The sequence below is a fragment of the Haliotis cracherodii genome, unplaced genomic scaffold (genome assembly GCF_022045235.1).
Source record: "Haliotis cracherodii isolate W230 unplaced genomic scaffold, xgHalCrac1.p SCAF_13, whole genome shotgun sequence".
NCBI classification, from domain to species: Eukaryota; Metazoa; Mollusca; class Gastropoda; order Lepetellida; family Haliotidae; genus Haliotis; species Haliotis cracherodii.
The window spans coordinates 8,768,962-8,913,140 of NW_027266268.1; the positions used below are offsets into that span (position 1 = coordinate 8,768,962).

At 40.1% G+C, this 144,179-nt stretch overlaps 6 protein-coding genes across 7 annotated transcripts in view; 3 read left to right on the forward strand and 3 right to left on the reverse strand.

The window, feature by feature from the left end:
• The window catches only part of LOC139458845 (glutamate receptor ionotropic, kainate 5-like), a 17,974-nt gene extending 5,027 nt beyond the window's left edge, over window positions 1–12,947 (forward strand). The window contains exons 2-8 of the mRNA XM_071240272.1: window positions 8,878–9,039; window positions 9,441–9,541; window positions 9,839–9,926; window positions 10,441–10,777; window positions 11,503–11,720; window positions 11,853–12,115; window positions 12,710–12,947. Coding sequence (XP_071096373.1) covers window positions 8,878–9,039; window positions 9,441–9,541; window positions 9,839–9,926; window positions 10,441–10,777; window positions 11,503–11,720; window positions 11,853–12,115; window positions 12,710–12,947 — 1,407 coding nt within the window. The remainder of the gene's footprint in view (window positions 1–8,877; window positions 9,040–9,440; window positions 9,542–9,838; window positions 9,927–10,440; window positions 10,778–11,502; window positions 11,721–11,852; window positions 12,116–12,709) is intronic.
• Window positions 12,948–15,096: 2,149 nt separating this feature from the next.
• LOC139459442 (probable glutamate receptor) lies at window positions 15,097–29,257 on the forward strand. The gene is made up of 12 exons (XM_071240890.1): window positions 15,097–15,163; window positions 17,619–17,800; window positions 18,483–18,630; window positions 19,424–19,593; window positions 20,108–20,208; window positions 20,486–20,573; window positions 21,249–21,636; window positions 21,991–22,208; window positions 22,324–22,586; window positions 24,301–24,514; window positions 25,020–25,082; window positions 28,730–29,257. Exons 1-12 carry the CDS (start codon window positions 15,097–15,099, stop codon window positions 29,255–29,257), a joined length of 2,430 nt encoding a protein of 809 aa, XP_071096991.1.
• A 3,659-nt stretch (window positions 29,258–32,916) lies between these two features.
• LOC139459443 (glutamate receptor ionotropic, kainate glr-3-like) lies at window positions 32,917–44,452 on the reverse strand. Its single transcript, XM_071240891.1, has 9 exons — window positions 44,386–44,452; window positions 42,971–43,155; window positions 41,352–41,504; window positions 40,252–40,416; window positions 39,414–39,514; window positions 38,991–39,078; window positions 35,921–36,254; window positions 35,452–35,669; window positions 32,917–33,273 (listed from the first exon to the last, which is right to left on the reverse strand). Exons 1-9 carry the CDS (start codon window positions 44,450–44,452, stop codon window positions 32,917–32,919), a joined length of 1,668 nt encoding a protein of 555 aa, XP_071096992.1.
• A 9,033-nt stretch (window positions 44,453–53,485) lies between these two features.
• On the reverse strand, window positions 53,486–86,826 carry LOC139458846 (transient receptor potential cation channel subfamily V member 5-like). Its single transcript, XM_071240273.1, has 17 exons — window positions 86,365–86,826; window positions 82,840–83,013; window positions 77,871–78,060; window positions 76,052–76,205; window positions 72,645–72,668; window positions 71,289–71,303; window positions 68,554–68,655; window positions 66,285–66,434; window positions 65,923–66,005; window positions 65,332–65,521; window positions 64,043–64,150; window positions 63,714–63,865; window positions 61,895–62,004; window positions 57,383–57,534; window positions 55,879–55,995; window positions 54,806–54,931; window positions 53,486–54,566 (listed from the first exon to the last, which is right to left on the reverse strand). Exons 1-17 carry the CDS (start codon window positions 86,735–86,737, stop codon window positions 54,411–54,413), a joined length of 2,376 nt encoding a protein of 791 aa, XP_071096374.1. The 5' UTR covers window positions 86,738–86,826; the 3' UTR covers window positions 53,486–54,410.
• A 1,681-nt stretch (window positions 86,827–88,507) lies between these two features.
• On the forward strand, window positions 88,508–103,756 carry LOC139458847 (sperm-associated microtubule inner protein 5-like). The gene is made up of 7 exons (XM_071240274.1): window positions 88,508–88,689; window positions 92,431–92,509; window positions 98,975–99,098; window positions 99,735–99,962; window positions 100,997–101,189; window positions 101,899–102,002; window positions 102,462–103,756. Exons 1-7 carry the CDS (start codon window positions 88,604–88,606, stop codon window positions 102,584–102,586), a joined length of 939 nt encoding a protein of 312 aa, XP_071096375.1. The 5' UTR covers window positions 88,508–88,603; the 3' UTR covers window positions 102,587–103,756.
• Window positions 103,757–132,799: 29,043 nt separating this feature from the next.
• Window positions 132,800–141,815, reverse strand: LOC139458848 (uncharacterized). 2 transcript variants are annotated; one of them, XM_071240277.1, is made up of 6 exons: window positions 141,611–141,815; window positions 136,979–137,297; window positions 135,890–136,099; window positions 134,541–134,641; window positions 133,856–133,999; window positions 132,800–132,919 (listed from the first exon to the last, which is right to left on the reverse strand). In XM_071240277.1, the coding sequence occupies exons 2-6, from the start codon at window positions 137,286–137,288 to the stop codon at window positions 132,866–132,868; spliced, it is 819 nt and encodes a 272-aa protein (XP_071096378.1). In that variant the 5' UTR covers window positions 137,289–137,297; window positions 141,611–141,815; the 3' UTR covers window positions 132,800–132,865. The 2 variants fall into 2 exon arrangements, with proteins under 2 accessions (XP_071096378.1, XP_071096377.1); XM_071240276.1 differs by having other exon boundaries at window positions 141,569–141,815.
• Window positions 141,816–144,179: the final 2,364 nt, after the last annotated feature.

Genomic DNA, 144,179 nt, shown 5'->3' on the forward strand with positions numbered 1-144,179 from the left:
CGCAATCGCCCTGATTTTCAAGTCTAACGACGTGAAACGAACAATAACCGGACTGGGGCGATTTACTGTACTTGATCTAAGACGGTGAGTATTCACAATATCGCTTGGTGTGAACTTACAGTCACTGTCACTGTCACGGGCATGGTCATTAAATACCTCACACACCTCTTCTTTCAGTTGGTGTAAAGTTTCTCCGGGTTTTTGGGAGATTCCATAGATTAGCACATTCTGTTTTCGGCTATATTGCTCCAATTTATCCAAGGAATTCTCCAGCTTTTCAATTCTATCACTTACTTCGGCTGATAATGCTTGACCTGATATTGATCTCGTGTCGTCCCCCTCCACATTGGAAAGTCTCTCAGCTACAGCATCCAAATCCAAACGAAACATATCTTGCCTAGCTTTAACATCCTCTATGTCATGCTTAATTGAAAGAACAGTCTCATTAAGCCTCCTTGTGTCTGACTTCACGTCTCTAATGTCTCTCGCTAACTCGCCTCGCACTAAACGAAGTTCATGTAAAATCTCATCCTTAACCGCAATAATATCTACCTTGGCAGGTCCGGGGTTTTCTTCAATATCTCCTGACAGCAGTAACAATGATTGCACTTGGTTTGCTGAGTTTCCACGAATAAAGACTGTGTAGGTGACCAATTATGTAGCTAAGAGCCGATAGCCTAACACATTACCGGGCGTCCATCTCGTCCCTGGTGTATACCGCGTCTCAATATGGCCGACTTGTCGGTACCCACGCGGGTGGGTGAAAGTGCCAATACGTGCTCGCCATACCTCCACCGACACGCCCATGATCTCAGAATGTTCTCTAGATAGTTGAAAACGAAATGTAACAACTATAACAGCTAGGCGCCTCTTTTTTGTTACTTGCTGTTGGTTTCTAGCGGAGCTACCCGTGCATGGCTTGCACTGGCCAAGGGACGCAACTCTGTTCCTCTCCATTCTTCAGGATGTTGCAGTACGTTTTACATTGAATATTGTTTTTACTTTGTGCTCTTTGTATGTACCACCTTCCTACTCTCTTCAACAATCTGATCTTCAGACGCTGTATGACCAGCTTCCTAAAACATGTGTCATCACGGGAAATCTGAAAGGTCATAGCCCACTTTGGGGTGGTAATGACACCAATACTAAAGGAAAATTACTGGAGGAGTTTTTCTTAAATAACGATTTATGCCTTAAGTTTTTAATGATGTTTCTCACATGTATCTTCATCCTGCAGCTGGAACTTACTCTTGTCTGGACTTGTCAGTTGTAAATTCTAATAATCTTAATGAATTAAATGGTCCGTCCACGATGACCTCTGTGGAAGTGACCATTCTCCTACGCTTTCGAAGTCAATTAAACCATCTGACGTTCCTCCATCATCAAAGGGAAATTTTACTAATGAGCTCCATCGTTCAAAGATTTTAAATTATTCAATGGGTGGATCACTCATTGTGGATGATTTTAACATATAATTTTGAGGTAAAAACATGCATACTATCGAAAGACAATTACAACTGTGTCTAAATAAGATAAATAAATGGTCGTTATAAAATAATAGACCCGTGAAGATTCCGGGGTAGAATAGGTCTTCAGCAACCCATGCATGCCGTAAAAGGCGACTATGCTTGTCGTAAAAGGCGACTAACGGGATCGGGTGGTCAGGCTCGCTGACTTGGTTGATGCATGTCATCGATCCCAATTGCGTGGATCGATGCTCATGATATTAATCACTGGATTGTCTTGTCCAGACTCGATTATTTACAGACCGCCGTCATATAGCTGAGTGCGGCGTTAAACAACAAACCCACCAACCAACGTTATAAAATAGTTTTAAATCCAAAACAAATTGTATACACTTTTGTAGGAAATACAAACCCCATAAATACCCAGATTTAGTTTTAGATAGCCATCCAAAAACTTGCAAAAGAGGCTAAGTTATTGGGTGTTATTTTTTATCACCATTTAACATTTTTACCAGACCATAACATATTTGAAAAATAAATGCCTGAAGGCCCTTGACCTACCACCTTGACCGGTGGGGGATAAAAAAACCAACATCTTCCAACTGTACAGAGCACTTAGTCGCTTTAAACTGGATTTTGGCTCCATCATCTCTGGTGGAGCCTGCAAAAGCAATCTTAAACTTTTGGATTCTATCCACCATCAAGGTCTAAGACTCTGTCTTGGATCTTTCCAAGCTTCTCTTATTGACAGTCTGGACGTTGAGGCAGATGACCCATCTCTTAAACAACGTCGAATTAAATTATCATTACAGTATATCTCTGAATTACGTTCTAATAAGCGCATCCGGCATACCCCTTTTAACCCCCTTTACGAAAAACTCTACAATAAAAAATCATCTATTCGCCCACTCCACTTGGAATAAAACTTCAATCGGATATTTCTGCCGCTCAAATTAGTCTTGGAAATATAGCCCCCACGTAGCTTTTGTCTTCTCCACCTTGGCAGTTAGTAAAGCCAGAGGTGGATCTAACATTATCTAAACTAAAGAAATTTGAAACAAATCAACTAATTTATCAACAACAATATAATGAATTCAGAAACACATATGGTACTTTCAAATCTATATTTACAGATTGATCCAAGGATAGTGGCACTGTTGCCAGCGCCACTGTCTTTGGATCCATGACTGTCTCCTTACAGCAGAGGCCAATCCAATTTTAAGAGCTTTACAATATATCAGTAAACAGTCAAGAAGTGTATCATATTTTCCGATTCTCTTTCGTGCCTACATGCTATTCATTACATGTCACCTCAACATCAATTTTAATCGAAATTACTGAATTATTTAATGAACTGGCTACTGCCTACTACGACATCGTCTTTTGTGGGTTATCAGCCATGTTGGAATCATTGGTAACACAATTGCTGATGCTGCAGCTAAATCAGCACTCAACAAATCAGTGACACCCCTTTTGCCCCCATAAACGATTACAAGCCAGTGATTATAGGACATTATCCGTGATCTGATGCAAAAGAAGTGGGACACCCAAGTTGGTATCAATAAATCATGAAATATAATAAAACCAACCATTGGTTACACCTACTCGGGTTGTCAGTCCAGTTTTGAAGAGGTCACAATACGACGATGTTGTATTAGCCATAGCAGGTATACACATAAATATTTATTGAAAGGTGAGGATCCTCCATTTTGTCCCTTGTGATGAGAGACTCACAGTCAAGCATTTCCTTGCCATCACAAGGGATAAATATTTCAAATCATCAACTATTAAGGATCTTTTTAATAATATTAATTCTGTTTTTATACGGAAATAGTTCTTTGAAAACATTTAATAGGTGTGTCTTGTGAAATACATTTCTGTTTTATATGTTTGGTAGATTAAATTAGCAACTGAGATTGTTAGTGGCTGGATCCTCGAAGGGGGTTAAAGTACTGTAATATTATTGTCCTCCTGAAAGGGTTTTGCTTAGGGTTTCCTTCAGTGTTTCACCAAATGCATATCTGAACATCTACTAGTAGCATTAGTTTTGGCCACCCTGTCACATATTGCTGACCTGCTGTAAAGTATTGGAAATACTCTCCATGGAAGCGTGTCACTGAGTTTTCACTCACTCATGACAACCTCAAACTCTCTTCAAGTCTGGTTTGTTTGTTTGTTGTTTAACCGATACTGGACCAGACAATCCGGTGATTGGTAAAGTACATATAGCGACAAAACCTTTTCCATATCCAATAGAAATCGTTGCAAATGGTAATGATACCAGGTGTTCGCGAAAACAGGCGATCGTATCCTGCCCCACCGGTGGCACCCATCACAAACACATTCAAAGGCAAGTCAATTGTTCAACTGAAAAAAAACACATACAAACTTATGGTACAAGTCAAAATAGGGAATTGCATCGGACATCATTTTGTCACTGATGCGTCAAATTTTGAAATGAAATGTCCTCCACATGTCTACCATAAAACTGTTTGAAAGCTTTACTGAAGCCTTGAATGTTGTAACATTGATCAAACAACTTCTGGGCAAGTGTCGTATGACGCTCTTTGAAACACCATCCACGCCGTCTTGGTTGTCACGCTACTAACCAATTCAACCAGGCTGATCATGCGATTGAAATGGGGGTCGGAATCTGCCACACCTGTGGAGCCCGTCTCAAACACATGCAAGTCAAATAAGAAAATTTCACGAAACATCATTTTTGTCATTGATGGAAATATCATCCACATGTTATTTACCAAGGCCTTGAATTATGTAGCCCTGATCAAACAACTTTGGAGCAAGAGTCGCATAACGTAGTTGAAATCATCGCAGGAAGAGCAATCGGGTTTATATCTAAAAAACACCAAAGGCTGGGTCTTTTTTAGTATTGTTCGTAATAAAGGGAAAGGTGACAATTCGATAATGAATTCTTAACTCTTGTCATACAGTCATGTGGATAGTTTTTGTAACTCTGAATCTTTTGCATAGATCTAAATAGGAAAAAGATAAGGTGATTTCGCTCGTTTCTTATATTTCTAGTTCAGGTGGGTAAATCGCTAGAAGCGAATTTAACCAATATTGAACAGTTTTAGATCATCGCTACACCTTAAGCGTAAGTTAAACATCTTGGCCACATTCCATTTTGAGTTTGCCGATCTGAGCAGAAATATTCCTTGCCTAAATGTCCTCTTCCGAAATTATACAAATATGTACTCTATGAGGAAATCCAGCACTCGCATAGTGTTTTCTCAGTAAACTGCAGATGTCATTTGCTTTCATTTTTGATAAATTGTCCTGAAAATTTGAGTGAGTGAGTGAGTTTGGTTTAACGTCTCTGTGAAGAGTATTCCAGTTCTATCACCGCTTATCAGCTTAATGTGCGAGGAAAGCCCAACGTTATGCAGGTCTCAGACGTTTACCACTTTGGTGAATCCCACAAGCACGGGTATAGTGCTGAAAAACCTAGAAACATAATCGGAACAAACCCGGATTCGAACTCAAGATCATAGGTTTCTGCACTATTTTACGCAGCGAATTGTAGTGCCTTAGACGACTCGGCCACCAGTGCCCCTTGGCGCCATGTTTAGATCAAATAGATCAAGGAATGTACAAAGTTGAAAAATCAAATGTTTTGCCATAATTTAAATGGCTCTTTCCTGAAGTTACAGATCCTTTGAGGTTTTGAGAATCCACAGGGTATTAATTGCACTTGTCTCAAATACTTTCTGTGATTGTTTTAAGGATTATCATTAGTCTTTTAGACATAGATTTGGTGGACCCAGCAATTTCTCTTTGTGTACGTATGTTTAAGAAACTTTGATATCCAAAACAAAAAAGTCGACAGAACCGATACGTGGTTTTGGCCAGTTTTCTTCCACAGTTAGCACACGCGCTTTATATGTGGCATTATTTGGTATGTCGCTTATACCATACTTTTATCAAATAATTAATGTAGTGATGCTTACATCAGTCCAGACCAGTACAAGCAGCCACATACACACATACACATGCATGTCGCTGTATAAGTGCAATAATGTAGCAATATTCCAGATATATGACGGCGGTCTGTAATTAATCGAGTCTGGACCAGACAATCCAGTGATTAATGTCATGAACATCGATCAGCACAATTGACCAAGTCACCGAGTCTGACCTCCCGATCCCGTTAGTTGCTGAATACCTATTCTACCCCGGATCTTCACGAGTGAACCCATTCATTTATCTGATTCCATTGCAAGACGTATCAAGTGAATAACTAGCTTTCCTTCGCCAGTCTGGAATTTGTGGAACAAGACCCAACTCCTCGGTCGACTGGTGTCACGTCTCAAGGGTGCTGGTTGTCGGGACCTCAGATGATTTACCCGTACTCCTGGACAGCAACATCCAGGTGGAGAACGTGGCGCTGGTGGAACTACCTTCACGTCAGGTGAGCTATTGTTTCAACATGTTTGTCTGGTGGACCATTACCTCAAAATATGGATGTTGACAACACAATGCATACATTCAGAGCTGTTAAACCCCCGCCCTGTCTATAAATAGCCCGCAAGGTGGCGGTGTTTCAATATCGAAGATGGACTGACAACGTCAACACAACCAGCGTCGAGAGAAGCTTTATAAAAATTGTACGAAAACAATATCACTATCATCAAACTTCGTATCAACGTGAATGACAAACCTTGAATACCACAAATGGCTCCATATCTATATTTAAGTCAATAAATTGCCACGGGTCTACGATAAAGGAAAACATATTCCAAGACAATTTTAATAATGGATTTCTTTTTCTTTCACATACTTTTCACACACAAAACTGAGTTTGATCATTAGATCCACATGTGTCCCGTGTAGTTTTTGTTCAGTTGATTTGAATACACCTTCATCTGATGCTTCGTTTACTCTCAGTTTCTTCAAGTCCAAGTATTTAGGATCTCTGCAAACACTTCGACTATTCGTCCCAGTACAGAAGTATTTGATGCGCTATTTTCGAATTTCGAACTTTGTGGGGCACCATTCCCTAACAATTGCCTGTGCTGTATTACGCATGGTTGGCAAAAGCAATGTGAACAGACATCCTCGTCTTCATCTGGGTCCACAATGAAAACTAGCTGTGACACTGATCCACTAATCCCAAGAATCGTCACTGAATTCGTCAAAAGTTTCTGTTGCAAATGTAGAGAAATGTTGCGGGAAGAGAGGCGCCGTTTTGTTGATTCCAGTTGACAGCCAGAATGATGTCATCTTGAATGGGAACTTTCTCCACGATAAAGTCATCAATGGCATAACGGAAATGACCAGAGCCTCCTCTAATCATCTCGAACAACTCTTCCGTCAAATAAAGAGTCCCACGAAAATGTTTTGTTGCTCTTATTGAAGAAAACGAACTTGCAAAGTACTCGACAGTAATTGTTGTCGTAAGCAGTTACCAATTCGGATGCGCGCTCGGGGAGTGGTTGCTTGGAGAGCACGTGGCAAGAATAGGGGCAAACAAAAAGTTATAGAAAGTAGACATTCTCAGTGCAATCCTAAAATAACGGGTTGAAGATTCCGGGGTAGAATAGGTCTTTAGCAACCCATACTTGCCGTAAAAGGTGACTATGCTTGTCGTAAAAGGCGACTAACGGTATCGGGTGGTCAGGCTCGCTGACTTGGTTGATGCATGACATCGATCCCAATTGCGTGGATCGATGCTCATGATATCAATCACTGGATTATCTGGTCCAGACTCGATTATTTACAGACCGCCGTCATATAGCTGGAATATTTCTGAGTGCGGCGTTAAACAACCAACCAACAAACCGGAATCTTCACGGGGCTATTGCAGAGGCATTGACATTAAGACAGATGTTCGTGATGGATGGAGAAAAATATATCTAAGAGCGACATTGTTGCTTTGAGGTGCGAGACCCAAAAAATGTGTTCATGCCGAAGTAGTGACAAGAGAGGATGATCCGTGTAGCCAGCGACCAGAATAACCGTGATGAAAATAATGTTGAAATCCTTGTTCACGCAGAATTGAACAAATATTTTTCTGAACATCGTTTCGAATTATGGAAGACTGTCCATGTTTGATCTGAGTTCCCTATCTCCAATCTGAACTGATGAAAGGTTTTCGTATCTCATTTCTTCCTGCCGCTGTGGAAAATTGTGCACCGATCCAGATCTGATTCCTCCAACCGTTCAACGTCTTAAAAGAACTTTATCTTTCTTCAGCTGTTGTTTCCGAAGCAAAGCGATTCGCAACATAAACTAATTTATGGACTAATTCCCTGCAAATAAAATGTGCCATAACATATCTTACAACATTATTGAAAGACATTTGTTATGTTAAATTGCATATTTTATTTCGTCGCTCACTCTTTTGTTGGGGTCGTTGATGAGAAACACATACCAAAAATATGGATGACCTTATGCACATGATACTTGACATGCCACAAAAAGGGATCATCAGGGAATTAAAATCTAGGCCACGCGGACCCTCAAAGTTTCAAGATTGACTTCGGCACGAGGAGCTTTCGGACAAGTGTGATTGTGCCAAAACACATTGCTACTGGGCAATGAAAACATGTGACTTAAACTTGTCGACAAAAAATACTTTCATCACTATTTTGAAACTATTTTTGACGATTACCAGGGTTTTCACGATCATTGTCATCCAGATTCCAGATGTACGCAAGACGAACACGACGAAAAGAACACTGTTCAATTCCCCGCTGGCGATGGATATTTGAATACATCCTATTCATAAACTGCAAATAAACCGACCCTCCCAACACAGGATAACGTTTGGTGCCGTGACACATATTATAGTGATTGTTTCATCACCACAACGTATCTTGTTCTCGTCCAGAGAATACAAGCGCAGGACAAGCCTAATTTGTATGTTGAAGTGGAATGAAAACGTAAATCATGGACATTCCCCAGTAACATTTCTTGAAGATGTGAAGACGACATGGCAGGTAGATTTTGCAATCTGATACCTACGGGTTTGTTGAAAAGTCTTGGAATCGTTTGATGGATATTTCTTACCATTGAAACTAACGTTTATATTGACCTGTCAAATTACCCGTGTAAGCTTCGCCCACTCAGAGTGCGGTAGTTCCTACCGCGACTGCCCAATTTAAGCCATTATCATAACCCATTTGACACCGTTGGGATAACCCGTATAGGAGTACAGGATATAACAGTGTGTGAGCTCTGTCATCGTGTCGCGGCCTGGAGCGTTACCAGTGTAGTTTGCCTGGTCCTGATTATCTAACAAAGACTGACATAGACATTAAACCACTACACCATGCAATTAGGCACAATATGACTAATGTCACATATAATTGTTGCTGCTCTGGAAACTAAAAAAACAATTGTTATGTCGAATAAGTCAAAGTTTAACAGATGCATATCATTCTCATTCTAGGGACATTCTGCAAAGGCAAGGCTGTGGACTTTGATGTTTTACCCGAATGGACGCAATTTCACACATGTGGCTCTCTCAAGTGAAGCAGTAATAAATCCTATGGACGTGTTTCCCAATGTCAAGTTCGGTTACAATGGACGACAACTTACTGCCGTCATGAAGGTAGGTAGCTCTAAATTATATTTTCTCAGTAAACCGGAATGAAACTTGTGCCACCTATCCCCGTATTGCCATTGTGTGCCCGTCATGTGTTATGATGTGCCTAACATTTGTGTGTGTGAGAGAGAGAGAGAGAGAGAGAGAGAGAGAGAGAGAGAGAAATTCTTGTGACCATGCAGTTCACAGGTAAACCACAACAAAGCAATTTACGTTTCCATGGTATTTTTGTGGGTCACATGTCTCCAAATTAGATGGTTATAGTGTGGTAATACGTTATACCTCGCACACACCCTCATATTTAACGACCTATCTATCCCACCAACTCATCTAGATCATTCCACAATGTGCCCGTAAGTTGCCACAATTATTTATGATGTGAATATGCCCGTCGTTTGTACTTGCAGGAAAACAACTATGGCTATAGCTACATGAAAGTGAATGAGCGGAGGGTGTTCGGGTTTTCCTTTCGTATATTGGAACTGCTGGCAGAGGCTATGAACTTCAGGTGAGTTTTTGATTGACATACAAAAACATGTGGTGCAAATAGCAAATAACATCTGTCGAATAACAAGTGCTAACTTCAAGAAAAAGAATCCTATTGAAAAGAAAAATGACTGACAACAAGAAACCAGTATAGTTGAAAGTGCTAATGAATGCCAAACTAATCTCGGTCTCAATATTAATGTATTATTTATGAAAATAACAAAATGTGTTTTAAACACGTCAATTCAACGTTACTTTCATTTCCTAAAAAGCGTGACAAGCATTCTCACAAGGTTCTTTAATAAGCTTTATTGAACAGTTACAGAGTTATACCGCCAAGAGAGGATGAATGGGGCCAGAACATCAATGGTTCTTGGACAGGAGTATTTGGGATGCTGCAGAGAAGGGTAAGGAGTGGCACAGAGAATCAGATCTGGACAGAGAACAAAATCCCCAATTTTCAGAAAAACTATGATCAGTTCATTTAAATCTGTTGCATCACTGTACCCCCGTGACATGTATTTTTGCTCATACCGTATATATTTTTCAATTAATTACAGGCGGTAGTGATATAACCTGCATATTATAGAGTAAAAGGCAGGGTATTGAGAGCGACACGCTTGAATTTATATTCATACATTATCGTATTACCTACACTACTGGGCAAAAGGAAGTATACTCTCGAAAAAGTGCATTTGACCAAAGGATTACAAACGTTACTAGGTTGAAGATTGGCTAAGAAGATAGGCATTGACATGATGCATGTAATATGGCCAGTTATGATACGAAAACACTCGGTTAATAATGTTTTTTCATAATCATAACAGGACAAACTGGTTGAATAGTATTCATGAATGAATATATTATATAAACATTGTGTTTATTGTTGATTTTAGAACACATTTAATTTGATCATTGCAGGAGGCTGATTTGGCATCGGACATCTTAACCATCCACAGTGACCGAACTGCAGTTGCTGATTACCTCCTGCCTCCAATCGCTGAAACCAAACAAGTGATCATGTACAAGAAAGAGGAGGATGTTGACAAGGACCATCTCCTGATCTTTCTCCGGCCTTTCCGACCTTATGTCTTTATGATATTTGGTGTGTCTCTGATTACATGTATTATTTTCCTGTCCTCCATAAGATTAATTCATAATAAGGACCAATTCAATTTCAATAAATGTCAAACAAGGGCCTGGACAATGCAGGCTACAACAACAACATTTGAAATTCTTGGGGCCTCTCTGAAGCAAGGTGAGAAAATATGACACTGTCAAACATTTGGTAGAAAATATCTATTTCTCTTCATGTTTTACCAAAAGTTCTCAATCTTAAGTTGGTTGGTTTGTTGTGTAATGCCACCTCAGCAATATTCCAGCTATATGACGGCGGGTTGTAAATAATCGAGTCTGGACCAGACAATCCAGTGACTGATATCATGAACATCGATCCACGAAATTGGGATCGATGACATGAATCAACCAAGTGAGCGAGCCGGATCACCCGATCCCGTTAGTCGCCTCTTACGACAAGCATAGTCGCCTTTTACGCCATGCATGGGTTGCTGAAGACAAGTTGTACCCAGGATCTTGACGGGTCTCTCAATCTTGAGGTGGTCAAAAGGGGACACGCCTTTCGTTTATTGTATATTGCATTTACTATGCCAAAGTGAATCTCTGCTGTTTCATAGGAAAGACAATCTTTCCAGTAAAATTGAGGCGGTCGGGTAGCCTACAAGGTTAAGTGGGTACAATGTGTGAAGCCAATTTCTGGTGTCCCCCGCCGTGATATTGCTGATCGATGAAATATTGCTAAAAGTGGTGTAAAACCAAACTCGCTAAATTCGTCTGAAAAAACGCAGTCACGCATTAATGACTTATATGTACGAATTAATGTTCCTCATAATAAATAAGACAAAAGTACTCTTCCGGATGATGGGACTTGCACCGTATGAATATTATATGTTACGTTTTACACAGGATCAACCATTAGATCGTCACGTGACTCGGAGCGGGTCCTGGTAACGGGATGGTGGATGTTAACAACTGTTATTTCTGCTGTCTATTGCGGGACCATCATGGCGATATTTGCTGTAAAAATAGAAAATCCACCATTTTCTAACATGGCTGAGTTGGCAGCCAGAGATGACTACAAAATAGGCTACGATTCAACCAGCATCACTGAAAACCTGTTCCAGGTAAACTGAACTCCAAGGACAATGTCTTGAATGAATAGATGTACAAAGTAAAACGTCAAAGATTTAAATGCAGCCATATTTGCATTTGTGTCAGACTCAAAGTACAGAAATAAATTTCGCTTTCAATTTCAGAATTCAAGGCGGTCAGATGTCATGGCAATTAAACAAAGAGTGCAAGGATTATCCACCAGAGACCCTGATATATTCAGTAGCAATGACACCAAGCACCTGCAAAAAGTATGGGACGGAAAATACGCTTATATCTCAGGCCTACTTCTTACAGCCATAAGCAACGTCAACTGCAAACTAAAAGTGATTGACACCAAATTTGGAAGGGCCTTCTTGGCTTTCTATCTTCCGAAGACATCCCCTTTCAGACAAGACTTCCAAAAAAGGTATGTGCCGAGAGATGTATTTATTTTTAACAGACAACGATAGGAACGAAAATACAGTCGTATCCAGACTGCCAAGTACATGTATATAGTTTTGCAGACATTGTTCTCAATAGTTAAGTAAGTAAGTAAATTTATGAGTGAGTGAAGGTTACCCCCTTTGGACAAAAAATTGAATATTTGAATAGAATATATAAAACGTCAATGCATGAGAATAACAAGTCTTGACTATCCGCCGAAACAGATTCCATTTGGTTTATGGGTCACAATAGCCGTGAAAATTATATGAATGGATCACTGAAAATCAGTGATGACACAAGGTGTTCGCGGAAAGGTTAATCTCTGAGGGTTCACAGAATCTTTGTATTGTCCCTTCAAGTAGGACAAGCATGACCAATATCATTGTTTAACTTTTAGCAGACTTTGGAACGTTTTAAAACTCAAAAAGTAAATTCTGGGCATCAAATACCCCTAAACAAGAGAAAATCAAACAAACAAAGGAAGTTAATCTCCTTAAAAACATGGATGTGTGTCAATTGTATTTTGGTGGATAGCATCCTCCTCTTGAAGTAATATGTTTAATCTTGTCATCATCAGTATGTACCATCTCAGCGACAGTGGCATCCTTCAGCGAACGTTTCAAGAATGGTTTCCATCCTCTGCGGATGACGGATGCCAAGTGGAGGACTTTCCTAAATCCATGTCACTGGTCAAGATCCAGAGTATCTTCTTTGTAGTGGGAGTGGGACTGGTTTGTAGTTCCATGATCCTGGTGACAGAGATTGTTTGGTATAAGACGAAACATACAATGGCAGATCACAGGGCACATCAATAAATGAGTAATATGTGCAGCTGCAGTTGTGCAGACTAAATCGCGATATAGTGTGCCATGGACTGATTTTTTAACTTTAATGGAATGTTCCCGCCGAGTCAAAATTTAAGAAGGAATTTATTTGAATGCAGCTTTTAACGTTATCAAACAGGTTTGCTATTATAATCATTCATCCAGCCCAAGACATGTCCCCTAAAGCAGTCAATATTTTTGTAAGTATTAGACGTTAATAAATGTATGTGATATGAATATTATTGCTGTATCTCATCTGAATTTACAATAAAGGAAAACGCTCGCTTGCCTTGGCCTCTGTGTTTATAAAGCAGATCGAATGACATTGGGTTTATGTGTGAAATATTTTCATACAATTGTCCATCGTTTCACTTCTAAGGAGATCGCGGGGCTTGAATGTGTTTGTATAATTGCTATCATAATCCTGAAACACAGAATAAAGTATTCATTATTTAAGACATCATTATCACTTGAACTGTATCTATTAAATGTATTATCAAAAGAAATACGACGTATGCTTACCTTTTTACATATTGGAAAACTGGGAATTATGCATAACACAGGAAGGAGGGATGGCATCGATAACGCACTCCGGTTTTGTCCATTGTGCAAGTTAAGGGCAGTTGAAAATGAAATTCATTTCATACTTGTTTGCCCTATTTATGAAGATATTCGCTCTAAATATTTCCCATATTAAGACTTCATTACTGGTAATAATCGTAAAGACACATTCTATAATTAGAATGTTAAACTCTTCTGATGTAAACTTGTCTTGAGAACTTAGCCAATTATGTTAAAGATGCTATCTGTCTTCATTCTTCTTACCTGGAAATATTATTTCATGCAGCACTTGATGTGAAACTAGTAAATATCTGTACGTGGGCCCGAGGCCTTATTACCGAATAATCTGATTGATTGATTGATTGAATAGGGTTATTTTCCGTCCTTGAAAATATGCATGTGTGCTGTAGAGCAATATTCCAGCTGTTAATTGGTGGCACCTGCATCTAATGAGACAACGAACAGGGCATCACATTATTCTTTCAGACTACCGTAAGTGCTTGAGAGAACTTTCTTTGCTCAAACTCTCTTCAAGCGATTCAAGCTCTGCTCGTCCACATATTTTATAAACTTTCCTGCACTTTCCCTTCTCTCTAATAAAGACATTCCATCAGCTCAGAATATGTGTGTGTGTGTGTGTGTGTGTGTGTTGTTTTGTTTAAAGCCGGACTCATCAATATCCCAGCTATATGACGGCGGTCTGTAAATAATCGCGCCTGGACCACACTATCCTGTGATTAATATCATGAGCATCGATCCTTGCAATTGTGATCGATGACATGCATCAACCAAGTCAGCGAGCCTGACCACCCGATCCCGTTAGTCGTCTCTTGCGACAAGCATAATCACCTATTACGGCAAGCATGGGTTGCTGAAGACCCATTCTATCTTCGCCGGTCGTCTGAAATGTAAACGCATACATAGATTGCCGGTTAACAATTTTTTTTTGTATTGATGATATCAAGTCGATATATATAATTGGGATATTTCAGTTCTTACAAATATGCATGTTGTGCAAAGATAACATAACAAGTTTACAGAAGAGTTCTTGTTGTTATACACCGACTGGCACCGGTTACTTTTAATGACGTTTTGAACAAACGTAGAAACAATTTAGCATGATTGACCTCGTGAAGTTTGAAAATCTACTTATTAAACATGGGGTTTGTCATCAGTCGAATTCTTCCAATACTATCTATATAATGAAGCAAATATTGTCTGTCACTTCAGTAGCTGATTGGCACAAAAGCAATAAAATTAACAAATTTAATGTTTCCTAGAATCGCTGTCCATATTTAAACTAGTTATCAATAGTTTGATGCGGAGCTTTTTACTTACAACTGTTACCGACATCCTGCACAACAATTTCAATTAATTATGTGTACGAATGATAATATGTGTACCCACGGCCAAAACTAAATAGACAGATTGAGAAAACTACAAGACAAGAGCGTGATGACATCCCGATTTAAGAACTTGCTTGATTATAACATGGGAATTCTGAAATGATTAACTCTCCGCACTTATTCAATGGTAAAACTATTCAGAAGTTTACCATCGCCAGTAACAGCACAACGTCATGCTGGTGCACCTTCTGATTTCTCTCAACTGGCAGTCCGTTCTCGTCTTGCGTGAGCAGGAGCTAGGTGAGTCATTTGATGTACATGCCTATTTCATTACGGAAGTATACTTGCTATCATGTTGCTTCAGGGCGACTAGGCTTGTCGTAAGAGGCGACTAACGGGATCGGGTGGTTGCTTTGTTTAACGCCGCACTCCGCAACATTCCAGGTATATGACTGCGGGCTGTAAAAAATCGAGTCTGGACCATACAATCCAGTAATTGATATCATGAGCATCGTTCCATGCAATTGGGATCGCTGACATGCATCAACCAAGTCAGCGAGCCTGACCACCCGATCCCGTTAATCGCCTCTTACGACAAGCATAATCACCTTTTACGGAAAGCATGGGTTGCTAAAGACCTATTCTACCCCGGAATCTTCAACCCGTTATTTTAGGATTGCACTGAGAATGTCTACTTTCAAAAACTTTTTGTTTGCCCCTATTCTGGCCACGTGCTCTCCAAGCAACTACTCCCCGAGCGCGCATCCGAATTGGATAACTGCTTACGACAACAATTACTGTCGAGTACTTTGCAAGTTCGTTTTCTTCAATAAGAGCAACAAAACATTTTCTGGGGACTCTTTATTTGACGGAAGAGTTGTTCGAGATGATTAGAGGAGGCTCTGGTCATTTCCATTATGCCATTGATGACTTTATCGAGGAGAAAGTTCCCATTCAAGATGCGGGCTGTAAATCGAGTCTGGACCAGACAATCCAGTGATTGATATCATGAGCATCGTTCCATGCAATTGGGATCGCTGACATGCATCAACAAAGTCAGCGAGACTGACCACCCGATCCCGTTAATCGCCTCTTACGACAAGCATAATCACCTATCACCTATTACGGCAAGTATGGATTGGTCTTCACGGGTCTAACAGAAATGTCCTTTTCGTACAGATTCGTTATTGAACAGTGGCCCTATGATGGTTGACAGCAAAATAAAGACAGGTCGTGCATGTCAGACCCTGATTGTGATGCTGCCAAAGGTGTGGAACAAATCTAAGTTTGACATTTTATACCCAGGCAAAGACGGGCAAAGGGTTTAATTGATTTTCTTCCCCTTTTGTCAAACTATACACAGGATCCAGAGTCGCAAACTAGATTCTAAATATTGGTTGTTACACATGATTTTTTTTATGAGTGACTAACACATGTCAGAATTTGTTATTGATGTAATTCCTTGTGGCCTTTTGACATCTACAAGATACTCAGTGGGCGTTGCTTTACGTCAATGTTGACACTGATCCAGCCATATCATGACAAGAGATAACAAGGATGGGCAATATTCGGAGTGAAACCTTATGATTATGGAAAGGGCAATGTCATGTCTTCATAATGGAAATAATTTTACCATTTTATTTATTCAAAATCATAAGATAGAGTCCATTGTTCGATTCCGATGATATGATGAGCCCAACCAGTTTGCGAATGTCACAAACACATTCAAAGGCGAGACAACCATCAATCACTTACTCTATGATGAGCAGAGAACGTAAGGCTCCTGATGATTTGAACTGGAATCTGAAGCAATTCCTCCTGGAGTGCATATCTGTTGACAGGAAGAACTTGCCATTGTCTGATCTGACGTCCAATATGGTCCCATAGGTACACGAAGGGTGACGTGTCAGGTGACCGAGCTGGCCAACGCAATACCCGAAGAACATCGCGCGCACTTCGTCCTGTGCCTGGTCTCAGGTTGTCTTGCTGGACATGATTTGGGGTTTTGCTGAACGAAGAACCTCGTTGATGTAACGTTGTGTATAGTGGTTGGCGTCGAACACAAGCAGATCAGTCTTCAATGGACGCAATAGCGTGTAATGACTTCTCCTCCTTGTCAGTGGACATGAAGTCTGCCATCGACACTCGTGGATTACTAGGGCGTACAGTTCTCACTGCCAGTGTCTGTTGTGTCATTGTTGCACTGTTCTGGTTTGTCTTCGTCTCTGACGTCTGTTTGGACATGCCATTTCCACTCGTCGGTAAGGTCGGTTGATCCTGATTCACTTTGTGGCTGTCAGGATGTCCAAGGCCAGTTGCTGATGATGATATCAGTGTCAGGAATCTGTTTCTGGGATGAGCAGGCGTAACATTATATGTTCCTGGTGGCTTTTGATTGATGGCCTACAACTCAGTCATGTCGACTGTGCGCTATGTATGCCTGAAGCAACTTCCACCTGACGACTGTAGCACGGATACTGCCGAAAGTTCGGGCAACATAGTCATGCCATATCTGCAATATACTCAGAGTTCTTTCTCTTTCTGAGTTAATCGAGGGATAATCATTGCGATTTTCTTGAACTTTCGATGTAAATGAGAAATATTTTTGCGATCAAATTTTATTTGCACTAATACACTCATCAAAGGTTTGATTTTTGGAGATTAATTATAAACAATTTAATTGAAAATAGTAGCCATTTGATGTTTAGTTTAATTTCTTTCTCTTGTCCCCTAGTGTACATATATTATGTTTCAGGTGTACACTTTGGCCGCTCGTTGGAAGCATCAGGTATTTCCTATGTGGACTATGATATCAGCTTCTCCACAGAGGAACACCTCATGACAATCCTGAGAGATGTGGATAATGTGGTCCAGCCCCACCTCAACGTGCTGCTTCTCCTTGACGCAACTACCACTGTTTCAGTCCTACGTCAGTTGGTATGTCAAACACCATGTACATAATTATGTCTCTAAGAAAATAGATTATTATTAATATGTTTATTTATCATTTATTTCTGCTCCCACATATTTGACTCACGTTATTGCCTTTTGTGATTGTGAACATAATCATGTGTGTTTCCGTATAATATGTTATTACATATACAATTTCCTTTCGTGAGTCTGCAATCACTTCATAAACATTAATAGAAATGTGTTCATCAATGAAAAGAAAGTGCAAAGAAGGGAGGTAAATAATGTTCATTCGTGGCTAATATTTTCTTGATATTGTTTACCTTTTTCTTTCACTTGATGGGGGCACGTGTGGCCCAGTTGTCTAAGGCGCCGCGATTCGCTGTGCAGAGTTGCGTCCCTTGGGCACGCCAGAAACCTATGATTGTGGGTTCGAATCCCGGTTCGCCTCAATGATGTTTCTAGGTTTGTCAGCACCATACCCGTGCTTGTGGGTTTCACTGAAGTGGTAAACGTTTGAGACCTGCATGACTTCTGGCTTTCCTCCCACATTAAGCTGACACGCCGTGATATAACTGGAATAATGTTAAAAGCGGCGTTAAACCCAACGCACTCACTCACTCATTTTCACTTGATACTATACCTTGAAATACCTTTTTTACGTCTTTATTAAAACATCGAGACAAATCAATCACCTTTCCTTCACCAGTCTTGCATCTGTGGAACAAGATCCAACTCCTCAGTCGACTTGTGTCACGTTTCACGGGTGCTGGTGGTCGGGAAATCAGATGACTTACCTGTACTCCTGGACAGCAACATTCATTTGGAGAATGTGGCGTTGCTGGAACTCCCGTCAAGTCAGGTGAGTTACAGTTTCAACAACAGAATTTGGGTGTTGGACCATAGCCTCAAGATATCACATGTTGGAAAGTGTCTATATCATTCATACTTAATCACAGGGACACCAAGGGATCGGGACCAGAAATATCTTTGCACCCCGTGAATATTGTGCCCCCTAAATAGTAAGTGAACGGGAACTACTGGTGCGACCTACGTAATTGAGTGCTGCCAAGTCTCGACGACTTTGATCGTTGTCAAGACCTATTTGCCTGCTCCAGATTCGAAGATTGTTTGAATAAAGGTTCCATTGGACCCTAAAATATCAAATTAGTTTGATGACACAGAGGCTTTGGTGAAATCTCAACAGGGTACGTACGACATGAATATACCAAAAGAGATGTCATTTTAATCAAATATATCGTAAACAAATGCAGGCTCGGTTATTTACACAAAGGTTGACGTGTCCACTAAAAATATATATAATTGAGGTTCTTATGTCATTGGCTGATAGCATAAGTCATGTTTGACGCCACAGAATCGCCAACATCACATACAATATACAAATAATTACTCTTGGTCAGGTCAATTATAAGAGGGACCCAAGGACCCGACCCCTGAATTGGTCTGACCGGACCAAGGCCGCAGGAGGCCGCAGGAGGCCGCAGAAGGACATTGGACCATGATTTACATGTATAGTTTCGTCATGTGGTACGGATTAACCAATGGAATTGCAAGATTCTTAATAGAGGTATTACAAAGGAATAGCCAAAAATGTCATATTTATTAAATAAATATTTACCTTATCTTTTTGATACCAGGGACATTCTTCAAAGCCAAAGATGTGGACACTGATGTTTCACCCCAATGGACGTGCTTTCACAGACGTGGCTCTGTCAAGTGAGACAGTGACAAATCCTGGAGAAGTGTTCCCCAATGTCAAATTTGGTTACAACGGTCGACAACTTACTGTCGTCATGAAGGTTTACTCAGAGTAGTACTTTTGTTAAACTGAAAATGAAATGTTGGTGACAATGGATAATGGTAAACGTGGTAGCAACTTGCTACTGTAACGAGGGTGGCTATACAAATTATTTCCCAGGAAATTGAACATGAATGGTTTGTGTTATACCTCATTGGATAACAGTAAATCAGCAGAAATTGTTACAAACGGCACAACTGGTGTTGTGCTTCCATCCATCCATATTGCCATTTTCGTACCTGTCTGCTGGTACTTCAAGAGCGAAGTTTCAATCTAGAAAAGGGGAAGTGCATTGTGTGATGGTTACTTCATTGGAAACACAAGTAATTTACATTGCTGAACTCGCATCTCCAATAACGTTCACACTTATTGTTCGGGAACACCTGTATAACGTCTAAATGTTATAAATGCTTAAAAGTGGGGATGCGCACTCATAAACCGTCTCCACATCCCATGTTCTGCTCAAGATCCATGCTTGTAATTTGTTACCATGTGGCTGTCATTTATACCTGCAGGACAACACCTTTGGCCATGGCTACGTGATAGTTAATAAGAGGAAGCTGTTTGGATTTCCTTTCAGTGTATTGAACCTGCTTGCAGAAGCTATGAATTTCAGGTAGGCTTATTCGCGAAACACCTGGTACAGTCACATGTTGTACGAGCAGTCTTAAAGCAAGTTTTGGTTCTCTTCAATAAACTAGGATAGTTGATAGTTAATTCACACAATTCCTCCGGATCACAGTGCCATGTCATTATTTATCTATTAAACAAACAACACTAATTATTACTCACACATGTATTTATATAAACTTCAATTAATCATTTTACTTTCCATTGTAACAAGTATGTCAAGCATTCCTACCAAGTATTATAACATAATCTTATTAAAAAAGTTACAGGATTATACCACCACGAGAAGATGATTGGGGCAGTAACATTAATGGTTCTTGGACAGGACTATTAGGGATGCTGCAGAGAAGGGTAAGGTGTGGCAGATGATACCCACTTTCTCGTACTGATTTTGCGTTATCATACTCCGTCGGCATCGACTGTTGCTATTCTCCGGTACTTATAAACCTTATGCCTACAGCTTTTGAGAATCATAGCTGGATAAGTTGTTGAAAGAAATTACGATTACGTGTTTCAGTAATTTTAGTGAATGACCCTGTCAGAATCAAGTAGGCATTCACAGTCATAACACACTCTATTATAACATACTTAGTGCATTCATTATACAGTAAAGTACGGTTCTAACGAACTCAAAGGGACTACTAATTTTAGTTATAACCGTAGTTCGTTATAAGCATATATACAGTTTAACAACAGCAAATAGTCGGGACCAAAAATGTAAGTTCGTTATATCCGTCAGTTCGTTATAAGCGTGTTCGTTATAGCCGTAGTTTACTGTAGTTTTTACAACATATATTTGTGGTAGGAGATAGACCTTGCCTCAGGCACTTTAGCATCATAACCACACATAATACAACGTTTATTCATCATATATGATAGTTATGATACGGAAACACTCGGTTAATAATGATTTTTTTTCACAATCATAACAGGACAAAGTGGTTGAATAGTATTCATGAATGATTATATTCTATAAACATTGTGTTTATTGTTGATTTTAGAACACATTAAATTTGATCATTGCAGGAGGCTGATTTGGCATCGGACATCTTAACTATCCACAGTGACCGCACTGCAGTTGCTGATTACATCCTGCCTCCTGTAGCTGAAGGAAAACAAATGATAATTTACAAGAAAGAGGAGGATGTTGTCGAGGACGATCTCCTGATCTTTCTCAGACCATTCCAACTTTATGTCTTTGTAATTTTTGGTGTGTCAGTGATCGCGTGTGTAATCTTCCTGTCCTTTGTAAGATTACTTCATATTAAGGACCAATTTAATTTTCATGTGACTTCAAAAGACAAGAGTATTCACCAAAATATCCGACCAGAAAACAAGCGTCCACCAGGCGACTGGAAAATACAGACCACTACATCCACAACATTTGAAATTTTTGGAGCCATGTTTAAGCAAGGTGATAAAATATGTAAAAACTCATATCATCAACACCTTTGGTATCCAATAACTATTTTCATTTATTCTTTTTATACACTACGAAGTTCATTTAAGAAATGACTGTTCCATCTTACTTGTATCCTTTTTATATATGGCATATTGTAACAGAAGGTGTCATAAACACTTCAGCGAATCCTAATTAAGTACTGGTCCGAGTGGAATTGTTCACATAAATATATGGATTGATTACGCTAAAATCCTTTGATTAAAGTAGTGCCATTTTAAACAAAATAGACGTCCAGACAGTAATTAGGACTTTCACTGTATGTGATGTGAAAGGTGTATTATATATAAGGTTGTTTTTTTGGTACAGGATCAACCATTAGATCAACACATGACTCAGAGCGGATTCTTGTAGCGACATGGTGGATGTTTACAACCATTATTTCTGCTGTCTACTGTGGGACCATAGTGGCAACATTTGCGGTCAAATCAGAAAAGCCACCATTTTCCAATATGGCTGAGTTGACAGCCAGAGAAGATTACAAAATAGGCTATGACAAATCAAGCATCACTGAAAACCTTTTGCAGGTAAACGACGAGGACATTATTACGAAAGAAAAGGCTGTATAAATATTAGCCCCAATGACTAAATTAGTCATATTAGCACTTTTATAACGTAAATCTACTTTATTCTTAATTTCAGAATTCAAAGCAGCCAGACCACGTGACAATCAAACTTAGAGTTCAAGACTTATCCACCAGAGACCCTGATGTATTCAGCACCAACGCAACCAAGCACCTGCAAAAAGTATGGGAGGGAAAATACGCTCATATAGGAGGCATATTTCTTTCAGCCATAGGCAATTCAAGCTGCAAATTAAAAGTGATTGACACCACATTTGAAAATAGTTTTACGGCTTTCCATCTTCCAAAGTCGTCCCCATTCAAGACAGATTTCCAAAAGAGGTATGATCCTGTAGATGAATCCGATTCGACAGGAAAGAATTGATATTACTGGACAGTCCACATCTTTCGTATATTTCGAGCCACTTTGGGGATGTCAAGTGACGGACTGAGTTTAGTTTTTTCGCCACTTAAGACAGTATCAATCTAATAAAAACCATATCTAAGTTCTCGCTGCCGCTTAACAAAGATCTGAGGACATCCCATTACGGGTCACGTCAGAACGACCTTTCGCGAACTTCGACCGACCACTGAAACGACTAACAAGAAGTCGACCTCAATTATAAAGCAGCTTCCTCGAGCTTTACGGTACTCGTTTCAACCTGGCGAATTCCATTTCAGAAAGTCTAATATATGGTTGCGATTGCAAGGCAGTACTTCCCACGTACTGTGCAACGCCTCCTCCGGTCAAATGTTTATCCCACGGAAGCGAGAGATACGGGCCGTAACTGTCGTTCGGAATACCCCGTGTTAACGTTTTCGTGGTTGCATGATTAGAAAAGACATTCCGACTGTCACTTTCATGATCTGGTAAGCGGCCCTTTGATTGGTCGGATGAAAGGTCGTTCTGACGTGACCCGTAATGGAATGTCCTCAGATCTTTGTTTAGCGACAGCGAGAACTAAGATCTGATTTTAATGAGTATTTACTGTAGAATTACTATAGATCCCTTTGATTCTGTTAATGACATGTTATGTCATTAGGATGCCCTGTCCTATGTGATTTCAAAATACAAGAATGTTATCCCAAACATTTTGAACTTTGCACAAATCTTGGCAATCTCTCATTAGGGTTAAAACTTCAAGACATTTGTGTCAGCTTACCATGGTAATTCGAACCTAAAATGTATGCATGTGAGGTGTGTCCTTAAATCATAATACAAGAAGTATTTTCCCATGGAAAACTTTTTACCAAATTACGGGCGGTCGTGTAGCCTGGTGGTTAAAGCGCTCGCTCGTAACACCGAAGACCCGGGTTCGATTCCGATATGGGTACAGTATGTGAAGCCCATTTCTGGTGTCCCCGCCGTGATATTGCTGGAATATTGCTACAAGCGGTTTAAAATCAGAATCACTCACTCACTCTTTACCAAATTATACTCAAAGTTATAGAAAACTAAAAATGTCAATAAATATGTCAATCATGTGTTTTCATATTTTCCAAGTGTTATGGTATTAACTGAGCAGACATTTGAACGTTTGAAACCTACAATTACAATGTCTGTGCATCCAATAACCAAAACACTCTCAAATAATCTGAAAACACAGAAGCTTAATCATAAGAAATCTTCTCCGAAAGCAGAGTCCGAGACAGTTCATTGTACGCTTGGCGCTGTCGGGTAGCCTAGTGGTTAAAGCGTTCGCTCGTCACGCCGAAGACCCGGGTTCGATTCCCAACATGGGTACAATGTGTGAAGCCCATTTCTGGTGTCCCTCACCGTGATATTGCGGGAATATTGCTAAAAGCGGCGTAAAACCATACTCACTCACTCACTCACTCACTCACTCACTCATTGTACGCTTCAGGTGATATATAAAACTAATTTTGTAATTGTTAACTTTTGCACATATTTAAACGTTTCAAACCTCCAAAAGTAAATCAAACAAACAAAAGAAGTCAATCTCCTTAAAACATGGATGTGTGACAAATTATATTTTGTATTTAGGTCGATTGTAACCACCTCTTGAAGTAATATGTTTAATCTTGTCATCACCAGCATGTACCTTCTCAGCGACAGTGGGATCCTGCAACGAACCTACCAAGAATGGTTTCCACCCATTGAAGATGAAGGATGTTCAGAAGAAGACCACAACCCTAAAGCTGTGTCACTGGTCAAGATCCAGAGTATCTTCATTGCTGTGGGAGTGGGATTGCTATGTAGTTCCATGATCCTGGTGGCAGAGATTGTTTGGTATAATATAAAACAGAAAGTATGTAATAGATAAATCAGCTTCGCCTGCAGTCATCTCCTTGTTTTCCAATTGGCTAAAGGGAAACCCAATCAATCAAGTTTGTGTGTAGCTGACATCAGTCGTGTATTTCTTCGCTGCCGGGATACGGCCAACTCATGGTTTGTCAGCACAAGGGAGTGAACACTTACATTTTCCTCCGGCATTATTTATTACTTCCTTTGTGTTCAACAGTGATGCTTGCTGAAAACATCAACAATAGTTAGATAAGCAAGTTAAAGGGAATCTTCTGTAACATTAAGTGTCAGCTCTGTGCTTTCTGCTTACACTATGTTTGTCACTATGGTGTTCTTAAGTTTCAAAAGTTGATTTTCAAGAAGCATTTACTGGATATCATTGAAACTTGATACATGGCATCAATTGGAGACGGCTGCGATGTCAAAATGTCGTGAATAAGGTCAAACTAACATTGTTGGTAATTTCTTAAGTGTGTTTGCCTTTTTCACTAAAATCTGTTTCTCTGCAGATTACTCTGCCGGAGTACTGTGCGGCAGCAAGCAACAAAATTGCATACTTATTTCGGCAAATTGTGAGTCGCGCCGGTCGCTACCGGTGGGGCAGAACATGCTTACCCTTTTTGCGAACCTGGTGTCCTCACTGATTTTCAGTGATCCATTTATTTCATTGTCACCGATATGCAGTTTCGGCTCACTTGAATCTATTTCGGCAGATGGTCGAGACTGGTTATTCTCTGGCGTTAACGTTTTGTATTTGAACTGGGTTGATGTTTCTGCTGGTGGACTAAAGTCCCCCATCATCATCATCATAAGCTCAGTAGCATTTATCAATTATGCTGATTCAACTACATAAGATATATCTGGGTCGAGACGTGAAAACTGTGTTATAGCGGCCGATTTGGGACAACCTTTGCCTGGATGAACAAAGGCTAATTACATTATAGCCATAAACTGTATATGTCTGGAATCTTAACTGCCATTACTTATAAAATACTAATCTCAAATGTTGATATCCCCATTATACATTGTACACTGATTGTCAGCCATCCTGAACGAGCTGTGCAGCTGTCACTGATTATTTACTGTTGTTTATATTAATTATTAAATCCATGTCATATGTCCTTTGATGTAAAAGACTTGGTCCAGAGACGAAAAACGAGGAAGGCCTTACCCTTAGCCTAGCTAGGGTTAGGCTAGGTGCTCCGGGGCACAAAGAATAACTACTACCACGATGTGCTGAAATGGCACATAGTGCTTCTTGTATGTATGTGTTTACCTGTATAAAGCACACTTGTATACACCTCACGCCCTCGACTCCATGTTGTCACTTCCTACCGAGAACCCTACACCGACCCATGCATATAGGATATATGCACGTAATCGTATTCAGCGTCACAAGCATGTAAACACACGCTCAGCATACGCGTTGTTAGTTGCCCCTATTGTGTTGCAAAACGAACATACTTCTTTCTTTACTTATAAACAGCAGGATATCTGCCCTTGTTCACAAGAAACGTCATTCAAAATTAACATATTGTTTTATGCGCTGTGAAGTACCTGGATTTCTGGTTTATCACTTGCCGTCTTCGCATGGCAGGAGTACAACAGGCAACAAACACAAATTGTCAGGCAACAAACACAAATTGTCAGGCAACAAACACAAATTGTCAGGCAACAAACACAAACTGTCAGGCAACAAACACAAATTGTCAGGCAACAAACACAAATTGTCAGGCAACAAACACAAACTGTCAGGCAACAAACACAAACTGTCAGGCAGCAAACACAAATTGTCAGGCAACAAACTCAAACTGTCAGGCAACGAACACAAATTGTCAGGCAACAAACACAAATTGTCAGGCAACAAACACAAATTGTCAGGCAACAAACTCAAATTGTCAGGCAACAAACACAAACTGTCAGGCAACGAACACAAATTGTCAGGCAACAAACTCAAATTGTCAGGCAACATACTCAAATTGTCAGGCAACAAACACAAACTGTCAGGCAACAAACACAAATTGTGAGGCAACAAACACAAATTGTCAGGCAACAAACACAAATTGTCAGGCAACAAACACAAACTGGCAGGCAACAAACACAAATTGTCAGGCAACAAACACAAACTGGCAGGCAACAAACACAAATTGTCAGGCAACAAACACAAATTGTCAGGAAACAAACACAAACTGTCAGGCAACAAACACAAATTGTCAGGCAAAAAACACAAACTGTCAGGCAACAAACACAAATTGTCAGGCAACAAACACAAACTGCCAGGCAACAAGCACACATTGTGAGGCAACAAACACAAATTGTCAGGCACCAAACACAAATTGTCAGGCAACAAACACAAATTGTCAGGCAACAAACACAAATTGTCAGGCAACAAACACACATTGTCAGGCAACAAACACAAACTGTCAGGCAACAAACACAAATTGTCAGGCAACGAACACAAATTGTCAGGCAACGAACACAAATTGTCAGGCAACAAACACAAATTGTCAGGCAACAAACACAAACTGGCAGGCAACAAACACAAACTGGCAGGCAACAAACACAAATTGTCAGGCAACAAACACAAATTGTCAGGCAACAAACACAAACTGTCAGGCAACAAACACAAATTGTCAGGCAACAAACACAAATTGTCAGGCAACAAACACAAACTGGCAGGTAACAAATACAAACTGTCAGGCAACAAACACAAATTGTCAGGAAACAAACACAAACCGTCAGGCAACAAACACAAATTGTCAGGCAAAAAACACAAACTGTCAGGCAACAAACACAAATTGTCAGGCAACAAACACAAACTGGCAGGTAACAAACACAAACTGTCAGGCAACAAACACAAATTGTCAGGCAACAAACACAAACCGTCAGGCAACAAACACAAATTGTCAGGCAAAAAACACAAACTGTCAGGCAACAAACACAAATTGTCAGGCAACAAACACAAACTGCCAGGCAACAAGCACACATTGTGAGGCAACAAACACAAACTGTCAGGCAACAAACACAAATTGTCAGGCAACAAATACAAATTGTCAGGCAACAAACACAAATTGTCAGGAAACAAACACAAACCGTCAGGCAACAAACACAAATTGTCAGGCAAAAAACACAAACTGTCAGGCAACAAACACAAATTGTCAGGCAACAAACACAAACTGCCAGGCAACAAGCACACATTGTGAGGCAACAAACACAAACTGTCAGGCAACAAACACAAATTGTCAGGCAACAAATACAAATTGTCAGGCAACAAACACAAATTGTCAGGCAACAAACACAAATTGTCAGGCAACAAACACAAACTGCCAGGGAACAAATACAAATTGTCAGGCAACAAACACAAATTGTCAGGCAACAAACACAAATTGTCAGGCAACAAACACAAATTGTCAGGCAACAAACGCATGCTTTGTTTTGCAAATCGTGTGAGTGGCGGATGCTACCTTTGGGGAAGGATATGTTTACTCTTTTCGTGAACACCTAGTGCCATCAAGGATTTTCAGCGACCAATTCATTTAAATCTCACTTCTCTTTTGCTTTTTATGTAATCTGTTTCGTGGAATAATCAAGGGTGGCTATTTTCTTCCGTTGACGTTTATTATACAGTATGTTTTAGGTTTATACATTCATAAATCATTTCTAACTGCATGGACTTAAACCATCATTAAACCTGTCATCATTTGCAGCTATTATGAGAACCAGTGTCTTCAGACATCATCAAGAAGTTCCAATTATATATTCCAATTAGAAACTTATGTGACCAATGAAAGAGTTGATTGTATGTGACATACTGAGTTAATATACTCTTTAAAAGAAGAAGCTATACATGCATAAATTTTATGACACTGGACCCGTTTTTGTAGAAATTCCATTTCATTTCTTACATAATCATTAAATTTCATTTAATTTTCGAGTAAACATGCAGGATGCCCGAAAAGTAATGTTGTGACGTCGCGACGGAGCAATTCGCCCAAACGCAGCTGCAATGCCAGAAACGTGCAGCATGCAATTTTCTGAACTGTAGTGACAATTCCTCTGTTAAAATGCCACGTCTTTCAGAAGCAGAACGTCACAACGCCATCGGCAGACTGCAAGCGGATGAAACACAACAGCATATGGTGCAGTTAATGGGTATGACCAGATTGACCATCTCTAACTTGTGGAGACATTACAACACTACCTGTAACGTTCGTGACAGGCCAAGGTCAGGACGACCTCGCGTTACAACGGCGGGCCAAGGTCGCTACATCCGGGTGTGGGACCGTTTCAGGCGACGTCAACAGCCGCACAAGTACCGGGACTGCGTCGAATATCTGATCAGACTATTCTGAGAACAGCCGGTATTCTAGCCAGGAGACCCGTGCGGCGTAACATCCTGACGCCGCATCACCTCCGTGAACGTCTGCAGTGGTGTCGTCAGAGAGTCACATGTCCTCAAGCAAGATGGAAACGTGTTCTGTTCACAGACGAATCCCGTTTTCTGCTGAGACGTGCTGATGGACGTGCCCGTGTGTACCGACGTCGCAACGAACGTTACGCTGAAGATTGCGTTCAGCAAGTGGGTCGTTTTGGATGGGGAAGCGTCATGATGTGCGGAGGCATTCATCACGGAGGCCGGGCAACACATGTGAGAGTGGATGGTGCTCTGAATGGTCTACGCTACCGAGACGAGATTCTGCATCGCCACCTTGTTCCCTTCATCAACGCCAATGGCGGCATCTTTTAACAGGACAACGCCAGACCCCACATCGCAACGTACCTACGCTACCCTGGCCTGTCCGCTCGCCAGACTTGTCCCCTATTGAACATATGTGGGACGTGCTGGATCGTCGTGTCCGTCAACGTCAACCACCGCCACAGACACTTCATGAACTGTTTGTTGCGCAAGAGCAGGAGTGGCAAAACATCCCCAGGGCTGTTATTCGCGTCTATGGGCAGTCACTGCCATGAGGTGATAGCAACTCGTGGAGGCCACAATGGTTATTGACTTTCCACCTACCCCGGACGTCTTTGCACCTGTTTTTGTTAAGTGCATATTGTACAGCAATAATATTACCTAAAGTATACATTCCACTATTTATAATATTTATGAAATCTAAACTCGAAAAAAAAACCAGTTGCAATCCTGATGTATAGTGTTTTTTAAGAGTATATTCATTATGCCGTACCACACTATTATTTCACGTATTATGGACATTGTGAGTGGTAATGAAGAATACTATCTACCCTACGCATTTTGTATGACCTCCCTAATGGCGCTAAAATAGAAGTCTCACTGTGTAGTTAGGCTTATATGTATATAGTCATAACGTGTATGTACCCCACTTCCTTAAATATTGGTTCTACAGTTTTCGCATGAGCCGCAAGCTACAGCTGTGGACGTGGTAGGAAATACCAAATATATTACCTAGGTTTATTCTAAAGTAGCAACAGCTACGCGATAGGTCACAAGGAACATGAGCTCGCAACTTGATGACTTCGTATAATGGTGAATGTCTAGCAAATTGTTCTTCTCAGATGTAGCTGAGCAACGCAGAAAAACGTGATGGCCGAATGATCGCATCCAAAAGCGGGAGAGATATGACAATCGGAATTGGGAGAAAAGGTACAGATAATCGACGTGGGGATTGTGAGAATGTGCGAGAAAAACCCACCTGTGCATAAAATGAACTTGTCCGATATTGCCGTGGTCGGGTTCTGTTGGGGGAGTCATCATTTATTTATTTTTAAAAACGGGTAAATATTGTTGATATCTCATATAAGAAATAAACGTCTCGCAGTCCTTGTATAACTAATATGAAACACTGCAGGGAAAATAAACCACTTGCGGCTGCTCCCCTTATGGTTTATCCTCCCTGCAGTGTTATATTGTACGATACACATCCCACTACTTAAGGGCTACATCTATTCAGGCAATGAATGTATGCTGGATTTGAGATGAGTCTAAAAATGTCTATGTCTTGGCACCCATGTCAGGGGAGAGTTTGCTCCACTTCAGTTCCACACTGTCCTCCCTTGACTCTAGGAATCCCTCGACCATGCCACTAGCACTAGTTGTAATTAAGAACTAAAATCTGCTCTACCCAAATATGCATTATAGTAAAGTGCAGTTTTGCCCTGAACTATCATAGTAAAAGCACGAGGACCCTTCGAAGTTTTAAATCCTCGGGCAAAACTATACTTTATTACACTACACATCAGGGTAGAGCAAAGATGTTTGTTTTTTCTAAGATGCAGAATTTAAGACAAATCTTGTGTTTTAATGAACATGTGCTTAAAATCAACTCTGTAATGATCTGCGCCATAAATTGAAAATCCTCGAACAAAGCTGACGGTCTGTTCCACTTAAGTGCCCGTACCATTACGTTAACAAAATAAAAAACCAAAACATGTGTAGTTTAGGGTTAAATAGGTCACATTTTATTTTCCGTATTGTATGTCATTAACCAAATCCAGGAAACAATAAGTTGGATTTGAATTTATGTTTATTATACATTTGGCTCAGTTTACGAGTTCACGCGACACTGAACATTCAACAAGTGCATTGTGGGGCCAAACTGACCAATGTTTTTGTTTGTTTAACGCCGCACTCAGAAATATTCCAGCTATACGACGGCGGTCTGTAAATAATGAATATCATGAGCATCGATCCATAATATTCGGATCGATGACATGCATCAGCGACCAAGTCAGCGAGCCCGACCACCCGATCCCGTTTGTCGCCTCTCACGACAAGTATAGTCGCCTTTTACGGCAATCATTGGTTGTGTTTTAATATATTTATCAACATAATTTCCCTGCTTTTCAATACACTTCTAACATCGATAGTGAAATTTTTCTATTCCAGTCAGGAAGTAGTTTTCTGAAGCCACCTCGAGAAACTCACGGCAGCTTTGAGGTCATACCGCTTTAGAAAACAGGTAGAGATCACTTTGTGCCAGGTCTGGCGAGCAAGTCTAGAGGTGTCAGAAGAGGTATTGTCATGCGGTATTACAGCTCCAGCAGTCAGCATTCCTCGCCAGTTTACTTTGAAAGAATCTCCCAGGCAATGAAGCAAATTAGCATAGTAGGCATCGGTAATCGTCCCAGAATACAGTGGCCATAACATTCTCCACAGATCTTGAAGACCTGAATTTGTTTGGTGCCAGGGGAAGTGGAATGGTGCCATTCCATGGATTCCTGTTACTAATCTCTTTTTGAATTTGACGAAATCTTCCTTAATTAACTCTAAATTTTCTCTGGCAATGTCAGTTCTTTTTGTCTTAAGATCAGAATTTAGAAACTTTGGCACCCAAAGTGCAAATATCGTATTCATTTGTAAATGTTCATGAATAATAGTTTCAATTGATCCATTGATTAGACCCGTGTTGTCCTTAAGTTCAGCAATAGTAATATGTAAATCTGACAGTATAAGTTTTTCTATCTCCTTGATTGAATCTTCTTTGATGGAAGTTGAGGGACGTCGAGTCCTTGGGTCATCATCAAGGCTTTTTCTGCCAGCCTTAAACATAGCTGCTCAACGTTTAACAGTGGAATAGCTATGGCATTTATCCCCATACACTTGTGAGATGCAGTCATTTTTTTCTTGGGGAGTACTTTTCTGTCAAGTCAAAAACTTGATGACCGTTTGGTACTCGTTCTCTTCCTTTTCTGTGTCCATTTGAATCCCTATCACGTTCAACTGGCTGCCACGAATATACAAACGGCCTCAATAGACCAAATACACTTGGAATGAACTACTCCTACAATGTACCACATTGACTAGTTCACTTTGTGGCCCATAGTTGAACTTTTTGACCAGCCCTCGTATCCCTGAACAGAAAGAAAGTCTATTTTGGTGTAAGCCATAGATGTAGATGTTGGTACTGGCAATCCATGAAAACGCTGATTTCCTGCCACAGTTGATATAAGCTACTTTAATGGACAACTTATTGAGATGGCTGCAGCCAAACCCATTTAACTTTGACGAAACTTCTGTTTCATCTTATACCAAACAATCTCTGCCACCAGGATCATGGAACTGCAGAACAGCCCCACCCCCACTGCAAAGAAGATACTCTGGATCTTGATCAGTGACACGGCTTTAGGGTTGTGGTCTTCTCCTGGACATCCGTCATTTGCAGATGACGGGAACCATTCTTGGTAGGTGCGCTGCAGGATGCCACTGTCGCTGAGCAGGTACATGCTGGTGATGACAAGATTAGGCATTGTGCATTCATGACAAGATAATACATATAATGTCAAGAGCTTACTCTACTGAACACACCCAAATAAAGGAATCAGTGCAATCTATTCTAATTAGAATCTTCAAAGCACGTTTGTGGTGTTCACCCACTTATATCTCATAATGTTTCTAAAAGATTGTCCAAACGTGACATAATTCAATCACACAGTCGAAAATAATATACCAATGTATTCAGAACAGTTCATACCCTGGTTAAGATTTCTTCTCAAAATAGACACATCTACAGGATCATACCTTTTCTGGAAGTCTTGTTTGAAGGGGGAGCGCTTTGGAAGATGGAAAGACTCAAACGTCCTTCCAAATTTGGTGTCAATCACATTTAGTTTGCAGTCGGCATTGCTTACAGGTATAAGTACTAAGCCTGCTATATAAGCATATTTTCCCTCCTTGACTTTTTGCAGGTGCTTGGAAGCATTGCTACTGAATACATCAGGATCTCTGGCTGAAGAGTCTTGAACTCTTTGTTTGATTGCCATGACATCTGACTGCTTTGAATTCTGAAATGGACAGTATAGAAGATTCACTTGGATGTTATTGCTTTCTTTTGGTGCCATAATTATACCCCTAGACATTTTTTCAATGACTAATAAAAGAAGTGCTGGTATGAAATCACTGACAACATGAGCTGCATCACCACTGTCAGCAGAAGGAGGGCATGTATGCGACGCCCAAGGATGTTCCAAATGTGCTCAAGGTAATTCAAAATCTCAGTAAAATCAGCTCTCAGTTCTTGCTACCACGAAACAAATATCAAAGTACATCATATACCAGGTCACGCCAGAGCGTCATTTCGTCCGACCAATCAGATCAATACTTACCAGATCTGTTTTTCTAATTTCGTAATTCAAAAAGATTCACCAAGGGTATTCTCAATGACAGTTTGGACCTGTAAGAGTCATCTACTCATCATCTATCTCTCGCTTCCATGGATGAACATTTGAAACATGGGAAGTACTGCCATACAGTCTCTGCCATTCCATAAGTTTGTTTTGTTCAGCTTTCAAATTTTGAATATTTTTCAAAATGTAGTCTGGAATAGAAGTTGCTTGTTTGAAACTAGTGTCGAGAAAACTGCTCTCCGATTGGCTAATGTCGACTTCGTCTTTGCCATTTCATTGGTCGGTCAACATTCTGACGTGATCTGTAATATGATGTTCTCAAATCTGTGTGAAGCATTAGGCAGCATTAAGATCCGACTTTAATCAGATTGGATGATTTAGATCTGGACTCATAATGGACCAATGCAGAGTTGTCACAGCATTGTTTTGGAGGTAGGCTGTCATTGTCTTGGAACAATTGGGAGTGTGGCGTTATCGTCAATGAACTGAGGTCTTGTTGGCGAAATGGGAGAGAACAACGGATTCCTGTGATGTTGTCTTGGATGTTGACCAGGTCCAGCTTGCAATCTTCTTATGTACACTCCCAAATCATGCTTGACATGGAGCAGGAACCTGAATTCATCTGACCAATATATTTTCCTCCAGACCCTCAGGTCGTCATGCTACACACCATCCCATAAGGAACATATAATGATTATCTGCTAGTGGGTGGAGTTTGATGACTCTCTGGAGGACGCCATACCTGATACTTCCTCAAGGACAGGAGTAGATATGATAGTCATTGTCACTTCAGGACAGGAGTTGTTGCACCTGGCTGTCGTCGTAGTAATCGTTCACGCAGTGGCATCACAGGAGGCCGTACTGAACGTTGAAGATCCTTCACAACATTGGTTTAAACATGTTTTCTTGCCAATTGACTGATTACTGTGTTGTGGTAGTGTCCAGTTGAAGCCCGACAGCTTTAAAGGACAACACTGTCGAATGGATTCTGATTATTTTCTATATTTGCTCCTCTGTGCTTTGTTCACATGCAATGAGTAAACACTGAAAGACAGCAAATTTAAATACCCATGTTTGATGCCCGAACATACTACATTTCGGAGAATGCATGAGTGGTATGCTGCATGTGTATGTCACTGTGTGTTCTAACGACACCATCAAACATGAATGGTCCCATTCTAACGACGGAACACCATTCTTGTCATTATCACTATTGCCATTACAGTTGAAATCAATGGTGACATGTTATTATTCATCGTTTCAGGGAGTGCTTAATATTTCTCCAGGTACATACAAATATAATGCACTAAAGTCATAGACGTTTTTCATTGCACAGTAATTTTTCGAACCACTGTCCTTTTTTTTAAAGAGGGATGACTTCAACTTCCCAATACTCAACTTTCCTTTTATGTCGAACAATATTCCAGCAGCAGACTTTGGTGTCTACATGTCACTCTTTTGTGGTACAATTGAGCTTTCGAAGATTTCAAAGAGCGTCATACGATATTTAAGGCCTCATCAAAGCTTTCAAAATGTTTTAAGGTAAACATGTAGAGGACATTTCCAATTTTGACGCATCAGTGACATAAAATATATCCGATGCAATTTCCTATTTTCACTAAGCCATATGTTCCTGTGTTTTTTCAGGTTAACAATTGACATGCCCCTGCAAGTTTTTGTGATGGGTGCCACCGCTGGGGCAGATGTGCTCACCTTTTTGCAAACATCTGACAGTGATTCAGTGATTCATGCACCATGATGTAGTCGGAATCGTACAATTGATTTCCTCTTCTGATTATTATTATTATGGAAAAGGTCTTTGTCGCTTATATTTACCTTAAAAAGAGTTTCAGTGATGCTGGATGAATCGTAGCCTATTGTGTAGTCTTTTCTGACTGCCAACTCAGCCAAGTTAGCAAATGGTAGCTTTTCTAATTTTACAGCAAATAATGCCACGATGGTCCCACAGTAGACAGCAGAGATAATGGTTGTAAACATCCACCATGCCGCAACAAGAATCCGGTCTGAGTCATATGATGAGCTAATGGTTGATCCTGTATGCAATATGCAACATATAAAACACATTTTATTTAACATATAGTGAAATTCCTGCAATTTGGTTCTATTCCTATTAACAGAGATTCACTGAAGTATAAATGGAATTCACTGTAACAATGTACAAAAACACAAAAACAAAGTCTTGCAGTATTCAGTTGTCAAAAAGGTCATAAGAATATAATTGCCTAATTAGACTATACATACATAAATCAGTTCTTTAATAGCGTGAAATGGCATATCTTCTCACCTTGCTTCAAAGTGGCCCCCAAAATCTCAAAGGCTGTTGATGTAGTGCTCTGTATTTTGTCTTTTGAAGTCACTGGAGCATTGAATCCATTCTTATTATGAAATATTCTTACAGATGCCATAGCAATAATACATGAAGTCAGTGAAACAACAAACATGAAAAAGACATAAGGTTGGAAAGACCGGAGAAAAATCAGCAGATGGTCCTCGTCAACATCATCCTCTTTCTCGTATAGAATCATTTGTTTGCTTTCAGCTACAGGAGGCAGGAGGTAATCAGCAACTGCAGTGCGGTCACTGTGGATAGTCAGCATCTCCGGTGCCAGGTCTGCCTCCTATATCAAACAAATGTGTGTGTGCAAAAGCCGTAACATCTACATAATAATGTGCTGTGTAATAGAATGTGTTAGGTTTGAAAACTATTACATGATCATCATGTTGGTATTCATTGAAGCTGAGTTAAGTGCATATTCTCTGACTTTTGTCCTGGATTGACTCAAATCCGGGATTCGAACCCACACTCTCAGATTGAGGCACCTAAACGCCAGCATACAAAGTCAGCGATCTAACCAACTCAGCCACCAAGGCTTCCACATAAATGAAAGTCTGACAACTTGTAGTCTAGTTCATGTACTTTGTGTCCCCCTCTGATAAGTGAAAATTTGGCACGGCTCCCATCGCCAAAACATCAGTTCTTCAACAGCTTGTGTTGACAAATTGAAATGCCAAGGTTAACTCAGAAATCTGTTTGTACAGAACTGAATTTGGAATCAGTAAATGACCACACCCGCACACTGAATAATCACCAGGTTATATTGAAACACAGTTTCACAAAAGACAATACAATGGATAAAATAAGTGTCAGCAGCAAGAAGTAACAGGCCCATATATTATATATCAGTGGACTCCAGAATTGCTTTACTGCCCACTGTCTCTGTTCTTGCATACATACTAGAACTGGAAGCTGGCATGAATTTGGTATTTTCAGATAGGTTTATTTTATAATCGAGTCTGTACCAGACAATCCAGTGATTGACATCATGAGCATCGATCCACGCAATTAGGATACGAATACATTCATCAAGCAAGTCAGCGAGCCTGACCACTCGATCCTGTTAGTCTCCTCTTACGACAAGCATAGTCGCCTTTTAGGACAAGCATAGTCGCCTTTTATAGCAAGCATGGGTTGCTGACGTCCTATTCTACCCCGGACCTTCAAGGGTCACCATCAGCACTTGGCAACTTGATACTCAAGTCGAATCGAATCGCATTTGTGTCACTCTTAGAGTTCTAGAAACTGTCACATCACAAAACATCTTAACGATTAAGACTGCCATGTATATTTCAAGCGACCAAGAGTGGTAACTGTAATCACACTACCTGTTAGTATATGGCCACCATAGCACTTGCCATTTCACCAGCACTTCTATCATTTGCTTCCACTGACAATGGCTACAAATAAACTTACAACAATCTCTTGGCAGATAACACTGTACTTTCTCATAAGAAGAAAGTTGGAATGCAAAGTTGAAGTTTACCTTTCATACTGTATTAAAAAACATAAAATACATCATACTTGCATCATTAGAATGAACTGCATTTGTGTACTGATCCAATCAATTGAAAGAGCATCCACAATCACAGTCTTTGCCCTTGATATGCTTGATCTCAATATCAAACTCTTGCAAAGACAAACTCCACCTCACCAATCTCTGGTTTTTGTTCTTTTTTCAGAGAAAAGTCAGCGGATTGTGATCGGTTCCCAAATACACATAACAATGTTGCAATGACAAAATTAAGGCAAGGGATTCTTTCAAAAGAGGAGATATATTTCTGATGCTTCTCAAATTTCTAATTACCACCTGACATGCATGACAAGTCTAACCAGACTGTGACACATCCTGATATAAGAAACGCCAGAAGAAATGAGCCAAACATATACTCGTATCGTAAGTTTTGTCAACGGCGACCAAGCTCACCACTTGTTCCCTAAATCGCTGAGGAACGACAATATGGTGAAAATCTTTCTACTCATCTTCAGCAGTATATTCTGGAAGTCTCCATTTCTTGATCAAAGCACCATCTTAGAAGTAAAAACAAACAATTTCCTTGATCGCCTCATCGGGGGAAAGTGGTCGTCTTGCTAGTACTTTAATTTCAAGATCGTCACTCAGCTAAGAAATTAGCTGCGTTTGAGAGAGAACAGAATAAGCCCCCATAAAGTAGCAGTACTGATCAACACAACAATACTCTCATCCTGAAGGAATGATCCACAAAGGTACCAGCAAGATCATAAGTACCATCATTCTCGTTTGAAATCGCCTGGGAGATCTTGTTAGCCATAGTCACAGCATGTAAAGGAAATATACATGGAATTTCTTCCAGAAGTGATTCAGTGCCCTCTGAAGAGCTTGGCTCAGTGCTAACACTTGGAACAGCCCAAACCTTGAACCCTGCTAAATCATTACCAAGAAGCAAGTCAACGCTTGTTTCTTAATTTCAATTTCCCTCATTGAAGACTTCTCATCTTGACTATAAGTCTTAGCTAACATTTTACCAGCGCTTTAATCATTTAATACCACTGACAGTCACTAATAATTAATTTTCATCAATCTCAGCTGCCACATAGATAAATAAAAGCAGAAGCACAGTTTTCCACAGTCAAAAGAAAGATCTACTAAAAGCAGAGTCCATTCTACTATTCTGACTATATTGCGACACTTGTCGTCTTATGACTTTCTGAAGATAAATATATTCAATTACATGACTTTGGAATTGCTATGTATCACAGCTGGTGAGTAAAACGTTATCTAACTACATCATTTTCTGTCTCATCTAGTCCTTGTTGCTATCACGACTCTTATTCTAAAACTGTTGGTCACATCACGGCAGGTTGTAAATAATTAGTCTGAGCAAGGCAAACAAGACTTAACCATGTTAACAATGATAAAGGCTAATACGAAAACTCAACATTAACAATTTTGATTAAACTAACCATGATCCTTATTTCTTGGGAACTGGGTCGAATTCTGCCCAGAGATATACCCTGTTACGTATCTGCTACACCTTACCCTTCTCTGCAACATCCCTAAGAGTCCTGTCCAAGAACCATTAATGTCCTTGCCCCAATCATCTTCTCTTGGTGGTATAATCCTGTAACTTTTAATAAAAAAGATATTGTAATTAATACTAGCTATGAATTCTTGATGCATTTTTATCAATCAAAAACAAAATTTAAATCGACGTGTTTAAATAAATGTGTAAATAATTATTTAGTTTCCATGTTACGGCGATCAATAATAACATCACACTTAGATCGGGAGGAAGCGTTGTGGTCATTTCAAGAAATATCAACTATGGTGTTTTGACAACCGAAAGTTGTTACTTTAAGATAGGACTGTTTCATGAATATAGAATTCAGGTCAGTCAGTATTGCCTTTTTTCATGTGACAGATTACTGCACCACGTATTGTGTGTATCAATTATAAGTTCACCTGAAGTTCATAGCTTCTGCTAACAGCTTCAATAAACGGAAAGTAAACCCAAATACCCTCCGTTCATTCATTGTCACGTGCCCTGTTCCAAAGTGATTTTCCTGCAAGTATGAATTTACATTCACGTCATCACAAATGGTGGCCATTTTGTAAATATAAAACGTCAATGCTAGAGAACAAAGAGTCGTGACTTTCCAATGAAACAGATTCTATTGGACGAAAAAACGCCAAAATAGCGGTGAAAATTATATGAATGGATCACTGAAAATCGGTGATGACGCCAGGTGTTCACGAAAAGGGTAAGCATGTCCTGCCCTATCCGTAGAACCCACAACTCACACCATTTGCATAAAAGAGTATTTGTTTCTTGCTTGACACGGCACAAAAGTACTCCTTCCAAATGGCATACCTGCCTCACAAGAACTGAGGGAGATGGTGCACTTGGTAGACGCAGCAAGCATGTATACTTAGAAGTTTCATATAGAAGTATAATATAAACGTATTACAACCCAAAACCTATCTCATCTGGTAATATTGTTTCAACAAATACACTTGCAAACGCAAATTGAATTGTGGATTGTTCCTATTCATCAAACGATTGTACAGGAACCACATGATCCTAAAATGCATCCCTCAACTTCAAGAAGGCTTCATCCGCCCTCGAATATCCCACATCATAGCAAATGATAGACACATCATAAAAAAACTACAGGCACAAAATAGAAATATGGATGAATAGAAAATGGCAATATGAACTCGAAAGTTAAGAATATTTTGTAAAGCCACTGACAGCAATATATACATTTTAAAGTATTAAGAAAATAAGTTTCGTACTCACTCTCATGACGACAGTAAGTTGCCGACCATTGTAGCCGAACTTCACATTGGGGAACACGTCTGTAGGATTTGTCACTGTCTCATTGTAGATAGCCACGTCTGTGAACGCTCGTCCATCAGGGTGGAACACCAGTGTCCACAGCCTTGTCTTTGAAGAATGTCCCTGCTATCAAACATACATGAATGAGTTTAACATAGACTTATTCAACATGAAATTGTTCGGGATATTTGGGTCAAAGATATTCAAAGTCTATACGTGAGATGGTACATCATGTATTATCTGACTGATGGGTGTCTCATTCAGCTGATGATGCGATTCCTTGTAAACTTGCTCATTTGATGAACGTCAACAAATACAACTTCAATCTTTATATTTACAGATACATTAATCATAACCAAAACATTCAACTAAACAACAAACATCAAACATTCAAATCGAATATTCACGTGGAGAGTTGCTTTTGTCGAGACGTCATTCGTCACAAAACTTTCATTGGGAGTTACATTCCTTGGTCTTACAAAAGTCATAAAGTGGCGGCTATGGCAAAGTCATTCACATGAAGCAGAAGTTGCGCCAAGTTAAGTTGGAATTGGAAGGAAATCCAGGTACTGTTGATGCTGAAAGTGGATTAATATGAACATTCTGTGGGTGTGATTCATACCACAACAGTGTGAGCTGCTGATCCCGGGGATTACCGTTGGAGGAGGCACCATGCAAGCAATACACGGCAGTGTGGAGCCGAGGGATTTCCTTGCGACGTTTCATTTCGGTTAATATTGCTGAGTGTGGCATTAACCAAGAGACAAACAAATTCATGCCAAAGACAGTGGATTATGCGAGAAAATTTACCATGAAGCGCTCGTGTAAAACACTGTGTTCATCAGCTGATGAAAATCAACAAATACAACTTTAGTCCTCAAGAGAGGGCACTGTCGCTGTACTTTCAGGGTCAATGCGTGGAGGAGGTCGTTTCTGCCCTGGAACCTTACGTGCAACGCGATATAAGAAAGGATAAACAGCTCTGCTATCAATTATACAAAATTGTATATTTTCAACAACTTCCCAGCATATGACACCCTGTTGATGAAACAGTTGCTAACCTTCCCTGTAGGCAGTTCCAGCAGTGCCACATTCTCCAGTGTAATGTTGCTGTCCAGGAGTACAGGTAAATCATCTGATTTACCGACAACCAGCACCCGTGAGACGTGACACCAGTCGACCGAGGAGTTGGATCTTGTTCCACAGACTCCAGACTGGGAAAGGAAAGCAGTTATGTGTGAAGTTGATTTGTCTCAATGTAGTAGCAGATAAATCTCAAGAAGGTTTGCCAAGGTATGCTAAGATTCGTACAGCCATTTCATGCAACTTACGACCTTCATAAGAATGAAACATTCACTTCCAGTTTGGAAGACACATGTAAGAAAAAATTCCCATGCTTCTAGCTTTCTTCCAAAAAACGTTATACGCAATTCCAATTACATCCAGTACATCTTTAAAGCCGAAACTCCCATGTCTCAACGTACCTTAATGAGAAAGGTGCATGTTCTCATGACCATGATCCAATCAAATAGTTAATGTTTTAAATCCACCTTAAAGATTGCATGATAAAGTTGTGTTTATATATAGTAAGAATGTGTTCAGGCTTTGACTTTGAGGATGACCATGATCCTTGATATGACCAATGTCTAAAGCAATTGTCCAAGGCCAAGAAAAGAACTATACTTAATATGATATTCCTGAAGAAAACGACTGTGGCAGCGGTGAAATACCCCCAAAAAATTAACCATCCATGTTTGTATAAGGGTGGTTAATGATTATTGCTGATAAGCCAGGATACGTTGAATTATGACCTGGCAATTAACCCGGTGGACTACGAATGAGGTCCGCCCACTGGGGTAACCATTGTAAAGCGGATAGTCCACGACAAGTAGTACGATGAATGTGTGCGTGTCCTGTCTCGGCTAACCAGGAGTTCTAGTGGCGGGTTCAATAGCACATAATAGTACGTGCTGATGTGAGGTACTCGATGACTGTGAAAACGGTTACAACAAATTTGCATAGATAACAACAATTGAGAAGTATCGTGGCAATGCAGGGAATTCATTTGCTGTAAAAATGGAATACTTGTTTTACTCCAGAGAGCAACAATGTCATGCCATTCATCAAATGATCATGAAGGTTGAGGCCCTCACGTAGTGATAGTTGACTCAATGACATACTCCTTTGATTAATCACCTGTTTTGGTGTGGAAGTAAACTGACTTATAATACAGTAAAGTACGGTTATAACGAACTCAAAGGGACTACTAATTTTAGTTCGTTATAACCGTAGTTTGTTATAAGCATATATACAGCATAACTACAGCAAATAGTCGGGACCAAAAAGGTAAGTTCGTTATATCCGTCAGTTCGTTATAAGCGTGTTCGTTATAACCGTAGTTTACTATACATTGAAGTTTTAACATATCACAGATAAAAGTGAAATACGTCCAGTGTTCTGATCCAGTGATCGTGTCCGAGACTACAGCTTACAAAATGTCAGATGTGATCAATGTTCTTTTCAAGTTGCAAAAGGTACATTCAGCTTGATACTTATATACAATTTATAAATTTGACGTTGAGGTTGTAATACGTGATTGAACGGCATAGATTTGAACTTTGGGACACTCGAAACTTGTGTTTATTTATTTTCTTACATATGTATATATTGTTTGACGTACCAATTGATGTAAGACTGTAACAGTTGCAGTGACGTCACAGAGGAAAAGCACGTTGATAGTAGACTTGAACACCTTCTCCACATCTCCCAGGATTGTCAGCAGGTGTTCGTCTGTGGAGAAGCTGTAGATGTCATAGTCCACATAGGAAATCCCTGATGCTTCCAATGAACGGCCAATGTCGGGATCTGAAACATTATTTTCTATTAAAGAAACTATCGGCATCTGAAACCTATACTAAATACATGTTGTTATACCCTGTGTCTAATAATATATGTTGTAGCAGGATCACGAGGGGTACATTGGGTTTCATGCGTCCCGCGTTAGGTTTTATACCACGAGCCGGAGTCGTTATCAAGATCACGTGGACCAATCAGATCTCATCATTCTCACATGGAGGTATGATAACTATATTTATGTCATGTCCAAGGAAATACATTCGAGAAGGGACTTATATTACATTAGCATTGTTTTTGTTTTTTTAACAAAGGAACCAACTATTCACCAATGATAAGAAAAGGAACTCAATGGAACATATTGTTCGCCTACTTCAAAAACGAGACCAAGTCCTTCCTTCTACCATAATAGAAGCTGTGTTGTGCATAGGAAAATTACCTCCGATCATCTTTGTACCATGTGGAGTGGACCCATGGAGATACCATGTCCAAACCGGCCAGTCCTTTTATAATTCCCTAAATGCCGAGGAAAAGGCAGGGTAACAACAAGTACTCTTTGATTTATGAGGATGTGATTGAGTGCAAGCAAGACCAAATGTTCAATAGCTGCAACGTCCTAATATGGTAACATTATACTAAAGGTGACGTCACTTTTTGACTGTCACTTCATAAGGGAACATCTACAAGGTGACCATGTTGATCTTTACCAATTTATCATTTGTCCAAGATATAGCTTTGTTTAATTTTGCGTTTTGAATTTGGGAAGACACTTTCATATCATAATTTCACAAGGATTACTCATAGCTATCGTACTGTACATAAAATAGCTACTCCGCAGTTTAAGTCACGTAAAACAAGTTCATATTGTTATAATTGCGAGGTGTACGCGTTCATAACTTTAAGATGGTCTCAGAAGTCAAGTTAGTCTTCAACTTGATACATTATTTTCGGCCTTATTGATTGCGAGTAATATACAATACAGTATATAATATCACACAGCCTTGTCTGTTTATGCAACAAATATCAACATTCGTCTATAAAAAATAAAGGCAAGTCTCGGAATTGTGTCACTTTCATCGACTTGTGTAATCGACTCAGTTCATATGATATCAAATACACTTTGGATGCGTTTAGCTATTTATTTACATATCTTGTCCATTTAAACTTCGTCTCGGGTTGAACCAAGGTTGTAAAATATTCTGGAAGAAATATCAAAGCAGTAAAACTCGGACTTACCAATGCCATATTCATTGTCATGCAACACAAGGACGGACTTCCAGGTAAGCGAAAGCAGAAGTTGCACCAACATGGCGTCGTGCTGCTACTGACGCCGCGGTGAATTGATAGCGTTTTATCAGAGTAAATTCATGTGGAATATACACCTGGTTCACTATGCGCTTAACAACGTGTTTGCCTTGCTGTCGTGAGCAGGTAAGGCAAACATACAGCTAATGATATGTATGTGACTGAGCCAGATGACAATCACTTCATTAAAATTGTGAAGATCTTAATCCATGACCAACAGTACTGTGACATAAACTTTAATGAAGTGAACTGTCAATTCTTTTCTTTTTTAAAGTGAATGCTATTTTATGAGAAGTATAAAGTTAATGCTAATTTTAGAGAAGTATAAAGTCAATGCTATCTTTAGAGAAATATAAAGTGAATGCTATTCTTCCAGAAGTATAAAGTAAATGTTATTCTTCAAGAAGTATAAAGTAGATGCTATCTTTAGAGAAATATAAAGAAAATGCTATCTTTAGAGAAGTAGAAAGTAAATGCAATCTTTAGAGAAATAAAAAGTAAATGCTATTCTTCAAGATATATACAGTAAATGCTATTCTTCCAGAAGTATAAAGTAAATGTTATTCTTCAAGAAGCAAAAAGTAAATGCTATCTTTAGAGAAATATAAAGTAAATGTTATTCTTCAAGAAATATTAAGAAAATGTTATCTTTAGAGAAGTAGAAAGTAAATGCTATCTTTAGAGAAATAAATAGTGAATGCTCTCTTTAGAAAAATATAAAGTAAATGCTATTCTTTAAGAAGTATACAGTAAATGCTCTCTTTAGATAGATATAAAGTTCTATTCTTAAAGAAGTATAAACTAAATGCTATTTCATGAGAAGAATAAAGTAAATGCAATTTTATGAGAAGTATAAAGTAAATGTTATCTATGGAGTAGTATAAAGTAAATTTTTATCTGTAGAGATGTATAAAGTATAGGCTTTAATGCAAGAAGTCTAAAATGTAAATGCCATTCTAAAAGAAGTATTTAGTGAAAGCTATTTTATGAGTAGAATAAAGTAAATGCTATTTTATGAGAAGTATAAAGTAAATTTTATCTATAGAGCAGTATAAAGTAAATGTTATCTATGGAGAAGTATAAAGTACTAGTATAGGCTGTAATGCAAGAAGTCTAAACGGTAAATGCTTTTCTAAAAGAAGTATTTAGTGAAGGCTATTTTATGAGAAGTATAAAGTAAAGGTTATTTTATGAGAAGAATTAGTTGTATAAAATATAGGCTATTCTGCAAGAAACATAGAATAAATGATATTTTATGAAAAGTATAAAGTAAATTTTATTCCATGTCTGCTTTTTGGAATTATGTGCCACTAGTCTCCAAATTATATATTTGCTTTCTTTGTAATGAAATAAAATCAAACCATTATATACCAAAATGATAATCGAGACGTCATTTCATGGTGCAACACAAATATTGATTGATTGCATGCCAGTGGGACGTTTCATAAATGTACATCCCTGGACAAGACATGCTGTAGTCGTATAAGAGGACTCCATAAATTGGCATAATCTTTTTAGAGTCCTCTAATTACAATTAATGTATTGCATTTAACACAGAATCTGGAGATCATCCTAACTCACCATATACTTACATAGCCCTCATTCACCATCGTATATGCTGAGTGTTAGTGGCATATTTTACAATATAAAAGAAATACACGACTGGTGGTCGTTGTTTATCGTACAATACAGTACAGGGAGAATAAACCTTGAGGGGCTGCTGTATGAGATTTCAACATCATGTACAGCCGCCCTAAGAATTGTAATAAGAACAAGTTTTAAAAATATTTACCCCAATTTTAACAATGATGACTCCTGAATACAATCCGGCCTCGGCAATTGCGGACAAGTCCATGTTATGTACAGGGATGTAAAGTTTAATATTCTCACAATTTTACGTATATTACCTGCACTTTTCTCTCAATACCGAATGCCTTATCTCCCCCCTTTTCGGATGCGATCGTTCGGCCATTGCGCTTATCTGCGTTGACCAGCTACATCTATGGGGAACAGCTAGCAAGACACTTCCCTCTAAAAAATAACGTCGTCCAATTTACGACGTCATCAAGTTGCGAAATGATGTCATAATACAACAATGTTTTATCCTGAACTAAAAAACGCTCCGTTCTTCGCTGTTCTTTGCAGTCTATTGCGTAACTATTTTATGAAACACTGGATGGGATATAGGGCTAATATTAGGAATCAGCACTCGGTGTGCAGTGTCAGCTGCAGTGGTTGGTCTGGATGGGAAAACGGAGAGATTAAGATGACGGGATGACGGAATAATTGAGCTGTATGAAATAAGGGATTGATTGAGCTGTATGAGATAACGGAGTGATGGAGCTGAGTTGGACAACGCCATCAATGGAGCTGAGTGTGATACAAAATTATAATGAGCATATGGATAACGGAATGACTGAGCATACAGGAGTGATGGAACTGCATGACCTAACGAGCACACTTCACTATGCCCTCAACTATTGTTCTGGGTAGAAGTGCAGTCAGCTATAGTAGATGGGTTAACCATAGGGGGATGAACTATAGTCTGTTGCAGTAATCTAGGCCCAACTGTAATGGTCACCACTGTACCATCTATTGATGAAACAAATTCTGAAACATACATACATATTCCACATGTTCAGAAACTTTGTTCATATACTTTATTCAGTCATACATTTCATGTATACGTATTATTCATATTTACGAGTGGGTGAGTGAGTGAGTGAGTGAGTGAGTGAGTGAGTGAGTGAGTGAGTGAGTGAGTGAGTGAGTGAGTGAGCACACGCTTTAATCACTCCCCTACCCCGTCGGCCCGGTACTCCGGTATTCGATCTGGTTTGATGCTGGTTGAATGTAAAACTGTTAAACAATCAACAACCTTACAAGCTGCAACACATTTGGTTCTTACTCTTGTTTTGATTTTACCACATACAACACTAAACTGAAGCAAACGCAATGTCAGAGATAGAGATCGATGTCTCTCTGACTTACTTTGGAGATTTAACGTGCGCTTTCCGACTGACGCGCATTTCGCACACGGGCCCGGCCAGGTGAGCACACGCTTTAATCACTCCCCTACCCCGTCGCCGCGGTACTCCGGTATTCGATCTGGTTTGATGCTGGTTGAATGTAAAACTGTTAAACAATCAACAACCTTACAAGCTGCAACACATTTGGTTCTTACTCTTGTTTTGATTTTACCACATACAACACTAAACTGAAGCAAACGCAATGTCAGAGATAGAGATCGATGTCTCTCTGACTTACTTTGGAGATTTAACGTGCGCTTTCCGACTGACGCGCATTTCGCACACGGGCCCGGCCAGGTCATTTAATGTGTTTCCGAAAGGGGCGAAAGTGGTGTGTGCAACCCAAGAGGGGGCTTTAGGGGTTGCTTATAAAGAATTTGGGAATTTTTAGATTTGGAATAGATGCCGATGGGGTTGGGGAGTAGAACTAAGGGAGCTGGGTATGGTGGATGTTTGTTTGTTTATGTGATTTTGATTTGGTGGATTATAGTGTTTTTAGATGCGTTTTACTAGTTCCGTTTTGATTAAGAATACGCCTAAGGCCTTGAAGTTTTCTAGTATATTTTGTGGGTTTAGTATTGCTTCTAGAGTGAGAGCCTTGTTTAGATTGAGGGTGGTTGGCAATGCGGTTCTATGTGTTAGGTAATGTGTGCAGTGGATGAGTGCGTGTTCTTGGTCTCTCTGACATGACAGAAATTTAAATAGCTGATGGGCTGAAAGAAAGGGAGTTACAAACGTCAACGTTTCACTTACAAACGAGATGAAACAATAAGGTCTCAGATACCCATATATTTAGACATTAATTAAACAGCGTTTACTCTGAGAGAACAGTTCACCTTATGCCCACTTCAATTACACACACAATAACCACAAATGCAATGAGCTGTAGCCCTTAATCCCTTAAACCAACATAAGGGGTGAGGACAGTGAGGTTAAATCGAGGTCGGCTCGTATAAAAACTGTTAGATCGAGGGGTGTTTTTACAAGCCCGGCAGTGACAGCTTAGATATTTCTGCGTCACTAAAACAATATTCACTCACTCATTAGTGAAGACAGCAATCACATTGCTGGATCTAATTACATGTCCCTTGGAATACAGGATGGCTGTCCAGCGTAGCTTTCCAACATCAAACATAATTCTTCTGTTTGAATAAGGTAGTCCTTCCTGACTATCCCTACAGATAAAATATGTGGTATTTACCTGCAAAAAACATCATTCTGTCGATTTCTCCCATCCATGGCGTTATCACAATATAATGACCATCGTTTTAATTTCATAATCGTTTGTAACCAGGCAGCCTGTTTTACCTAACACAGTTGGAGTGGTTTGTAAATGCATCTGCTGGGAGTGTAAAAGCAAAACGAGACGATTAAGGCCTGTCTCCATCAAAACTATTGTTAAGCTTGATAATATGTCGACTATAACACCACTATTCATGCCAATTCTGTGCTGTCAAGACACAGACAAATAGCAAGGCCGGTTGAAAATAACATCCTTTTTGCATTGTTATAACAACCTATTTGCCTTGCTACTGCATTGCTTAATGTTAAAATGGGACATTAACCAAGCTGGTTTTCCGTCTTTGCTCCATAATACTATTCGAAAGTGTACATCGTCTGATCCTGAGTTAGAAGATGTGTCCCCAGGAAAATATTTTGACTATTGATGTCATATTTGGGACAAAATGGGACATTAACTCATTAACCCATGGGACATTAACCAAGCTGGTTTTCCGTCTTTGCTCCATGATAATACCATTCCAAAGTGTACTTAGTCTGATTCTGGGTTAGAAGATGTGTCCCCAGGAAAATATTTTCACTATTGATGTCTTATTTGGGACAACTGTACTAATGAACAAGCTAACTTATTGGGAAGATTACACTTAGAAGCTCTTAAAATCATATGTGGCGCTGTCCGGGGTACGAGTCATCAGAAGATTTACAATGAAACAAATTGTAAGTCATTAAAAGACAGAGGATACAATTCATGGTAATGTTTTACAAAATGAATATAAAATTCTGTTCCAGTGAGATTGTTGTTCCCGTAACCTAAGGTGACATGATCCAAACAGGAAGAACAAATAACTCCCACAGTAAAGGAGCTGAAACCATTAGACCTTCTGGTTTTAACATATAATCAATATTTGGCATGTTTCCCGAAACCGGAAGCGACTTTACAAGACGTATATATGCCTGAATGCTAGATGCATGACAACAATGAATGTTTTGGCTTGGTGCCTTTGTTTTCTGTATTGCTAAATGAAAGATACCCAAACTAGATACAATCTCAATGACGAGAACTATGACGTGGATCCTACATGCGACATTGGTTGCACATGTTGTTACCTTAGATAAGATAAGAGCTCCAGCTATTTGACATCTTGTGGTTTTAACAAATGAAACTGAACAACTAAGTCACTTACCTTAGAATTATGAAAGGTTATGTTCTTATTTGATTCATTGTCCATTAGTTTGATTGTGAACATGGAAACGTTTCAGACTATACTCATGAGATGGGAGACATTTTAAAGTATGTCCCTGCATGTACTGATAATATATATTGAAAGTTCGTTACGTGATGTCCTGTAGGTCTGGAGCAGAAAATGCCCGCAGTACATCCTGTTTGTCTTCTTGTGAGGATTCCAATCCCTAACAGATTCTCTATTCTTCATGTGTGTCTCCCTGCGGGGGTTCAAGGTCATGATATGTCCCCAGTACTATATGCTCGTGTCCCTGTAGGGATTCTAGGTCAGAACAAGTCCCCAGTACTATATGCTCGTGTCCCTGTAGGGATTCTAGGTCAGAACAGGTCCCCAATACCAAATGATAATCAAGACAAGCAGATCTTGTTTCCCCTACAAATTATTAAAACAATTAATTGTTTTAAAGGCCTGGAAAGAATTTCAATTTTTGGGGTTATTTTGTTTGCTTGCTTGTTTAGGGTTGTTTCATATATTAATTACATGATATCATAGCAACATGGAGACAGATTCAGTCCAGTTCAAGGTAAGAGCTGGCAAAACCTGGTTATCCAGAGCAGGTTGAAACACTTGGCGGACTGAATGTCAACATGCTCTTGTTTTTGTTTGTTGTTTAACGCCGCACTCAGCAATATTCCAGCTATATGACGTTGACATGCAACAACCAAGTCAGCGAGCCTGACCACCTGATCCATTAAGTCGCCTCTTACGACAAGCATAGTCATCTTTTTATGCTTACTGGAGACCTATTCAACCCCGGATCTTCAGCATGCTCTAATGGCAGATGACTATAGTATATAGTTGACTGGACCCAAAGACAACATGTCAATGTGTATTTCGGTTCAGTCAACTATATACTATAGTTTTCGCAATGTGACGGTGATGATCATGCTCCTTAAGTCAATGGAGCAGAGGCCCACGGGTACAGAACCTGGACCAGACAATCCAACGATCAATATCATGAGCATCAATCCACATAATTGGGTTAGGATAACATGCATCAACCAAGTCAGCAAACCTGTCCACCTGATACAATTAACGCCTCTTACGCTTTTTCAGTGATGACAGCTACTGCATAAAAGACAGAACTTTTCACATACTGATGAAGCAGGTTTATTTGTCTTTTCATTTTACATATTATTTTACATAACTATTGATTCTCAATTACCACCTCCCTTCAAAGCCACAAATCAATTCTCTGAAATACGAAAAAAAATTAAAACATAAATCAAATATCTATTTCAATAATAACATCGTAAAACAAAATAACAAACGTGTTATTTTACAATTTAAATGTATCAATACAGTTCTTCAGGAAAAACTGTTTTGTTTTGAAAATGAATCTAACAAAAAATAGTAAAGTATGAAAATGATGCATAAAATGATAATGCCTTTAACACAGAGTATACAGTACCCTAGTTTTCAAATAAGCAAATGAACAAGTGTGATAGTTATGACATAAACACTTTCTAGGATTACAACAATTTAATGGCCACATTCATGTAGATATGACAAATTCATGTTGTCAGTGGAGTTACTGTATTTTAACACAATCTACAAAAAAGGCACAGTCCATTATCATAACAAAAATAGTGAGTGAGTGAGTTGGGTTTAACGCCGCTTTTAACAGTATTCAAGTTATATCACGGCGTGTCAGCTTAATGTGGGAGGAAAGCCTGAAGTGATGCAGGTCTCTTACGTTTACCACTTCGGTGAAACCCACAAGCACGGGTATGGTGCTGACAAACCTAGAAACATAATCGGGACGAACTGGGATTCAAACCCACACTCATAGGTTTCTGGCGTGCCCAAGGGACGCAATTCTGGACAGCGAATCATGGTGCTTTAGATGACTGGGCCACCCGTGCCCCCCATAACAAAAATAAGGTCAATGAATTATTGTAATTATCAACAATAGCTACCCTGGATTTTGACAAGCTTGGAGAACATAAATACGTTGTGTTGTACTCCAGAATGTAATGATGGTAATACTGTTGAATGTAATATTGCACCCCCAGTTAGAATGTGTAATTGTATACCTGGAATGTACTACTGTTCTTCTAGAAAGTCATATTGTACTCACAGAATGTAATATTAAACTCCTAAAATGTAATATTGTACTCCTAGAATGTAATATTGCACCCCCAGTTAGAATGTGTTATTGTATTCCTGGAATGTACTACTGTTCTTCTAGAAAGTCATATTGTACTCATAGAATGTAATATTAAACTCCTAAAATGTAATATTGTACTCCTAGAATGTAATATTGCACCCCCAGTAAGAATGTGTTATTGTATTCCTGGAATGTAACATTGTACTCCTAGAATGTAATATTGTACTCCTAGAATGTAATACTGTACCATGTAATATTGTATTCCTAGAATGTACTATTTTGTCTCCTAGAATGTTATGTTCTAGGAAAACAATAGTTGTAGTAGGGGGCAACACTTTCATTCTAGGAGTACAACATTACATTCTAGGGATATTACATTTTAGGAGAAAAATATTATATCTAGTTATCCAGAATGAAATATTGTACTCCTAGAATGCAAACATTGTACCTCTAGAATAATGTACTCTGAGAATGTAGTAATGTACTACTTGAATGTAGCATTGTATTCCTACAATGTAATAGTGTACCCCTAGAAGGAGACAGTGACAACATATGGTGGTTTACACTCTGGAGTGAAGAAATCACTTGTGACTAGCAATGGGGGTGTGGATGGATTTTTGTAAAATTCTGTAAAAATATTGCTCTCAGATTTTACCCCAAAATAACTTGTTCACTAGACATGCTTGAAGTTCTGAATAATAATGTGTTGTGGGTACAAAGAATTGTTTGGCTCCATACTTCAGAGAAATGGAAGGTCATGAAGTGTTGGCTGGCTCATGACCTCAGCACACCACACCACCTACCCCCATCCTTACCCAGACAAAACCCCACTTTGATTAAAAATGACATAAATAATGTCCATATGTCCAATATTTGACATTTTTCTTTAAAACTTTAGTTCACAAAATGTAAACAATTGTAAATCTATATTTCTTACGACATACTAACATTTGGACATAGCGAGCTGCTATGTAGGACTAGTCTGTTCACACTTTTGATTCTATCTCGAAAACATAAACATGTATATACAATAAATGGTAAATACAAAAATATTATCAAATGGATGGAATGTGTATATCAGCAGTAAGATATGAAATATAACAATCATAAATGAATAATTCAAATATTATTTTGCAACAAAAATGATTATATTAATATTAAAAACATAAGGCTAAAAACATAATAGTCTTGGTTCTCAGGCACCTCCCGCATCATCAAAAAGTCTGCCGCACGTTTTTTTTTAATTTCAATTTTCAAAACAAACAAAATCTTTAAATATTCCGTATCTGAAACACACAACCCCAGCAGTAAATGCTACAATACTTAAGAACACAATGATTTCCCCGAAATTATTGTTAAATATATTTGGTTAAATACTAGCTTGAACAACCCAAAAACCAAAAAAAAACCACCTTGCAATTATTTCAAAAGCCATTGCCTGAGAACCAATTCCATTATTTTTTTAAGCCTAAAAGAGCACTTGAATTATCATGATTATGTTAAGTATCAGTAGGTGTTGCTTGAAAACACAGTAATATGACCCCATTTAATGCTCAAACACATAAGCCCAAACAGGAATATTTTTTCTTAAACAATGAAGCAATGATTTAATTTCCTAGCTCCTGAATTACTGAGTACAGGGGCTAGGCTTGAGTCCCAGACACAGCAACTCAAAGTAACTCAGCCAAGTAGATTGCATTGACAAGAGGCAATTGAAACGAAGCTGGCAATATTTATTGCATTATTTATGGCAATATTTATGGCAATAGTGAATACTACTTGTGTGACAACATATCTCCAAGCAAACATGCAGCCTGTCACTATTATCTGCATCCCAATTTGTTTGCTACAGGAAATGCTGATGTGACATATTTTGGCAAGTGCAGATTCTGCTGGTTTGTTGATGAAATGTGGCAGAATTTAAACAACCATCATATGACAGAATATTTGTTGGCTAATGAGTTTAGTTTTTTCATAGGAGGAATCACTCAGTGTACACAATAGAACTGATTCTACTTAATTGTATATTTGACAACCTTTCTTCAGAATTAACAATGTTTCGGTTTGAACATTTCCTTCTAGGGGAAATATTATTATTATCGTCTTCAACATATCTTATTTGTCAACCATTATTGACAGGAATAATATTTGGATTTGATGCACTGTAAGAAGACCAACTTCAATTGGGAATATAAATATTTTTGCAAAGATTTTTTCAAACTTCTGCAATAATCTTACTGAACAGTTCAAAACTTTAGCTGTAATCTGATTGGTCAGTTCAAACTTCTGCAATAATCTGACTGGACAGTTCAAACACTAGCTGTAATCTGATTTGTCGGTTCACAAATTGTAAGTGCCCTCGTTGACTTCCTGGTATATCAGTGTACTGGGGGTGTTCCGCTTCTTGATGCTGAGCCGCCGCTTCTGTTGGCGAAGTTTCTCCTGCTGCTGCTTGTGTAGTTCACGTAGCCGCTTCAGCTCCTCCTTCTCCTTCTCCTGCAACATTGACAACGCCGACATCAACAGGGGAGCAAGAAGAACAACTGTATCAGTTTGATCTGGGAGTCCAACATGAGGATGGTTGTAGACCTTTACAACCCACCATACCATACAGTGATCTCACATCATGACGACAACAGCAACAAAAGTTAAACACTGCCTGCCAGTGAACATGCTTGATTTCTATATATTTGTGTTTTATTGAAGTTTGGTCTTGGTTTTGAATTTGTTCTTACCGACTGGTGCCACCTGATGACCAGAGCCCTGCGCCCATCTGCCATTGGCTGGGAGTACTTGAACTGCTGCAGGCGTCTCTCATCTGTTGTCACGCTCTGCTCCACCACCAGGACGATCTTGGCCCACTGAAGAGGTAGGTTGGCATCATCATCATCATCATCATCATCATCATCATCATCATCACAATCATCACAATCATATCTCAATCATCACACAATCATATCCCAATCATACCTGACCCGTAGAGGTCCGGGGTAGAATAGTTCTTCAGCAATCCATGCTTCCTGTAAAAAGGCGACTATGCTTGTCGAAATGGGATCGGGTGGTCAGGCTCGCTGACTTGGTTGATGCATGTCATTGTATCCCAATTGCATGGATCGATGCTCATCATGTCAATCACTGGATTGTCTGGTCTAGACTTGATTATTTACAGACCGCCGTCATGTAGCTGGAATATTGCTGAGTGTGGCGTTAAACAACAAACACAATCAAATCTCAATCATCACAAAATCATGTCTCAATCATCACACAATCATATCTCAATCATCACACAATCATATCTCAATCACCATACAATCATCCCAATCATCAAACAATCATATCTCAATCACCATACAATCATCCCAATCATCAAACAATCATATCCCAGTCATCACACAATCATATCTCAATCACTACACAATCATATCTCAGTCATCACACAATCATATCTCAATCACTACACAATCATATCTCAGTCATCACACAATCATATCTCAATCGCTACACAATCATATCTCAGTCATCACACAATCACATCTCAATCATCACACAATCATATCACAGTTACAATCCTCATCACAATCATCTAATGTGTCCTTCAGGGTATTCCAGAAACATCTGACTGGGTTATTCCAGATTCGCACTGATTCTAAATTTGTCAGCGCCACTCCCATGCTCGTGGGTTTCACCAAATAGGTAAGTGGCATCACTTAGGACCTTCCTCTCACATCAAGCTGACATGCTATGTCATAACTGAAATACTGTTGGAAGCAGCACTAAACCCAACTCAGTGACTTGGTCTCTTCTTTACCTGTCTGAACCACTCCTTCTGAGTCTCACTGATGACCTGGTACGTGTTGCCCATCATGGCGATCAGCATGTTCACCAGCAGCAGCGTCACCATGATCATATAGGCCATGAACAGAATCTAGGGACAGCAAACTCTCTTAGTACTCAACACATGACACACCATGGTGGCATATCAGCTCATGGCACACCATAGTGGCACATTATCAACACATGGAACACCATAGTGGCATTATCAACACATGACACACCATAGTGGCATTATCAACACATGGCACACCATAGTGGCATTATCAACACATGGCACACCATGGTGGCATTATCAACACATGGCACACCATGGTGGCACATCATCAACACATGGCACACCATGGTGGCATTATCAACCCATGGCACACCATAGTGGCATTATCAACACATGACACACCATGGTGGCATATCAGCACATGGCACACTAAAGTGGCATTATCAAAACATGGCACACCATAGTGGCATTATCAACACATGGCACACCATGGTGGCACATCATCAACACATGGCACACCATGGTGGAATATCAGCACATGGGACACTAAGGTGGCACATTATCAACACATGGCACACCATAGTGGCATTATCAACCCATGGCACACCATAGTGGCATTATCAACACATGTCACACCATAGTGGCATTATCAACACATGGCACACCATGGTGGCACATTATCAACACATGGCACACTATAGTGGCACATTATCAACACATTTGGCCTTGACCTGAAATCTATGTTTCTGTTTGTATCGGATATTTTTGTGCAGAAACGTATTAACAGATGGCAATCATCATTTATACAAACTATGCCAAACTTCGTACCAGTGGTCTACCTGACAACAGCACTGGGTTAGGAAAAGCTAGGATAACCCTCATTTGTGAGGGTGAAAGCTAGGATAACCCTCATTTGTGAGGGTGAGGCGTGCACGGCATGCTTTGGTAATGGCAGAGACCATATACCGGTATATGATCTCTGGTAAGGGACAACAAGCAGGGCAAATATTCAGATAGTATTTACCTGGCTACTAGTCTACACTTGCAACTGAAGCCTGTTTAGGATTTATATTTTTAAGTCATTACATCAAGAAAACATAATAATCACTAGACTAATATGATCAAGGGCTATGCCATTCCTACATATCTCTGCATCAAACATATACCGATACTGATTGGTAAATTAAAGCAATATGATGTTGCACAGTAAAATACTGCATAATGTCATTAATTAGCCATGACTTCATACATAACAATATCCTCGAATCTGTGATTATCACCAAAGTGGTAAATGTCTGAGACCTGCATCACTTTCCCACATTAAGCTGAAATGCTGTGATATAACTGGAATACTGTTCAAAGCAGCGTTAACCGAAATTGACAAACATCTTAATTTTATTGATTACTGACATTGGGTAATTAACAGAATAACCCACTGTTTCAACAGGCACAAGACCCAACACTGCCCCTATCACCGACTTACTCCGGCCAGTTCTTTAAAGGGAGTTTGGAGCTTAACTTCAAAGTCTTCATACAAGTCTTCGAAGTCACCGACGGACATGGCAAACATACCAAAGATTGCTTCTATGGGACTGGCAAACACACTGGACTTGTTGCGGAAAGGGACATAAATAGCTGGAAACAAGATGTCAGAACTTGCACAAACCAAACAAAACAGTGGTGGGTTAGTGGATGCGGGACAAGCACTGTTCTACTACTTGGTCCAGAGACCATATACCGATATCTATGCCGGTATATGGTCTCTGCTTGGTCTACAGTCCACCAAAGATAAAAAATATTTGCTCTAATAGGTTTTGGTTGTTGTTGTTTTTGTTGGTAGGGTGAATTGTAACAGTGCTTGACCATTCAAGAGTTACTTCCCTTTCCTGATTATTCGTTATTTTTTTGCCATCATTTCCATATGTTAGCTGACACTGAGAGTGAAAAACAACTGTGTTTTTGTTTTTTATTTGAACAATGGTGGATCTGCAAACTAAGTAATAAAAAAATGCCTTTTGGGGGGTTTGAAATACCTCCTGCAATTTGACGCTGACTTTGCTTACATTGAGGAGGAATTAAGAGCATAGGAAATAGGTTCTGAACGTAAACTTTGCTAATTAATTTTATACATTCAATTATTGAAGGAAAATGATAAAATATCAAGTCTGAATTTAAAAATGATTTCGAATACATTTATTTCAACAGACAACATGTTGTCAACTTGAGGGGTAAATCTTGATTTTACATCACAACAAAATGGTAATTTGAATGTGAATACTATTGGTGGAAGCATGACTGCCATTTTAATCAGGTGTATATATCAATGTGTAACTACATATTCATGAATCAACACAAACCTCCATTATTATATTTTATATAACAAATACGATTATCAACAAGGTAAAGGCAGCATATCATATTTACACCAACAGCAGAAAACGCATGGGTATGTGCGACAAAATGAAAAGCTAAACATGGAACTGGATATCAACCAATCAGATGTGCAGGGGGGCAGTGCAGTGGAGGGAGCAGCCTGAAAACAATAGTATGGTGGATTCCATGTCCATATATGGTATGATGTGAAGTTCCTCAGCAATGTACTTTCCATGAGTCAACGACAAACAAGATGTCTCTCCCAGATGTCTTCAGCAACATGACTAAAATACTTGTCATTTATTTTCATGATTCACATCAAGACCCTGAATTACCAAAGTTGATTGCTGTTATTAAAACAAAAAGACCATTATTGATATTTTAGATTTTAAAATGATGACAATGCTTAACATGTCGATAACATGTCTTTGTTATAATTTCACCTCAAATTCTGAATGTTTACTATCAAATCTTCTATAAGTCTCCCCTTTGTGAAACAAACTGTTTGAGTTATAGATGGCAATTAGTTTTAGACTGCTGCGGCGGCCATATTCAAAATCCAATTCAAACCTCTTGAACAACTGGTGGGCACAAGCATCTGAAGATTCGGCTTCACTGGTTCAGTAAATTCTGAGAAGATATTTCTATGGCCGAAAACGCACACCAGATAAGGCATGCCAGACGAAGCTCGGTCAGGTGAGCTAAATACCATCCAACCATAATCATATGGATTAAAGACTGACATGAATTCTACTGCTGAGAACATGTTCCTATGTTTAATCCAATTGTTTAATGTGCAAGAAGTAACAAGAATTAATTAATATTAAAAGTTTCAAGGTTAAATTAATATATTACCCAACTTATTAACCTGCTAAAATGTCACACAATTTGACACAACCATTTCAAAGATTCCGTTTCTGAGAAAAAATTACCTGTATTTAAACAATATGTCTTATGTGTAAATTTAAGTGAAACTCATGTTAAAAGTTTTAATGTTTTAATTTACCAACTTAACCAAACACTTATTTGACATGAACATCTGAAACATGCTGCAACAGTGACAATGGGGAAGGGGGAACCGCGCCACAACACAGAGTGCAGTGCATGGGAGGGTGCCTACTTTGCCCATGATGGGATACTGGGTCTCAATGAAGGAGTCATAGATATCTCCGAACTGGCCCAGCGACATGACAAACATGCCCATTATAGCGCCCCCTGGATCAGCAAACACCGTCGCAGTCACACCGCGGAACACTATGAACATTGCTGGAAGAAAGGTGGCATAATATGTTAATACAGAGCTGGTAGCAGGAACATACAAGAGTTTCAAGAAAGCTTGAAAAAATAGCATATAGAGTTCGTGTATTTATGTGTATTAAAGTAGGAAAGTGTCATTAATAGCATAAATAAAGGTTACAGAAGAGATCCTTGTCATGGTGGATGTTGGGGCTGTAACCATGCACTTCATCATGAAATAACTTGTCTCGTTAGTAAGGTGACTCAATAGTAAGTGGGGATATGATACGTATCTCAACAGGAAGGTGGGGATATATGTGACTCAATAGTAAGGTGGTGATATATGTGAACTCAATAGTAAGGTAGTGATATGTGGGACCTTAATAGTAAGGTGGTGATATATGTGACTCAATAGTAAGGTGGTGATATATGTGACTCAATAGTAAGGTGGTGATATATGTGACTCAATAGTAAGGTGGTGATATATGTGACTCAATAGTAAGGTGGTGATATATGTGAACCTAATAGTAAGGTGGTGATATATGTGAAATCAATAGTAAGGTGGTGATATATGTGAAATCAATAGTAAGGTGGTGATATATGTGACTCAATAGTAAGTGGGGATATGATACGTATCTCAACAGGAAGGTGGGGATATATGTGACTCAATAGTAAGGTGGTGATATATGTGACTCAATAGTAAGGTGGCGATATATGTGAACTCAATAGTAAGGTGGCGATATATGTGAACCTAATAGTAAGGTGGTGATATATGTGACTCAATAGGAAGTGGGGATATGATACGTATCTCAATAGGAAGTGGGGATATGATACGTATCTCAATAGGAAGGTGGGGAAATGAGAACCGTATTTTCTTGAGTATAGTGCGCACCCATGTATAATGCGCACCCTCCTCCAGCGGGTTCAATATTTTGGAAAAAAAAGAAATTTGAATATGCAGCCTTTACTAAACATATTTAAAACAATAATAACCCTAAGCGAAGCAGCTGATCGCTATTCCCGGGTATTATTTTTTACATGGAACCAGTCTGACCAGTCACCGCCAAGGCTCATGCGCACGTGATCGCATGATTGCGAGAATTTCATGTTGACATAGAATCGTCAAACAAAAACAAATATGACTTTTAACGAGTAAAGTATGTCATTTATGATATATGTATCCATTCTCTGTCAACTAAAGTTCGTTTCAAGGCGTCAATAGCGGTATTCTGACTGTGGTTGCTGTGAATAACAGTGAGTTGTGCGATCTTCCGATTGCTTCACACATGATTTCGCCGAAATTAATAAAAACAATATCATAAGGAATTTTGAATAAAATTAATGAAATAAGTTACAAACATAAGTCCAGATATACAAAGAACACTTTTTATAGCCAGACAGCGTAATTACATGATTATTTTGCGTACTTCATAATGGATTTGTTGACATGGTATTTCCGGTGTTTCGTGCTCATGGTAATGTCTTTCCATGGGGGAAAAAAACATCCAAACTCATAATTCGTGTATAATGCGCACCCCCTTCTACACAGCTGTGCTTTTTCGTAAAAAAGTGCGCACTATACTCAAGAAAATACGGTAATCATTTTGAGATTTTAAAAAAATGAAATCATACTTTGTATACAGATGTATATAACGGCTCTAAATATAGGCTTGACTCGGAAAGTAAATTAGCTCATAATTTTGTTTCGGAAATTAGCTCCGCTGTACGCATGCTGAAAAAGCTTCATTGGATATTTACGAGTGCCGTTTTGAAACAATTGAGTTTTTCATTTAACATGTTTAATGCATGCATCTCTGTACACAAGTTAATTGAAAGTAATTGGGTTTTGAATAGTTTGTTTTTTGTTGTATTGGGTTTTTTTTGGGGGGGGGTTGTATTTTACGCCAATACACACCTTATCTGTAGCTCTGTAAGGTGTGATATGATACATGTCTCAATATTGAGGTGATATGTAATACATCTAAATAGCAAGGTGGCAATATCATATATATCTCAATGTCAAGGTGGTGATATGATATGTATGTCAATAGTAAGGTTATGTTATGGTACGTATCTCAATATTAAGGTGATGATATCATACATATCACAGTATTAAGGTGGTGATGTGATAAGTCTCCTCATAGTAAGGTGGTGACATGGTTTGTATTTCAATAGTGAGGTGGCCTATTTCTGTGAATGTGTAGGTCAGTATTCTGAGAGCTGTGAGAGGACTACAGTAAGGCCTGCTTCTGGGAATGTAAGGACCAATGGTCCATTTCATAAAGCTATCATCGTGCCAAGGTGATTGTACCTCCCTTACACTAACATAGACTTATGACTGCCTTTACTCTACAATTGCTTTGCTGTGAGAGGACTTGTGTCCTACCTTGAGAGAAGCCGATGACGAAGACAGCATAAATGATGAAGAATCTCAGCAGGTCCCCTTTGATCATCTTGTAGATCATCACTACAAACGGGCCAACAATACGGAAACCTCTGAAACATGGGACATGAAATCACTGTTACAACATCACAGCAACCGTCTGAAACATGGGACATGACATTACTGTTACAACATCACAGCAACCGTCTGAAACATGGGACATGACGTCACTGTTACAACATCACAGCAACCGTCTGAAACATGGGACATGACGTTACTGTTACAACATCACAGCAACTGTCTGAAACATGGGACATGACGTCACTGTTACAACATCACAGCAACCGTCTGAAACATGGGACATGACGTTACTGTTACAACATCACAGCAACTGTCTGAAACATAGGACATGACGTCACTGTTACAACATCACAGCAACCGTCTGAAACATGGGACATGACATCACTGTTACAACATCACAGCAACCATCTGAAACATGGGACTTGACGTCACTGTTACAACATCACAGCAACCATCTGAAACATGGGACATGACGTTACTGTTACAACATCACAGCAACCATCTGAAACATGGGACATGACGTCACTGTTACAACATCACAGCAACCATCTGAAACATGGGACTTGACGTCACTGTTACAACATCACAGCAACCGTCTGAAACATGGGACATGACGTCACTGTTACAACATCACAGCAACCGTCTGAAACATGGGACTTGACGTCACTGTTACAACATCACAGCAACCATCTGAAACATGGGACATGACGTCACTGTTACAACATCACAGCAACCGTCTGAAACATGGGACTTGACGTTACTGTTACAACATCACAGCAACTGTCTGAAACATGGGACATGACGTTACTGTTACAATATCACAGCAACTGTCTGAAACATAGGACATGACGTCACTGTTACAACATCACAGCAACCGTCTGAAACATAGGACATGACGTTACTGTTACAACATCACAGCAACTGTCTGAAACATAGGACATGACGTCACTGTTACAACATCACAGCAACCGTCTGAAACATGGGACATGAAATCACTGTTACAACATCACAGCAACCGTCTGAAACATGGGACATGACGTTACTGTTACAACATCACAGCAACCATCTGAAACATGGGACATGACGTCACTGTTACAACATCACAGCAACCATCTGAAACATGGGACATGACGTTACTGTTACAACATCACAGCAACCGTCTGAAACATGGGACATGACGTTACTGTTACAACATCACAGCAACCATCTGAAACATGGGACATGACGTTACTGTTACAACATCACAGCAACCGTCTGAAACATGGGACTTGAGGTCACTGTTACAACATCACAGCAACCGTCTGAAACATGGGACATGACGTCACTGTTACAACATCACAGCAACCATTGAAATGTCAAACAACCATCTGAAACATGGGACAACATCACAGCAACCGTCTGAAACGTCTGCCAACCATCTGAAATGTTTGACAAGACATCACATGTACAACACCACAGGGGAGGCTCTAGGCAGGGACACAATGAGTGGAAATTCTTTAATGCCAAAGTCAGGAATATTTTAGCTATATAACAGCATTTGAATTTGGGCCAGGCATACCAGTGGTTGATAGCATGAGCAGCGATCCAGACCTTGAGAGGAACATGACACACAATCAGTCAAGTCACACATTGAGGTACAATGACACAAAATCAGACAGGCCACACATGATATTGTTAATACACAAACGTTCAGAAATTTGTTTTTATTGAAAGAAATAGGCCAGATAAACATGTCACCTACCTGCAGAAGAACAGCGAGTATGGCGCGGTGCAGAGGATGGCAAGGACGCCCATGATGTCTTCGTACTCGTGGGAACAGAATGCTCGACCTGGCAACATCATCAGCACGAAGATGCAGGAGCATAGAAATAACGCCTTGGCTGGCGCACCACGCTGGAAGATAAACCATTGATGCCTTGGATATACATTCGTAGTTTTGTAGTAAGTATTATCTGTAATTGTTAAATACATTTCACTCACTCATCTGAACACTCACCAATCCACTCACTCACTCATTAATCCAAACACTCACCCATTCACACTCACTCATCCACCCGCCCATTTACTCACCAGTGTGGTGAAGAAGATACGAAAGCCCTGGTGGTAGATCTCCTTCATTGCCAGGAATATGTAGACCATGGCGCCGATCAATACCATCGACTCCAAGACAAGCCGCACCTGCACAGACAAACATGGAAGTTCCATGTTATTAAGTATTAAGAAATCTACAATTGTTTATTGTAATCACATCACTTAAATCCATCTTCCCTAGGCAATGGTATTAACTGACTGTAAAATCCAGTTTCCACCCTTGCCGAACTAGGCTGGAATTTCAAGGCTCGATCGTTGCAACCAGTGGCTATTACAAATTATGCCCCTTTTATGTCCCTCCTATTGACCAATCAGTATCCAGCTCTCATATCCCTGGCAGTTGCTTCAAACAAAATGGCGGCGATATTTTATCGATAATCAAGATCGATATAATAATAAAACGGATCCCATCCCGCGAAGTGCATCAAATCACTTGAGCACCTTGATTAAAAACATGAAAAGGTTTGGAAAATATGTGTCAACACTCAGTTGGCTGTACACATGCTTTGTAAATCCTGCAGCCGACGGAAATCTGCACGTTGATATCCATGTTGTTTACAAACTGAATGTCTAAATTCGTTATGCGATTTTGACCATGCATAAACTTGTTAGTCCAGTCAAAATGTAACTCTGGAATTCCAGCCTAGTTCAGCAAGGGTGGAAACTGGACTTTTATAGTCAGTTAACTGCCTTGCCTAGGGAAGATGCTTTAACCACCTGTGTGTATATGCCTATCTTACTCTTTGTATTTATAAAGAAATTGATCATCAATACTATCTTGTAATTAGGTTTTCTTCAAAGTTTTTATCGTCTTGCACTATCTTGTCATGTGATGTGACCTCAGCAGTTTATTGACTCCTACTATCTAGTCATTAGTTGTCACCTCAGCAGTTTATTGACTCACAGTATCTAGTCATTTGTTGTCACCAACCTGGCTGGTATTAGAGACCCAGCATGCATTAGAGGAAATATAGATATGTTTATCAGTACATATGGGGGTGATTGATCAGCAGACATTTTCTATAAATCGACATGTAGGCTATCTATGTATTCATACGCACACTTTTTGTGAAAAGGCTTAATATGTTTGAAAGGGGTTTCCGTAGCAAAAAGGAAACCTCTTTTTAACCGATCAGAATCCAGCATTCATCAATGTCATGGTAGAAAGTTTACTGACTCACATTATCTGGTGTTTGTTGTCACCTCAATAGTTTATTGACACACACTATCTAGTTATTGGGTGTCACTTCAGTAGTTTATTGACTCACAATGTCATTGGTCCTGTATGGTTGAAGAAGGTAGCAAGGGTTCATTGTCCTGTTCTCGTTCATCGGCTTACAGCCATGCAGTGTTGTCGTCGAGTTGGCGTAGGCACACAGATCCTTGCCGGGTCGGAGGGCAAAGGCCACAACAAAGGTCAGGAAATAAAAACCAAAGCAGAGGAATCGCCGATAGAATCTGTAAAATGACATGATGAAACACATACAGTTTCACAATAATGTCAAAGTCAATTGAACTACATCTAAACACCTTAGTTGAAGTCAGCTTCCCCACAAGCATGGGGTAGTGGGGACCAATTCTGCCCTGGAATCACTACAGGGTGACAAGCATTGAGTGGGGACCAATTCTGCCCCGGAATCACTACAGGGTGACAAGCATGGGGTAGTGGGGACCAATTCTGCCCTGGAATCACTACAGGGTGACAAGCATTGAGTGGGGACCAATTCTGCCCTGGAATCACTACAGGGTGACAAGCATGGGGTAGTGGGGACCAATTCTGCCCTGGAATCACTACAGGGTGACAAGCATGGGGTAGTTGGGGGGGGTAGTCTATTCCAGGATACTGATGGAGAGTCTACCTGAATCTGGCAAATGTCTTCCATTTCTCCTTCAGTAGGTTGACCACCAGACCATCCATCATGTCCAGGTGACCCTCCTCCTCCTGAAGGTCAAGAAAGGTCAAGGTCAAACATAACTCAGAAATGATTCTTCTCTTTTCTACTTCAGAAACCTTTGCCTGGAAAAAGCATTACCTGGAGAAAGTTAGAACATGTGTAAGTGCTACCTGAAGAAAGTTTCACCTGGAGAAAGTGTTGCCTTGAGAAAGTTATACCTGGACAAAGTGTTACCTGGGTAAGATATAGCTTGAGTAAAATCTGGCTAAGAGACTGGAAAACAAGTTTTACTTTGTTATAAGTCATATTGACAGTAAATATCTCACCCCGTATACAATGAGATTGAGGGCGGAATCCTTGTTTATCTCCCCTGTTGACGAGATGGTGTCAATGTCCTCCAAGGGGTACCCAGCACAGGTAACGTTCCCATAGAGCCAGAACACCTCGCGCTCTATCTCCAGGATGTGCTCATACATCTGAAACAGCATTAACAGCATCACTAATGGGGAGTGAGTGACCGAGTGAGTGAGTGCGTGCGTGCGTGCGTGCGTGCGTGCGTGAGTGAGTGAGTGAGTGAGTGAGTGAGTGAGTGCGTGAGTGTTTTAACCCAGAATTCCCATGGTGAGACCAGGAGAGGTAGTTAGGGACCTGTTGAGTGTGTGTGTGAGTGAGTGAGTGAGTGAGTGAGTGTGAGTGTGTGTGCGTGCTTGAGTGAGTGAGTGAGTGAGTGAGTGAGTGAGTGAGTGAGTGAGTGAGTGTGAGAGTGCGTGCGTGCTTGAGTGAGTGAGTGAGTGAGTGAGTGAGTGAGTGAGTGAGTGTGAGAGTGCGTGCGTGCTTGAGTGAGTGAGTGAGTGAGTGAGTGAGTGAGTGAGTGTGAGTGTGTGTGCGTGCTTGAGTGAGTGAGTGAGTGAGTGAGTGAGTGTGAGAGTGTGTGCGTGCTTGAGTGAGTAAGTGAGTGAGTGAGTGAGTGAGTGAGTGAGTGAGTGAGTGTGAGAGTGCGTGCGTGCGTGAGATCAGGACAGGTAGGTCAGGGCCTTTTGTAACCTGGAATCCCCATGGTGAGACCAGGATAGGTAGCTCAGGAACTATTGTAACATGGAATACCCATGTTGTGACCAGGATAGGTAGCTCAGGAACCTATTGTAACATGGAATACCCATGTTGTGACCAGGATAGGTAGCTCAGGAACTATTGTAACATGGAATACCCATGTTGAGACCAGGATAGGTAGGTCAGGGCCTAATGTAACCTGGAATCCCCATGGTGAGACCAGGATAGGTAGGTCATGGCCTATTGTAACATGGAATCCCCATGGTGAGACCCGGATAGGTAGGTCAGGGCCTTTTGTAACCAAGAATCCCCATGGTGAGACCAGGAGAGGTAGCTCAAGACCTATTGTAACATGGAATCCCCATGTTGTGACCAGGATAGGTAGCTCAGGAACTACTGTAACCAAGAATCCCCATGGTGAGACCAGGATAGGTAGCTCGGGACCTATTGTAATCCAGAATCCCCATTAAAGAATAATGCAGCTATTCCAGCTATATCACAGTAACATGTAAACAACTGAATCTTGATCAGACAAACCAGTGGTTGATATCACGAGCAACAATCCACTCAATTGGGGTACAATGACAAGCAATCATCCAATCACAGAGCCTCATGAGACCAATTTAGCCCTGGAATCCCCCAAAGGATCCAAATTCTGTGATATCTGACTAATTTTATAAGTTAGACTTTTCCCATGAGGGTTGAATGATCGTGGGTAATAACTTTCCGAAATTTGCACACGTAATTTGAACAATTCTCCATGGTGATAGATCAGTTGGAAGTCATAATACATCACAATGCTTCAATGTTGAGAAAAATATGACATGACAGCATCCATTGTTCATGACGGCACAAATTGGTTACATTACATTGATACATTGAACTATAGGATGTCTTCATTAAAGTTTCTTTGCAGGGTTGACATCATCTTCCTGAGTCAAGGGAGTTAACTGACCACAAAAGTCTACCCTTGCTGAACTACACTGGAATTTCATGGCTTGATTGTAGCACCACCAGTGGCTATTATGAGTTATGTCCCTTCTATGTCCCTCCTATTGCCCAATCAGATTCCACCTCTCATATCATTTGTATTTGCTTCAAACAAAATGGCGGTTTCTGATCAATAATCAAGATCCATATTGTAATAATACAGGTCTTCCTTCTCAAAGTGCATCAAATCATTTGAGCACCTTGAATAAAAACGTGAAAAAATTTGGAAAATATAGCCGATGCCCACTTAATGGTACAGATGCTTTGTAAATCCTGCAATCTACAAAAATCTGCACTTTGAAATGCATGTTGTTTACGAACAGGATCTCAGTTCATTGCACAATTTTGATTAGACTATGCACAGACACATTAGTCCACCCAAAATGTAACTCCGAAATTCCAACCTAGTTCAGCAAAGGTAGAAACTGCACTTTTACCGTCAGTTAACTCCGTTGCCTCAGGAAGATCGACCCTTGCCAAAGGCTCTGGATTAACAATATTCATTCACTCGGGACAGATAATCTGTTTAACTCTAAACAAGTTCAACTGACTTACATCTTTCCTGGACAGTTTTGAAGACAGAGTGAGAGGGGTGAGTCCTTGTCGGTTCTTAATGTCCAGCCTGGCACCAAGACCATGAAGCAGGTCAAACATTTCCTAAAAACAAAATAATGCAGTGCAAATGCAAAATAATCAGAACCATAGACTACTTTGAACATTCCACTGATTCTGTTGACATTGGTAATGTTGTAAATCAATTACCTACTTTGTGATTTATCCACTTGGGTTTGTCTATGATCTGACACGGATGTTTCCAACAATTTCCTAACTTACGAGACTTCATGAAGTGAATTACAACACGAACAGATTCATTGCAAATGTATGTTTCAATACCAGTTCAATACAGTCATGCCTCATTTATACGGCCACTTGCGTCATTTCACAATTCGTCCGTATAAACAAATTTCCGTTTAACTGAAACCAGCTTCTTACTGGAAGAGTTACTTCCCTTCAATTACGCAACTCATGACAGACGACAGAGCAAACAGATACATCCACTCAATCTTTATTCAAGACATACACGTTTCAAAAAATCTGTCATGGAAGTTTGAACTTTACCACATTTTGAGGTTTAAATTTTAAACAATAATTCCAAATTGTCCTGATCGCCTGTGTTCTCGTAATATGTAATCAAGGTCTCAATACAAGCACAAGCTTCCTTGTGAGTTACATGTACAATAAACAAGCTCGTCTCAAACGTAACTCAGTGTCACTTGGTCAATTGACTTCTCACGAATCATAAGGATTACCACCAGCAGAAGGATTACCACCGGCGGAAGTGTATTGTCCAGGTAAGTGAGACAATTTTGTGTGCATTTCAGTGTTTTGTGTATGAAAATGACCATCCGGTTCCGGAAACTGAATTTCCGTATATACTGGTACATTTATATAGTAATTATTTTGTTTTGAATGAAAATCGTCCGGCAACCGATGTTTCCGGATATCTGAAGTCCGTATAAGTGGGGCATGACTGTAATTCATTGAATCTGTAGCTGTGATCTGACATCCACCATTAAGATTCTGGAGGAACATTTTGATTTTTAAAATTGGTATGAGGGAAGCCCAGTTCTGGAGTCTCTTGCTGTGATATTGCAGTTATACTATGACAACTGACATAAGCCACTCACTCACTCACTCACTCACGCACCATGACATGTTAGTATGCTTGTGACATTCCTTACAGAAACTGTGACGCTAGTGATCCACTACAATGTATTGATAGGTGTACACCCGTGATTGTTTTAATGTGTTCATCGTCAATACATCACAGGCTTGTGTATATTACGTTCGTCCATCACCCGTGAACACATATGTTGTCGTGACCAGCCTTCAAAATTCAAGCTAGTCTGCACGTCTGTGACTACTAAATTGTGCTTTTATGGACAAGTAAAAATCAAATAATGACAGTTCTCCCTGACCAGTATTCGATAGCTATCATTCTGAACCAGCACTCAAAGTTTCAAGTCTCCTTCAAACTGGAACACGGGGGGGAGGTCGGGTAGCCTAGTGGTTAAAGTGTTCGCTCATCATGCCGAAGACCTGGGTTTGATTCCCGACATGGATACAACATGTACAATGTGTTGAGCCCATTTCTGCCGTGATATTGCTGGAATATTGCTAAAGCGGCGTAAAACCATATTCACTTACTCACTCAAACTGGCACAGAATAAAACAGATCGAAAATACAAACAATGGGAACATTATTGTCTCAATCAACCAGGACTGGCTACTAACTCTGACAACTTGAGAAATAAGGTTTCCACTAGTGCTCTGGACTCATCTTATACAAGTCCAAGTCTGAGTGACATGTGTCTACTTCTGAAGCCCGGTAATAAAATTAGGGTGTGTACATCTCATGTAAGTCAAATAAGACGAACTGTATTTTTTCACGAAGCCTATCGCTACCTGATAATAAGGATATTCACAGGACTCTGCGAAGTGTCCGTATGTATTCATGTATGTATTCACGAATGTATTAAGTATGTATTCACATATGTATTCACATATGTATTCACGAGTGATGGAGGAACAGAGTGCATAGAACCCCATGAAGTCATGACAATGTAACTTGTTAGTGCTGCCATAACATTCCCCCATGCAAAACACACCAGTAAAACCTCAAGTGCAGATTCAACAGAAAATTCTGACTGTCTTCAACACTGCTCAGTTCACTAAAAATTATTCACTTAGTATTGATTAGAAAGACATTTCATCAATATAAGGTATATAGCCAAGTAGATATACAAATTTTACATAAAATCATCTCTGTTTGAAATAGTTGAATAGAATGAGTGAATTAACACCTCATCTTATATTTGCAAGTACCTCAGTAAATATTTTCAATACTGTATTATCAACAACCATATATACACACCAGAATTTACGTCAAGTTTGTTTCTGGTTAAAAGTTAATATCTTATTTGTCAAGTACATGCATTAACCTGAAATAAGCAACTTACAACACTGAAATAAAAACATGCAGTTTAATTCGATTTAACAACGTAATGGACGGGTATCTGAGTGAATTTGACAGGTATCAAAGTGATTGACAGGTATCAAATTGATTGACAGGTATCAAAGAGTTGACAGGTATCAAAGAGTTGACAGGTATCAAAGAGTTGACAGGTATCAAAGTAATTGACAGGTATCAAAGTAATTGACAGGTATCAAAGAGTTGACAGGTATCAAAGAGGTGACAGGTATCAAAGTGATTGACATGCATGTCTTACCAGCAGCATCGGAACCTACAGGGAAGGTTGAAGGGTTGAAGCTATAGGTTCTCATGCTAACAAAACATGCCAATCTTAAAGATTTATTTTTATTGTACATAGTAACAATATATATGACACTCTCTGGTATCATTGTGATCATTTTCAAGCAATGACAACTCCTGTAGCACTTATGTAGTTACATTCTAGATGTCTACTGCTGTGAACAGCTCCATACATACAAAGGGACATTACTCTCTACCCGTGACCTGGTATTACTTGTGGGACACTGTAAGCAACACTTAAAGCCATACATGCTTGTCTAGCATAGGGAGACCAGCATGGGGGAGGGGATGGGTTGTCACCAGGGCGGTGCTGGTGTGGATGGTGTTCGTGTGGGGGGAGCAGGTTGTTTGAGCCCCCGAACTTGTAAAAGTGTTGACAAACAAGCCTATGAGAAAAAATTGCAGATGTATTTTTTTTTTTAAATTTGAAAAGGAGAATTTAGGATAGAGGGATTTATTTTACTATTTAACAGACAAAAGTACTCAGGGAAATTATAACGGAATGTTTTTGACATGAGGTTATTTAAACGCTTTAAAACAAGCTTCCAATTATCACAGAACTGAGAGTGAAGAGAAGAGAAGAGACCAGATTGTGTTAATGTTAGTTGAAATGAGTTAACAAGAAAACCTAATTATTCCCACATTTTAAGACCCCAAGCCAAGCTTTGTTCATACAAACATAAAGTTATCAAGACTGAAAACAGCTTACTAGATACCTATAAGGGAAAAACTTGGAAACAATTTTCATTTTTTTTCACATCATTTAACATAGCAGCTCTGACACATAGCTTCATTTACCTGTTGAAGGAGTAAGCATATACTCCGAAACATTGTGTTCCTCATAATACAGAAGTCTACATCCATAAATTCTCTTCCTCATGTGTATCACTTCTAAATTCCTTTCGAAGACTTATATTCATGATATGAATATTACACACAAAAAAGAGCTGATACCTTATTTTCGCATGTGACATGACTGCTAAAATTCAACTTTAATGATTTGGAAATGCAACCAACTCATATACTATTATACTCGTACACTAATCAAAAGAAGTTAAAGAACGCCCAATGTTTTATTATGCCTATACATGTAATTAATCTGTTATGGCTGGTGGGTATTGCAACACAGTCTTCTGAATATGGGTGTTCTTTATCGTGTTTTAAGTAGTGTGTAACTCTAATGCTCGAGCTTGGACGTCATCACGTACAAGGGGAGAGTTATTATGAAGCAGTTAGTCTATAGATACATGCAGGACACAGTCAGTAATAATACTCTCCTATAAACCCGGGTGACAAGCAGGGAGTTACAAACCTTTATATCCTGGTGTTTATCTGTCTAGTAGTAAGAAAAAGGAATATTTCCAAGGTATGTGAAAAAGTGAAACAGTGAAGTAACAGGCAGGGGAGATAACTCTGTTTGAATTATCCCCATAAGATGGTTATTCTAATTTGTTTAATATTCTTAAGGTTCAAGTTCAAAGCTGGAGGATGGACATTTCTCATTGACTTTTTTGTGAATCTGGATCATTTTTCATGAAATATAAACTTTATATTATGAAGCAGAATTACTGCCAAATGTTTTATTCATCACTGATCATGATGCATGATACTGAGGGTGACAGAACAGACACACTGATTTCCTCAAGCTAAGTGATGCCACAGTTTTCCACCTCGAGTGCAATGAAAGTCAGATAGTTCAAACAGACTTGTTCACAGCTCTCTTTGCACAGCGACACCTTTATAAAATGTAGAGCCCGATTCTTCTCAAGATCTTTTCAGATGAAAGATTTACGAGGTTTGAAATTCCCCTTTGCTGATAAATTAACATCTTTGCACAGTGTTGTGTAAAAATATTTAATACTTTTAGAAAAAAGAAATTCCACATGAAGAATACATCATGAAATACAAATTTGTACATCATGAAAGCCTGATCTTGAACCTTCAAGTGACACAAGATGACAATGTGTTTTGAAGTTACAATTCTCCAATGAATCACCTCATTTAGTCTAAATTCATCGAATTCCTAAACAGTGAAACCTCATTTATCAAGACAGTACCATTCCTGGTGACATTGTCCTTGTCAACAGAGGAAGCCCTTTTTGACCCATGAGATCTGCATTTTAAGAAACTGTAATGAAAGTTATGACATATGCTTATATGAATAAGAACTAAGCTTTGTTCATTTCAAGGCAAAGATATAATGTGTGAAAAAGTGTGAAAATTTTTTTTAGAGGTTTTCATGAGGCGTCTTTTTCTAATATTTCATAAAGCGTTCACCTGTGACGCCGAAGGCCCAGTGGGCACAATGTATGAAGCCTATTTCTGGTGTTGATATTGCTTGAACATTGCTAGAAGCCGCTTAAAACCATACACACCCAACCTCTAATATTTCAACCTCAGCAAGTTGTTGACCCCATTACAAAGATCTGGTAAATATTTCTGGTCTTGGACTTGTTTATACTTGGATTATAATTTGAATTTCTATTGTTTTTCACTCATTTTAGCAATATTTGACCATGTCCAAAAGAGTAAGAAAGGAAAAAGGCTGTTGTCATCCATCTGAAAATGTTTCCTAACTTAATACAAAAGGTTTCCTGCAACTTTGAAATTTGACATTTCCCATGGGCTCAAAAGGATGCTTATTCTACCTCATCCAGTCGTGATAAATGTATCATGGAGAAGCATCTTTGTCCAATTAATAATATACAAGTTAATAATAACCATCAAGAATGTGGGATTTCCAGATTAACAGAGTCTGGAAAAATGAGGTTTCACTGTACTGAACTAATAAACCTCAGTTGTCATCTTAGTCCTAATGACAGAGTCCCTTAAGTCTACAGAGAAAAGAAAGAACTAAGAGACTTAACCATAAAAGAAAGAACAGAGAGAATATTATGAAAGAATGAACACATCTACAAAAATCTTTAGTAGATATTAACAATTAATAACAATGTATCACCGTGATGCTATAGATGTTTATTCCCATAGTGTATCCATCAATGACAATATATTGCTATGATGTGAAAGGTGTATACTCCTCAAGTGTATCTATCAATAACAGTGTACCACTGTGATGCTACAGATGCATATTCTCCAAGTGTATCTATCAAAAACAATGTATCGCTGTGATGCTATAGATGTTTATTCCTCTAGTGTATCCATCAATAACAATGTATTGCTATGAGGTGAAAGGTGTATACTCCCCAAGTGTATCTATCAATAACAATGTATCGCTGTGATGCTATATATGTTTATTCCTCTAGTGTATCTATCAATAACAATGTATTGCTATGATGTGAAAGGTGTATACTCCCCAAGTGTATCTATCAATAACAATGTATCGCTGTGATGCTATATATGTTTTTTCCTCTAGTGTATCCATCAATAACAATGTATTGCTATGATGTGAAAGGTGTATACTCCCCAAGTGTATCTATCAATAACAATGTATCGCTGTGATGCTATATATGTTTATTCCTCTAGTGTATCTATCAATAACAATGTACCACTGTGATGCTATAGATGCATATTCCTCCTCTAGTGTATCTATCAATAACAATGTATTGCTGTGATGCTATATATGTTTATTCCTCTAGTGTATCTATCAATAACAATGTACCACTGTGATGCTATAGATGCTTATTCCTCCTCTAGTGTATCTATCAATAACAATGTATCGCTGTGATGCTATATATGTTTAATCCTCTAGTGTATCTATCAATAACAATGTACCACTGTGATGCTATAGATGCTTATTCCTCCTCTAGTGTACCTATCAATAACAATGTACCACTGTGATGCTATATATGTTTATTCCTCTAGTGTATCTACCAATAACAATGTACCACTGTGATGCTATAGATGCATATTCCTCTAGTGTATCTATCAATAACAATGTACCACTGTGATGCTATAGATGCATATTCCTCTAGTGTCTCTATCAATAACAATGCAGACTTCTTTTCATTGTGGCCACATCTTAAGGAATAAAAGCTATTTATTCTCATAAGGAACAGGGCTGTAACCAATGTGTATCCTCACATCAACCTCCCACCTCATACAGAATGAAGATTCTCCAAAGCTGATCAGAATATAGACAGCAGAGTTGTGTAATCACAGGTGGAGGAGGCGGATCAGTTGTAACAGGGATATGGGACAAGTAATACAGGGATAATATGATAATATTATTGTAAAATTATGCAGCATCGACATATTTTTGTCCTTTCTCACCCTTCATAATTTGTTTAGTTCAAATTAACAATGTTTTGCTGTGATGCTATAGATGTTTATTCCTCTAGTGTATCTTTCAATAACAATGTACCACTATAATGCTATAGATGTTATTCTCCTAGAGTACCTATCAATAACAATGTATCGCTGTGATGCTATAGATGTTTATTCCTCTAGTGTACCTATCAATAACAATGTACCACTGTGATGCTAAAGATGCATATTCCTCTCGTGTATCTTCAATAACGATGCATCGCTGTGATGCGATAGATGTTTATTCCCATAGTGTATCTACCAATAAAAATGTGATGCTGTCATGCTTTTGATGTTTATTCCCAAAGTGTATCTACCAATAACAATATATCGCTGTGGTGCTATAGATTTTTATTCCTCTAGTGTATCTATCAATGACAATATATCGCTGTGGTGCTATAGATGTTTATTCCTCTAGTGTATCTATCAATAACAATGTATGGCTGTAATATTTACCTTCTTGTCATGAATTACCAACATGTGCATTACAGTGTTGCCATTGTTGTCCTGAAGGTTTGGGTCTGCGCCCTTCGCAATCAGCAGCCGCACACACTCCTCCTGACCCAGGCAGGAAGCAAAACTCAGGGGGTACTCACCCAAATACACATGGCTAAAACACAAACAAAGCTTTACAAGATATGTACTTACAACAGCATTGAAACTAAGTGTATAAACATTGTTCACTGTAAATGATGTAAAGCATGACATTTATAACCATCTTTAGAAAGAAGCATTTAATAAAACATAATTGCATCATTGAAAAGTCCAGAGTAATGAATACATATCTTTATAAAAAAAAAACATGCAACGCATACACTTAAAAGTGCAAATCTTCAGCTTTAATTAACTGTTCTAGTCTTGGTTTTTGGTTGTTATTTATTTCACACTCAGCAATATTCCAGCCATATGACGTCAGCCTGTAAATAATCCAGTGACTGATATTGTGAGCAACAAGCACCAAGCTTGACCACCCAATCCATTTAATTTCCTCTTACAACTAGCATAGATTGCTGGGGAACAATTCTAAGCTATTTTGCACAGTAGGCCAGGTTTTCCAAAACAAAAGCTTATTTCCATTAAGGCCACATCTTAAGGAATAAAAGCTATTTATTCTCCTAAGGGACAGGGCTGTGACCTGTGTGTATCCCCTGTGTCATCCACCTCCCACCTCATACAGAATGAAGTTTCTCCAAAGCTGATCAGAATATAGACAGCAGAGTTGTGTAATCACAGGTGGAGGAGGCGGATCAATTGTAACAGGGATACGGTACTAGTAATACAGGGATAATATGGTAATATGATTGTAACATTATGCACCTTTCTCACCATAGTTTGTATAATAACAATGTTTTGCTGTATTGCTATAGGCGTTTATACCCCAGTGTATCTATCAATAACAATGTATCGCTGTGTTGCTAAAGGTGTTTATTCCCCTGCAGTGTATCTATCAATAACAATGTATCGCTGTGATGGTATAGGCGTTTATTCCCCAGTCTACCTATCAATAACAATGCATCGCTGTGATGCTATAGGCGTTTATTACCCACTGTATCTATCAATAATAATGTATCGCTGTGATGGTATAGGCGTTTATTCCCCAGTCTACCTATCAATAACAATGCATCGCTGTGATGCTATAGGCGTTTATTACCCACTGTATCTATCAATAACAATGTATCGCTGTGTTGCTATTGGCGTTTATTCCCCTGCAGTGTATCTATCAATAACAATGTATCGCTGTGATGGTATAGGCGTTTATTCCCCAGTCTACCTATCAATAACAATGCATCGCTGTGATGCTATAGGCGTTTATTACCCACTGTATCTATCAATGATAGGTGAGGTGCAATGGGGTTTAACGTCGCGTCCAAGATTATTGCACTTATATAGCGATGTGCTATCAATAACAATGCATTGCTGTAATGCTATAGGTGTTTATTCCCCTGTGTATTTAGTAATAACAATGTATTGCCGTAATGCTATAGGTGTTTATTCCCCTGTGTATTTAGTAATAACAATGTATTGCCGTAATGCTATAGGTGTTTATTCCCCTGTGTATTTATCAATAACAATGTATTGCTGTGATGCTATAGGTGTTTATTCCCCTGTGTATTTATCAATAACAATGTATTGCTGTGATGCTATAGGTGTTTATTCCCCAGTGTTTCTATCAACAACAATGTATCGCTGTGGTGCTATATTTGTTAACACAGGGATGATATTACAATACTATTGTAACATTATGCAGCCTTGACATATTTTGGTCCTTTCTCACCCTTCATAGTTTGTCTTCTCACAGACCTGCACACACTCATGGTCAAGACTGTCCGTCCGGGAGTCCTTCTGGTCATCGGGGCAGAAGAAGTTGCCACAGCAGCGGCCATGGTAGTCTGCACCGAGGTCCAGGAGGAACTTGACCATAGCTGGATCTTCATTGGTGATAGCCATGTGGAGGCAGTTCTCACCTTCAACGAGAGAGTGAGTGAGTGAGTGAGTGAGTTTGGTTTAACACCACAGTATCTCAGTTCTGCCTTGGTCATCTTTGTGTGTGAGGAACATTCAACGTGATGATGGTTCTCGATGTTTCCTGCTTTTGTGAAACACAAGATAACAGAAATATAATGAAAATAAATCTTTGATTTGAGCACACAATCATAGGATCCTGGCATGACTAAGGGAAGCAACTGTGAAGTAATTTCTCACTCACTCCAGACATCCCTGTTCATACAGAGTACAGTTTCTCCAAAGCGGCTCAGAATATAAACAGCAGAGTTTTGTAGTCATCAGTGGGACAATGTCTCACAACAAGTTTGTTCAATAGTTCACACACAAATAGGCTCATACATTTTTACAGAGCATTTAACACAGATGAAGAAGTCAAAGTAAACTTTATTTTAACAGTGTACCCGAAATTGTGGCTTATAGCAGTCAGAACAATCTTTGGTTTCATCACACACATAACATAGAGCTGACACGCACGATATAACCGAAATACTATTTAACACTCTGACTGAGTGACTGACTGACTGACTGAGTGACTGAGTGAGTGAGTGAGTGACTGACTGTATTTCACTCACTCACTCACTCACTCACTCCAGACATCATCCAGAGTACTGGTTTCTCCAAAGCGGCTCAGAATATAAACAGCAGAGTTTTGTAGTCATCCGTGGGACAATGTCTCACAACAAGTTAGTTCAATAGTTCACACACAAGTAGGCTCATACATGTTACAGAGCATTTAACACAGATGAAGAAGTCAAACTCAAAAACTGGCCCACTTTCAGTCGGGTACCCAAACTCATGGCTTTCAACAGTTGCAATGACCTGCATCACCTTGGGTTTCCTCACACACAAAACAGAGAGCTGACATGCCACGATATAACTTAATACTACAAAACAAACACTCCCTCACTCACTCCCTCACTCACACATCGGTCATAACAACCTGCATCACCTTTGGTTTCCTCACACATATAACATAGAGCTGACATGCCACGATATAACTTAATACTACAAAACAAACACTCCCTCACTCACTCCCTCACTCACACACCAGTCAAACCAACCTGCATCACCTTTGGTTTCCTCACACATATAACATAGAGCTGACATGCCACGATATAACTGAATACTACAAAACAAACACTCCCTCACTCACTCACACACTGGTCGGAATGACCTGCATCACCTTGGGTTCCTCACACATAGAACATAGAGCTGACATGCCACGGTATAACTGAATACTACAAAACAAACACTCCCTCACTCACTCACTCACTCCCTCACTCACACACACACCAGTCATAACAACCTGCATCACCTTGGGTTCCTCAGACATATAACATAGAGCTGACATGCCACGGTATAACTGAATACTACAAACACTCCCTCCCTCACTCACTCACTCACTCACTCACTCACACACACACACCAGTCATAACAACCTGCATCACCTTGGGTTCCTCAGACATATAACATAGAGCTGACATGCCACAGCAGGCAATGTGAAGAGAACTAAAATTCATGAAAAATTAATCTAAATTTTATTGTTTAAAGACACTTTTTCATTCATTCACTCAGATTCATTCACTTTATCATGGTGTGAGAAGGAAACAGCTGTTTTCCTTTCCAGCTCCTGTCATGTAATGATCCCAATTTCATTATAACCATTTTTGTTACCGCCGTCATATAGCCGGAATATTGCTGAGTGCGGCGTTAAACAAAAAAAACAAAAACAAAACAATATAATCATTTTCACTCCTGTCTGCTTGATGATCTGACAACCCCTTCATGTCACAACACAGAGTAATAACACAACACAAATATGGTTGGTTGGTTTGTTGTTTAACGCCGCACTCAGCAATATTCCAGCAATATGACTGCGGTCTGTAAATAATCGAGTCTGGACCAGACAATCCAGTGATTAATATCATGAGCATCGATCCATACAACTGACATGGATCAACAAGTCACCGAGCCTGACCACCCGATCCCGTTAGTCGCCTCTTACGACAAGCATAGTCGCCTTTTACCGCAAGCATGGGTAGCTGAAGACCTACTCTACCCCGGATCTTCATGGGTCACAAAAATAAGGATTGATACTAAGTTTATTAGATAAATTTAAGAAATATACTTATAATTCATATCAGGTGACCTTTCCAATCCCCCAATCAGTGTCAGACTTCTAAATGTCCTGCACGAATGACTATAACATTTAAACCAGCATATCTGATTTCTGTATTTTTGAAAATGAACCATATTGAGCAGTTCCTATCATAAATAATAAAGGCTGCATGATTAAATTGTCATGGATAATTTATACACACTGTGATTTCTGAGTTTCATGGCATTTCACACAAAAGGGACTACAACCGAAAATATGTGTGTATTTTCCAGTCAAAGTTCAAGTAGAGTTCTGAAGTGACCTGTGGTGTTGTCCGATTTTACGTAGAGAGGTATCGTGTCGGAGTAAAGATCTGATTTTAATGAGACTGGTATTGATTCTGTGAGTCTGATGTTCATTCTTAACTGTTTCAACTATCATCCACTGCCCACATACTCCAAACAAATCAGTTATTCTGAGACTCTGACTTGCCATCAATGATGAATCAACCTGTCCCAGTATGTTGTCTGCCCTTTCCACTCACTCCTCAACAATAACACTCCTTGTTTGGGCCAACTGTCTGTTCATTGAATGACTTATTCCTGCAATGCCAGGAATAGGCTGCGTGCCACCAGGGCCTGTCTGGAGTTTAAATATGCACTAATTGAAAACTTAAAGGGTGAGAATTACGCAATTGCGTAGCTTGAAATAAACCTTGTGTGTTTCTACGCCATCTTCCTGACATGCTGACTGTAGCTTGATGCTTCCAGAGGAGCTGAGGAAGGTGTAGATCTATATTTACCCTGGTAGTTTTAAAATGAATGTGTGGTCGTCCTCGATCAGATTGTTTGAGCAACATTCTTAAATAGGGTTTGAAGCCAGATATATTGTTGACTTTTAACTGTATGTGAATGAATAGTGTCGTTTTCATCAGACCCAAATTTGAACGATGTCCATTTGGCATAACATTTGAAAGAACATTTAACATGTAACAAATGTTATATTTGGGATAACACGTTCTGTGTAAAGTACAGATTCTCATACTTTTTTGGGTTCAGTCCCGTCAGAGATTCGAACCCACTCTGGGTGGTTGAGTGGGTTAGATCGCAGACTTTGTGTGCTGGCAATTAGGTGCCTCACTCTGGCAGTGTGGGTTCAAATCCCGGACGGGACTCAACCGAAAGGTGTTTATTCCTCTTGTGTATCTACCAATAACAGTGTGATGCTGTGATGCTATAGATGTTAAGGAATAAAAGCTATTTATTCGTATAAGCAACGGGACTGTGACCAATGTGTATCCTCTGTGTCATCCACCTCCAACCTCATACAGAATGAAGTTTCTCCAAAGCTGATCAGAATATAGACAGCAGAGTTGTGTAATCACAGGTGGAGGAGGATAATATGATAATATTATAGTAATGGTCATGATGGTCCAAACACCCACATCGGTCCCCATCTCATGATGGTCCCAACACCCATATCGGTCCCCGTCTCATGATGGTCCAAACACCCACATCGGTCCCCATCTCATGATGGTTCAAACACCCACATCGGTCCCCGTCTCATGATGGTCCAAACACCCACATTGGTTCCCATCTCATGATGGTCCAAACACCCACATTGGTCCCCATCTCATGATGGTCCAAACACCCACATTGGTCCCCATCTCATGATGGTCCAAACACCCACATCGGTCCCCATCTCATGATGGTCCCCTCACCCACATTGGTCCCCATCTCATGATGGTCCCCTCACCCACATTGGTCCCCATCTCATGATGGTCCCCTCACCCACATTGGTCCCCATCTCATGATGGTCCCCTCACCCACATTGGTCCCCATCTCATGATGGTCCCCTCACCCACATCGGTCCCCATCTCATGATGGTCCCCTCACCCACATCGGTCCCCATCTCATGATGGTCCAAACACCCACATTGGTCCCCATCTCATGATGGTCCAAACACCCACATTGGTCCCCATCTCATGATGGTCCCCTCACCCACATTGGTCCCCATCTCATGATGGTCCAAACACCCACATTGGTCCCCATCTCATGATGGTCCAAACACCCACATTGGTCCCCATCTCATGATGGTCCAAACACCCACATTGGTCCCCATCTCATGATGGTCCCCTCACCCACATTGGTCCCCATCTCATGATGGTCCAAACACCCACATCGGTCCCCATCTCATGATGGTCCAAACACCCACATTGGTCCCCATCTCATGATGGTCCAAACACCCACATTGGTCCCCATCTCATGATGGTCCCCTCACCCACATCGGTCCCCATCTCATGATGGTCCCCTCACCCACATTGGTCCCCATCTCATGATGGTCCCCTCACCCACATTGGTCCCCATCTCATGATGGTCCCCTCACCCACATTGGTCGCCGTCTCATGATGGTCCAAACACCCACATCGGTCCCCATCTCATGATGGTCCAAACACCCACATCGGTCCCCATCTCATGACGGTCCAAACACCCACATCGGTCCCCGTCTCATGATGGTCCCCTCACCCACATTGGTCCCCATCTCATGATGGTCCCCTCACCCACATTGGTCCCCATTCCAAGTTGATCCCCACACCCAAGATGTTTCCCCCTACCCACAACGGCCCATCCACCACACTCACCATAGTACTCCTCTCCATTGTAGATGTCGTTAAGCAGTTGAGGGTAGAGTCGGAGAAGACGCTTGGCCAGGTCAGCATGGATTGCCGAGGAGTTGAGGAGACAGAGATGCAAGATGGTCTCCCCGACCTGGCCCCGCGAGTCAAGCTCCCAGCACACCTCGCGATACTTGCGCTCTGAAAGAAAATGTCACACAAAATGTCATCACATACTGCCTATTTCCCCCAGGGGAAGCTCAGGGCGACTAGTTTGATGTATCTTTATGTAAAACGTAGCATTCATTAAACGCAAAAAGATATTTGAATGTTTCAAGTTGGACGACTTTTTCATTATATTTTAGCCAAACAAAGCTTATGCAAAACAGAAAATAATAACATCCTGATTACATTTCAAAATAAATTATTATTTTCTCTTATTTGTCAATAATCTTGTAATTTTCTTGCCGTCAATGTCATAGGCCACAACAAATTAATTTATAGATTTTCATCCAAATCTTTAACAAATCTGAGCATGGTGAAACATTTAGTATTTTAAATGTATTTTTATTTAACCACAGACCTATATAAAGGTATCTATGTTCATTGAAGTTTTACATAAAGCATGTGTGTTTGGAAGGACTCATAATGTATAGGATGTATGTATTCAAGTTAAGAAAGAGGGCAACAGAATTAGCAAATTGTCTTTCGTAGGTACTTTGGGACAATACAATGATGTGAGGCGGGTGTATAGCATGTTTAGAGGTAAGGCAGGTGTTAGCATATTGACCAAGAAAATCTGAGAAAAATCTGAAATAATAATAATAATATATATACATTTTTATTCATTCTTCTACAGATTGTCTGGCTCCTTTAATCATAAACTGACTTGTCGCAGACCCAGCTCCCCGACTCAAATCGTTCCTATTAGCAAGGAATTATTTCTGAATTATTTGGTTAAAAATTTAACTTTTTTAAGAAAAGAATCTCAACCATGACACTATTTAAATCCTGACATGTTCTTTGAATGGCCAGAGTCAGTGAATAGAATTGAATTATTTTTATTGTTATTTCTTTCGTCTGATTTTTTGTTGTAAAATCAGTATCAAGCTCCTGTATAGTGGGCTGATTTTCTAAACACTCAACCAAACTTGTAACTCCTTAGAGACAAGCTGAATAATTGAGTTAATATGTTTCAGCTGCATCCAGACATATTCCAGTTATATCACAGCAGTCAGCAATATTCCATCTATATCACAGCAGTCAGCAATATTCCAGCTATATCACAGCAGTCAGCAATATTTCAGCTATATCACAACAGTCAGCAATATTCAAGCTATATCACAGCAGTCAGCAATATTCCATCTATATCACAGCAGTCAGCAATATTCCATCTATATCACAGCAGTCAGCAATATTCCAGCTATATCACAGCAGTCAGCAATATTCCAGCTATATCAGAGCAGTCAGCAATATTCCAGCTATATCACAGCAGTCAGCAATATTCCAGCTATATCACAGCAGTCAGCAATATTCCAGCTATATCACAGAAACAAATTTTTTATTTGGGTTTACACTTTCTTAGTAAAGTACAGATTCTAGAATTTTGGGGGTTGAGTCTCATCCAGGATTCGAACCCACACCGCCAGAGTGAGGCACCTAATCACCAGAACACCTAACCCACACAGCCACCGAGGCTTCCACAAAAATGAAAGTCTGACAATTGGTAGTCTAGCTCATGTACTTTGGGTGATTTTTTTACCTCTTATTTTCTGAAACATCTGGGTACACTGTCGGGCTGGGCCGAGTCCAAATTTACTACCCCGGTACCCACACCCCTAATACCCAACCCTACCTGGGTACCCGCTGTTGTTGTCAAGAGATAGGTACAAAATGTCATGAAGAAATGCGAACATTAGACACTTAAAATTGTTGTGTAACCATATAATCGAGACTGGCATATAATCGAGACTGGCACAGACAAACCAGTGATTGATACTGGGAGCATCGATCCATGCCATCCGGGTACACTGACAAGCTATCAACCATGTCACCGAGCCTGCCCATGCTATCCATTTGGTCTCCGCTTGTGACCAGCATAGGATACTGGGGACCTGTTCAAACTCAGAATCCTTTGAGGACAGTTGGTGTTAACCTTTATTGAAAAGTATTAAAGAGAAGGACAAACTAATACACCTTAGACTTTAGAAACAATAAATACTTAGTTAATTTTTTTCTATCATCATCCGATCACCAATATTTTGGGGATTACTAAAAATAAACATGCTCATAAAATATTACTTTTTTTTTACAATGACACTACAGTTTTGTAAAGACAATTTGCCAGTAGTTCACATTGTGTGATAGAAAATACACTAAAATTAAGAGCATGATTACTTACAATTCACAAGCAAATGAGTATGGCTTTAATAGATAGGTGCTGTGTGCAAACTCAGCGTGAGGTGCTTCAGGAAACGCCATCACATAGCGCCTTGGAAGTGAGTGAGTGAGTGAGTGGGTTTTATGTCAATTTAAGCATTATTCAAGCAATATGAAGGCAGAGGACAAAAAAAATCCCCTGAAAACATTATACCAATGTGAGATTCCAAAGTTGAGTCTTTGCCTTGAGGAGCAATCACTTTAACTACCCTACGCCCTGTGCTTAGAAACACTGTGGTCATAATTAATATTTATAGGCAGATAATTATTCTTGTTAAAATATATTTCTTGTTTTATGTGCCCTGCCCGCCCCCAAAATTGACATCACCCCAAACAATTATCTTATTTTTAAACACTGTTAACAAAGGGTAAGAGGCTATTTTTTTAAAGCAAAATTCCAGTTATTGCACCGGATTCCAACTTTTTGCACCTATAGCAGCAGGGGGGTTCTCCAATAGAGAATGACCTTCATCTACAGAGAGAAACAAATATACATGCCAATCAAGACACTGCTAATGTAGACATGGGATATAATTTGAAGATTCTTTTTAAAATGTAAATGATTTTTAAATAATGTGTGTAATTACCAACCATTAACATGCATGAAAACAATTACTGAACGCACAAAGTAATATTCTTAAAATCTCAAACATTTGCTAAAAGTAAATATAGCATAAACACCATGTTGACAAAGATCAAGAAAATAACAAACAGAAGTTAATCTGTGCAAAAGAAAAACTTCAGGTTGCTAAATAAAAAAAAAAATAACTTTAAGCATGTGAAGTGATACATTGTTGCATTTTTTCAAAAACATTTATTATTTAAATAACAGCATCCAAAATATCATGAACATCACCAGGGCTTATGACTCATAAATTATTTTATTATACCTTCAAACCAAAATCTTTGGATGGAGATTATAATTTATAAGTATAATTTATAGAAATATTGTAGTACCACATGTTAAATCTTTATCATTTTATATACATAGCTAGCTAGAATTAAATACGATGTTGCGTATCAGAGATGATTTACGCACGCACACAACTATAAAACACATCCTGCTGACATACGAAATAAAACAATTCCTGTGTGTGTTCCATGGCACCTCACCTTGAGGTTTATGTTGCATATACGTTCCTGTGCTCTCTCCATCTTGAAGAATCATGTCTATCATCGCCAATTCTTTCGCCTTTTTCTGCTTCTCCTTGCCAACCTTGATTTTGCTTTTCTGCCTGTCTTTATTTCTTGCCATGATAAGATCCACAATGGGCACTTTCTTTCCTTTGCCATCGTTATATAAATAGCCCTTCACTTCGTTTTTAAGTTTTTCATCAATTTCCTTGTAATTTTTCGTCCACCTTGCCCGTTTCATTAGCTCTACAAGTTCACCGCCCCCTCTCAGGTTGACGAGCTGATAAAGTTGTTTTGAATCATTGTCCGCTTGATTCTTGACGCCTGTCGCAACAACGGATGTATTTCCCATTTCGCTGCAATAGCAGATGATCAAATACCCGGAAACAGTCGCTATATTTCGGGTGATGAAACTGAGGTTTGGGACCTTTGGATGTTTATAGTGTCTCTTTCATCTCACCGACAGCGTCGAACATGGCCGCCGATGCCCTTAGTAGCAGATATAGTCTGTTTCAGAAAGTATATATTATCATAAAAATATTGTTCTACGTTAATTTAAAAAAAACCATGTATACATTCATACATATCGTCATGCATATATACCTAATATGCTCCGCAAAATGATATTTGAAATATTTTGTAAAGCATAAAAAAGAACAATTGGAAATAGAACTGCGAGAAGTATTCATAAAATTATCATTTCATTATGTGTAAATAACATCACGCGCTGTCTGGCAATGGGGTTCGTTCGCGTAAAACCTGTTTATATTTTATGCCCGACTTTGCTGCAAAGTCCTAATTTCGTTTCATATACTGCGTTGGTTAATATATCGATAAAGAGCCACGAAGATCCATGGTGGATTTGGTCTTCAGCAACCAATGCTTGTCAAAACATTCTTGTGGTAACAGGCGACTAACGGGATCAGGTGGTCAGGCTCGCTGACTTGGGGGTGATATACATGTCATCGTATCCCAACAATGCGTAGATTAATGCTCATGATGTTAATCACTGCATGGATTGTCTGGCCGTCATATAGCTGGAATATTGCTGAGTGCTGTGTTGCACAATAAAAAACCAAATAATCGACACAATGTACGAATAAAACATTCATGATCCAAATAAACCAAAAGAGTGAGTGAGTTTAGTATAACACAACGAATTGCGGCGCCTCAGACGACTGGGCCACTTATATCAATAGAAAATATATAGAGAATCTCACCCGAGTGTCTTTTGATATCAAATATATCAACACAAGTTGATAAAAGTGGAAAAACTCCAAGGCTTGCACACGAGAGTGAAAATTTTATTTATCATCCAACATCATTCCTCCAACCAGTTTGAAGACAGTAATTAGCAGTGCTAAGTCTAAAAAATACTGCTAACAGCTTCAGTAGCGGAACCATTAGTGATGTCATTTGATTCTGACGTCATGGTATCCAGTGGCGTCGCAATGGTCTGCAAAGCATTGTGATGTAATTTCATTGCAGCTATTTCTACAATGTAGATATCGCTTGATCTCACCCAAGCGATATCTCCTGTTGGAGTCAGTTTGGATGATAAATTTCTATTTCAACCTAGATAATAAGAAAATATGACGAGTCGTTTTGACTATAATTATAACAACGAAATAAGATCAACTTTGTAGAATCGAAATTACAAGTGTGTGCTGGTAGCTCGTTTTTTTTAGTATTTCACATGTTTTGAACAAATTATTTGAGTCAGCAGTTTTCAACTCTCTCTCAGACGTTTACCACTTCGGTGAAACCCACGAGCCCGGGTGTGGTGCTGACAATCTAGCAAGAAACATAATCGGGGCGTACCGAGATTCGAACCCACACTCATAGGTTTCTGGCGTGCCCAACGGACGCAACTCTGCACAGCGATATGGCAGTATTAAAATGTTTCCTGCTCATAAAGAATTCCTAGACTTCTATATTGTTGTATTCCTTTTCCCTTGTTGACGCTAATAAAACTAATTTCGTTCACATTTCAGAAGCAAACTATAACAAGATTCGTAGCTGACTTCCGGTTTTGGTCGACCGGTGCCCGCTGTATCTGTTCGCTGATTGGTTGAGTATTATAGACCCTAGCAACGGTAAATCGCGTTACAGGCAACGGTAAATGTGTTAAGTGCAGTCAAAGCTCACTAAAACGTTCCATTACGTGTCAAGCGAACATCATTTTGGAGTAAGGTAGAGGAAAGTATTCTGTTTCAAGATGACAACTGTAGCTTTTGGTGGGGGTCCCACTGTTGAACAGAGGCGAGCGTTCGCCCAGCTGAAGGAAGGGACTCAAGTGCCAGGGTGAGTGGTCAATGAACGTGAGAACTGCATTGAACAAGGTGTTAGAAATGAATATCGTTTTATGAACGTGACAATTGGGGTTTAAAGTCCTTTGAAACCCTTCATCTATGTGATAATGGCGCTCACTATCAATGGAATTCTTTGTGCATTCGATTATTTGTACTTGAGGCTCAATTCAGAAACACAATTAAAATCTCTTTGAAAGGCCATCGAACAATTATCGAGCTTTTGGCCAATATATTACCTCAGGTATAACAACAGGTATTCCCGAAATAGCTGAGAATATTGAATGCACAAGGAGCTAAATATAGTCATATTCTTCTTTTATTTTATTTTTATTTATTTATTTTTTATTTTTTTTGGGGTGGGGAGTGGGGGGAGTGTTAGATATTAAGGGGGTTTATAAAATAATGTCAGCAATTAAATGAGGGGGGTTGCCACAAATTATAACAACTGTATAGAGGTTTGTTGAGAATAAATGACTAAATTCTATATTTTCAAATACAAATTAAAATTTGAACATTATTTAGTGACTGCATGGTTTTAAAATGGAGATGGAGGGGTTGGAATTATATATCATTGTTCATGTGAGACTCATAATATAACAACATACTCTAATACAGAACTCATTTGTTTTCTTGTACAATTGCACTCCCATGCAGCTTTAAATATATAAGAGATAATCCCTCCATTTACTTACCATGACGTGATATAAAGACTGTGAGGTAAGCCAGATTAAGTCCAGTGTAAGCCAGGGAGTTACAATAGGCCCACCTGGGTCGCCACTGGATGCCATGGAGTTCACAACACTGGATTGACTCGGGACACCTAGCAACGGTTAACGTACTGCAAGACAGTGATTAACTGTGGCATTTTCTTCTGCTTGAACAGTTGCTTATTTGTGGAAATGAAAATACAGAGATTTTGTTTTGGTGCACTTAAATGTAGCAATACATACTCTCTCTAAAGCTGTATAATGTTACATACTCTCTCTAATGCTATATAATGTTACATACACACTCTAAAGCTAATGTTACATACTCTCTCAAAAGCTATATAATGTTACATACACACACTAAAGCTAATGTTACATCCTCTCTCTAAAGCTACATAATGTTACATACTCTCTCTAAAGCTATATAATATTACATACTCTCTCTAAAGCTATATAATGTTACATACACACTCTAAAGCTATATAATGTTACATACTTTCTCTAAAGCTAATGTTACATGCTCTCTCTAAAGCTTGTTACATACTCTCTCTAAAGCTAATGTTACATACTCTCTCTAAAGCTAATGTTACATACTCTCTCAAAAGCTATATAATGTTACATACACACTCTAAAGCTAATGTTACATACTCTCTCAAAAGCTATATAATGTTACATACACACACTAAAGCTAATGTTACATCCTCTCTCTAAAGCTACATAATGTTACATATTCTCTCTAAAGCTATATAATATTACATACTCTCTCTAAAGCTATATAATGTTACATACACACTCTAAAGCTATATAATGTTACATACTTTCTCTAAAGCTAATGTTACATGCTCTCTCTAAAGCTTGTTACATACTCTCTCTAAAGCTAATGTTACATACACACTCTAAAGCTATATAATGTTACATACACACACTAAAGCTAATGTTACATCCTCTCTCTAAAGCTACATAATGTTACATACTCTCTCTAAAGCTATATAATATTACATACTCTCTCTAAAGCTTATGTTACATACTCTCTCAAAAGATATATAATGTTATACACTCTCAATAAAGCTAATGTTACATACTCTCTCTATAGGTGATGTGAAATGGGGTTTAACGTCATATTCAAGATTATTGCACTTATATAGCGCCTTGCATGCACATGTGTGTGTGGCTGCTTGTACTAGTCCGGACTGATGCCGATTTATAGTGCTATCCCACTGGGATCCATACTACAGTTTAACATGAATACCCCTCAGACACAGTATACTGACTCCGAGCTGACCAGTCCTTGTTTTAGCCCCTTAATGCCGAGCGCCAGACAGGGTAACAACAAGTACCATCTTTTAACGTCTTTTGGTATGACGTACCTAGGGGTGGAATCCCAGACCTTCCGCTCTCCGGGAGAACGTTTTACCACTAGGCCACGGAGGCGGTCTCTCTCTAAAGCTAATGTTATGTCCCTGTTCATACAAAGGACATTGACAGTGAAATATTACACCTTCGACACAACACACAGATATTTTATTCAACCCCGGCTATACAGTAAAGTTTTCTCTAAGTAAGTAAAAGAGGTAAGTTTGCCACTCCATACAGAGTTACGAGAGCCCATAACATACATGAGTGTTAACATTTTACGTCACACTATATAAATAAACATGAATGTGTAAAAGTAAGGTTTGTAAACATTTACTTTCATGTAAACAGTAACACATATTATGACCGACTGTGTGAGTCCTCCTTAACAACGGGTCATGTGGTGCTCCTTTAACACAGACTGGTTTCAAGCTGTCTTTACGTAGTTTTACAATATGTAGAAAAAGATTCTTAAACTTATGAGAAGCTTTGCAAAGTTGTCTTCTAAAACCATTAAATATAGGAAAAATGCATGCATTTGGAATTAATTAAACTCAGTTAGACCATACTGAAGTAATTATTAGATTTTCATCACCGCCAACCTCATTATTCAATTTTCCGTCGTTTATCATTTTCTTATCTCCAAATAACTAAGGCTGAGACCCATGAAGATGCGGGGTAGAATAGGTCTTCAGCAACCCATGCTTGCCGTAAAAGGCGACTGTGCTTGTCGTAAGAGGCGACTATCATGATCAGGTGGTCAGACTCGCTGTCATCACATCCCAATTGCATTGATCGATGCTCGTGATGGCAATCACTGGCTTGTCTGGTCCAGACTGAATTATTTACAGACAGCCATCATATAGCTGGAATATTGCTGAGTGCAGCACTAAACAACAAACCAACAACAACAACCTAAGGCTGAAGACAATCAATGTGTGACAACATGGTCAGACCAGATATACATGCTTCATGGGAATCACATCTAGTTAATGTACACAGTAGTGATGTCACGATTCACCGGTACACCATCGGGTAACTGAGCACGATACGATACCCGATACCATTAATTTGGCATTGATTCACAATTAACCCCATATTGATCATCCATGTTGATCATTAGAATCAATATCAATATATATATATATATATATATATATATATATCAATAAGCAAGTACAAACTATTTTTTTAATTCTGATTATTATTATTTATATATTATTTCGGATATGAAACAGGCTCAATAACTAGACTGACCAGCTTTTCCTTGCTGCCTGTCATAATACAGTATGCAGACTTGTTAGTTTCTCATTATTTTCCCTAACAGAATAGTTGACTTGACTCAGTGTCCTGTTAATGAGTTTCAGTCTGTTGTCAGTTGTCCTCCTTTACCTTTATGAGTGAGCCTATGACTCTATTCTCAGTCTAAAGACTGGGTTTTTTGCACAAAATGTTGATATATGCAGTATCAAAATATGCATGGTATCGTGGCTTCAGTGTCGAGAAATGTATCATATCGTGTGACACCTGCATGTATCTCAACATCCCTATAGTACACAGATACCTTGTACAATTTGTTATTAAACATTTTAGAAAAAATATGATTTTTATGAAACACTTTTTGTTGCAAAATGTTGTGATTAAATTGGAGTTTATGTTTATTTCCCTTGCAGTTACCGTGGTTACATACCTCAGATCAAGTACCGGGTGGGCCAAACCTACGGTAATGACACCCACGATCTGCTCAAATCGGTGAGTAAACAGTCAGTGAGTCAGTCAGTCAGTGAGTGAGTCAGTGAGTGAGTGAGTGAGTGAGTGAGTGAGTGAGTCAGTCAGTCAGTCAGTCAGTCAGTCAGTCAGTCAGTCAGTCAGTCAGTCAGTCAGTCAGTCAGTCAGTCAGTCAGTCAGTCAGTCAGTCAGTCAGTCAGTCAGTCAGTCAGAGTATTAAATAGTATTTCGGTTTTATCGTGCGTGTCAGCTCTATGTTATGTGTGTGATGAAACCAAAGGCGATGCAGATTGTTATGACTGTTATAAGCCACGATTTCGGGTACACTGTTAAAATAAATTTTAGATTGACTTCTTCATCTGTGTTAAATGCTCTATAACATGTATGAGCCTACTTGTGTGTGAACTATTGAACAAACTTGTGAGACATTGTCCCACTGATGACTACAAAACTCTGCTGTTTATATTCTGAGCAGCTTTGGAGAAACCAGTACTCTGTAGGAGTTGGGATGATGTCTGGAGTGAGTGAGTGAGTGAGTGAGTGAGTGAAATACATTTTTACCAATGTGGTAAAACACATGGTCGTGGTCGACAGATTATATCTAAAAGTGATTTTTTTTTAAAAAGGTTTTGTTATTCTTTGTTACTGGTATATTTATATTTCACAATTTTCAAAACAAAATGTAGGAATTGTGAAACATATCAATCATATTGAAGTTATTGAAGTATTGCGATATGTGTCATAATGTACTGTCCGAGCCCTGGTATATATACACTGACAAGTGTCCAATGAGAGTGCTGAACGACACCACTTACTGTCAAATGTTGAGTATTGATTACAGTCACACAATCACAGAGTCAATGGTATCAGTATTGAAAGAATTGATAATATTAAATTACCTGTCAGTTTTTCAGGTCAGTCTATATTTTCATTCATTATCTAGCATATAGCCACTTGAACAGAAACCTTATAAGTTCGAACTTGACTTATGAGGTCATGAATGTAAGAATGTATGTTTGCTTAAAACTTATGCAAGCATCATTGACAGATTTATAATGGGAGGGATACTCTGTTTAAATTATTTGAAAATAAATGTTCAATTGGAAAATATATAACCCTAAGGTGGATCTAGAGGGGGGGGGCAGGGGTCTGCCCCCTCCCCTTTTGAAAACCAAGTGTAGTTTGTTGTAGGCAGTAAAAATGACTGAGAGAGGTTTTTTTATATTTTCGACCCCTTTTAAAAATGCTGGGTCAGTCTTTGCAACCCCTTGTGTATGTTTACTGAAATATACTTTGTCGATACAACGGGTACACGTGTCAACCATGACAATACATCTGTATGCCAATCAGTATGTCCGAACAGTAAATCAACCTTGTATAATCACAAGCAAGGTACCGCTATTAACGACCACTCTCCCAGCCAAGGCTCAACAACCGACTCAATGCAGCACTATCAGTCAATCATAATTCAATACCCAATTCCTCCATTGACAAGGTACAGTTAATCATAGAGAGGGTGTGTGACACTGAAGTTGATAGCAGTAGGTTTTGAATGTGATAGCATGTTCTCCCTGGCTGTTGAGAGTTGTCAATTGCCTGGTATTGTCGGTAGGGTGGGGTGTCGGCATGGGGTAGTCAATATATGGAGTTGGTTTTAACTGTTGGTGTATGTGCTTTCGCTGGGTACTGAATCACTGGGTCTGTGCTGTACTGGAGGGAAGATCTTGTGTCAGTGAGGTCGTATCGATAAACTCTTTTCCAATTGCTTCTTTACAATGTGTTGTCATAGCTTCATTGTGAAGCCTTCACGCATACTCTCAGTGCTACAACAATGGAGTCTCCTGGACTGAACTTGTCCCTTCACTGACTTCATGGGGGGCAGGGGGTCAGTTGTTTAAGGTGCCGCAATTCGCTATCCAGAGTTGCATCCCTTGCGAACACCAGAAACCTATGATCGTCGGTTCGAATCACGGGTCAACTGTGTGTAGTAGGCAAAGAAATAAGTTCACGGAACCCACAAGCAATACTTGTAGATTTCTTCACTGTAGTAATTCCGTTACTGTATTGTGTTTGTGATTCAGTATTCTAGTGTACACGGTCTATGCAGTGTTAGAAATTGGCACTAAAGTACTCATGGAAATGAAAAAAACCCTGTTTTGCTGGATTTAATGATCGACACAAAGCATTAGGTAGATGTAAATAAGATATAACAAAACAACTGGAAAAGTACTAGTCTGGATTTGCTAGTTTTATCTCAGTGCTCAATACAAAATGTACTTTACAGGAGGTAATTTGTAGGCACTTTCAACATTCAAAAATAAAAATAAGTCCAAATTGACATGGCAGAAACAGGCTATAGGCATTATGCAAATTAGCCTGGAAAAAAGTTCTCAAAACAACAGTAAAAATAACAACTATGTTTATGTACATAATAATAATGACATGTAAGTTGTTGTTTGAGAAGGGAATATGTTACTTTTACGTTCTGATATTTTGACGATGATTCACTATCCCACAATGCCACTGACAAATCACTAACCACTGACAAATCACATGCACATGGGATTCAAGCACCTGTTTTCACCTGTAGTCAAGGTGTCATAGGTCATGGACATTCACCTTGATCTACTAACACCTGGTTATGCTCAGTTTCACAATAGTCTGTTTTGTTCATATCTTTATACACTTTTACGTGTAAAAAGACATAAAAACCTTTGATACGCTGTATTTGTGCCAAGGCCCAAATAGTACTAATTGAGTTGTTAGAATATTTATATATTTTGTATATTAACTGCATTTATTTAATCTCTGAGATCGAAAAAACAGGGTTTTTATCATTTCCGTGAGTACTTTAGTCCCATAGTCCTTGCCAAACTGCCCAATAGTTAAGGTATCATAAAGACTAGAAGAAATTGCCCTTTCTAAGGGTTTTGCTATATGTTATCATTATAAGGACTAGTGGACTAAAACTGTTAGTTTCTATCGCTGCTATGTTTAGTGAAAATTACAATCATGAATGTACTCTCTATTTTTTTAAAGAAATAACGATTAAACATTCATCTCTTGGGCACGCCAGAAACCAGATTGTGGGCCTGAATCACGGTTTCATCCGATTATGTTTCTAGGTTTGTCAGCACCATACCCGTGTTCGTGGGTTTCACCAAAGTGGTAAACGTCACAGACCTGCATCACTTCAGGCTTTCCTCCCACATCAGGCTGACATACTATGATATAACTGGAATACTGTCCAAAGTGGTGTTAAACCCAACTCACTCACTTGATTTATACACACACTGTACCCATGTGGGGAATCGAATCTGGACCTTTGGCGTGATGAACAGCATCTTTAACCACCTTAAGGAGACCACCCAGTCCTGTTTGTTCATATACGATATAAATGAGGGAACCAAATTGGCAAATTGTAGTCTTGGTTTTAAATGTGATATTATAGTGAATTAGTGAGGAGTTGGGTTTGACACCACTTTGGACAGTATTCCAGTTATATCACAGCTTGTCAGCACACGAGCACGAGTGTGGCACTGAGAAAAATATACTAAAAAAAATAAAATCAGGAATTCAATTCTACCAGGTAATTAGACGTTTTGATATTGTGTTTATATTGTACACTTTTTACAAATCATTGTTTACCAGTATATCTTGTATACGCAGCATTCTACTAGTCAGAAAAATCAGGACAAAGGTAAACTAGACATTCAGAATATACCTAGGTAACCAAAATCATTTTTTGGAATTCTGATGTCAAAGTCTATTAACAGTTGATCAGGTGAGACTACAAACTGTGAAATTGGCATTCTGAAATGGGATATCTTTGCTCTGTGTTACAAGAAAGAATTACAATGGGACCATGACTCCATTGTGAATTGGAAGTATCAGCTGACTGGATTGGAGAATAGTCAGTGACCATTATCACCTGGAATCTCCCCCAGCAGTCAGGGAGCTTTCAGAGTCCTGATATTGATACTCCATGGAGTGTACCATGACTGGTAGCTGGGGAGGGGATAGGGGACAGTCCAGGGGGAGGGGGGTGGCGGCCTGATATTGATACTCCATGGAGTGTACCATGACTGGTAGCTTGGGAGGGGATAGGGGGACAGTCCAGGGGGAGGGGGGTGGCGGCCTGATATTGATACTCCATGGAGTGTACTGTGACTCATAGCTGGGGAGGGGATAGGGGACAGTCCAGGGGGAGGGGGGTGGCGGCCTGATATTGATACTCCATAGAGCGTACTGTGACTCATAGCTGGGGAGGGGATAGGGGACAGTCCAAGGGGAGGGGGGTGGCGGCCTGATATTGATACTCCATGGAGTGTACTGTGACTCATAGCTGGGGAGGGGATAGGGGACAGTCCAGGGGGAGGGGGTGGGGGGCTGATATTGATACTCCATAGAGTGTACTGTGACTCATAGCTGGGGAGGGGATAGGGGGGCAGTCCAGGGGGAGGGGGTGGGGGCCTGGTAATGATACCCCATAGACTCACGCTGATAGCTGGGGAGGGGATAGGGGGACAGTCCAAGGGGAGGGGTTGGGGGCCTGGTTTTGATCCCCCATACACTGTACACTGACTACAGGTCAGGTCCAAAACAATTAGTCAGTAAATCCTACATTATTTTTTCACACAAGTGGAACCTGATGAGTCAAACCTTTGAATGCTGAAATACGTACATGTTGTGCTCCAATATAATGGGGGGCGGTCGGGTAGCCAAGTGGTTAAAGCATTCGTTCGTCACGCCGAAGACCCGGGTTCGAATCCCGACATGGGTACAATGTGTGAAGCCCATTTCTGGTGTTCCCCGCCGTGATATTGCTGGAAGTTGCTAAAAGCGGCGTAAAACAAAACTCACTCACACACACACTCCAATATAATGGGCTTTGGGGTGGCCTAGTGGTTCACTCACCACTCAGAAGAGCGGGTTGGATTCTGATGTAGGTACAATGTGTAGGCTCATTTTCGGTGTCCCTTGCTGTCGACGGGTGGATTGTTGATAAGAGTTTGTGTAAAAACAGACTCTGTCAGGTTGTTTGTTTGTTGCACTCAGCAATATTCCAGCTGTATGACAGTGGTCCATAAGTGATTGAGTCAAGACGAGACAATCCAGGGTTGATATCATGAGCATCGATCCACACAATCGGGATGTGATGACATACATCAACCAGGGTTAGAAACTAACAGTTTTTGTCCACTAGTCCTTATATTGATAACATATAGCAAAACCCTTAAAATGGGCCAATTTCTACTAGTCCTTAGGATACCTTTACTGTTGGGCAGTTTGGTAAGGACTATAGGACTAGTGCAAATTTCTATTGCAAGTCAGTGAGCATGACCACTCAATCCTGTTAGTCGCCTCTTATGACAAGCATAGTCTCCTTTGACAGCAAGCAGGGGTTGCTGAAGACCTATTCTACCCAGGTTTTCACAGGTTTACGCAGTCAGTGCGACAGTTTATAGGCTTCATGTGTGTTTTCACATTATTTACTAAAGTCCTTGAAGTTGTCACTCTCAGCCACTAGTCAGCTCCTTGTCACTTAGCTACTGATCGTCACATGATCAAATATTGACATGGCACATTGATATGTCACCACCTTGACTCATTACTTTGTTTACTGACATTAAACCTACCATTAGCTGTTGCTACCAGTCTGGCAGGTTTCAGTTTGTGTGTACATGCGAGAATGTGAGGTGTGTAAATATGGTCCCCCTGAACATTTGTTCTGGTGGAATCAATATGTCAGGAGTTTTGTTCTGTGGGGTTTTGTTCCCAGGTTTATTGTTGCAAGGTTTAGGTAAAATGGTGTTTAAAGCATATCCAAGATTATTTCACTTATATAGCGAAGGTCCATGATAGCGATAGTCCATTAGGGTTGGGACGAGTCCAAATTTACTACCCAGGTACCCGCCCCCTATTACCTGACCTTACCCAGGTACCCACTATAGGTCTCAGGAGATGTCTCAAAATGTCCGATTGGGAACATTTTTATCATAGCCCTGGCAAAATGTATTTAGATCTGGTCATGCATACACTTAATTTATATCTTTATTCAACCAAATGAAAAGTCAGAAGGTATGGGTGCATAGTCAGAAAGAAATGCAAACATTTATGACTTATAGTGTAACCATAGAGTTCTGGATAATTTTTGTCATTAGACAATATATCACGTAACTAACCATGGGTCCGGGTAGTCCTGTGTGTACCCGGGCCCTACTCAGTACCCACCCGACCCGGGTACCTGAGTTTTGGTATCACTGTTTTTTCCATGAATAAAGTGGACAGACATTGAGTTTCATCTGTTTGCTTCAGCCATACCTTGGGGAAATACTCACCTGCTCATGTACCTGTAATTACATGACTGAAGCCTCTCTTGGTTATTGACAGCATTTTATGAATATTTTACAAAAGAAAAATTAAAAATATGAAACAGGAAAGAGTTTGTGTGGTCTGATTTAATGAGAAAGCATGTGTTGTTGGCAGGACCTGGAGTTCCGACGCTCCGCCACTATCATGGGCCCCTTCCCCCAGGAGACGTTGAAGAATGAGCTGCCCGACGCCACAGGGGACAACAAGTACACCAAGAACATGGTTCCTGGCTATACAGGTGAGCTATACAGATGAACTATACTCCCTCTATACAGGTGAGCTATACTTGCTAGGCAGGTGAGCTATATGCACTATATTCAAGTGAGCTATACATTCTATATACATGTGAGCAATACCCACGAAATACAGGTGAGATATATTGACTTTACAGGTGAGCTATACTTGCTATGCAGGTGAGCAATACTCACTATATACAGGTGAGCTATGCTCACTATTTGCAGTGAGTGTTGGCCTTTAAATATTTATGATATATTGCAATATAACTTTTACTCCAATACCCATCCCTGGTACCATATTCGACGTAATAAGCCGCCAGGGCGCTCTCAAAATTAGAAATAGGGGGTTCTTATTAGAATATTATTTTGGTGGGAAAAACAGAGTTGAAAGATAAATTTCGTGGTTTATGCAGACAGCCTGAAATGTTTATATACAACAGATACATTTTTCCAGAATTTATTTGCCAATGATTAAGGGTGCATATAACACACAAGTGCGTTTTATACACGAAATAAATAAGTCTTGTGTACATTGATCAATCAGAAGGGGTGCTAATTGGGATTGTTCACTAGCCAAAACGGTATATGGAACAATCATGTATGTATGAACTATTATAGGAATGTATTCTCTGTTTCAGGCTACATACCAAGAATGCCCTTCAAGTTTGGCGGCACATACAAGGACGACTGTGATGTGTGTATAGACAACTATTTGAGCAACACAAAGAATCACGACTTTAAAATGAGAGACCTCCAGCGACAAATACGGAGCTACCCTCGTCTAACTGCCATCTCCCACGACCCCACGGTCCGTGACAAGCTCAACCTGTACAGGGATACACACCCAACACAGCCCATGTTACTAGGTACAACCTCTTACATGTTGTAGTGGTAGTAGTGGGAGTTGTTGTAGTTGGAGTCATAGCAGCAGTAGTTGTTACTAAGTCATAGTGTAGTAGTTATGAGTTGTGTTACTGAGTATTAGTAGTAGTGTTGTAGTAGTAGTAGTAGTAGTAAAGTACTCACGGAAATGAAAAAAAAAAATTTTCAACCTCAGATCTTAAATTATTGCAGTTAATATACAAAATATGTAAATATTCAAACAACTAAATTAGTACTAATTGGGCCGTGGCACAAATACAGCGTATCAAATGTTTTTATGCCTTTTTACACGTAAAAGTGTGTAAAAATATGAATAAAACAGACTATTGTGAAACAGGGCATAACCAGTTGTAAGTAGATCAAGGTGACCTATGACACCTTGACGACAGGTGAGAACAGGTGCATAATGCCTATAGTCTGTTTCTGCTATGTCAATTTGGACTTAGTTTTATTTTTGAATGTTGAAAGTGCCGACAAATTACCTCCTGTAAAGTACATTTTGTATTGTTCACTGAGATCAAACTAGCAAATCCAAACTAGTACTTTTCGAGTTGTTTTGTTATTTCGTATTTACAGCTACATAACACTTTGTGTCGATTATTAAATTGAGAAAAACAGTTTTTTTCCATTTCCGTGAGTACTTTAGTAGTAGTAGTAGTAGTAGTAGTAGTAGTAGTAGTAGTAGTAGTAGTAGTAGACACCATACATCCAATGTTGCTAGGTATCAGTACTATATGAGTGAGTATGGTTTTACGCCGCTTTTAGCAATATTCCAGCAATATCACAGCGGGGGACACCAGAAATGGGCTTCACACATTGTACCCATGTCGGGAATCGAACCCGGGCCTTTGGCGTGAAGAGTGAACGCTTTAACCACTAGGCTACCCGACCGCCCCAGTAGTAATAGTAAAAGTAGTAGTAGTGGTAGTTGCAGAAGTCGTGGTTGAACTTATTAGTAGCAAAGATTCCTGTCACCGATATCTATGAGGCTTCTGACAGAGTCGTGTTCATCTTCCAGAGGACAAGCGGAGCATGACGGAGGCGCCGATGCCAGGGTACCAGGGGTACGTGCCGCGAATCAAACCCACGGAGCTGGGACTAGGATGTCGGTACCACGAGAGCTCCAAGATGGGATTCAATGCATTTGTACAAGAAACCAAGCGGCATCAAGAACTCCACGCCGATCCCAACTTCAAGATCAGTGTGAACAGGTGGGACCTTAGTCGCTGACCTGTGTCAAGTGCTGAGTGAGTGAGTGAGTGAGTAAGTGAGTGAGTGAGTGAGTTGGGTTTAATGCCAATTTTAACAGTATTCAAGTTATATCACAGCATGTCAGCTTAATGTATGAGGAAAGCCTGAAATGATGCAGGTCTCAAACATTTACCACTTCTTAGAAACCCACGAGCATGGGTATGGTGCTGATAAACCTAGAAACATAATCGGGACAAACCGGGATTTGACACCCCAAATCATAGATTTCTGGCATGCCCAAAGGGATGCAACTCTGCACAGCGAATCGCGGCGCCTTAGATGACTGGGCCACTCGTGCCCCACTGAATGAATAAGTTGAGTGAGTGAGTGAGTGAGTGAGCTGAGTGAGCTGAGTGTAGCTGAGCTGAGCTGAGCTGAGCTGTATAATAGCCTTGTAACTTAACTATTGACAAGTTTGAACCACGTTTGCTCATTGCCGCTCAGTCTCTGAAAACTGATTTCACTGATTTCACTGATTTCACTGATTCACTGGATAAGAACCCCAGTTGTCTATTTTCAAAATGCCAAGCAGACCTCTGATTTCGGCGAATAAGATATGTACTAAGTCTATGTGATATATGTGTTGTGTTCTATGTGATAAATGTGTTACACTACGTAGATGAGGCAGGTGTTATGACATTACATCACATGATATCTTTATCATCACAGACCCCCGTCAGGATTGCGGGCCGCACAGAGTGCCCCGCCCAACTTCAGCCGCCGCCTATACCTCCAGGACGGTATGATCCCCAAGTACACCGGCTATGTTCCCCGTGAGTAGTTACCTCATGACAGAAACAATCTGTTGTCATCATATTGTCAATACATATCAGATAGGGCCGACACCACTAAATATGTTTGGGTGGCAGGGCCTGGAACTTTGTGACAAAATATTCTTCGGTCACTACATTCAGACATATAATGTTTACCTGTGGGAGAAGGACCCGATATTTGTTTTGTTTCAAATCATATTTCACACAAGACTTATTTGTTCGCGTATAATATGCATCATGTGTTACATGCACCCTTAATTGTGGGCAATTACATTCTGGAAAACTATATCTGTCGTATATATAAACATTTTAGGGTATCAGCATAAACCACAAAATTTATCTTTCAACTTCAACCAAAATAATATTCTAAATATGAGCCCCCTATTTCTTATTTTGAGAGCTCCCAGGGCGCTTATTACGTCGAATAAGTGTATTATTGTATCTATATTTAATTTGCAGAGAGAAGATATGCATTTGGAAATACATACGGCGACACGACACGAAGCATGGATGTCTGCACACACGGCCATGACAGCTACGGAACGCATGTTAAAACTGTACGATTCTCCACAGCCGTGGCGTAGACTCGCTGTAGTTCTCGAACATCATCATGCAAAGCCATCATCATTGATTGAACATATGATGCTGAGGTCAACGACATATGCCCATCATCGACTTTAGCCGCCATCGACCAATGCCTATCGTCATAAGCTGTGTATGTCATATACCCTGTGTATCGAGTGATATCAAGTCCATATCCTGTAATGACATAGAGAGTGCTAAAGATATTTCTGTGGACTGGCAAATATGACATACCTTAATAACAGTTAGGGTAAAGAATGAGGCACTTAAAGTGTATTCTGCTTTGTTTAGTGAAAATCAGAACAATTTTGGAAAACAAGTTAAATCATACTTTAAAGAAGGTCCTGGTGTATAGTTAAAAGCGTATATATATTGACACGTTGACATATTTGTTGGTCCACAGGCAAGACTCAGTTTCTGTCATTTTATGGACCATGAATCATAATAAGATTATTTATTTTTGAAAGTTTAATAAAATACATACCATGAATCGTGATAAGATTATTTATTTTTAAAAGTTTTGATTATGTATATTTAAAGAATAAGGGCCTGGAATGTTGATAAATTCATCTTACAAACGTTGACAGAATTATCATGTTTGTTGATCCATTGGCAAGACCCAGTTTTTGTCTTGTTGTGCAGACCGTGAATTCTGTCCCCTGATAACTGGAACTCCTGTCTCACTGGACACAGCTTATCAGTAACCGGCCCAACATACAGTTAATATACCATAATGTCTTTTATTGATGGCTTTGGCGGTATGGTATTGTCGGAGCTGACATTAAGCACTGTGTCTCATTGATCTTTGATTGGTGTCTGTGAGTTGGTGATCTTGTCACCTCAGGCGTTTCGACATGGTGTGCAGAATTATGTCCCTTAGGTGACAGGATCTGCTGATCATTGTTCAAATGACTCTATTATGATCCTTGGTCTGCCAACATCAGTGGTTTCACCAAAGTGGTGACTATCGACAACTTGCGCCACTTTGAACTTTCCTCCCAAACTGGACAGACACGTCGTGATATAATAGTCTTCATGGGGCCATTCAACCAAACTCACTTGCTCTGTCTGAAAATATAGCAAAGGAATTTTGTTTTTGTTGTATTTTTCTTAATTCTTTTTTAAAGAAATGCTTGAGTGATGTTGAATGGAAAACAAATTTTGATATGATTGAGTTTTCATATCTATCAAAGAACATCTATAGGAACTAGCTGTTGTGATTCAGTTATTGCCATCATTTCTTGCTGATGTGTTGAAGTTGCAGGAGACTCTACATAATAATGTATTCCCTACAACTTCAAGTGTGTTGATGATAATGTAGGAAGCTCTGTGCACAGCATGAAGGGTCTGTGCACAGCATGAAGGGTCGAATATCATATGTCTACATGTGACTTGTTTACTTCAAGGCAACAGATATCTTTACCACATGGTGGGTAACAAGGGTACATCTTTCATCGTTGATAACCTGTTTTGAAAACATGGAAAAAATATCTACCTGATTAAATCTACATGAACTGGTTTGATGATTATTTTCTTAAACAATTTCAGCTCAAGGAAGACTTCTCTAACGTAGAAGGTTTGTTTTGTAGTACTGTTTCCCTATAGAAACTACTTTCCTTGAGAGGTATCTCCAGATCACGTCAGTCCCTATCTCAGTTGGCTCTTGTCAGTCTTTTCTTTACAAAGAGAAGGCTACAAAGTTTGGAAGATCAGATATTTCGATTCCATTTAAACAAATACAGTCTGATTTTCCCAGCTAGAGAGAACGAGGTATTAGCTCCTTGGGGAAGGGAGTCTTGCAGACATTGGAGAAGAATCTCAGAATGTTGTTTCCAGGTAATCAGTCCTACCATGAGTTGTTATGGTAACGGTTTTATGTATTTTCCTGGATGTTGCCGTGAATGTTATTGAGTTTCGAGGCAAGGTAGGAAAATACTATTTCTGTTACACATCCTTTCCAACTTTATAAGATTTCTCTAAAAGAGAAGGCTTGCGTGATTTTGGAAGGATATTTTGTTTTGAAGTTTACCAGTACCTGTAGGTTTAAGTGCCCCCAAATCTTATTTTCCAAACTACTTTTTGGTAGAAGTGTGTAAGATATATCTTTGTTTTGGAATATTTACAAAGAGAACACTTACGTCCACTTCTAGTTATGTTCGTATTTAAGGTCACAATTCTCATGTCTTAGAAATATTCTGCGGTTCTAATACCTATAGCAAATACTGTTTTATTAGGAACATAGGATATTTCAAAGTCCTTGAAAAAAGAACAATTCTTCATTGAATATGAAACTTGCCTATAACAATCTACATGCATCTAGGACCGACCTCTTCAGCGTTTCTTGCCCTTCTAAGAACAGCAGGAAGTGGGTCAACACAAGTGAGATGGAACTATGGACAGTCTGAATTAGACAGTTACAATCAGAGAATCTGACTTAGACCCAATGTTTCTTTTGCAGGCACTATTAGCATATATTTTGATGTAAGAAAATATACAATAAATGGACTTACAGTTCAATGTCACATTTTCAGACATGTATATCTATGTAGGTATTTTATTGGAAGAAAGATTACATTTAAAAAAAATTGCCACATGTTCTTTGTTGCATTTTCAGAAATAGCAACTGTGACTAGGTCCATGACTAACTAGACGAGGACTAGATATATCTAAAGCTAGATGATGTGGATGGAAAGAACATTACAGATTAAAATGCTTTCCTAAAAATACTATTCCATCAAGAGTTTTCTAATTGTGTATTTGAAATTCCTTAAATTTAATGAAAAATACCAATATCTAGAAAATTATATTTCAAAAAATTTAATAATTGCACCAAGAAAAAAATTACTTTTTTATAAAGTTTTTATATACTACTCAAAAGAAGTTAAAGGGCAGTTTAAGTATAGTCACGGACCTATACAGGTCTGTGGTATAGTCATATGAAAAAATTGGTATACTAACAATGTTTGGCATTATCAAAAATGTATGTGAAACACTTTCTCTCCCAGCATCATCGTCACATACAGACTTGAAGTCTGTGAAAGCATCAAGTCAATAACTGTCAATTCCCAGGCTGTATATTCTTGTACTGCATATTTATACACCATGTATTGCCTTCCAGTATTAACCAGTGGCTTTTACGACTGGCATTTGTCCTTTCTGCTCATTTCATTGGCTGTGACGACTTGCGATGCTTTGTGCTGTCTCTCAATCTTGTTGTATAACCCTTCTGTCTGGAGCATTAATGTGATATTTTTGTGGAGCTTTATGTGTTCTGTATATATATACACAAGACTCATGTATTTAGTCAGTTTATTATCAAGTTTGTACAGTATGTTGTGACATTTTTGTGTATGCCTCAGTATTATCAGTATGTATATATGTATTAAGTTTACTGGTCATGCCCTATCAAACATACTGAATGTTCTTACAACAATCAATCAAACTGTGTACAAGGCATTTTTAAATAAACTGGTGTATTGATTACTGTTCCAAAGTTTCAAAATTTGGAATAAAGTTAAAATTATAAGGAGAGTCTGTATTTTCTCAATTAAAGTTTAATTTTTTTCAGGATTGAAACAAATTCAAACTAGACAAATTTTGGAAGGAAGGTAATTAATCCTTTGAAAAAATTCTTTTAATTAATATTTTCTTTAATTTCCCCTTAAAAATTATGATTACTTTATAAAAAAACATTCAAATTTTACTTTTATTTTGACCACTGACCCCAAGATTGTGGAATATAATCTGTAAGCATAGTTACCCCAAAAAAGCCTAATAAACTTTTGCATTGTTTACCAGCTACTTCAAATTTCCCCGCATTCTGCACAACATCCTTGGCATTATACTAACAATTAGTCTCTGAAATCTTATATTACACAATATCCTTCTTGACTCTAAAAAATATAAAATAATTCCCTATGCTGGAGTAGAGCTAGCTAGGGCTGGCTAGACTTGCTTTTGTATGCGTTTCTAGATTATTATTTTTTTCATAAAATAAATATATTCCAAGGTCATGGTGCAAGACTACCTTGGCATCTGCTGCAATGTGTACAAGCAATGTGTAGTCAGGCTATAGCATAGTAACATATGCCACAATCAGCATTAGCTCTGAATACACAGTGACCACATGCATTGCTAAAACTTTGTTTTTTCCTAACACCCCCCTCATACCTGCTCTTATACTTTTATAAATGCAATTACAGCAATAAATAATTAACTACCATGAGCCCTGTTCCACAAAGCGATAATAAAGCTAAGACGATTGCAACTCCCATACTTTAACATTGTGTTCACGATCATCATAGAGCTAAGATCATTTTGTGGAACATGGATTGAGGGCTTGTGATCTGGTGTTGCTGTTATTAGGGAAAGGGAGCTTACTGTATCATAGCAGGCATTCAAAATGTTCTGTACTATAATTGTTGGCAGGAGCTATATTTTTAATTATCAAATCAAATATTTGTAGTATTTATCGACCAAAGGCACTAATATATGTATATACCTTTTATTTAACTTCATACCTTGTAAGATAATTCTGTAAAAATGTAGCGATTATTTGGACTTAGTTTAAGATGGCTATAGGAATGCACTTGCCTCTGCACAAGCTCATTACAATCTGATCAAGTCTGTGATATAAGTTATAACCTGATCATGCAGTTACCAAAAATTAAAACAAAAACATTAAATAGATGTTTTGAACATCAAATTCAAGATGGCTTGAACCTGTTTGAAGAAATGCTGATTGTGTTTTGAAATATCTTTTTTTAGATAATTATTTGAACTTGGTTATTGTTTTGAACCAGGAATTGTTCAACTGTCTGTTAAAAGTCCAACATCATTATACTAACTGTGTTCAGTGTATTGATATGTGTAAAATAAAATGGATACCTTCAAGGACATAGCTTCTCTCTTTCTTTTGTTGTTTCCTACATTGGAGACCGCCTCCGTGGTCTAGTGGTAGAGCGTCCGCCCGGAGAGCGAAAGGTTAGGGGTTCGATCCCCGCCCGTGTCATACTAAAAGACGTTAAAAGATGGTACTTGTTGTTACCCTGTCTGGCGCTCGGCATTAAGGGGCTAAAACAAGGACTGGTCGGCTCGGAGTCAGTATACTGTGTCTGAGTGGGGTATTCATGTTAAACTGCGGCATGGTATCTCAGTGAGCTAGCACTATAAATCGGAATCAGTCCGGACTAGTACAAGCAGCCACACAAACACATACACGTACATGCACGTCGCTATATAAGTGCAATAATGTTGGACGCGATGTTAAACCCAATTTCACCTCACCTCCTACATTGGAGTAAGTGAGTATGATTTTACACCACATTTAGCAATATTCCAGCTTCGTCATGGTGGGGGAACACCAGAAATGGTCTTTACACATTGTAGCCATGTGGGGCAGCGAACCCACGCCTTTGGTGTGATGAGCTTGCTACATTGGATGTCAACAAGCGAGTGAGTTAGCAAATATCTAATTGAGTTTGTGAGTGAGTGAGTGAGTTTGAATCCCAGATTGTCTGAGGTCACAGGTGTGTTCATCAGTTGGCTGTTGTTATCTTGGTACTGGATCAAACATGGTACACAGGGGATATACACTATCCTGGAATTCCCTTGAGGGGGACAAACATAACACAAAAGTCCACCCGACTTGAACAACTTGGATGAGATGGTGTTTAGGAAAAGGAAACATGCTGTTCCTGATATTTGTAATATTTGCGTTTAGGGTGTCTCGAATTTAATGTAACAATCCCTTCGTTTGCAAATTTCAAATTCGGGAACATGGGGTCCTTATCTGATTTAGCGAAGTCTGGTTTGGCCAAATGTTTCAAAGCAATACCAAGAGCTATACTCTCTTGTCGATACTGTGGTCTCAGTGTTTGTAGACCCATCCATCACCAACAGTTGCTGAAGTCATTTGATTTCTTTCAATGGCCCAGGGTATAGTTTTGCTACTTTGTGCAGTAGGTTCCCCGTACGGGGGGTGGGGGTTGGGGGTGGGGGTGGGGGTGGGGGGGGGGGGGGGACAATTGGTCCAAAAGAATGGCATCATTTAGCCTTTCTTGTGACTATGGTTGTGATGGCGTCTTTGGGATTCCGGCAACAAAATTGAGAGGCCAATAATTACGGGTTTACGTTTGACATACTTCCACGTTGAGTGAACTCGTCAGCAATATTCTATCTACATCCGATTTCGCCAGACAATTTGAACCCCACCCAGTGAAGTCAGTGGTTGACAGCGTCATTACACAGGCAGGTCACCCATTGTAACCACCCAATCCTCTTCTTTCGATTCTAATTAATATCATGGGGCAATGGGGACCAATTATGCTATTTAGTTATCAAAAAGAAAGAAACTAAGATATGCTTTCGTATTTGGACATAACTGTCGATATATACAAATGTGACTTCTCTCTACAAATTGAATTAGTTGTAGATCCATCAATATATTTTTTAACTGTTCACCTGAAAATGTTTTCAGACAAAGTTTAATGGATACCATGCGGATATATTACTGATGTCTGTAAATTATGTCATTACCACTGTGTCATCAGGTGTTTACCAAGTCTGACGGTATATAGTCAATAAGTCAATAGTTGTTTTAATCTGACCAAGAACATTTTCTGGCTAAAGTTTTATTATGGCCATCAATATCCACTTCCAACTTCAGTTTACTGACATTGTGGACCTTGGGCATCCTTATGGATGCAGGGAAACAGAATTGGAACCCTTTTCTGTGGCATGTACCCACGTGCTTTGAAACACTTAAATGTCGCATACGAATCGGTTGTAAACCAATATCGTCGAAAATATGTATATTAAAAATGTATGGTAGAGGCGATGGTGCCGGTGTAGCCGGTGTGGTTTTCTCATGAAATTTAGATGTACATTTTCGAAATGGTATTATAATAGTCTACTTAATATTGAAATGATATCAATGTGTCAGCCTATGGGGGCTTAAAGTCTTCAACATATTTAATTTAATATGAAGTAAAGTGGAGAAAGTGAACCATTCCGACTGTTGGTCATGCGAGAAATGTGCTACAATTACACGATCTCTAGAAACTACACGTGGAGGCAAAATAAGGAGAAAGGGTGTGTGCTAGGAAATTCAGGGCAAGAATTGATCCCCAGTCACCTATAATCATCAGGAGAGGCGACAGTATGAATTGATATGGTTGATTGTCGTCGTACGCCAACATCTTAGGACGTTTTTCATAGTATCAATCATTTGTTTAGGATTATACATGTATATGACTTGTTTTGTACAGGCAATCGTCGTATAGCGATAATATTGCTGAGTGCGGAGTTATACTACACCAAATCAATTGTACATGCCTGTATATTACAAATAATCAATATTATGATACTGGAAATTTCCATGAAATACGAAAGCAGTTTAAACACCAAAATATCTTCAGCGGTTCAACAGCAGGATAATTTTGGCTTTCTCAGATACATCCCTGATCGTGTTTTACTTTTCCCGTGTTTAAATGACAAGTTCACAAGAAAATGAACCTATATTTCTTGATTTGTATCAACATTAAACGTATTTACCTTTCACAGACCAAACAATACAAATATCACAAGTAAATAACTATGTGAGAAAAATGAGTGTATTTTTCAATCATTGATATCAACTAAACCTAAGTTATTTTTCACTTCCCCTTTCAGCACGATGACAGCTAATATTACACCATTCGTCACCACTCGACCCTTTCCTTATAATTAACCCGCAAGAAGACTCTTCCCCCTATCGATGAATGTTATGTGCGAAAATACGACAAACCAATCAGAAAGCGCGTATGATTTCAAGTTCTCCGTCAAAGAATCCCTCAGAAATAATTTTTTGATTTTATATATGTCTTACATCTAAAAATATACCCAAGACACAGTTAAATGTGTTCAATCACACTGTATAATTCCGCAAGTCCCGATGTGCCTTAAATAGCATCTGAAATATATATAATATTTGGGGAAATATGTGTGAACCATTACGCAACGAGTTGACAATTGTTTTAGGTATGCCCGTTTGCGCTAAGACGGAACCCGGTCGCATGAAATGGCCATGAGAGGGGTACGAGTCGCTATTCGGCTTGTCCCGGAATAACACGAGTTGGTCACGAATGATATTTCACATGACCAAGGCTAGTACACATAGCATGCCGGGAACTCCTGACACGAAGTAACAAGAGTAACAAGGTGTTCCGTCCAGCATCTTCATTTTAAAATTCTTCCCAATTTAATTATTATTTTAGAGAAGATACCCGTTCCAGCCATCGGGGTGCCGTTGTACAAAACAACCTCAGCGCTCCGACTGTCGTAAGTCTATGCTAAGGCATGAGCGTTATGATCACCTTAGCGCTAAGATCGCTTTGTACAACGGTACCCTGGGCGTCATATGATCCATTACATACGGAAACATAGTCCACCGCTTTCAGAGGATCGTATGTGAGATCTTCAAACAAATGTACACTGAAGAATTGGACTAAATAAATAAATGATTATTCCATTATGTGGAGGACTGAACTGGGAAAACTATGGGCATTAGAGATTTCTGAAACGATTTTGTTTGTATGTTGCTAAACGCCGCACTCAGCAATATTCCAGCTACATGGCGGCGGTCTGCAAATGATTGGTTGGTTGGTTTGTTGTTTAACGCCGCACTCAGCAATATTCAAGCTATATGACGGCGGTATGTAAATAATCGAGTCGGGACCAGACAATCTGGTGATTGACATCATGAGCATCGATCTGCGCAATTGGGATCGATGACATGCATCAACCAAGTCAGAGAGCCTGACCACCCGATCCCGTTAGTCGCCTTTTTCGACAAGCATAGTCACCCTTTACGGCAAGCATGGGTTGCTGAAGACCTATTCTACCCTGGAATCGTCACGGATCTGCAAATAATCGAGTCTGGATCAGACAATCCAGTGATTACCATCATGAGCATCGATCTACGCAATTGAGGAACGGTGACATCCATCAGCCAAGTCAGTGCGCCTAAACACCCGATCAGGCTAACCAAATCAATAGTTGTGTCGACACCTGTCTAAACTCGCCTTGCCTCCACAGAATTCCACAATCTCATTAAAATCAGACCTTAGTTCTCGCTACCGCTAAACAAAGATCCCATTAGGGGTCACGTCAGAACGACCTTTCATCCCACCAATCAGAGCGTCGCTTACCAGATTATGAAAGTGACAGTCGGAATGTGATTTCTAGTCATGCAACCTCGAAAACATTAACACGGGGTATTCCGAACGATAGGTACGGGTTTAACGACTGAATCCATACAATTTAGACCATCTATTAGCCATTCCAGAATGTTCAATTGTTCAGGTATCAAATTTGTAATCGAGAATTTGTCAAAATATGTTTCGAAGCGTAATGGTCAATTTGAAATTAGTGCCGTAAAGCACGAGAAAGCTATCTTCTGGTTGGTCAATCCATTGGTCCGTCAAAGTTTGCGCAAGGTCGGACTGACGTGACCCGTAATGGGATGTCCTCAGATCTTTGTTTAGTGGTAGCGAGAACTAAGATCAGATTTAAATGAGATTGTAGAATTCCATAACATAGTATTGGGGGATAGTAGTTCGATTGACCAATGGCATTTGCTATCTTCACAAACTTAACTACAACGGCTTGACATGTGATCTAACTTCTATGAAATCAAAAGCAAAATCAAGTTCCAAATTGATGATGTATAAATGTGTGAAGGGTATCAACTGCTCCCCAATTTATTGTATGTGGGGATATTGTTGACGAGTAATGTTTTTCTGAAATGGAGTATACCGAATCTGTTCTGACTGCCACTTAATATTGGAGACAGCTATAGTCATCATCTGTATCATAGCTTCATTCCTGCTGTTGCTGCATCTGTGTACAGGACCTACGTCTTTAGAAGGGTAAATTCAACAGTGGAATATATTCTCGTGAGGTGAAGTGAAATAGGGTTTAACGTCGCGTGCAAGAATGTTGCACTTATATAGCGACGTGCATGCATGTGTGTGTGTGCGTGTGTGCATGTGCGTGTGTGTTTACCATGCCACAGTTTAACTTGAATACCCCCCTCATACACAGTATACTGACTCCTGGACGACAAGTCTTTATTTTAGGCCCTTAATGCCGATCGTGAGGCTCGGTAAGTAAAGTACCATCTGTCAATGTATTTTGGTATGACTCGGCCTGGGATCAAACCCCCGACAGACACTCTACCACTAGACCACGGAACTCTAATTTTATTTTGGTAAGTATTGCTTTGACAATAATTGAATATAATAACGATAGGAAGGATCGGTCAGAATTCATGGGTATGTATTTTTCTAAACGTAAACATGTCTCATATATGCTACATTCTGTGATCTTGTATATTTATATAACTTTCTTTGGGAACAAACTGCTTTCATTTGACCTACAGATGTCTTTCCATAAGGTTTCTGGATGAGTGAGTTTTTATCTTATTTGTAAAATTCGGTAAACACAATGTTCCTTTCTCAACAGACGCAGCATTATGGGCAGAGGAAAGACAAAATCGGGTTTCGATTGCTCTCAGGCTTATAACCTTGTCAAAAATCAGTTCAGATTTTGCCAGTTTGATAGTCTAAACTGGTTATTCGAACTAATCCAAGGTTACAAGCTGTTGTCTTCATACATACATAGATTGGGGTGGCTGAAGTATTTGCTGCCTTGGATTATGCTGTAATGGAAATGTCGGTGTTGGTATCTCCATGATTGCACATTTGGAATGTATCTTATGTCGAGTTAATTATATTGGTGAAACAGTGTTTGAGTTATAGCATTCAAGGCCCTAGTTGGCCTCATGTACTGTTTTCACTCTGGACTTTATGAATAGGAGGGGACGTGTCTGGAGGCGTCCTAACGAACATGCGAACTTCAACGTTAGGCAACATGACAAATTCGGGTTTGGTCTGTTATCAAATGGGGCGGCATCACAATGTGACTGTCATAACGACACTGGATTTTGTCCATGGAAGGGTCAATGAACAGTACCACTGAGACAACACACTGGCGTCAGTTGGGCTGTTTGCGCCCCATGTTGTCTTTCAAGACGACAACGCCCATACCCATCGTCCACGAGTCGTTACTGACAACCCACCACAGCAAAACATCACGAGAATGTTTTGGCCAGCCACAACTCAAAGGACTACCGCACCGATATATATTTAGCCAAAATGGGTCAGACGTTGCAAGAAGAGTGGCCAAGACTCCCTCACAATTTTCATTAGGAAATCGGACCATGCCACGCCGTATTAGGTGGTGAAGACAGATGGGGTTTAAGGTCGCGTCTAAGATTATTGCACTTATGTAGCGACGTGCATGTACGTGTGTGTGTCCGGACTGATGCCGATTTATAGTGCTAGCACACTGAGATACCATGCCGCAGTTTAACATGAATACCCCACTCAGACACAGTATACTGACTCCGAGCCGACCAGTCCTTGTTTTAGCCCCTTAATGCCGAGCGCCAGACAGGGTAACAATAAGTACCATCTTTTAACGTCTTTTGGTACGACGCGGCCGGGGATCGAACCCCGGACCTTCCGCTATCCGGGCGGACGCTCTACCACTAGACCACGGAGGCGGTATCCACGCCGTATTAAAAGAATGTTTGTCCAATCGTGGGTGTATGGCCCGTTATCAAGGTCTGTGAGTTCACTGCAGCAAACACGCCCAAAGGTGTAAAGAAATAACATTGTTTTCTCCAAACAGGCCAATTCTGTTAATGTCACAAACATAATTAACGGTAGTCTTCACGAAATGGTGCACTGCAGACAACAGTGCCAGTCGGATGTCAAATACTTAATTACACTTGACACTTATACATATAAAGTCACCAGTTCCGGCATCGTTGCCACAACAAACATTCAATAATGATAGATTGAACAAGGGTATTTGTAAAGCAATTGTTTACCAGATTTGTTGAGAGTTTTATCACAAGAGAACTGAGAACTGTCAAATACGAAGAAAATGGTCTAAATCCAATCGTTCTGGGTGCCGTTGTACAAAACAACCTTAGCGCTAAGGGTACCTTATATCCTTAAGTTTTAACCTTAGGCCTTTACTAATGTTGACCCCCTGTTGCATGAAACTACCTTACGCTAAGGTAACCTTAGTTAGGTTGATACTTCATTGAATTTCAACATGGCTACATTCATGTTGATGTGTGAGGAAACCGAGAGAAGTTTGAGGAAACAGCGTGTTTTCCGAGATCGCACCATGCAGCTTGAGACACTCACAGACTTGGACTTGCTATCGCGTTATCGACTCACTCGCGAAGCAATTTTCTGTCTCGTAGGCAAGGTTCGTCCTTTGGTCGAAAGACCAACACAGCGTTCGTACGCTATGACAGTGGACGTTTTGTTCCCTGGCTGTCCGATGTAGTGGAGTATTCTGTTGGTGTGCGCTATCTGTTAATGTTTGGTGATGTGTGTGGCTCTGAAGTGAAAGTCATGCCACCTGTTTTCATTTTCCAGAACAAGATGTTTAGTGTGTACGAATTATTGTTTATCCTGCCAACTGTGATGTGCTTGGAACACTCAGTGGTGTATTACAAACAGCCATATGGTCCTAAGATGTGTGAGGATTTACGTCGACGTGAGAACTGTTCATCTTTCCTCTACTCTGTTGAGAATTTATCCTGTAAAGTGTTTGGAAGAGGAGAAATACAACAGACACCAAACCATACAGAGGTGTGTGTATTGAATTAACGGCACTTCTACCAGCCACATAAACACTAATAGGTAAATTAGGGCAAGACTATGTACTAGGATGATACGTCATATGGGTTTCTTGAGTGAGTGAGTGAGTGAGTGAGTCAGTCAGTCAGTCAGTCAGTCAGTCAGTCAGTCAGTCAGTCAGTCAGTCAGTCAGTCAGTCAGTCAGTCAGTCAGTAGGTCAGTCAGTCAGTCAATGAGCAGGCGAGCGAGAAAGCAAGGATGAAATGAAGACATGTTAACCCACTTAACTAATATTTTATCCAAAAATTTATCCACAAGGCATTTTGTCTCTTTCTTATGGATAACGTTTTTAGCGGCTACACTTCACAACTTTTGAGGTACAAATGAACATGCTTTTTCCACGAAATTTCAAAGGGGGTCATACGAGGGTTACGAGTGTTACAGCATACAGTCCTAAGTAACGCTTTCAAAACGACTTGTGTTATACACGTGGAGGACATTTCCAAATTTGACGCATCAGTGCCAAAATTATGTCAGCTGCTTTTACATATTTCGTACCACACATTCCCGTGCTTTTTCAGGTGAACACTTGGCTTTTGCGAACACCTGACATCATCACTTTATGAAAGTATTTCATAAACACATGATCATAATATAGTCGGAATCGTACAATCGTTTTATGATTATAGAAAAGGTTAGCCGGCACATTAAGGAGAAATATATAAGACAGGCCTGTCTACTCTGCTGATAATTGATAATTCAGTTTTGTTTCTTGAGACTTTTCGTATTAAAATGTGAGTGAGTGATGAAATTAGGAGATCAACAGTCTATGTGTTCATTGTAGGGGTAGGTTACCAGTAGATTTAACTTTATCATGATAGCACTATAAGTAACCAATACTGCTTCAGGCACCCAAGTGGTTACTAACACTAGGATCGATGATCCACGTTGTGATAAAATCTGCTAGTTCAACCACTGAGACTACCGAATCCTCATTTTACAAGTTGAAATTATATTCGGCTTTTACGACTCATCGCCCATTCTGAATTTGATTCTCCACACTGTTAGTGAAAATATGCCAAGGGGTTTTTCATTTACTTTTCGGAATGTGATCCTTTTTTCGTAAAAGATTGTAAAGGTGAATATAACGAAATGATTTATTAAACAGACTCCAGAGATGCAGAACAACACGCCAGGCAATGTAAGCATAAAGGACCCCATACGTGCCACTCACAGGACTGAAAAAAGTAAGACGTTTTATTATTCTTATTGAGTCTGAAACTATTGAGTATTGTAACACATTCCTATGTATTATCACAACATATCAAACATTTTGGGTCAGATTGTAGATGGTTCTTGGGAATGTATCATTTCATAGTATCGCTGATTGGTCAAGTGATTACGAATCTTCTCTGATACAGGCGACCATCTTGTCAACAATTCCAATTTCGACGCAAGAAAATTGAAATTTATCCATGTATACTTTCATAACTAATAATTGATACATTGACATATTAAAGTATGTTTTGTCTATCCCTTCGGCCAAGAACATCACAAAAGGTGTTCATGTCTGTGTGTCCAGGGCAATGTTGTGACACCTTGCTGCCTCAGACCTTCGACTGCAACACGAGCTCTGTGAACATGTGCGTTCTCATCCTGGAACTCCAAGTTCTGACCTACGCCCTTGGCAAATGGGACGACCACTGGACGAAAAATGTCATGTTCCACTGCGTGATCATCAGATCCATCCAGCCGTATGTGATGCCAGCCCAAACCATATATACTGTTCATATTAATCATGCTCTTGGACTGTTTTCCTCTTTCCAAGACATCCCAACACATGTTGTCGATCATTTGTGAAGTGTTAACAGAACCACGATTCATAAAAAAACATGGTGTCTCTCAAATGACGCTGTTGACCTCCAAAATGCTGTATCCACAGGCGCATACCTCTGAAAGAAATGACGCCTTGATTTTAGACCAACAATTTTCAAGCTCTTTCGTACCGTTGATGTCGTAAGTCGGATTCCTGGGATAGCCTTGCCGTTGTCCCTCAATTCTGGTGCAAAACTGAATGTGTTCCATATCGCTAAGGTGCGTCCATATTGGTCCTGCCTGGGAGTAGTCTTTCTTGGCCTTTTCTACCCGCCCTAATCTGAACGCAACCCGTTTGCCTATATCATTCTATCCGTCGGGATATCACACTCAATGAACTTCTAAAGTGTCTGGCATGTGCATTCTGTGATTGGTCAGCCTTAATCATGCCTGTTACGGCAATCTTTCATATTCTGTTATTTTTGGAGGCATTTTGCTTCGTTGTACCCGATCATTTGACCATGTGGTGGTCAGGTTTATTGACACATGTCAGCAGCCAGGATGTGTCACCGTGGACGGCATGTTTTATATGTGCAATGTTTTAGAGAGTTTGCTATCTGCATTCAGTTACTGTGTCGCGTTCAACAAAACTGGCCATTTCATTCAATGACAGGGGTTCCGTTAATCACTCACACACCATGAAAAAGCAAATAGGTTTTTATGCATAGAATCACGAAACACATTTTCCCTCATGAGAATGGCCACAGCAAACTGTTCCTCAAAATGCGATTGCACATGCAATCCCTGGAGTTGGATGCATAAAAGGCATGGACATCAAAGGGACAGCAGCGATGGAACGATACCACGGCTGTGTTTACAAGAAAGAGAGCATACTCTGTGGTTGCTCCAAGCAGGAACTTTGCCGGCAGCCGTTTCCAGACGTTACAACGTCAACCAGTCAACCATAAGCGTCTCATAAATCGCTGTTGCGGACCGCTCACGACCGGGACAACTTCCAGTTACAACAACCAGAGAAGACCGACAGATTCAACTGGCACACCTCCACGATCGGTTCAGAACGACCCCAACGACCCTAACGTCAGTGGATCTCCCAGCATAATCATGCACGTCCTCTTGCAGCGCGAGTGACAGGCCTTCACGCAACAAGCTGGAATCAATGTGATGAACTGGCCGGCCTATTCACCAGATTTGAACCCCATTGACCATTTGTGGGATGAACTGGGGCGACGGGTTTACAGACATTAGCCGCCGCCAGCTAACGTTGCAGATTTGACGTTGGCCTTGCAGCAAGAGTGGAGGAACATTCTTATATCGTTTATCTCTCGCCTTTGTGACTCTATCCCCCAAGCTATCCAGTGCAACCGCCTTCGTGGTCTAGTGGTAGAGCGTCCGCCCGGAGAGCAGAAGGTCCGGGGTTCGATCCCTGGCCGCGTCATACCAAAAGACGTTAAAAGATGGTACTTGTTGTGACCCTGTCTGGCGCTCGGCATTAAGGGTCTAAAACAAGCAGTCGTCTGCTCGGAGTCAGTATACTGTGTCTGAGTGGGGTATTCATGTTAAACTGCGGCATAGTATCTCAGTGAGCTAGCACTATAAATCGGCATCAGTCCGGACTAGTTCAAGCAGCCACACAAACACAATAATCTTGGACGCGACGTTAAACCCCATTTCACCTCGACTCACCTATCCAGGGCTGATGGAGGCCACAAAACACTGACTGTGTTTACAGGGGAGCTCTCATTGGAGAACCTCTGTACTGAGCCTGATTGGCAACATTGCATGTTTTTTATCTGAGAATGATTACATAGTAGTTATTTCAAAATAAATTATCATCTATATTGACATGTCTTTATCTATTTCAATTACATGCAACAAACGACAACATTGTCGATAGGTTAAGTTGAAGTGAGTTGACACCTGTGTGATTTTCAGTGATCCATTTGTATAATTGTCATTGTTTGTTTTTCCTTTACACCCAATGGAATATTTCTGCGGATAATCGAGACATGTTATTCTCTGGTATAGACATTATATTTTCATAATTGTTTCAACTGGTGCTCCCAATTGTACTCCCCTCCTTACTGAATACTTTAACTCAGAATTTGGCGAAAAAGTTTAACTTAAAAAGATTCATGTTTGTGTAGGATCTGAAATCTGATAAAGACAGAATGTATGACAAAGGGGGTGACTTCAAGTGTTCAATTGTGAACTACGAAGATTTCAAAGAGCGTTTATTCTGCCATGCTGGAGGCTTTGGTTACGTTGAGGATGAATTACATGTGTTATTGATATGTGTCAACTTTTCCCAACCGAGAAGAGAATGTTTGTATTTTGAGTCCATTACTGTTTTCACTTTTCATAAGCGAATTATCAAATGAAGTTATTACTAATGGAAAGCATGGTGTACAGTTATTCCCTGATTTAGTAGACATACTGTTATTGTTGTTTGACGACGATGTTATTTTAACATCAGATAATGTCCCGGGGCTACAGACACAGTTGAATAGTCTAGAAACCCACACAGAAAATGAATTTGACGGTAAATCTGGAAAAAACAAAAGTTGTTGTAGTGTCAAGCTACAAATATCTTGGTTTACCTTTTTATTCATCAGGAAAATTTAGTAATAGTATATCTGATCAGCACTAAGAGCAAAAGGAGCTTTGGTCGAATTGATTGCAACTTTAAGTAAAATTGATCTTATTTCAAAGTCAGTGTTCTTTAAGATATTTGATTCGCAAATACAACCTATACTTTTATATGGCTGTGAAGTGTGGGGATTTCAGCAATATGACAAATTGGAAATAGTTCATCTATTAGCCTGTAAGGAATTCCTGCAAGTAGGACAACAAACCCTAAATGCTATCATCTACGGGGAAACGGGTCGCTTTCCACTGTACATCAATGTTAGGCTTAAATTAATTCATATGGATGAAGAAAGATGGCCAAAAAAGGCTTCTAATATGTTATTGTATTTAGATAACTGTGGGCGCCATACATGGGTTTCTAACATTCGTTTACTTCTTTTTTCTAATGGCTTTGGTTTTGTATGGATATCGCAAACAGTTGGGAACCAGCTTTCATTTCTACGACTTTTTAAGGATACTTGTATAAACATGTTTTACCAAAACTGGAGATCAGTCTTAAACTCAAGTTCAAGATATCATTTATGTGCAGAGTTTAAAAGTCTTTTAAAACCTGAAAAACCTTTCAGTTTTGTATGAAAGAAAATTTAGAAACATAATTGTAAGATTTAGAGGAGGTCTTTTAAAATTGAAGAATAATGAAGGCAGATATCTGTCGATAGAAAAGTCTCTTCGAATATGTCCAGTCTGTAATAATGGTATATAGGATGAATTTCAATTTTTACTCATTTGTTCAAAAATGCAAAAAGAACAAGTAGTACAATTCACTTATGACATAAGTCATGTGTCACGTTACTTTATCGTTACATCTGTGAACAATAGGTATATTGTGAACTGTAAGTGTATATGGGCCCGAGGCCTTCATGCAAATAAAAGTTCTTCTTCTTTTTCAACTGAATAAAATCTGTCTGGTACAGAGCCACCCAAGGGATACACGAAGTTTGTTGCTGGCAGTGAGACAGGTTACCTAAAGGTGTACGAACAAGCAAAGTCTTGGCATGAAGCTCAGGCAGTTTGTAAGGAGGATGGGGGCAATCTCGCCAGGATCCAGAACTGGGAAAAAGAACACTCTGTACCTTTTCGTACAGGACAGTCTTTTTTGTACAGTACGTATTAATTTCGTTTGTTCTTTGTCATCTTGTGACTGTGACCCATGACTGTGGGTTCGAATCCCGGTTCGCCCCGATTATGTTTCTAGGTTTGTCAGCACCATACCCGTGCTCGTGGGTTTCATCGAAGTGGTAAACGTCTAAGACTTGCATCCCTTCGGGCTTTCCTCCCACATTAAGCTGACTCACCGTGATATAACTGGAATACTGTTAAAAGCGGCGTTAAACACAACTCACTAACTCACTTACCCAATAACGATCGTGGGTTTCGTCTAAGGCGCCGCGATTCGCTGTGTCTTGGGCACGCCAGACACCTATGATTGTGGGTTCGAATCCCGGTTCGACCCGATTATGTTTCCAGGTTTGTCAGCAACATACCCGTGCTCGTGGGTTTCACCGAAGTGGTAAACGTCTAAGACTTGCATCCCTTCGGGCTTTCCTCCCACATTAAGCTGACTCACCGTGATATAACTGGAATACTGTTAAAAGCGGCGTTAAACACAACTCACTAACTCACTTACCCAATAACGATCTGGCTATACGATGGATCAGATTCTGCATGAAGTGTCAGTTACTGTAAATGAACTACTTTCGGATATTCACGCTCGTGTATGTCACCAACTAAAAGTACATAATCCAAACACATCAGAAGTGCTGATTATGCTGGTTAAAATGTGAATCCATGTATGTAACAGAAAAGAGGCATCTCACTTCAAAAGAAAAGTAACATTCATACGTTAAATTTCATCTTTCTACTTTCTTTGCCTTGAGTTTGGGTTTAAATATTTTCGTCCTTAAAAGATATACATTGTACTCTCATATACAGCTGAACTATGGATTGGGCTGAAGAAGCAATACTATAACGACACGTTTTTGTGGACTGACGGAGCTCCACTCACCTACAGCAACTGGAATACAGGAGAACCATCCCTTGGAAGTGAACATTGTGTTGAAATGGTGTATAGTATGTTCCATTACGCATGGCATGATCGTGTCTGTACGGCAGATTTGCCTTTTGTGTGTGAAATATAAATCATATTGTCTATTGAATTGGACAGGATAAAGGAGGCTTGTGGGATGGATGTAAGAATGCAGTTTTAGTCTAGTCTAGATTGTCTCGTCACGTGATGTGATATTGTTATGTTAAAATGGTTGCCTCTTATAAAAACGTTTCTTAAATATGCCTTAAAAATCGGATATAGACATATGCACATTTAGAGGTGATGGGAGACAAAAGCAGCATCAAGCCATGTAGCCGCCATCTTGACGGGGAGTAGCAGCAGCCAAGCCTACCCAACGTCAGCAGCCGAAACCAGCAATCGTGACAGTCATCGACAACCACATCCAGACGACTTTCATGCAATAATGTGAGTACGTCAACTTAAAACCATGCTATCAACACTCAAGATCAAGTCGACCAACGTCAAGATTCCCCAGGGGCCTCGGGTGGCCAAATCGTCTAAGGCGCCGCGATTCGCTGTGTCTTGGGCACGCCAGACACCTATGATTGTGGGTTCGAATCCCGGTTCGACCCGATTATGTTTCCAGGTTTGTCAGCAACATACCCGTGCTCGTGGGTTTCACCGAAGTGGTAAACGCCTGAGACCTGCATCACTTCGGGCTTTCCTCACACATTAAGCTGTCACGCCGTGATATAAGTGGATTACTGTTAAAAACTCAATCACTCAAGATGCCTCTGCAAGTGCCTGCCGATATCTGTGTGTGACAATACATTTGAACTTTCGTTCGAACTCTCAATGTGTACTATGCTCATAAATTTTCTCACGGACTTTCTTGTTCATATAAGGTATGTTATATATCATCACATAATTGTTTCGTTGTCTTTTGTTTTTCTATAATGAGTATGCATTGTAATCTATGTCTTGTTATCAGAGGGGTATCCTTATCAGATTAAGTTTTTGAATTTGAAGGCTCTTACTCTATTACATGTCCTACATCCTATGCTTATACGCATTTAGTGCAGATCCACGTTATGTGCGGGGTCCGAGTTGCCTGTACAAATCAGACTCCCGGTTTCAAGGATTTTTCTTTTAATTTGTGGCCCAATAATCATTGCTATAGATAATGGCTTTCAATAGGTTATCCAATTCCCTATAATTTCCTGCTTATATCTTCATTACTCTCTTTGGAGTGTGTAAGCACTGAAATGATTTGTACTCATTGTGAAAACTGATAAAATCGTTCCATGTAGTAACAGCGATTATAGAAGTAGAGTAAGTTAGGGAGACTCGTTACGTACCAAGCTTATTCAGTGGAGAATATATCCCACTTCTTCGTTTTGTAAACGTGATTTTGTGCTTATTTATGATACGGGCGAATATTATGTGTATTCGTACGATAAATCTTTAATTGTCTCTGGTACACAAAACACGATTCGTTCAAAGTTTTTCAAGACAATTTCACATGATTGAATTTTTCATTACATTCCAGTTTTGACTTTTGAAGTTGGTTAGGTTTTGCACACACGTTCATCTTTTTAGCACAGATCACATCCTACAGCTGCTAGCCCTGCCGATTCTAGGCTCACAATTTTAAGACTCCCAAGGTCAAGGATCTTACTGTTATCATGAAAATATTACTTTAATATGCAAACGACAACGCTTTACGCACATTCTGTTTTTGTCCCTACATGTACGTCATCAGTCTACTTTACTTGAACAGTGTGTATTGTCTGTTTCAATGTGATACCTGTGATCTAGCAGTCTGGTATTCCGGCTGCATTGGCGACCGCGAGCAGGATGTGCCGCTCGGTGGAAACTCGTCCAATATGTTTTGTGTATGAGCCGGAATCTCCGCTCATCTGTATTTTGTGTGTACCAGCCGGCACCTCCGCTCAACTTGTTTATGTTATATAATTATAATTGTTTCTCAGATATTGACAATGCTGGTATTCAGTTATTTACTTGTACACGCCTGTATATCTTATCTAATGTCATTTTATTCATCTGAGTCACGATCAGTTCTGGTGGTACTTGTAAACCTGTTGATGTCACTTGCATTTTACTTGTACTTGTAGTCAATATTGTCACTATTTTTAAAACGTTTTTGACGACAAAAGCTCCACGACGTTCAGGGGTATTGTTATAGTGCAAATCATTTCAATACTTTTATTTAAAATAGTGCAAAACATTTCAATACTTATATTTAAAAATCCATTTATCTTAAATACCTAATTGGTTCAATATGTTTCCAAGTGCACAGAAATTCTATGCGCTTTGTCTGTTTAATATATTGAGCCAACATTTGGCGTATCCTCTGTTATCATAAGCCCCTCCGGAGAGGACCCTTAATCTCCAGTACTATCTATAAATATCAATTAACACCTCCTTACGTCGCCGGATCTTACGTATAGACATACCTGTGGGATAGTGACCTTGCCACACGTTATGTATTAATACCTCTCTCTACAAAACCCGACTGACATGGTCAGTCAGGGACACAGCCAGAAGATCGGCTTCTGTAATTGACAGAGCGAGTCTCGTCCCGGGAACATTGGCCACCCGGTCCCGGTCTGCGTTCTGACACGTTATAATCAACATGTACGTTTTCGACTCATTTCAACCTGCAACAATAAACATGACTGCTGTCGTCTTTAACTTCACCCCTAAGTTTTGTCTTCCGTCTCCACCCTGAGCTACCATCCGAGGGCCGAAACCTACGCCCTTGGGCAGTGTGTTCTTGAGGGCATGGCATGATCGTGTCTGTACGGCAGATTTGTCTTTTGTGTGTGAAACATAAATCATATTGTCTATTGAATTGGACAGGCTGAAGGAGGCTTGTGGGATGGATGTAAGAATGCAGTTTAAGTGTAATCTGGATTGTCTCGTCACGCGATATGATATTGTTATGTTAAAATGGTTGCCTCAAATAAAAACGTTTCTTAAAAATGCCTTTAAAATCATTTCAACTGATATAGCAATATGCACATATAAATACAAATCCGGCTTTTAACGAAATTGAATCCTCATCCAGTTCAGAGTGCATGTTTGAATGTTTTACAGCAGATGGTGTTATTCCTATATGAAAATGTTCTGAATACTAGACACGTTTTTTTTTCGTGGCATATCCGTAATTTAATCATACATTTTTTAAATCACTGACAAAAAGCATTTATCATACCCTGTAAAAGTTTTGATGCAATGGCGAACAAGGGTTCTTGGAAGGAAGCACACCTGCTCCTGGCAATGTTTCTTGGTGGTATTGAAAGTGGCTGAACATATATGGCTGTTTGTTTTGATTTCAAGCTCATTCAATAAATATGGCACACATAATGTAATGCTTAATATGTGGTGATACCAAACCGCAAAAGAAACGTCACCATGGATAGATATATGAGAAACCTTATTTGTCCAAAGACTGTAAAGATACTTTGAGACATATAAAAAAGATGAAACTTGGCAAAACTGATCATCAAGGTTGAACTTAAAGTGTCAAATGTTCTCTAAAGTGAAACACAACACTAGTCTCTGAGAAAATGGCATCACAAGTCAGTATCTCGTGTGTTCGCCATGTGCATTGATGACTGCCGTGCAACGTCGACACATGGGATGGATGAGGCGGTTGATGAAGGCCATTGGCACTTGAGCCCACACTCTGAGGAACGCCTGACGCAGTTCAGCTGCACTTGTCGGCCTTGGTCGGACGTCATTCAGCCGTCTTTGAATCTCGGTCCACAGGTGCTCAATGGGATTTAAATCGGGGCTGGATGCAGGCCACTGCATGGTTCTGATGCCATTCTGCTGGAGGAAGTCTCTTGTTGCTCTCGCACTGTGGGCACGGGCTTTATCATGCTGAAACTCGTGGTTGTGGCGACGTGCCAAATGAGGTATGGCGTGTAGTCTCAAGACTTGATCAATGTAGCAAGCTGCTGTGACACCATTTCTTCTCCCTGGGCCGATTTTCTGGAAGACCACAGGACTGACCCTCTGTGCAAGACCAATTCCACCCCACACCATGATGCTCCGACCACCCCACGAGTCGACGCACGGTGTCCGCACTAATGTGTCGCTGGTGTGTCCCAATGGCCTGTCGAGCAGTTTCCGCAGCAGTAACAAAGCGACCTTGAAGTTGCTGTCGCACAATCTGACGATCCTGACGTCGGGTGGTGACCCTTGGTCGACTACGTGGTCGGTCATCTGTAGTGTTGGTGGTCTTGTACCGATGTTGGAGCCTGTATATGGTCCTTACGTGGACTTGAAATGCATCGGCTACTTGCCGGGCGGTTTGTCCAGCTTGCAATCGTCAAAGGGCTTGGTGTCGCTGATTTCTTGTCAATCTTGGCATGTGGTAGCAATTCAATAACGAATGAATGTTATCCGATCTGGGTGGATTTTTATAGGGCATGAAATGGGGGAACGCATGTGCATTTCAATTTGCAATCAACTCACGTGCATCGGGTTACCATGGCCGTTTCCGTGATGAATTTGGGCGATCGGTTTTATTGTCATCTCCTTTTTTTATCATCAAATTTCATTTTTCCGGACATGGTAATGATAAATTTTAGAAACTTTGACAAAATTTACCCAGATGATTGAATGACAACTTTTCATGCAATATACTTGAGGTGACATTTCTTTTGCGGTCAGTATATTATGTGTTGATCAATATTAGGTGTAATTAGACATGACTTGAAGCGATAGGCTTTCAGATCAGTGAATTGTTTGTTATGTAATTGAGTGTACAGAGGGTGGTAGCTATCGGACAGTGCCGGCGAGCATATTTGGGGTGGTGTGAAAGGTAATAACCGTCCGTGAACTGTTGCCACTGGGGAAAGGTGATGAATCTGACAATAATAAATTGAAGTGTGTTCACTCAGTAAACTGATGAGTTTTATCATTAATGAAATGAGATGTAGTTCCGAGATGTGGAACTGCTGCCCCTCCTCAGCCAGGGCATCCAGGTTCTACTACACCAAATCAGAACTGACATCTGCAGGCTGTGATTGGATGATATTGTGTAAGATTTTTATGTCTTTTGCCCATATTTTTCAATATTTGGTGCTGACTTTTTTAACATGATGACTTGTGCTTTATGTGAGCACAGATATTTTCAAGTAGGCGACATTTGGTGCGGTACTGGGGTGGGTGTGTTCAGCTTCCTGTACTCGGAAAAGGAGCTGACTAACCTAGCCAAAATTTGTGTTTTTATTGCAGCTTTAAGGCCAGACTGTGCATATATGTAAATGTAATGGCTGTTGAATGCCTAGTTATTTTTTAAAAAGATGTAACGTTACTATAGAAGTCTATGGGAAAACATTTGGTTGTGTGTAACCTCCATGGTCTCCAGGGCAGGACCTGGAGAGTGAGTGAGTGATTCGTAGAGTCAGCCATTGATTCAGTCATTGAATCTTTCATTGAGTCAGCCAGCACACACGATACGCGGCCAGTTACAGCCTCTCATCCAGCTGAATAACACACAGTTGGTTGTCTCTGGGTGACGTATTGTGGAATCTATATGACCGGTGACAGCTTCAGAGGCCGTAACGGTGGCTATATGTCAGGTGAGGTGAAATTGGGTTTAACGTCGCGTCCAAGATTATTGCACTTATATAGCGACGGCCATGCACGTGAGCGTGTTTGTGTGGCTGCTTGTACTAGTCCGGGCTAATGCCAGTTATAGTGCTAGCTCACTGAGATACCATGTCGCAGTTTAACATGATTACCCCACTCAGACACAGTATACTGACTCCGAGCCGACCAGTCCTTGTTTTAGCCCCTTAATGCCGAGCGCCAGACAGGGTATTAACAAGTATAATCTTTTGACGTCTTTTGGTATGACGCGGCCGGGGATCGAACCCCGGACCCTTCCGCTCTCCGGGTGGACGCTCTACCACTAGACCACGGAGGCGGTCGGCTATAATCAGATTACCTTTCAACTGGGATGTTGATGTTACGGAGTGGGAAGGTCTTCCGGAGTTCGCTACTTCATTGCAGTAGTTCGTTTGTTTGTTTGTTGTTTAACGCCGCACTCAGCAATATTCAAGCTATATGACGGCGGTCTGTAAATAATCGAGTCTGGACCAGACAAGCCAGTGATTGATATCATGAGCATCGATCCACGCAATTGGGATCGATGACATGCATCAACCAAGTCAGCGAGCCTGACCACCCGATCCCTTGAGTCACCCCTTTGGACAAGCATTGTCGCCTTTTACGGCAAGCATGGGTTGATGAAGACCGATTCTCATCCGGATCTTCACGGGTCTCGTTGCAGTTATGGAGATTATAAGGTAGTTAACTGGCATGGTTGTGAGGGTATATTACCTTGTCTGACGTCTATTTGCTTCCCACGTGGAAATCCTGCAAATGTCTCCTTCGCCATCGCTACCAAATAGGGCTCATGTTCACAGGTTACAACAGCGCCACCTTCCGGAAGTGCTTCCGCCATTGCCATGGTAACGTAGCCTGTAAACATCCCGATCTCCAGTAGCTTTCTGCATGCGGATTAGAAACTGAAGAAATTGCCCTAATACACAAAACAGTTCATTGGTTTCAGCTCAAATATTCTTGATTTGTAATATTTAGTTTGAAATGACCGTGAGATATTGGATGTTTTAATGCATATAAAATAAATCTAAACAAACGTTGACAGCCCCTGGGTCTAGTGTATGTGGTTATCATGGGACGGGCTGTTGTATCATCATTTCGTGTTACAACCAACTTTGATACAACCATTCGTGTTACAACCCACTTTGATACAACCATTCGTGTTACAACCCACTTTGATACAACCATTCGTTTTACAACCAACTTTGATACAACCATTCGTGTTACAACCCACTTTGATACAACCATTCGTGTTACAACCCACTTTGATACAACCATTCGTTTTACAACCAACTTTGATACAACCATTCGTGTTACAACCCACTTTGATACAACCATTCGTGTTACAACCCACTTTGATACAACCATTCGTTTTACAACCAACTTTGATACAACCATTCGTGTTACAACCCACTTTGATACAACCATTCGTGTTACAACCAACTTTGATACAACCATTCGTGTTACAACCCACTTTGATACAACCATTCGTGTTACAACCCACTTTGATACAACCATTCGTTTTACAACCAACTTTGATACAACCATTCGTGTTACAACCCACTTTGATACAACCATTCGTGTTACAACCCACTTTGATACAACCATTCGTTTTACAACCAACTTTGATACAACCATTCGTGTTACAACCCACTTTGATACAACCATTCGTGTTACAACCCACTTTGATACAACCATTCGTTTTACAACCAACTTTGATACAACCATTCGTGTTACAACCCACTTTGATACAATCATTCGTGTTACAACCCACTTTGATACAACCATTCGTTTTACAACCAACTTTGATACAACCATTCGTGTTACAACCCACTTTGATACAACCATTCGTTTTACAACCAACTTTGATACAACCATTCGTGTTACAACCCACTTTGATACAACCATTCGTGTTACAACCCACTTTGATACAACCATTCGTTTTACAACCAACTTTGATACAACCATTCGTGTTACAACCCACTTTGATACAACCATTCGTTTTACAACCAACTTTGATACCACAATTAGTTTTACAAGCCACTTTGTTACAACCGACTTTGTTACAACCCCTCTTGTTATAACCCCTCATGTTCAACTCATGTCACGAGTGACCCCAATCGAAGAGGCCGATGCTTTGTTGCCCCTATTACATATCTTGTTTCCATTCTTCTACCATCTTCCCGAGGCAAGAGAGTTAACTGACTTTAAAAGTCCAGTTTCCACCCTTGCCGAACTAGGCTGGAATTACTCGATCGACTCGATCGTAGCGCCACCAGTGGCTATTACCAGTTATGCCACTGCTAAGCCTCTCCTACGGACCAGCAGATTCCACCTCTCGTATCACTCGCGTTCGCTTCACACAAAATGGTTGGACCCAGTCAGGCCGATCTCATCGATAATCAAAGTCTATATTGTGATAAAACGGGTCTTATATCACGAAATGCACTAAATCACGTGAGCACCTTAACTAAAAACATGAAAAGATTTGCAAAATACTGACAACATGTTCCTAGAACATGTAAGCAAAGTGTATGTCAGCTTATATTGGTGTGTCACAGCTGGAAACAATATATAATTATATTTCTTTGATGATATGAATATTCTAGATAATTATTGTTCACCGTGGAAGTTAAATGTTAACCTGTCGAAAAGTGAAATAATTGTTTTTCGTGAAGGTGTAACTGTTAAACAATGTGAGAAATGGTATAATCGGAATGACATTGTATCAGAATATGAGCACATTGGACCAATGAGGACTCTTTAAATTTAACAGGAGCAGTGCCATATTTAGCGATAAATGGGAAACTTTCACAAATAAATGATTTAAAATTGGTTTTGACTTATGGAAAAATACCACATTTTAAAAAAACATCTAGTTCAAAAATCAAAACCATTCTTCTTTATGGATGAGAAACAAAGGGACATCAAAGATTGGAGGTAGTACAAAAACTCCAACATCTAGCATGTAAATATAATCTTGGTACAGGAATTAACCCTGCCAATGTAATGGCTTGAGATGAACGTGAACGGTACCCATTGTTCATCAACTGTTCGGGGAAATGCATTATATACTGGCTAAAACTACTCTATATGCCATCTAATAGACTTCCACGTAAGGCATACGAAATGGTATTTAATCTTGACTCAGGAAGTAGAAAGAACTGGGTGGGTAATGTTAGACATATTCTGTTTAATTGAGGTTTTGGCTATGGTTGGGTCTACCAAGATGTTGGATGTAGAGTTACTTTTCTGAAACGTCTTCCAACCAGATTGAAAGATATGTACAGCCAATGTACCAGATATTAATATCATACACTTTTTAAAATATGTCTAGAAGCAGTAAACAGATTCGACTTTGCTACCGATTTTGCTCGTGCTGGAGTTGGATGTACGAAGGTTAATTATGAAACAGGGAGACACCACAATCTTCCAAAATCTGAAGGATTATGTACATAATGTAATCTGAACAATGTCGCCCTATGTCATATGTCCGTCCTTAAAATATATTCTAAAACATTACATACCAAATAGATATGTCATTCGACAGTCAGTCCAACAGGTTTATTCGCCTTTTGACAACCTCAAATTAGTCAACCTCAAGATTTAAAATTTGATTAAATTTGAAATTACACTGTGCTGTATTGTATTCGCTTTGTCTGGCCTTTCATACAATCTACATTTGAACGATAAACCATCGATTTTTAAATTACATGTCATGAGAACTGGTCACAATGACAACCTCGTTTCCCGATATATTCTGTCACCATCTGTTGCTCACGATATGAAAAAAATTCATGTGTATATAATTAAATGTTTGTTATGTTCATTGAAATTTCTGCATTCTGATTACCTGAATTGGTCACGTGTTATTGCATTAATTTCCCAATAGATGTGAAATATTAAGCCACGCCCACTGAGGCGGACTACTTTTATTACTACGTAATGTCGGGGAATCCCAATATTTACAGTTGAGGGAATTCCCTTTCTGCTCACGTGTATCGTCATGCACAGGACATTTAGCGAAACTCATGCATATTCAGTTTCCAAACAACCCTTTGAGACCGAAGGCCGAGAATGAATGAAACAGCAAAGGTGCAGGCTCTCTCGCCTGTTTTTTTCCCGCTCGTCCTGGTTCCACAACAAGGTCTTCGGGTTTCTTTACTAACTAGCATTGTTCCAACTGTGTTTTACTGTAATCAGGGAGGTAATGTTTGAATCTGGCGGTAACTGATCATGTCATTTGAAACAGCCGCCTTCTCCCGGACAAATTTGTTCCGGTTAGTTACAGTCTGACTTTTTGCCTCTTCCTTGATTGACAGATTCTGTTAACATTGTTTTGTTCTTATTCTCCGTTGATTGGCTACTGACTTTGTGTGTCCAATTATGTGCGTAAATTAAACAATCACCTGACGCCACAGTATGTATTCCTACACATGGAATGTTCATCAATTTCCTCTTTTTTATCTGCTTTGGTATGTACAACTGTTTTTAGTTAAACTATTGTAGATAAAACATGTTTTCGTTGTCGAATTTAATCATAAGCATCGACTGTATGGAGGTATGAATCGAAAAACCGATGTGCAAACTTTTGTAAGAATCAGCTGTGCGGATTCATAGTTTGCACCCGATCAATTTGGTCGCTTCTTACGTCCAGCATCTAACCCGGAATCTCCACAGTGTCACCTCTTACGACCAGCATTGGTTGCCGGGGACATGTTCTAACCTGGAATCTCCAGTGCCACCTCTTACGACCAGCATCGGTTGCCGGGGACATGTTCTAACCTGGAATCTCCACAGTGTCACCTCTTACGACCTGCATCGGTTGGCTGGGAACATGTTCTAACCCGGAATCTCCACAGTGTCAATGAGCTCTTACGAATCCCCAAAGTGTCCCCTTCCTATGACCAGCATAGGTTGCAGGTGACCAGTTCTAACCCGGAAACCCCACAGTGACAAGGTGAAGTGAATGTGCTGATCTTGTTCATCAAACACAGACTGACCATCTATTCTGTTAGGCTGGCGGGTCGAATGGAACCTGTGGGACGTCTTCGAAGCCACACAATTATCATTGAGCTAGTGAGTTGAGTTTAGTGCCGCTTCGAACAGTATTCTAGCTATATCACAATGTGTCAGCTTGATGTGGGAGAACAGGCCGAAGTGATGCAGGTCTGAGACGTTTAACACTTTACAGAAACCAATGAAAAAACGGCATGGCTCTGACAAACCTACAACCAAAATCAATGTGAAAAGAGATTCCAATCAACGATCACAGGTTTCTGGCACGTCTAAGGGAAGCAACTCCCCATGAAACAGTGAATATGGTATTTATACTTTTATTTACCACATTTTCATTACAATGAAGACTCTCGCATATAAGGCGACTATATATCAGCAGGCAGAGTTACCTTCCCTTTATACATAAGTTATTCCCCCTTCCTCCTGATCAAGGATACACCGTCGAATAGAGGCAACACAATCTGAAAAAAACAAGGAATATGTCATGCAGAAGTCTTACACAGGTTGAAAAAGGAATCATAAAATGATATACAACCGCAATCGTATGCTAAAGGCATGATGTTGGTCATGCAGTGATATACACAGACATGATAGTATGTGAAAATTCACACACACACGCACGCACGCATGCACGCACGCACGCACGCACGCACGCACGCACGCACGCACGTGTGGTTAAAGCGTTCGATAGTCACGCCGAAGACCCGGTTCGATTCCCGAAATGGGTACAAAGCGTGAAGCCATTTCTGGTGTCCCCCGCCGTGATATTGCTGGAACATTGCTAAAAGCGGCGTAAAACCATACTCACTCATTTACTCACTACTATTATCCGTATCAGCTCGCACACCGACCTACCACTACCCCAACAGCTCGCACACCGACCTACCACTACCCCAACAGCTCGCACACCGACCTACCACTACCCCAACAGCTCGCACACCGACCTACCACTACCCCAACAGCTCGCACACCGACCTACCACTACCCCAACAGCTCGCACACCGACCTACCACTACCCCAACAGCTCGCACACCGACCTATCACTACCCCAACAGCTCGCACACCGACCTACCACTACCCCAACAGCTCGCACACCGACCTACCACTACCCCAACAGCTGCACACCAACATGTAGCTACTCCTACACGCAACAGCTCGTACACCGACCTACTTCTACCCCAAACGGCTCGCGCCCAAACCTTCCCCTACCCCCAACAACTCGCACCCCAACTACCACTACCCTCAAGAGTCCCCACCACTATATCCAATTACACCAACTTCAACCCCACCAGTTGCCACAACCATCAGAAGCCCCCCACCATGACCCACCCCCATACCCACCACACACGCACGCACGCACGCACGCACGCACGCACGCACGCACATCTCCTTCCCACCTGCTCCACCCGGGAGTCTTCCATCACCGCCTTGTTGAACAAATCCACCGTGGAGCCGGGCTGGGTGTACGGGTAGCCATAGTACAAGCTGTTGTCCACCATCAACGTTCCACCCGCAGCCAGAAGGTCAAGGTCCAGCAGCTTCTGCAAGGTGACAAGTGCAAGAGTCCCGTGAGTTCTGGGGCAGGAACGGACTGCAGTACCGAATGAGTGAGTGGGTAAACGCCTTTGTATGCCGCAATTGGCAATATTAATATACTTCTTCATCGGGGATGGCTACACAACAGAGATCCAGGTATGAAGATGCTACACGACTGAGATTCAGGACCCTGTTCCACAAAGCGATCTCAGCGCAAAGATGGTCGTTATTGACATACTTTCATAGACCTACGATAGTAAGTCCGCTAAGATCGCTTTGTGGAACGGGGCCAAAGTCTTTTTGTTCTTCTTTGTTGTTTACCTCCACACTCAGCACTATTCCTGCTAAACGACGAGGGCCTGTAAATAATGGAATACAGACAATCCAGTCATCAATATTTGTAAGCAACAATCCACGCCGTCGGGGTACGATGACATGCATCAAACCACGTCACCGAGCCTGACCACCCGATACATTTAGTCGCCTCTTACGAGCAGCACTGTAGTGGACCTAGTGTGACCAGGAGATCCAGGTACGAGATCCTACCTTGAAGTACGCTGTGTAGTTGGGCTTGTCAGCGTCCAGGTACACGACGTCGAATGTCTGACCCTCCGCAGCCAGCTGGTCCAGGGAGTCTAGCGCTGGACCTACAGATGATGAGGAGCATAGGTACCAGAGATAGGGACGTGTTTATTATCACTGCCATCGTTAAATGGGGGCAGTCTGGTAGCCTAGTGGTTAAAGGTTCGCTCGTCACGCAAAAGACCCGGGTTCGAATCCCGACATGGGTACAATGTATGAAGCCCATTTCTGGTGTCCCCCGCCGTGATATTGCTGGAATATTGCTAAAAGAGGGGTTAACCAATCTCACTCACTCACTCACTCACTCACCATCGTTAAATGGTGAAGGATTAATTTGTGGTTAACAGTATTTCAGTTCGAAAACAGCGAGTCAGATTAATGTAGGAGTGAGGCAGGTCTTAGATGTTTATACCAGCTTGGTGAAACCTGCGAGCACGGATATGGTGCTGACAAACATGGACACATAATTCACAATCACACGTTTCTGACGGGTGGCAACTCTGCACAGCGAACTGCGGTGCCTCAGACGACTTGGGCATCCGTGATACCTCATAACGTCATCATAATAACGACCCCATGAGAGTCGATCATCAAGATGATGATGTCTGTCCTGTAGCTGAAGGTGATGCCAGCCCCAGTCATTGAACTAAAAACAACCACACAGGCGGTTCCGTGATGTGCTACCAAGCCGGTAGAGATGATGAGCATGGCTCCAAACACGATAGATCAGCTTGCTTGAGAAGGAGTGTGTGAGTGAGTATGGTTTAACGACGCTTTTAGCAATATTCAAACAATATCGTGCGGGGGACGCCATCAGCTTCACACATAGTACCCATGTGGGGAATCGAACCCGGATCATGGGCGTGACGAGCGAACGCTTTAACCACGAGGCTACCCCACCGCCCGGGCTTTCCTCCCACATTAAGCTGACACGCCGTGATATAACTGGAATACTGTTAAAAGCGGCGTTAAACACAACTAACTCACTCAAAGAAAAGGGAGTCCTGTCTTTGAGTAGCAAATATACATGTTGAGATGTTTACACTAGGTAGGATCAATGTACAATACAAAGAATAAAGAAGTTGTTATCCATAAACAAATTCACATCTTCATGGTTTTTTTTTCAAATTCCCCCTTCTTACTTTACACTTCAATGCAGGGCCGACACTATTGTGACAGATTGTATTCTACGTGCATTTATCATATTGACTGAGACAATTAAAGTATTTAGTCCTGATGACGCATAGTGCGATATTAAATACAGGACAAATATACTCTGGTGGAAACGACGACCATAATGACTTCATGCTTACCTTGACGAATGTCTATTCTCTTCCCGGGTGGCGTCTCATCGAACCACTTCCTGGCAATCTCAACTAAATATGGTTCGAACTCGCACGTGACAACAGAGCCATCTTCCGGAAGTGCCTCCGCCATCGCCATTGCAACATATCCGGTAAACATCCCGATCTCCAGAACTCTTTTAGCTTTTTGCATTCGGATCAAGAACTGAAGAATCTGCCCTTTGAAAGAAACCGATAATATGTGAGAGGTGAGGAGAGGTGAGTGGAGGTAGCACTCTGTGTGTGCGTGCGTGTTAAAGCTTGTACCAGTCCTGTCAAATGCCGATGTTATAGTGCTAGTCCATAGACAGCATGCTGCAGTTTAACATGAATCCCCCACTCAGACACAGTATACTGACTCCGAGCCGACCAGGCCATGTCTTATACCTTAATGCCGAGCGCCAGGCAGGGCGACAACAAGTACCATATTTTAACGTATTTTGATATGACGCGTCCAGGGGATTCAACCATCGACACACGTTCTATCTACTGAACCAAGGAGGCGGAGCTGTGTGAGAGATAATTGTTTTCAACAGATTAAACCTTTCAAACAATTTGCTCTCGTAAATGGAATCAAACGCCGTACACATGCATGCTCAGTCCGCCTTGTAATAAGCTAGCTGACCTAAATACGCCCACCGCATGTTCTTTGCAACTTAATGAAAACAAGCACCCTGCGTGGTTTATGCTTTTAGTGACGATATGAAAAGATGAACTTATCTTAATGAATTAATTCACTTCACCACAAACTCACACTGTGATAACGTCCATAATTGTTTTAGTGAGTGAGTGAAGTTTTACGCCGCCAGTCATATCACTGCAGGGAACACCAGATACGGGATTCACACAGTGTGTCCATACAGGGTGTCAAACCTGGGTCCTTCGCGAGACGAAAGAACGCTTTAGCCACAAGGCTACCGCTCTGCCCCCTTAGCTGAAGAGCGGCCAATGCCTGACCTAACCTCCATATCAATTACATGCCGCCATGATGTACCGGTTGCATTGCTGACTGAAGCTTGATAGAAAAAAAGAAAAACTCTTTGATTGACATTGAGATACCTTCTCCGGTGCCGCTCAGCCAAAGGGCACTGAACTCTGCTCCGACCTTGCCCTCTTTGTACAGCTGCTGCCACGGCATGGCGTAGGTCTTCTCGCAGATCATCCGGGCACCTGGCGAATCGGCATACGTCATCTCTCGACTGTATTCTTCACGGGTGTCTATCAGTTCCAGCGCTCTTCCTATCGTTGCCCTCACATCTGGGGGCGTGTCGGGGTTATCTGCCCTGGTATATAGCTGTTCCAGCAACTTACTCGCCGGGTCCAACGTCCGGACCTTGTTGATGAGTTTCAGAGAGCTTTGTGAGGTCATTACTCAAACCTGTATTAAGAAGTGAAGCTATAGTGTTTATACGGGAAGAACAGTCGATCCTCGATACAAAGTCAGTTCCCAATGTAATATACACGAACCCGCTCTTAAATTAAACCACGGAGTCTATATCCAGTTTGGTTATATATATCCCAGCTAACACACGACGTTGTCACAACGTTGTGATAAGGTTGTGGACTGGTAACGTTGTGATATTAGTTTCAACAATGCTATTATTACGTTGCTGTGGAACGTTATTTCAAAACGTAATAAAAACGTTGCACGTTTACGTTGAGAAAACGTTGTGCATCTGACATCCCACAACGTTGTAATAACACATAGGAAACGACTTATAACGACTTATCTCTGAACTTTAATTTCATTTACATATATGTCTAATAAAGCTGACATGAGTAAGATTAACTCCGCACCATTTGTTAGTAGCTGTGTAAAGAAAGTGTCACACGCAGTTATAGTCAAACATTTGGGCGCGGTTTTTTTTTGCGCGGGCGTGAGAGAAACCGTTGCTGTTCGTAAGGGAGAGTACTCGCGATCCATTCGTCACCACTCGCCCCTTTCCGTAACCTCCCGGAATAACACGAGTTGGTCACGAATGCTCGCGATCGACACAGCAGCGATTTTGTGGTGAGTAAAACTACTTTACAATTTCATCATGCCATTTAAACAATATTACCAGAAGTCTGAGTGAAAGCTGCTGTGCATCTCTTGATTTTGCTTACTCTATGTAATTATTTTTTATTGATAAATTGTTTTCATTCTCGTGCAATATGTCAGAGCGCATGAAACAAAATGGCGTCTTAAATGGTGAAGTTTTGTTATCAGTAACATCTGTTTAAATTTATTTAGGTCACACTATAACTTTTCCCACTTGCATAGTACGATAATCGCATGTGTAATTTATGCAACAGTCTCATTTCAATCGCTCCCGTCTTCCATGCGTGTGAATGCACGGAATGAACCTTTTCCCCACTGTGCTGTAGACGATAAATTCCTGTATGGTGTCTACATTTGTTGACCCTTATTTGTCAGTATATGTGCTGTCATCTCCCTCCTTCACGGACGGACCCGTGAAGATCCGGGGTAGAATAGGTCTTCAGCAACCCATGCTTGCCTTAAGAGGCGACTATGCTTGTCGTAAGAGGCGACTAACGGGATCGGGTGGTCAGACTCGCTGACTTGGTTGAAGCATGTCATTGTATCCAAATTGCGTGGATCGATTCTCATGATACCAATCACTGGATTGTCTGGTCCAGTCTCGATTATTTACAGAACGCCGTCATATAGCTGGAATACTGCTGCGTGCGGCGTTAAACAACAAACTAACAAAAAAACATTGGGTGATTAAGAATCTGCATCTTCTGTAGGTAAGGCTTTAAGCCACATTCATGTACATAAAGCGTCCATTAATATGCCAAGCATACTAGTCTACAGTCAAGGAGGTTTTTACATCATATGCCTTTAGCTCATGTGAAATACGTGAGTCACTATTTAGTAGTTAATATCACTTATGGCATAGCCCAATACTTCGGGAAGGTCATTTATGGAAAAGTAAAGATTAAGTATTTAGGAGGCGCATTTACCAAACGCTAAAATGATAAATTGTGTTATGATCAGTGCATTACGTGATCTGTGCCTTTCGTTATGTTTGTACTCCATGATGAAAGTCTTTGCGTTTCTTTTCAGAAACATTCGGCAACAGTCGATCCGACCACATGCATCGAAGAATAAATATTAACGTTAATTTTCGCTTTGCTTGTTATGTTTGTTAACTAGATAGAAAAAAACAATTACCTTGTTCGTTTGCAAATGATTTCAAATTATAAGTAAATTTACCATAGTGATCAACGATGTATAAAAGACCATTTTTGCAGAGCACATTTACTTCTGTTACACCGACAATGAGCAATATTGTATTCACATCGGTGTAATGCAAGCGTTTTCTGAGCACGTTGACAGAAACCCGGGATGTCACTGGTTACTTGCGCTTAAAAGTCGATGTTCAACTCACGAATTAGATCAGTTATTTCCAGATACATTCCGCAAGCTAGACATTCCCATTCTGAGTGAGTGAGTGAGGTTTTACGCCGATTTTAGCAATATTCTAGCAATATCACAGCGAGAGACACCAGAAATTGGCTTAACACATTGTATCAATTTGGGGAATCGAACCCGGGTCTTTTGCGTGACGAGCGAACGCTTTAACCATTAGACTATACCCTACCGCAACGAATGTTCCTAGGGACGTGATGTGTTGTTTTACTACGTTTACTACGTTTTCACAGCATCAATGGGACTCCACACGATATGTGTCGTATGGACATGACTTATTTCAGTATGTCAGCCTTCTAACACAACGTCAGCTGACAACGTTGTGACAACATTTATGGTAGTCCACAGGATAATGTTGTATGGAAGTAATATCATAACGTAGACACAACGTAAAAATACGTTTCCACAGCGTAAAATACAACGTTACCACAACGTAAAAATACAACGTTACCACAACGTCAAATACAACGTTACCACAACGTAAAAATACAACGTTCCCACAACGTAAAAATACAACGTTACCACAACGTCAAATACAACGTTACCACAACGTAAAAATACATCGTTACCAAAACGTAAAAATACAACGTTCCCACAACGTAAAAATACAACGTTACCACAACGTAAAATACAACGTTACCACAACGTAATTACAACGTTCCCATAACGCTACAACAACGTGAAAGCGACGTAACGTAACATAACTGATGATAAATATACAAGGAATTCGCAGTAACAGGAAGGTGAGTTCGAGACAACCGAGTATTCGACACATTCAAGTTCTACACAACGGGATTCGACTATATGTAAACTATTACACTGAGCAGTTTCTCCCGCTTTGAATTTAATGGATAACTGTATACCACTAACCACTTGACTATATTCCATTATATTGCTTCTACAAACGTCATAATTGAGGCAACTACAATTATATGCTAGTCAAAAGCGAGTTTAATAATATGATGCAGCAGCTTAGCAGATGAATAAATTACAAATAATTACACGATAATCTAGAGAGCAATGTGGCAACCGATAGGAGAGAATTACCATGAGGAAACATGTCGTTTGTTCAAGAGAACGAGTGAGTGAGTGGGTTGCAGGTCGTTTTTAGCAATATTCCACCATTATCACGGCAGGGGACACCAGAAAAGTTAGGAATCGAACCCGGGCCTTCGGAGTGACGAACGAACGTTTTAACCACTGAGCTGCCCCACCGTCTCTCATTTATTTAAGTAAAACATAATGTAGCTATGTCAATACCTGCAGGTTTGTTTGTTTGATTGTTTGTTTGTCTCAGACGTTTACCACTTCGGTGAAACCCACGAGTACAGGTATGGTGCTGACAAACCTAGAAACATAATCTAGGCGAACCGGGATTCAAAACCCGATCATAGGTTAATGACATGCCCAAGGGACGCAACTCCGCACGGCAAAGTGCGGCGCCTTGGACGACTCTGCCTCCCGTCCCAACCGTGCTCCCCATTGAAAATGAGGGTTATATCAGTTCGAATTTTCTTCTTACGTCTCCTTCTCACGCTTGATTTGACCCAACACATTTCTAAATATCAACTTTCTTTAGATGAATGTGGAAACGAAACGTTTGAAACCCCGTCGCTTACACTGTCGGTTCCAAAAGAATTTTCTAGCATCAAATACTGCATAACACCCGCAAATCTTTCAACATGGTTATCTCCGAAATTATTTCCAAGTGGACTTTAGAATGAAATAGTGACAGGCTATGACACACATGCAAATGGCCTTTACGGATTCTGTGACGCGGATGTGAAAACTTTGTGCTCGGAAATCCGTGCTTGTTTCAACATGTCCAAAAAACCTACATCCAATTTTACACTTTGTGATATTCTGCTACTTTGAGAGATATCGCGTACAAAGACGCTCAGTAACAACAGAAATAGTGTTGTGTGGTCAAACGGGGGAAAAGTTGTCAGAGTGAGATCTGCTTGACTAACACGGTATCTGGCACAACAGCGCAACAACAAAAACGCGTCAATGCGATGTTATTTTACGACTGCTTCAGACAACACGCCATATTCACGTGACACCTCTCATTATCATGATCATCTGGGTTTACATAACCCAATATTGTCGTGGGGGATAAAAAGCCGACTGTCAGCAACCAACCGACGGTTGTGTACCATGGGAGAGCGGACATCACGTCTAAAGAAAAGAGAAACAAACAATTTAACTCTCACTTGGTGATTTCAGACGCTCTCCGGTCCCCGTTGTCAACTGACCTGGTTACTGACCTCTGAACCCTGACCCGAAAGAGTTGCGACGATCCTTAAGAGTTGTTGTATCGGTCTCTGGAGACGATTGTGGTATCGTCGCGGTATGGAATAAGTTAGGGAGAGTTCAAAGGAGGAATGTTGATGTTGTTTTTTCGGCTCTCTGGCCTGTCCGGTGATGTTATTGAACGCGCGTGCCAGTGCAGCAAGACCCGTGCTTGTGTGACAGCTAAAAGAAGGTGTAGAGGGAGATAACTCCTGACAGCATGCCGAGCTAGCTTTCCATGGGCCCTCGGGCTAACATCTAGACCCTGAAATGAACATATCTTACAAAAAAGAACAGTTGTTAAATTATCTTAATAAAAATATAATAAAAAGGAGCCCAGATACTCTCTTCGTTTTCAGATACTGTTGTAATTCTAGACTTGCCAAACAGTATAGACTTGCATTGGCTGTATTGGACATATTTGTATTAGGGACTGTATGACAGACATAGGCCCTACTACTACTACTACTACTACTACTACTACTACTACTACTACTACTACTACTACTACTTCTACTACTACTAACTACTACTACTACTACTACTACTACTACTACTACTACTACTTCTTTCCCTCGCTATAAGGTATATAAGCTATTGGTATAATATCTAATTAAGTTTACAGTATTTAACGTGCAGGTCAATTAATAGCCTATCACCAATGTAATACGGTATAAGGACGCCAGTCATTTATCCGAGCAACTGTGTTCTCATTATTTACAAAATCAAGAATTTATTATTTAAACTAATAATCATTGCCTAGACACTTGTGCAATTCTAGTCAATTAACAATCTTAACGTTTGTATTTTATTTATTGTTCAAACAAAAGAAATGACACATTTAACCAAACAAAGAATACCACAATGAAAACAGTAAAATATAGAAAGTGCAATATCTTTGGCACGCTCGTTAAAAGGAAACTAAATTCCAATACTTACTAAAAAAAATTGATTTTTAAAAAAAACAATCGAACATAAAACGATGAAAAAATAATACTATGTTCATGACTTTCGAGGACAACGAAGATGAATCTTTAACAAGGGATAACAGAGACTGGCTCCAGTCTAGGAGTGCACGTGCAGGATCTGCCGATATCCCTGTACGCCCTGCACCCAGTAACCTCGCAGCGTCATTATCGCTAAGACCAGATGAGATGTCCCTTACCCTGAATATATTTGCATTCGCTTCACGATCACCTCTTTACTGTGCTTCGCATATCTGGCTCAAATAGCGCGGATGTTTACCTTGTGACGTGAGATGGCTGCGTATTGATACAGTTGTTAGTGGCCACGTGATGAGGTTATTTCAGGCAAATGCGGAGTTTGTAGAATATGCAACCTTTGGCAAGTTCATGTGCAGTAACATGTAAGGCTCTGTGGATAAACCTCACACACTCAAGTGACTTGCTGGATGGAGTTATTGCATAGAGTTGCTGGATGGAGTTGCTGGATAGAGTTGCTGGATGGAGTTGCTGGATGGAGTTATTGCATAGAGTTGCTGGATGAGGGTGCTAGATAGAGTTGCTGGATAGAGTTGAGGGATAGAGTTGCTGGATGAAGTTGCTGGGTAGAGTTACTGGATAGAGTTGCTGGATGGAGTTGCTGGATAGAGTTTCTGGATACAGTTGCTGGATGGAGTTGCTAGATGGAGTTGCTGGAATGAGTTACTGGATAGAGTTGCCAGATAGAGTTGCTGGATGGAGTTGCTGGATAGAGTTGCTGGATAGAGTTGTTGGATGGAGTTGCTGGATACAGTTGATTGATGGAGTTGCTAGATGGATATGCCGGATAGAGTTGCTGGATGGAGTTGCTGGATAGAGTTGCTGGATGGAGTTGCCAGATTGATATGCTGGATAGAGTTGCTGGATGGAGTTGCTGGATAGCGTTGCTTGATAGAGTTGCTGGATGGAGTTGCTGGATAGAGTTGCTGGATACAGTTGCTGGATGGAGTTGCTAGATGGATATGCTGGATACAGTTGCTGGATAGAGTTGCTAGATGGATATGCTGGATTGAGTTGCTGGATGGAGTTGTTGGATGGAGTTGCTGGATTGAGTTATTGCATAGAGTTGCTGGATGAGGGTGCTGGATAGAGTTGCTGGATGGAGTTGCTGGATATAGTTGAGGGATAGAGTTGCTGGATGAAGTTGCTGGGTAGAGTTACTGGATAGAGTTGCCGGATAGAGTTGCTGGATCGAGTTGCTGGATAGAGTTGCTGGATAGAGTTGCTGGATAGAGTTGTTGGATAGCGTTGCTGGATAGAGTTGCTGGATGGAGTTGCTGGATAGAGTTGCTGGATGGAGTTATTGCATAGAGTTGCTGGATATAGTTGCTGGATGAGGTTGCTGGATGGAGTTGCTGGATGGAGTTGCTGGATAGAGTTGAGGGATAGAGTTGCTGGATAGAGTCGCTGGATAGAGTTGTTGGATGGAGTTGCTGGATACAGTTGCTGGATGGAGTTGCTAGATGGAGTTGCTGGATGGAGTTGCTGGATAGAGTTGCTAGATGGATATGCTGGATTGAGTTGCTGGATG

What these genes read in the sequence shown, in the direction of transcription:
- LOC139459442 (XM_071240890.1), top strand. Translation starts at nt 15,097, where the DNA reads ATGCTGGTGCACCTTCTGATTTCTCTCAACTGGCAGTCCGTTCTCGTC. An exon ending in TAGGGATGCTGCAGAGAAGG is followed by an intron (nt 20,574 to 21,248) that starts GTAAGGTGTGGC and finishes TGATCATTGCAG; the next exon opens with GAGGCTGATTTGGCATCGGA. An exon ending in AAGACAGATTTCCAAAAGAG is followed by an intron (nt 22,587 to 24,300) that starts GTATGATCCTGT and finishes TGTCATCACCAG; the next exon opens with CATGTACCTTCTCAGCGACA.
- LOC139459443 (XM_071240891.1), bottom strand. Translation starts at nt 44,452, where the DNA reads ATGTTGGTGCAACTTCTGCTTTCGCTTACCTGGAAGTCCGTCCTTGTG. An exon ending in TGGAACTGCCTACAGGGAAG is followed by an intron (nt 40,417 to 41,351) that starts GTTAGCAACTGT and finishes TATGTTTGATAG; the next exon opens with CAGGGACATTCTTCAAAGAC. An exon ending in TAGGGATGTTGCAGAGAAGG is followed by an intron (nt 36,255 to 38,990) that starts GTAAGGTGTAGC and finishes TGTTTGATATAG; the next exon opens with GAGGCAGACCTGGCACCGGA.
- LOC139458846 (XM_071240273.1), bottom strand. Translation starts at nt 86,737, where the DNA reads ATGGGAAATACATCCGTTGTTGCGACAGGCGTCAAGAATCAAGCGGAC. An exon ending in AAGACATTTGCCAGATTCAG is followed by an intron (nt 65,522 to 65,922) that starts GTAGACTCTCCA and finishes GTCATTTTACAG; the next exon opens with ATTCTATCGGCGATTCCTCT. An exon ending in CGTCATCGGCTTCTCTCAAG is followed by an intron (nt 57,535 to 61,894) that starts GTAGGACACAAG and finishes TCTTGTTTCCAG; the next exon opens with CTATTTATGTCCCTTTCCGC.
- LOC139458847 (XM_071240274.1), top strand. Translation starts at nt 88,604, where the DNA reads ATGACAACTGTAGCTTTTGGTGGGGGTCCCACTGTTGAACAGAGGCGA. An exon ending in GAAGGGACTCAAGTGCCAGG is followed by an intron (nt 88,690 to 92,430) that starts GTGAGTGGTCAA and finishes TTTCCCTTGCAG; the next exon opens with TTACCGTGGTTACATACCTC. An exon ending in CCCACGATCTGCTCAAATCG is followed by an intron (nt 92,510 to 98,974) that starts GTGAGTAAACAG and finishes TGTTGTTGGCAG; the next exon opens with GACCTGGAGTTCCGACGCTC.
- LOC139458848 (XM_071240277.1), bottom strand. Translation starts at nt 137,288, where the DNA reads ATGACCTCACAAAGCTCTCTGAAACTCATCAACAAGGTCCGGACGTTG. An exon ending in GAGAATAGACATTCGTCAAG is followed by an intron (nt 134,642 to 135,889) that starts GTAAGCATGAAG and finishes CATCATCTGTAG; the next exon opens with GTCCAGCGCTAGACTCCCTG. An exon ending in ACTACACAGCGTACTTCAAG is followed by an intron (nt 134,000 to 134,540) that starts GTAGGATCTCGT and finishes GTCACCTTGCAG; the next exon opens with AAGCTGCTGGACCTTGACCT.